General features: G+C 39.5%; 4 protein-coding genes and 2 long non-coding RNA genes across 22 annotated transcripts in view; 3 read left to right on the top strand and 3 right to left on the bottom strand.

Moving 5' to 3' along the window:
• The window catches only part of MAT1A (methionine adenosyltransferase 1A), a 17,169-nt gene extending 4,024 nt beyond the window's left edge, over positions 1 to 13,145 (top strand). Inside the window, exons 2-9 of the mRNA XM_023929312.2 lie at positions 3,056 to 3,133; positions 3,613 to 3,735; positions 5,353 to 5,465; positions 7,064 to 7,207; positions 7,914 to 8,132; positions 11,093 to 11,275; positions 11,790 to 11,923; positions 12,383 to 13,145. Of these exons, the coding sequence (XP_023785080.1) occupies positions 3,056 to 3,133; positions 3,613 to 3,735; positions 5,353 to 5,465; positions 7,064 to 7,207; positions 7,914 to 8,132; positions 11,093 to 11,275; positions 11,790 to 11,923; positions 12,383 to 12,485 (1,097 nt within the window). The 3' untranslated portion in view covers positions 12,486 to 13,145. The remainder of the gene's footprint in view (positions 1 to 3,055; positions 3,134 to 3,612; positions 3,736 to 5,352; positions 5,466 to 7,063; positions 7,208 to 7,913; positions 8,133 to 11,092; positions 11,276 to 11,789; positions 11,924 to 12,382) is intronic.
• A 2,815-nt stretch (positions 13,146 to 15,960) lies between these two features.
• LOC111931013 (uncharacterized) lies at positions 15,961 to 20,040 on the top strand. The gene is made up of 6 exons (XM_023929313.2): positions 15,961 to 16,042; positions 16,349 to 16,428; positions 16,851 to 16,965; positions 17,643 to 17,749; positions 17,990 to 18,104; positions 18,943 to 20,040. Exons 1-6 carry the CDS (start codon positions 15,979 to 15,981, stop codon positions 19,128 to 19,130), a joined length of 669 nt encoding a protein of 222 aa, XP_023785081.2. The 5' UTR covers positions 15,961 to 15,978; the 3' UTR covers positions 19,131 to 20,040.
• A 753-nt stretch (positions 20,041 to 20,793) lies between these two features.
• LOC111931015 (uncharacterized) lies at positions 20,794 to 29,266 on the bottom strand. Its single transcript, XR_002865398.2, has 3 exons — positions 28,586 to 29,266; positions 25,710 to 25,911; positions 20,794 to 21,733 (listed from the first exon to the last, which is right to left on the bottom strand). It is a non-coding gene; the product is annotated as an uncharacterized LOC111931015 (long non-coding RNA).
• Positions 29,267 to 32,664: 3,398 nt separating this feature from the next.
• Positions 32,665 to 37,882, bottom strand: LOC111931014 (pulmonary surfactant-associated protein A-like). 4 transcript variants are annotated; one of them, XM_086901156.1, is made up of 7 exons: positions 37,774 to 37,882; positions 36,656 to 36,721; positions 36,314 to 36,421; positions 35,319 to 35,400; positions 34,572 to 34,757; positions 33,914 to 33,991; positions 32,665 to 33,206 (listed from the first exon to the last, which is right to left on the bottom strand). In XM_086901156.1, the coding sequence occupies exons 5-7, from the start codon at positions 34,708 to 34,710 to the stop codon at positions 32,830 to 32,832; spliced, it is 594 nt and encodes a 197-aa protein (XP_086757282.1). In that variant the 5' UTR covers positions 34,711 to 34,757; positions 35,319 to 35,400; positions 36,314 to 36,421; positions 36,656 to 36,721; positions 37,774 to 37,882; the 3' UTR covers positions 32,665 to 32,829. The 4 variants fall into 4 exon arrangements, with proteins under 4 accessions (XP_086757282.1, XP_023785082.1, XP_086757283.1 ...); XM_023929314.2 differs by lacking the exon at positions 36,656 to 36,721; XM_086901157.1 differs by lacking the exons at positions 36,656 to 36,721; positions 37,774 to 37,882 and having other exon boundaries at positions 34,641 to 34,757; positions 36,314 to 36,371.
• Positions 37,883 to 38,917: 1,035 nt separating this feature from the next.
• On the bottom strand, positions 38,918 to 87,330 carry LOC111931016 (pulmonary surfactant-associated protein A-like). Of its 14 annotated transcripts, XM_086901160.1 has the most exons (17): positions 73,413 to 73,715; positions 73,096 to 73,261; positions 71,741 to 71,797; positions 70,394 to 70,586; positions 68,708 to 68,814; positions 65,236 to 65,333; positions 64,927 to 65,061; positions 63,444 to 63,584; positions 60,112 to 60,199; positions 57,065 to 59,540; positions 51,389 to 51,484; positions 50,815 to 50,940; positions 50,079 to 50,188; positions 45,471 to 45,601; positions 43,684 to 43,822; positions 42,551 to 42,628; positions 41,255 to 41,801 (listed from the first exon to the last, which is right to left on the bottom strand). In XM_086901160.1, exons 15-17 carry the CDS (start codon positions 43,805 to 43,807, stop codon positions 41,425 to 41,427), a joined length of 579 nt encoding a protein of 192 aa, XP_086757286.1. In that variant the 5' UTR covers positions 43,808 to 43,822; positions 45,471 to 45,601; positions 50,079 to 50,188; positions 50,815 to 50,940; positions 51,389 to 51,484; positions 57,065 to 59,540; positions 60,112 to 60,199; positions 63,444 to 63,584; positions 64,927 to 65,061; positions 65,236 to 65,333; positions 68,708 to 68,814; positions 70,394 to 70,586; positions 71,741 to 71,797; positions 73,096 to 73,261; positions 73,413 to 73,715; the 3' UTR covers positions 41,255 to 41,424. The 14 variants fall into 14 exon arrangements, 13 of the variants coding, with proteins under 13 accessions (XP_086757296.1, XP_086757286.1, XP_086757287.1 ...); XM_086901170.1 differs by lacking the exons at positions 50,079 to 50,188; positions 68,708 to 68,814; positions 70,394 to 70,586; ... (1 more) ...; positions 73,096 to 73,261; positions 73,413 to 73,715 and adding exons at positions 38,918 to 38,970; positions 84,091 to 84,267; positions 85,351 to 85,585; positions 86,294 to 87,330 and having other exon boundaries at positions 41,586 to 41,801; positions 57,065 to 57,235; positions 59,430 to 59,540; XM_086901161.1 differs by lacking the exons at positions 45,471 to 45,601; positions 50,079 to 50,188; positions 73,096 to 73,261; positions 73,413 to 73,715 and having other exon boundaries at positions 57,065 to 57,235; positions 59,430 to 59,540; positions 70,550 to 70,682.
• Positions 87,075 to 98,497, top strand: LOC111931020 (uncharacterized). Its single transcript, XR_015290210.1, has 6 exons — positions 87,075 to 90,087; positions 91,336 to 91,426; positions 93,204 to 93,355; positions 93,749 to 93,942; positions 94,509 to 94,603; positions 95,615 to 98,497. It is a non-coding gene; the product is annotated as an uncharacterized LOC111931020 (long non-coding RNA).
• The last annotated feature ends 12,086 nt before the right edge of the window (positions 98,498 to 110,583 follow it).

Raw genomic sequence — 110,583 nt, 5'->3', positions numbered from 1 at the left:
TTATGTCTAACTATCTGGAAAACTGTGAAGTTCCTTCTAATTATCACACATAGCCTTTGTTGTTGAACACTTCCTTTATTTTTTAGAATTACAGCAGGGATTTTGAGTAGGGTTTGTCATCAGCCTCCCTAGACTCATTTTCTGGTTAGCAAGAGCTGTTTCATGGCCAGTTGGTGTCTCTTCCATAAAGCTGATGATTTGATTTCAGAAAAGAGTCATGGCTAACCAGTACTTTCCTGCTCAGTCATTTTAGATACCTCTTTTGCAGTATTCATTCTATTGGATAGTAATTCATGACATGAAGGTATGCATGAACTGAATTCTGACCTATTAAATGGTGTTTTTTAAGATTATAGTGTCCCACCAGAGGTGTTCATTATGCTTTCCCTGTTTCTAAAAAAGAAGAGAAAATAAAAAATAAAAATGAAACGGACAAATTTAACCTCTCACACTTAGCAGATAATAAGAGAAATGGGCCAGTTGAGATGAGAAATTTAAATAACATGATGAAGGGTACACAAAGCCTGCAAAGCATTGCTAAAAATAGAATGCCTGGTTTTATTTAACACCAGAGACCTTTACTAATAGACATGCCTTTAATTTAATGCATTAATCAGCCAACCACCCAGCTGGATTTCTCTTTCCTGTCTTGATAGACGTATCTGTATCTGGATTTGGATCTAGCTGCACTAGAACTGCTGGTTTTTGCATCAACAATCAGATATCATGTGTATTATCAAACTGATTTGCCTCAGACTATTTGAATGTAAAGGTATGCTCCAAGTATGGTAGATTTAATTATATTAATCTATTATTTTAATTTATTAGGGTCTCACATAGATGTTAAAGATCAGAAGGGATCTCCAAAATATAATGTGATCTGACCTTCATACATAGGCAATAATATTTCATGCAAGAGTTCTTCAAACAAGCGAGTAAATGGCAGTTGGATTTCATTCATACCTTTTAAAAAGATATCAAATTTTCATGTAGGCATTTGAAAGAATTCTGTATGCCTCTAGATGAAGGGTTGCCATGGCTCTCACTCTTTTCATGTTTTCCTTTTTGAATCTTTATCTGTGTCTTTTTAACTTTCATTTATCAACTGTAGTTACATTATTTCCCATCAGAATAAAAACCAAAAAACAAACACCTTTTCTCTGAGCACAATATTTTTAGGTTCTTAGGGACCAGGATGTCAATGCTTGTAGGGGTTTCCTCTGGTAGTCTGCCTTTCTTTCAGCCTTTCAGAACTAGATTGGGTTTGATTGATTTCATCCTGTAAGATAGACTTTTCTGATTTAGGGCATTCTTCTCATTCTGTCCTAAACCTTCCCACAGCTTCTTAGCACCCTTCTTGAGTGTTTTGGCAAGAATGCAAATGATACCCCTAAGTGTGCCATACAGGGAACTTGGACATGTGGGACAGTGGCATCTGGTGCAGGTGAGACATGCTTCATGTGGAGCAAGGACAGCAATGAAGGTTGTTGATTGAAACTCTGGGAGCTGAAAAAAGACTCCAAAGCAGTCCCAGTCACTAGAGTTTGCTGCTGGGTATTGGTCCTGTAATAAGGAAGCCATTCTAACCCCAGTTGTTCTCACCCAGCTAACAAAAAAATTGTATGTTGTTGTCAATATTTCTTGCTTCTATGCTTGAAAATGTGGATATATTTCCTTATAAAAATAAAAATTCTGAAGAGAGCAAGCAAAGATACATTTTAATCACTCCTGCCACCTTTGTACCCAGGTTTGCTAAACAAGGTCCAGTTGGATGTCTAATTGAATTGCAAGAACAGTGTCTGATTCCTGTTTGGTAATAATTGTCCCAAATTTAGTAATCCATGTACAGTTCTTGCAAGGCTGAAAGTTCCAATGCAGCCTGCATTTGCTAATTGTCTTTTGTGTTCATTCTTTTTGTGTTGAAGTGGTGAGAGGGGAGTGAATATGGGAGATAAGAGCATCAGAATCACATTAGTTCTCCAGTCCTTGATTTGTCCCTCTTAGCTAAATGTACACCTTCTTCATGAAAATAAGTGAGAATTTATTTTGACTTGAGCTTAAGTGTTTTAAAAGCTTCTAATGACAGGCTCTTACAAAACATTGCTTTCCAACAGGTTGTGTTGCACACAGCAAGGCAGGAGATTAATTTATTTTGCCACATAGCTTGTTATGTCAAAATCTAAAAGCAACACTTGACCTTTTTTTTTAAGAACAATAAAATTAAATTATATAAGAAAATTAACCATTTTCATGCAGAAGACATTGCTATGGGTGCTGCCCTTTTGTGTACATTAGATTAGCTAGATTATTTGATTAAGATTCAATGTGTTTTTTAAAGATTAGAAAAGAAAGAAAAAGATAATATATTTTTATGACAAACTTGAGCTGAAGCCTTTGTATTTGGCATGTAACTAAAGGTTTACCTCAGGCAAACTTCAGTTGGTAACCCCTTCTTTGCTTCTGTGTGTGTATTGCCTGCGCTGCCTTAGGTGGGTTGCTGGGATTATTAGGAGGTGACATTGCCAGATGGTAGGAAGCAGTGACAAAAAGCAACCCCAAAACCACTCCTCCACTGAGCTGTGCATTGTCTCTGTTAATCTAAACACTTTCTCAGGCTTTACCACCAGTGTTGGTCAGGTACTTTCTGTTGTTACTTTCTGCTGGGGCAATGGAAGTTGGTGGTGGAACATCGCCGTTCCATTAGAACACCACGGGTTTGCAGAAAAGGTGGTGCTACAGAAGGAGAAAGCTGCAAGTAAAACTTCTTAACCTCTCAGGTTATTCTGTGCATTGCACACTTGTTTCACATCTAAGGGGAGAAAACTACAGATAAAGTTCTGGTTAGTTAGTTTACACTGGTAGGTAAATTCCCCGCTGTGCCTACTGAGTTTGCTGGAAGGATGATTAATATAATCTTTCTATTTAGCTACCTTAAATATGCCAGTAATACACAATAAAAGAATTCCTTTCTGAAATGCCTGCTGAAAGTGATGCAAACAGTCCATGTTTTGTATTGAGTGGTGTGGTTTTGAATCACAGCTTTGATGTCTTGCAGATAAAATCTGTGATCAAATCAGCGATGCTGTACTAGACGCCCATCTCAAACAGGACCCGAATGCCAAGGTTGCTTGTGGTAAGTTGTTTGCTGCTTTGCTTTAAGTTGTCACACAGTCACATTCTTTTTTAGGATGTTTGCAAAGACCTAGCTCATTTCACTCTCCAAAAAGACATAAGAATTTCAGTTTTCCAGAGGAGAGATGAGAAGAAGCAGAAGACTAAAGCCCAAGCAGGCTGTAGAAGAGCAGAGCCATTGATTTTGTGTGTAGACTGAATTGAAGAAACAGGTCTGCATATCACTGAATCATGCTCAGTGTTTTGACTTTCCCATTTGTAAGTTGGACATATTAGTTTTTTCCTTGCTTTCAGACAGATGGTGAATACGAAAATAATTTTTTATAGATGGAGTTATAATGCTAAAAATATGGATAGAAAGGATTTACATGGTATACATCCGATAGCTCTCTCAAAATCAGCATCATCACAAACACAGTTCTTTGTCTTAGTGGCTGGCTTATTCTGCTATTGTAATCCTGTTTTCATCTCTCTTTTCAGAGACAGTATGTAAGACAGGAATGGTGTTGCTCTGTGGAGAGATCACTTCTCGTGCTATTGTGGATTATCAGCGAGTTGTCCGAGATGCAATCAGACATATTGGCTATGACGATTCAGCTAAAGGTTGGTGGAAAAACTCATGAAATCGTGGAAAAGCAAGCAATAGGCAGCTGCAAAACAGGTCTCTCACCACATCTATACAGGGGCTTTAGCAAGCCTGATACAAACTGAATGTGCTGTGTGAAAGCTACACTTTCTGGCTTTATCCCAGTAAGTAAAAACCTTTTATTAGTTAAAACTGAATTGGGAGTAGGCAGACTATACTTTGAACTGTGGTATTTGGCCACAATAGTTAACTGCAACTTGAACTACCACTCCTCCAAACTTGCAAGAACTTGACTCCTGGTTTTCATCTGGCAAGCTGATTGTTGCATCTTGGTGCAAAAGAGAGAGAAGAAATCTGGTTCATTTCACTGTACCCTTGTATTTTTGTATTGCAGTAGCATTTAGAATTCCCAGGTGTAAAGGTGGCTGTCACTTCTTTGTTATCTCTGAATATCTCCTTTTACACTGAGCAGTGTGTGGTCCAGACCCAAGTTGTGAGGTGTGCAAATGATAAAAAAGACAAAATGCTCTGCGCACCAGACACATTTCACTTTCTGATTTGCATGTATCTGTTTATATTGTAGAAATATTCCAAGCATTCTGTTACAGTGAAGGGTGTCTTTTAAGAGTTTTTGGTTAACAAGTTGTTTACTGCAGTCCTTTGACTGCAATTGAATTTGCAGGAGGTTGTGGTAGGAGAATATTACGGCAGCTCAGCTGCAGGTTGCCTCCACCATCACACAACAGCAGTGCTTTCAGAAAACACAAGCAAATCTAGGAGGTCATAAATCTCCTTATTATCTAAATTGCTGTCAATGATGAGGGGAGTTTCAGTGACCCGGTAAAAAACAATTTCTACAAGTAAAAATAAAGCCCTTTATGTGCAGAAATACAATTTTCTCCTCTATATAGTCTACTGAAAAGAGGTTGAAGAGCATTCAAGTGGATCATGATCATATGGACGTGGATAGATGTTGTACTGGCTGAACATGAGTTTGGTCAGCAGCTGTCAGTAGCTACAGTTCTAGGAAAGGTTGGATTTGGAGAGAAGCAAGTTACTATTAATATACCTAGGAACAGGTGGGAAATTTTGCCACAATCTTCTCTAAGTCTTTCAATTTCTTTTTTAAAACTTTTAGTCTTGGAAAGTCATGTACATTCCCATTTCCAGATTTGTTGTGAGACCTGAATCTGGTGGTTTTCTGTTTGTGGTTCATGCAAAATCCCATGAGAGATTTAGGTATGGACACTGCTTTATAAATAATGTGGCGGAGAGTGGAGTCTTCAGTTGCTGAAAAACTCAGCTTCTGGGAATTCATGTAGAGGATTTTATTTGTATTCATTTGGGAGAAGCTCATTATTTACCTTTTTGACTACTTCTACAGATCCATAATCTGAATTGGCTTGGCACAGGGAGAAAAAATAGCCAGTAACAAGCAAGAAAGGCACCCCTATATATCCCACCCCATCCTAAAACAGGTTTCAAGTGTGGTATTGACAAAAATTTTGCTAAAAAATAACAGTTTGGTTTTGAGTTCTGAATGTGGTATCCTTCAGAATAAAAATTTTGTCCCCTAGTTCCATGTAAATTGTGACAGAAAAAGCTAATTCACTGCTATTCTTTTTTCTAAATAGGCTTTGACTACAAGACTTGCAACGTTTTAGTGGCACTGGAACAGCAGTCACCTGACATTGCCCAAGGTGTTCATCTACACAGGAATGAAGAGGATGTTGGTGCTGGAGATCAGGTAGACATAGCAGCACATCTAAAACACCAAAGCTGTTTCAATGGAAAAAGATTACTCCATCTTAATGACATATTTTTTATGTCAAAACCCATGCCAAAGTATTTCCACACTTCTCTTTACCCCAGAATAAACCCCATAATTTTACTAAAGCTGTTGTAGGTTCCTTGAGGGCAGATTTTTGTCTGGTGTTGTTTTAGAACTCCAGGCAAATCAGGAGAGCTCTGGCAGTTTGTAGTAGCTGAGGAGGTTCCCTTTAAAACTCAGCAAAGGTTTTCTGCTTATGTATTTCATGTTTTTGTTGTGTAGCTTTAGGTTCATCAGACCATTCATCTTGCAGCCAGACTTGCCATGTAACATGGAATAAACAAATAATCTTTTCACATTCAAAGAGCTGTTGAGATTTTGTGCAGCAGAAAATTGGGTGATGTTTCATCTGCTGTCAGCATTAGTACAGTAAATACCAGAGTACTTTTATTTCTCACTTATTCCCAGAGGCAGCTCTTGTAGTAGGAGTTCCATGTAATTAAGGCTGTCCAAAGTGTGTCTGTCTGAGCTAAAGAACACATGTAGACATTTGTGGTGTGTTCCCAAAAGAGAGGTACTAACATAAAAACTGCATAATGTGACTGATGCCATATGAGTGAATTTAACATTCACTAGTTATCATTAAAAGTAATATCTAGTTCATACCAGTGCTGTTGGGAACCGTAAGTGCAGGTATCAGAGTCCAGGAGCCAAGCAAATATTGTTGAAAAAATTCCTTGAGGACTAAATTAAAATGCTTTTCTGCTGTCATTGGGGCATAATAGTACATAAGATGAAAAGAGATTTGACTTCCTTTGACACTTTGATGGCCTCAATTTCCATTTGATCCAAGTACCTTCCTGCTTTATTTTCCTTTTTTTCCTTTTTTTTTTTCTCCTCAACATATGCTGGTTGAGGAGAAAGAAAATGCTGCTCTATTGAGCCAATGATAATCTGATACATGATTACAGGGAATATGAAAGAATTATAAAAGTAATATCTAAGAGTATAAATATAATATATAAGAGTAGAAGCTGTGCCTCTAAGCATGTGGCATTGAAAAATCTGAGGCAGGTGCCTTAAACTGTTGAAGGGTTTGTCCTTCATGGAGTACTCACACCCCATGCCACTGAAATTTCAGATGTGAGCTGCAATAAGTGTGTCTGTATTCATACATAAAAGCCTCTGGAACATTTCCAGGCTACTGAAAACATCTTTCCCATGACAGAATAGTCCTGAAATGTTTTCTCCAGCAGACTTATTGATTTATTTTTTTTTTTCCTGTGAAGGAACCTATTTGTTTTTTTTCTCAGAAATGTCTTCATTTTTGTCCAGGTTTCTAGCTCAACATGTGAGCTAGAAACTTCAGTGAAAAAATTCTAGGAGCATGGTCTGCTTCTCATTACACTGTAACATGTTGGAGCCTGATCCGAGTTTTGGCTTCTTGCACTGTGATGTAAAACAGTAGAAAGCAAACCTGTGGATACTGCTGACTCTTTTCTCCAGATGAAACCTCATTGCCTTTGGTTGTGGTGCCTTTAACAGTGATTAAAGTATGTTCTCTCCTCCTGCAGGGTTTGATGTTTGGCTATGCAACAGATGAGACAGAAGAATGTATGCCTCTAACAATTATTCTTGCTCACAAACTGAACGCCAGGTTAGCCGAGCTGAGGCGCAGTGGAGAACTCCCTTGGCTGAGGCCCGACTCTAAGACACAGGTAAACACTGCAAGGCATTGTCCAGAAAGCTGGAAACCAACACCTTTTCCTTCCAGAAATACTGACTGTTTTTGAAGACAGCAGTTCATGTGTTTCAGCCCATCAGGATTACCCGCAAGTAGCAGATGAAGTTTTTCCACTGCTTGTGACATTGTCTCCTGGACTGCTGGAAAATGGTTAACTTGTCTCAGAGCACTTCACCACCTGCCAGTGGAGGGACATTTAACCCTTCCCAACTAAAGTGGTTTGTGCTTGATGGGAAAGTGACATCCGAAGAGTTTATTTGTATTCAGGGGTTCAGGCTGACATTTTCAAGATGCACTAAGAACATAAATTTCTGAGGCTTGAGATTTTTGAAGGAAATCCTACATGAAAGACACATTTTGGATGATTTCATAGAGAATCAAGCTGTCTTCATTGAGTTAGGGTTTTTCTGGGGTTTTTTAAGCTTTTTTTTTTGTTTTTTTGTTGGGCTATTTTGTTTGTTGGTTTTTTTTTTCTTTAGCATAGCAAAAATGCAGCGGGGAATTAAGTAAGCTTCATTTCTCATACCCTGGCATCACTGTTAGCAGGGATCACTCTAACGTCAGCACTGCCATTTTGCTCCAGTGCTGCTTTCAGAATAGCCTATGTGACATTTGTCAAATTCCTCCATCACACTGACAGCAGCTCTGCTGTTTGTCCCCGCTGTCCCCGTGTCCCTCAGGTGACGGTTCAGTACACGCAGAAGAACGGCGCGGTGATCCCGGTGCGTGTTCACACCATCGTGATCTCTGTGCAGCACGATGAGACCATTTCCCTGGAGAGCATGCGCAGGACCCTGAAGGAACGCGTCATCCAAGTCGTTGTCCCCGCAAAATACCTGGATGACAAAACTGTTTATCACCTTCAGCCTAGCGGACGTTTTGTTATTGGAGGGCCTCAGGTTTGTATTATTTTGGTGGTCTTGTGAGATTGCCTTTCACTGTATGTGTGGCTTCAATACTCGGATTTTTTGCATCTCTGTCCCAGGGTAAGGAGCAAGCTGCCTAGTGGAAGATTTTCCCTGCAGCTGGATGTGGGAGAAGGGGCCAGGGTTTTACATTTCCCATGTCAGGGTAACCTTTGAGGGCCTGGTGATGCTGTACACGTGTTGTCACCAGGCAGGCAATCCGATCTCCCATTGCATGTAGAGTGTAGAGCCCAATTCTGGGTTTCCTCAAACCCTCTGGGGACCAGCACTGAGTGACACCAGCAGTCCTTTCACACAGGAAGCACTTCTTGCAGAGAGATGGACAAGAGAAGATTTACTTCTTTAGAGTGACCCTGGTTTTCATATCTGAATACTCTCACTGTTTGGCCTGACACCAGTAAGAGCCAAAGGTGCTCATCCCTCCTGAAAATCATCCCCAACAGGCCTCTCATGGTGAGAAAATAAATGCTTCTTTTACTTTTAGGCAATGCAGGAGATAGGCTTTATGATTTGATCTTGCACTCACAGAGGCCAGGCAGAACTTCCACTCTGTAAGATCAGCAGTTCTGAGATTTAGTTTTTGAAAACAAATTTAGCGTTATGAATGCTTAAATCTTCAGATGGCTTCAGAACTATCACAACAAAATTTCAAAGCTCCTTCCTGAAATTAGGTTCAATTTTACAACAAATTCAACGAGAGGGTGTTTCCTCTTTGTTTTTCAATTCATTCACTTACTGGAATTTTCTAGAATTACTTCTAAGGCACTCTGTCTTTTTTACATTAGTGCCATGTAACAGGAAGGAAGACATTGAGATTTATCACTATAATTATTGATTCTACAAGAGATGTATTTTTCTGCAGTTGAATGGGTTTTATCACTGTAATTTTGTGTATCATTGACATCCTAGACTGTGCACAAAAGAGAGTCAAACTTGAGCTGTAACTTAGAGTGAATGCACCAAGGCAGCAATCATAGCTACAAAAAGAAGGCTACACATAGGAAAATTTTTATGTGTGCAGCAAACTACACCCATTAAAAGTGTAAATCTTTCAGATGTGTACTGAACTGTATATCCATTTAAAAATGCACTATAGTTACAAGTGATAAGCCAGCCAGGAATACCCCTGCTACTCTTGTGCTGGAGCTCTGTTGCATATGTTTGCACATACAAACTGAGGCAAGTCACAGTGTTCGTTTACAGCTTTTTAAACCCAGGCTAAGTTTGCTCAGTATGGGTCAATCTGCCTATGTGTCCATGACCTTACAACTGCTATCATCACTTGTGCAATTTACAATGGCATTGTGGCAACCAGAAAATAGCTATTTCTCCTCTTGACTTTGACAACTTTAGCTTTCTGCTTATTTTTCAGAAGAGTGTTGCTCAGTTTTATTTTTAATAACACTAGCTGCAGGAGGCTGTCTTACCTCCAGCTCAATTCATCTAAGGAAGATACATATATTTTACTTGGGGTTTTCATCTTATGTTTTTGGGTGTGGTGAGACCTTGAATTCTGGCTATGGCAAAATGAGTAGGTTTGCTGCTGTCACCATTTTCCTGCCAGCAATACCTGCTGGTGTGATGAAGACAGACATTACAGCTCATCACAGTGATGCCTTCCACATGCTTTACAAGTGCATTTGTACTTGTTCAGCCCCTTTGAAATAAGATTTTTTTGCCTTCACATGTCCATTTGTTCTTCCTCTCAGTTCTGCAGCCAAGTCACAGTGGAACACAAGGTGTTCTCATTGCAACTGTCTGCACCACCAAAAATGAAGGTTTAAGACAAGCAGAAAAACCCAAGGACAAGATCCTTTAATACACGCTCAGCTATCTAAAAATCCAGATTTACATCTCAGTGCTTTCTTAGCAGAATGGAACAAACAGTGCCAAAGGTTTACTTCTGTGTATATGCACAGTCTTTCTAAGAAAAACTTTGACTCCCCAACTGTGTTTGCCGTGCAAACATTGCAGCAGTTGGATTTTAGTGACATGATGTTCTGAGGCAAAGAATTTCAAATCTGCCTGCACAGGTGGCAGTGGAATTTAAAATTTGAACATGTTTTCTTTCACACCAGAAAGCTTAAGGGTTTAGTAACTTGCAGGGGTCAGACAATTAGTCCAGTGCTGATCAGCTACCCCAGAGCAAATGAAAATATGAGGTACTTGTGAGGAGCAATCAGCATAGCTGTAGGCAACTGGAATATTATCTGTATGTCCTTATTAAATATTTTAGAATATTTATCTATTAGTATCTGCTCTTAGAAAGAACTAACCCTTTCCCAATTACCTATGACTGCCTAGTACTCCATGCCTGTTGTGTACAGTTCAAATTAGACTATAAATATTTTGGGGTTGGAAATGCAGTTTTTGGTACTGTCTATATAACAGTCTCTGATACTGCACTGGAAGTGCTGGGTGCCAAAGTCCATGTAACCATCTATAAGGTATCACTGACGTACCTTTGACTGTAAATAAAAAAAGAATCTACTATTTAATATTCACACAATTTGTGATTTTGACTAAAAGGTACAAAAACCTGGATTGGGGTTTTTTTTCTTCATATTTTAAACAGTGTGAAATCTCTCAACATTTCCTTTATGACACACAGCATTTTAGCTATATTCTGTAATGGTTTGGATACTTAGTGGGTCATTTCTAAACCAAAGTTTCCATATTTACAATTAAAACTGGCAGTGCATGCTGTAGCTATCTGGTTTGCTTGACTAACCAAATAAATTTGTGAGTGGCTTGTCTTGAGGATCTGGCTTTAAAGAACAATTACAGCCACTGCTGAGAGAAGTTCATTCCTTCAGCTACCCCCAGCAATGCCTGTGTGGTGAACTTACCCCTTGCTGCAGCGTTCTGAAGGAATGCCCAGCCCTGTTTGGGACTGAATGGATGTGTAACGGACAATTGTGTCTCTGGTTCAGGGCGATGCTGGTGTCACTGGGAGGAAGATCATCGTGGACACCTACGGCGGCTGGGGAGCGCACGGCGGCGGCGCCTTCTCTGGCAAGGACTACACCAAGGTGGACAGGTCGGCCGCCTACGCGGCCCGCTGGGTGGCCAAGTCTCTGGTGAAAGCTGGGCTCTGTCGCCGTGTTCTGGTTCAGGTATGGTTTGCCAAGGATGATGCTTTTCCCAAAACAATTTTCCCTTTCTAGATTTTCTTTGAGTGCCCATCGAAGGAGCTGCTGTGGTCGAAGTGGTCTTGGTGATGGATTTTTGAAGAAAGGAAGACTTGATGTGCTTGGTTCAAGCCCTGTGTAATGTCACTAACTAATAGCCAGTTGGCTTCTTGAAAATGGAACTTTTCATTTAGCTTTTTGGCTATTTTATTGGCTATTTTTCCAGATATTTGTTGAGCCCCCGACCCTCTGACACTCATTGTCATTGAAATGAGCATGGGGTGACTGGATAATGGAGGAGAAAGTAATCCAGAGGCCTCAGCATTTTCAAAGTTTTCTCTTCTTTTTGTCTACACATACACATTGCACAAATACAAGAAGTGAAGGAGAGGCTTTAGTCTTCATAAGATGATTCATAAATTAATGCTTTCTTCTGCTGCCCACTGTTGCCCTGAGGTGCTGTGTTTATTGGCTGGCTTAGGTGCCTTTTTTCCCACAGGTTTCTTATGCCATCGGGGTTGCTCATCCACTGTCTATTTCACTGTTCACTTACGGAACTTCCCAAAAAACAGAGAAAGAGCTGCTGGACATTGTGCACAAAAACTTTGATCTTCGGCCTGGAGTCATTGTCAGGTAAAGAAACACACAGAAAGGAAAATATCCCACTAGTCACATCCAGGAAATGATCTGTTGCAAAATCTTCAGCTGTTACTGAAACTTTGGCCCTTTTTTAATATATGGAACTCAAATAAAACAGCTTCTACATTCCAAGAACTTTAAGTTACTTTGCCCCAGTAAAAAGGTATATTTTGGTTTACCAAAGGAATTTAAAGTTATTTCATCTTTTCCATTTCAATTAATAATTCTTAATAATTAGGCCTTTTCCTATAGCCTTAAGTACATTAAAGGCATTTTAGTAGTGTTGTCGTTATAATTGTCTCCATTGAGCATGTTCATTGGTATGCTTGCATCCCCAGGGTATGCTTGCTTGTCTAAGGGGGTGGGATGGATATCTACATCAGGATTTTAATAGTAGTTATCATAAAGTATCTTAATATGAAAATTTTTTCCTTCTTTTTATTATGTACACAGGGATCTGGATCTAAAAAAGCCCATTTACCAGAAGACTGCATGTTATGGTCACTTTGGAAGACAGGAATTCTCGTGGGAAGTACCTAAAAAACTCGTGTTTTGACATTAATGATATGTCACCTTTTAAAAACAGAAAGGAAGACTGCTAATGATGAGGATGCTTCTGAAAATCAAATTTGACAGCTTTATATTCAACATAAGGAATTTTAGATTTTAAATGGAAAGAAAGAAAAGGTTATTTTCCTGGAAATTGATTTTTTTTAACCCTCAGTGTCTTTCATTATCTAAGATATAATGGACAGAGTCTGTTTTTTTAATCAGCATAAGACAACAAAATACAGTTTACTTTTAACTGCTGCTCTGTTGGTTCTTTGGAAAAAGACAAAGTGTGACTCAGGTATTCAACCCAAAAGCTGAACCTCAAACCTTTGATGGGCAAAGGTGAAGATGACTTTCCCAACTCTGACTAAGGATCAGCAGATCTGTTGCTTCTAATTAGACAATGGGAAATTCTGGGGTCCAATTTCCTTACTGGAGTTAGCAATGCATACGGCTGGGGGCTGCTTTTATGGGAGAAGGCTGAATATCACCTAACAGTATTTTGGCCTCTTTTATAAAAGATGTTAACATACATGTAGTATTTAAATCATCTTCAGTGCATATGTGCTGTTACTGTCATGTTTCAATTACCTGCGTGTTTGAAACATAAGTGCTCTCCTATGAAGCAACAATCATAGAATAAAAAGCTTTTTCCTACCATGTATGTAAAGGCGTATCATTTTCTATGTTCATTTTTTTTAAAGCTGCTGTAAAATGGTCCATCTCAACTCAGCTGCTTCTACTCTTGTAGCAATTTAGTTTACCAACATAATTGAATTTGATTAGATTTTGAAATTGTAATATGAATTTCCCTGCTAATATGCGTATGATCACTCTTGAGTCCTTCTGATTAGTGGAAATTCAGTGAAAAAGTATTAGATTTTTATTTGTAACTCTTAGGTTTGTGTTACAGGGTATTTTTTCCTAATGTTTGCTCCCAAGCATCAGGTTTATTGCATGTCTTTCTATGTTGGATATAAGTTGGGAATAAAATATAGCTGAGAAAAAATAACTTCAAAACTTCAGCAAACACACATAGCGTGAGGTTGCGTTTGGACCAGTGCCCCACTGGAGAGCTGGTCCCGGCTCAGGGGAGGGGAGTGTGCCCGGCTGTGGGGCAGGGTGCTGGCACTCTGGTACCCGGGATGCTCCTGGTGTCTGCCAGAGCTGATCCCGGTGTCTCCCCGGGATGCTCCGGTGTCTGCCCGGGATGCTCCGGTGTCTGCCAGCGCTGCTCCCGGTGTCTGGCAGAGCTGATCCTGGTGTCTGCCAGAGCTGCTCCCGGTATCTGCCAGGCCCCTGTGATCTATTGCCCATGTTCTCTATTGCCCATGTCCTCTATTGCCCATGTTCTCTATTGCCCATGTTCTCCATTGCCCATGTTCTCCATTGCCCATGTTCTCCATTGCCCATGTTCTCCGTTGCCCATGTTCTCTATTGCCCATGTTCTCCATTGCCCATGTGCTCTATTGTCCCCCACAGTGGCAAACAACTCTTTGCAAATGCCTGTGAGTTAGGCACAGGTTTGTTTTAACTGGTGGGGCGTGAGACCGCGTTTATCTTCTGTGGTCAGTTTTGTTTGCCAGTAGGAAACAACTTAAAAAATGCGAGGGTTGCCTGTGTATGGCCCCAAGAGGGACTTAATGCTTTTAGCCAGCATTCTGATAAATCTGTGCTGGAGAAGTGCTGCCACCCCGTGTTTATCTCCTAAATAAATGTCTTCATGCACGGCCTCCTGAACAGATGTGGCGGTGGAAAGAAAGTGACTGTGATGAACGTTAAAGAAAAAGCTGCCATTCATTCCTTTCAAGAATGTCATAAACACAATTTCTATCTAGTCAAGCCAGAGGTCTCTCCACTTTTATTAATTATGCTAATGCACTCTGTGTTCTGTGCAAGTTGAGATAAACAGGTTTATGTGTAGCTTCTGATCTCCCAAGGACTTACCACATTAATCAGTGGGCCTTTTTGGGTACCCACCTGGGTACATTTTGGCAGGAAAATATCTTAAAGACCACCTGCATCTTAAAGAATGAGTTGGCAAAGATTTCCCAGGGGCTGTTTTCCTAGCTGCATATTGCAGATCTTCCAAGGAATACAGAATATGTGTGTGCCAGCCTTAGAAATGTGAGCTGTTTGGAGCCTATTGGTCTGCCTAGAAACATAAACCTGGACCTTTGTTATTAAAGACTTGTGCTGCTAATGGTCTTTTGCCTGCCAGTAATGTATACAAAGGCATTTTGCTAATAATGAGGTCACCATTCATGCTGACACAGAATTGTTTCATGGAAGCATTACAGTCCTACACATACCTGTTTATCAAGATGTCCCAGAGATAGCAGAAGAAGACATTTTTTTGCCAATGCCCCAGGTGCCTTCCTTTTAGCTTAGGTTCTTCAGGAGCTCCAGCTCATAATGTAGTGCACTACAACCAGCAGAAGCAAGTGAATAAAAAATTAATAAAAAGAAAATAATAAAAAAATACATTTAATAGTTAATTAATGCTAAATAAATAAATAAATAAATGTGTTTCATAATGTAACATGGAAGCAGAAAGTCCATGTCTCAACAAAAAGAAACACCTGCAGACAAAAGGAACAGAAAAGTTCTGCTGGAGTGGTGACAATAACAACCATTAAAGAAGAGGGGGGTGTGTGTGCCCACCTGGCAGTCTGGCAGGTGAGGCTGGCCCGAGGCTTTGCAGTGTGTGGAGATGTGTGAGAAGTTATCAGGTGTGACTCTCAATCCTGAATTTTACACATGGGTCAGGCACACCCCTAGGACAATTGGATTAATCTGCTAGTAAATTTGTAGGCTAGAAAAGGTTAAACTTTTGTGGCAACTTTGCCACCTATTCAGCTCTTCCTGTAAATGGATTTAAGCTCATGAGGTTCATAGCCCTATAAAAAAAAAAAAAAAAAAAATAGGAAAAAAGGGTAATTAGCTAAATTCTGGATGCTACAGGATACATACCATATTCCCTTGGTTCAAATTAGTCACCATTTGATGTTCTGAGCTTTCTCTTGGAGCATGATGTACAAGATAAGGCATTATTATGTCTTCTTAATGAAAGTAGATTTGTGTGTGTGTGTGTGTGAGAGAGAGAGAAACAAACACAGAGAGATGGCAGGGTAGAGAGAGAGCCAGATCATGCAAGAATGTGCATACACTAAACATGTTTACAGAAAACCAGTTCATTTGAATATTTCCTGGTAGCTGGTCCTGGTCCTGGCAGCAGCAGAGCCAGTCTGCCTCCGTGCCCTGACGAGAACATGCCCTTGCCCTCCCCCAGACTGTTCTGGCAAGCTCTCCTTGGGCTTCCCAGCAAGTGGGGCAATGTGTGCCTCCCCTAACCCTGATCCCAGCGCTGCCCTGGAGTGAGGCACACAGAAACAACCAGCAACACGCAGGCACACGGCTCTGTGCCTGACTCCAGGGCTTTTGCTCTCAGGAACCACAAGCAACAAGTAATTACCCGTGGTCTCCTGCAGAGAGAAATGTTCAGCTCCTGCCTCCCCTGGAAAACACTGCTTGTTATAAGTTTAGCAGTTCTTCTTGCAGGTAAGATATTCTTGAATATGACTAAAAATTATTTAAATAGGGCTGTCTTAAAGAAATGAAGGGCCTGCTTGAGGGCCCAACCCCAAAGAGGTGCTCACATTGCTGTTTCCAACAGATCAGTGTTTGTACAGATTATTCTCATTTGGGCCCAGATCCTCTCAGGTATACAAGTTAGTACTAGGACTGTGGGATAGGAGAGAGGCAGGATAGAAGGACAGTTCCTCTGGACAAGCAGTATTTGGGGTTTGTTCATGTGTCAGGAGGGACTATGACCTAGCTAAGTACCTGCTTCTGCTTGTCTTTTAGGTTTTACTGAAATGGGAGCTTTTGCCAGTCTAAGTGAATGCAAAAGTGCAACCATAGATGATGTGAATGGGAGTCTGCAGGTAAGAGTTTAGCTGACCCAGGGTCTGCTCTGCACCCACCTCCTGTGCTGCTGGGCTCCTGCCGTGTGTGCCTGCGCTGGCTGGACGAGCACAGCTCGTGTGTTGCTTTGGCAATGTACAGAGTGCATGCTGGGGAGGGGAGCCCCATGCAAGAGCAGAAAAACATTAGTGTCATCTGGCTTACCACAGCTTTGGTCCTGCTACTGCTCATCCAAAAAGTGTCCTTGTAGATATATTTTCCAGTTTTGCCCTGGTCCAGATACATGAAGTGGCTTGAACATAAGCAGTAGAGCAAGATAAGTAGCAATAGCTACCTAGAAATACATGAGTCTCTTGTTTACCTGTGCTCACAGACAGGTTAATTCTAAGGCTCCAAAGTCTTTCCTGTTCAGCTTAGACTTTTTCCTCCCGTAACTCCACAGAAATATTCAAAATGCTTGCCTGAAATGATTGCCAAGGGTGAAAAAGATTCAATCAACTTCCTGGCATGGAGACTGCAAGAAACACTTGATCTGCTGCGCCCTGTTCAAGAGCAGTGTGAGGCCCCTCCTCAACCAACGCTCCCCTCTGCTGGGCTTTGAACAAAGAGGCGGTGCAGAAGCACAAAGGAAATGTTTTCTTCTACAGAATGAACCGAGTTTATTGCTGCATTTATTTAGGGGAGGAGGGGCATAATCTAAGAGACCTCTCATCAACAGGGAGTGCTGGGACGGGGGAGGCAGAGCAGCACAAACAGGGGGGTGCTGCTGTCCCTGCAGCCCAGGCACTGGGGCTGAGCAGCTGCACAGTCACAGGGCCAGCAGGGCCTGTCTGCCCTCCAGCCAGAGCCTCTGTGCTGTCTCGGAGCTGGCATGACACTCATATTTCTCCAAAAAATATTTGGATAGTTTTGGCCACAGCAGCACTGAATGTCAGTGCTGTGAATGCAGATGCCACAGTGAGCTGCCTCTGAAGTCTAACTGGGGCTGACTGACCCCGTTGTCACAGTGACAAGTGAGGGAAAAATTCTGTGGGTGTGGCAAAAAAAGAAAAGAAAAAAGAAAAAAGTGGGGGTAGAAAAACATTTAAACAAGCAAAAATACTTGCTTTGATGATTCCAGCTAGTGGAGACAGGCCAATGAATGCGCTTGAGAATGGGAGGCTTTTATACTCACTTTCACGCTGATACACTGTTTTCTTACTCTCTTTCTTTTTTCTTTTTATCCACCCAAAAGTTTGCAAGCAGCTACCTCCGTGCCCACGCCCAGTGGCCCCAAAGAACGGGGGGCTGGTGTGTGTGACCATTGACAGCACTCAGTACTGCAAACCCATGTGCAACAAGGTAACATTCCTGCCTTACCCTGCATTGCTGCATCTATTCCTTCTTTTACAAGCGCTGATTTGGTAAAGCCTAATTTTGCTTGCTATACCTTTTTTATATCCCTCAGGGCTGGGAGAGGTTGCAGTGTTATATATCTATCTAAAAAATATACATTTATCTGCCCTGATTGTTTCTTCCCCTTGCAGTTACCATGACCCAAGGCAGGGTTTGTTTATTTTCTCCCCACTGTTGTTTCCCAAGGGTTATGACTTTGAGTTCCTCAGAAGCAGCAGGCTGTATGAAACGTGTGGCAATGCCACTGGGTTTTCCTGGACCACGCAGCTTGTCGGGGGAAAGGCACTGGCTGTTTGCAACCGTGAGTGCTTCTCAGATATATCTGCTCATGCGGACACGAGGCTCCCTCTCCTTTGTTCAAAAAAATGGGAGGAAAGAAAAGTTTCTGGTTTTGTGACAGCCTTGTCATGTGTGACATTGGCAGAGCCAGTGCTGAGCTGGCAAATTGATGGGTAAGAACACACATTAGCTTTAATACTCTCATGAAGGCATTGCTGTTTCTTCTTGGGGTACCAAATATGACATTTATGCAGATGTTTGTGGGAAGATGGACCTGTTTTATAAAAAATCCAGTAAATTGGTACCACCCTAACACAAACCCCATGTTGCATAAGGGTGTGTGACCTACTGGATGGCAGCAATAGGACATAAAACTGTTTATCTTTCAACAATACTTGAAGAATCTTAGCAAAATTGGCCAACACCTGTATGCACAGACAACAAAGCCCAGCAGCTGGGCCCCAGCCAGCAGTGCTGCCATCTTCGTGGCAGCCCAAGGACTGTAAGACTGCTCCCTTTGTATCCATTCCTCAATCTGTGACCCAAAGCAGGCTACATGACTCTGTTGTTATTGCCTTAATTTAAAAATAAATGTGTGTGTAGATACACAAATGGGACATCCTACCTCTCCTGTGCTTAATGGAAAGTATTTTCCTGTTTCACTGCCTAGTTGGCTAGTTGTTTTCCAAGGCTTACTAAAAGCAAGCAATCATCTAGGCACTGTTATTCCAAGCTGGAGACTTCAGTCTAGAAAATGGGAATGCTGGCACATGTTTAAAGACCAGGACAAAACTAAGCTAATTCAGCTGCCTATTTATTTATTTATTTGTTTGTTTATTGCCATCTTTGATCTTTTCCAGCCTCTGAAGTGGCCATCAGTGGAGCTAAATCTGCCTATTTCCCCAGCAACAGCAGCTGTGTGCACACGCTTGCCTTCCCTGAGAGCCAGGGAGAGCAGCTGGACATCTTCCTCAAGGAGCTCGCCGAGCAGGGCATGGACGGCTCCGGCCGGGACCAGGGGGCTGATTGTATCATCTGTGGTTACTAGCACACCAAGCAGCCTGGGCACAGCCCAGCCTCTGGCTGCACTTGGACAGCAGAAGCAGAGCAGTGAAATCACAGCTAACACATGTAAACACACTGCTTTTGCTTAGTGAAAGGGCTGGAGATGATAGTCATGACCTCAGCTTTGGGGTATGGGTATATAGGTTAAATCTAATCCCACAGCTCATGGCAGAAGAGTTTCAAAGAGGGAAGACCACTTTTATGGCTCAAATTTATCTAGCTGGAATTAAATAAGAACTACTGGGTTTTTTTTTTAATGGATGCCTTCTTATTGGCTTGAATTCTTCATGATCTCTGAAGATAGTGATAACACTGATTGTTATCAAAAATTGTCCCGTGTCAGAGGTCATCTTTACTGAGAAAGGACCACACTTTTGCTCACTTACAATCGCTAGTTAATCACTATTATTGCTCTGATGACCATTAAAGCTGTGTGACAGCAGTCCCTGGCTGTAGGGGTATAATACTTTATCCACTTGCTTGCTTGGTTGGGGCTTAGAACAGCAGCAGAAAACCTGCCCATTTGTCCTGGCACTAAGTGAAGGTGAAGATCAAAGGCAACTCAGCACTGGTGATCCAGCTTATCTGTGGAGCTGTAGCTACTAAACAACGTGCATGTGAATTATTATGAAATATAAACAAGAAACTTAGTTACTGCTTGATTGGTTTTCAGTGCAATCTATGCTTGGGGTAATATTTTAATTTTCTTCTGTTGAGCAAACAGTAAAGCTATAGATCTGAAGACAGACAGCTCATCTGTTTGTGTTTCCTTTCTCTTTTTCACCTTTTCCCTATTTCTGTCACTACCACAGTTTTGTGGTACATGATGTAAGATTGACCCTTACCTCATTAATCAGATAAATGATTCAAATATATATATTTACATACTTCTATGCCAGGCTCAGAATCGAGTCATTACAAGCAGAAAACCCCATAAATAACCCTAGTTGCTTTAGGGACCAGAAGCAGACAGTCGTATGACAATGAGTAGAGCAGACAATTACACCAGGAAAGGGATAAGGTGGCTGCTTTGGCTGCTTATAAACCATGTGGCAATAATTTAAGTCATTGTGCTGGAGACAAAAGTGCTGTAGTCTTAATGAAAAATGATGAGTTCTGAATCATTGCGTTTTTTTTGGGTTTTAAAAAAAAATATTTATTTCTGGCAAACAAATGATCTCTATCAAATGAAATGATAATGTTTTGAAGTCTTTCCAGACAAATCATTATAAACCGATGCTCAGATAAAATATCTGGAGTACTTTGCAGCGTAATTTTTCTACTGGTGCTAAACCCTATTTTTTCTCTCAATTTTGTTAATCTATTCTAGTGACTTTCCAAAGAAAACAACAAAAGAAAAGTCACTCATATTTTATTTCATGAGGAAATCAAGCCTGTAAACTAACAGAAACTATTTAATTTGTGGGTCAGAAATCATCATAGTTGAGTTTCACACAGTGAAGTGGAAGAATTAGGCTGGAAAGCTTGAATTATCATCTGTCATGAACCTGATATTAAGCTGGAGATTGGGTTGCTGCTGGGATGTTTCTCAAAAACTTGCAGAGAAGTTTTGTTCTATTCTCACCACCTGAGTTCTTATTTATATATGAGACAGGGAGTAGACTCAATAAGCCCATATGACACAGTTAAAACCTAAAGTAAATTTAATCATGTTATTTCCCAGAGTACACTTGCATAATTTAATTCATGTAAATGGATGCTGTGTGTTTGCATTAACTTCTTGTTGGTGTCTGGCCTGGCCTGTCTGAGCATTGGACCATTCCTCGTGCTCCTGCTCTAAAGCCAGGATGGGGTAGGCTTTGTTCCAGCACTAGGGGGTTGAGGAGAGAGGAAAATTCATATAGAAGGGAAGAACTTAAGAACATTTTTAACCATTAAGTTTTCAGATCAAACAACAGAAAAAGGGTAGACTTATTTATTGTACCTTTCTCTGAAATTTTATTTATTTTTTAGGTTTTGCAATACAACCAGACTAAACTACTGCCTCCCCAGAGTATACTGCATGCTTTTGATAAGTCCACCTGTCAGTCAGCTAATATTTACAGTGTAACTATAGAGAGGGAGGCTTTCCTGATATTAATTAAGGGAATACAGTGCTGCCTTATCCTTGCTTCTCTTTCAGTCCATTATAACACAGGAGAAGAACTCAGTCTAGGAACTGAGCCAACAACAGTGATTACAACCCAGCCAAAAAATGGAAGGCAAAGTGCTGAGAGCTGCAGCTCATGACGACAAAATCACACACGTTCTCTTTCCACAGGAACTTAGTAGCAACAGACTGGTAGACCCACTGTTTTTGGGTGGATCACAGGTAGTGAGAGTGATCCTGAGAGATGTTATCATTGTGAACCATCCTCAGGGCACAGGTGGTGCAGCAGGAGTGGCTCACACCGAGCCTTGCAGTGAAATCTGCGGCACACGCTTCATTCTCCAGATCACCACTGCAGCGGGGGGCAGCAGCATCAGGAAACTCATTACCAGCACTGCAGCAAAAATGACCAGCAGGATTTCCCACGGGGCCAGGATTGTTTCCACCATCGTTTCCTCCATGTCAAGAGTCTGAAGCTGTTAAGCAAAAAATATGCTGCATTATTTATTTGCAAATAGGAATTATGTCTGAATGGATGTGTTTGTTTTAGCCAGCATAGGGGTGTCAGTCTCTTTGGCCTATTCCTTTCTCAGCCTGATGAATAAACCCATTTCCTGGGCTGCAGACCCCAGAAGAGCTCTTCCTCTTTCTGTGTCCACAGAAGTCTCCATAGAGCATCAGCCTGCCTTTCCCCCTTGGCTCAGCTGCAGTTGCTGGTGCTGGTATGAGACTCCCTGTCCACCCTAAAGCACAGTTCCTAACCCCTGGGGAAGCCTTTCCCCTTAAAATTTTGATTTCTAAGACCCTCTTCTCCCACTTAGGGCATCATTACACAAAATGATTACTATACTGACATGTATCAAAGCCAAGGATGAAAATAAAAGGAGATGATGGAAAGGAGAATAGGAAATTGAACGGAAAATATACAAAATGCAATATGCAAAATATGAAAATATGCATCAGAATGCATATTTTATCTATTTCCATGTGTAATGCTTTAGAAAGAGCAGGGTGTTTAGGAAGGAGTTAAATCATGTCGATTTTGTCAAGTGCTAACAGGTGTGTCCTAGGGAAGGCAGTGTTCAATTCCTGCCACAGGACCCACACGCCTGAGAGCCATCAGGACTGCAAGTCCTCTTCCAGGACCCACCCACCTGAAAGCTGCACAGTGGGTGAATAAAAGGAGGTGCCAGGGGATGAAGAGGATTTTTTTCTCCACAACCCCTTGTACCAGTAGTGAGGAGGTTCTCTAAGGGGCTGCAGTGCTGCCCACACTGTGGGAACTGGGGCTACAACTCACCAGAGGAGGTCTCAGATTTGTCCAAGTATGAGCTCTCCTGGGTGTTTGTTACTAAATCCTAACCTTTATGTAAAGGTGAAGATGGAAACAGGGTTGACAGAATATGTATGTCTAAGGAAAGTGGAAAATTTGAATAATTTCCAGCAATTGTGTACATGACTGTGTTAAAATTACAATTAGCTCAATATTATTTTTATTTGTTTTTTCTGTGGTTTGTGAGGTGAGTCACTATATGTCTGATAACAAATCTTGGAGGATTTAAGCCATTATATCCTTAATGAAGCCTAGCTATCCATTAAGTAGACTCCTAGTGGAGTTCACCTTGGCTGCTGTGTCACATTCTAGTTAGAGTAATCTCAAATCTTACAATGACAGAAAAAGTACAGGGGCTGCAGCTGGACCCCCCTAGCTCAGGGCCTGGAGCACTCTCAGCTGCTCTCTTCTTACCAGTGAAGCCACATACCTGAGGCAGGATGGTGACTTGAGCTGGAATGCTGCCCACCAGGTTCATTCCCTGAAGTGGGTTGTGCTCTGTGTCTGTTTTCACCCAAACTATAAAACAGCTGCTTGATTTTGTGTGTGTTTGTGGGCTCTGACCATAGTTCTGCTGATGTGGGCTGTGCTGCAAAGCCCATCAGGCTCTGTGATACTCTGACCTTTCCTCTGGCAGCCTTTGGAATTATTCTCCCGTGTTGGAGAGGGATTGTTTTTTTGCTCAGGGAGCTTCCTTGTGCTGCTTCATTGCTGCCTAAAGCTGCTGCCCAGGGAATGTCACAGGTCCTTGGGTGTTAATAGGGGTGTCTTAGAGAGTGCAGTGCTCAATATAATTCCTTCCACAGGACCCACACACCTGAAAGTCATAAGGCCAGCCAGTCCTTTGTCAGATCCCATACACCTGAAAGCTACATTAGCCTCCTGTCTGCTAATTTGAATATCTTTGTCAATTAACTCCTTTAAATATCTCTATTTCTGACTTGCTTTGTGGTCCTTTTTTCCTGCCTTTTTCTCTGACAGGCATCTTCGCTAAAGCTCTTGCTGTTTGTTACTTTTGCTTTGTTTCCTAGCTTTTGTTTCAAATCTTGCTGTTGTTTAATTTCCTTCACTTTTCCCCTCTCAGTTTGTTGTATTTCCCTATTTTGAAAATTCAGTCATGGTTTGCATGGGAAATCCCTGTCCCCATTCTCTGCTCTATTGATTCCTCACTAGTGTCAGGATCTGGGGTGAAAAAAACAAAATCCATTGAGAGCATCCACTGCTCTGCCAGCAGCCAGATCTGGTGGGGTGAGAGCACTGCCCCTTTCCTTAAACCCTGGCTGTGAGGGAAGGTCACACCAGGTATTTTTGTACAAAACAAACCTCCAGTGATTTTCATCTGGACTATATACCAATCTGTGTAAGAAAGAGACCCCAAGAGAGAGTGGATGCTGAGGGTGAAGGAAGGCTCTACTTTTTTCCTGTGCTGAGAAAGCAAATGCTGTGGTTTGAAGTGGAGGAGGTGGGGTGTGCTGAGCACATACCCCTCTCCTTCATCCCTTGGTGGAGATGACATAACCCATTTCTGTGCTTGGATCAGGAGCTGCTGTCCTGCCAGCTGTACCCAGGCAGTGAAACCCGGGCTGGACAAAGCAGCCCTGCCTGGGACTGTGGGGGGAGCACTGCAGGGTTTCCATCTGCCGTGGCCCTCGGTGAGGATGATATGGCAGATGCAATTGGGAAGTGATGGGAAGGTTTGTGGTAGTGTTGAGGCAGCTCTGAGGATTTGAGGATGTGCAGCTCAAGGCTGTAAGCTGCTGCTGACTAGGAAGTCATGCTAAGTGTTACATAAAGTCTCCTAAGTGTCTATTTGTTCTGCATTAACCTATTCTAAACTTTTCTTGTACTTGTGTTCTCATGCCCTAAGGCGTTTCTTAGCTTGAGTGAGTGCTGCACAGCCTCAAGGCACAATATGCAGTGTGCTTTGGTCTTTGGGGGGCTGAATGCAACAACCCTGCGGCTGTGACAAAAGGTTGTGTCATAAGTCAGTATTACAATATACATCGTTTTCAGTAAGATAATAAAAAATAAGGCACATTAATGAAAGCAGAACTCATCTTGAAGGGAACATGGGTGCACTGCCAAGTGAAGCTGTTCACTGTGGTGCTGTGAAACCAGCAGAGGCTGCAGGCCAGAACTCAGTGCCCTTCTGAATACTGCAGGCCTATCTCAGCCAGCCCATTCTCATCAGCACAGCTGTAAAAGGTCTGGGACTGCTCTACTAATGAGCTGTTTCTCACAGGGACACAGTATTTGATTATGGGGGGACATAAGTGAATCAAAATAGTGGTCAACCAAAACATAGCTCTGGAAATACAAAGTCTTTAGAGTAAGTGCGTACTGTCACCGGAGCTTTGGGAGTTCTTTATCTCAACTAAAATCCTCATCAGTGAATGAGTAAACATGTCAGATCTGGTCTCTAAACCAAAAAAATAATTTATATTGAAGTTTGTTCTAGATCTATCCCTAAATTTAAGAAGTGGATAGATGAGTAAGGGTGCTTGCTAAAATTTGAATGCATTGAATGACATGCAATAAATGACTCATTTAGAGAACTATACAATAAATAAGGCAGTTGGGGAGGGGAGGAAAAGGAGGCCTATTAGAGGTGTGATTTGTGATTGTACCTTCCATTTCCAATGTTTCATTTAAGATTTGCCTGAAGGCTATACAAATTGAGGTGGGATTTTTTTCTATACTATAGTTGATGAAAGACCATTCTGGATACCAAAGGTGGCTTAATCCTAGCACAGTGGACAGAATATTTTCATAGTAAAACTACAATTCTATCCTCTAACCCTCCAGAGAAAACAAGTATTAAACTTATATAATCTTGGACATGAAGCTGATATTCTTCACTAACATCATATATTTAATACAATCTAAAGCAGACCCTATAAAAATGTATCCTAGATTGTGGATTGCTTTTCTGCTCCTTTTATCTTAGCAAAGATTCAATTTTGAGTTGCAATACTTGAAGGCCATGGCACACAACTCTTGCAGAGGGCTGTACAAGCAGGAAACAAAATACTTTAAGTGTTTTTAGCTGATGTGCTGTGTGCTGGCTTATGGCCTGCTGCAATATAGAAAAGCCAGAAAACACTGATTTGAAGCCTTACCTTTTGATTATTAGGAAAAAGAGCAAAACCACATGGAGGGGGACAGTGACGTACTCTGTGTTGCTGCTGTCTTGCAGTGGAGTGGATGGGCAGGATGCTGCCTTGGGGCCTCTGCCCTCCAAGGAATCCACCCCAGTCCTTCCAGCCAGCTGGAACTAAGAATGGTTTTCCTGCCTGCGGTGTTGAATGTGGTCTTTGCTAGCTGTAATGAACATAGGTTAAAAAGGCAGTTATTGTTCTCTGCTAACCTTGTTTCCCCCTGCCCACTCCAAGTTACACATGGATATCTTCATTTTAGAGTACTAACAATAGGGAGACCCTTCCAAAAACCCAGATATATTTATCCCTCTATCACACAGTTATACTTCCTCAATGTCCAATTGTCCAACAAATGCTGAAGGTAGCAATACTGTTAGAAAAAAAAAGGGCTTATTTGCAGTCTACAGAAATAAGTGTGAAGGTTCAAGACAACCCTCTGAATCTTACAGTAACGTTAGTTATTGTAACTTGAGAAGTTTTCCTGAGCAAGATGCTTTTGGGAGTTGGTAACCTCCTAGTCTGTAACTTGCTCTTGGTTGTGGTTTCTTTGAAAATGTATTGCATAGGGCTAAAAGATGAACCACTATCTGAATTAGCACCTAGTTATTTAATTTATTAGCTTCCAAACTACAGAATTATTTGCTATCATATAATAATTTTTACTCTTTGCCTGGAAAGTCACAAATCTAGTACTGCTGGCTGAGCTCTGGAAATAGAAAAACAAGTTTTAAAACTTTGGGAGCCCAGTAAAATTGTAAGTGCAGCTATCAAATGGCAGAATGGATTGATGTCTGCAAGGCCTGTTTTATATCCGTGAATATTTATATTTTCTTTTGTTTCTAGCAGATATTCTGGTTAGTAGCTACAGCACTTAATGTCAGTCAAAGACTTTGTGAAATCAAGCGACGGTTCTCAGCTCTTACTTTGGTGGAGATCAATGCAGTTAGAGTGGATTAAAAAACACAATCAACAGTACAAAACCATATAAAATTTCTATAAAGTACAAAACAATATATCTGAAATATTTAAGACTGATTATTAGTGATATCTTCACACAAATTTTGATTTATTATTAGGTCAGCAATTCCACTAGATTCTGCTATTAAGTGTATCAGATAAAACCACATGAACCATATTGAATTTCCAATATCTTCTACAAACAGGGCTTGTAGCTGCTTATGTGGGGAGGGGTTTTATTATCTGCACCTGAGAGCTGCTCAGTCAGATACAAAGACAGGCTCCCAGCTGCTTTAGCACAACTGGAGCTGAGAAAATTTTGCTCTGTGTTGCAGAGGTGTGACCACTCTTCTCCCAGGCACACGCTTATTTTAGAGGAAGAACAAGCTGAAAGGGGTAAACCAACAACAACAACGAACTTGTTCTGCTTCATTTCCACTCAGTGATATAAATATTTGCCCTTCAAGTGGGGAAAACAAGTGCTACTGCGTACTTGTTCTCTAACTTTACTGCCAGCTTCCTGCTAACACTCCAAGATAATTCCCCTTGGCTGGTTTTGTGAAGAGGTCACGGCTGCTGCTGCAGCGTCCTCAGTGTGCCCCGTAACCCGGTGCAACACAGTAAAGGAATTCATTCCCCTGACTCTGTGTTACAAACAGAGCAAGCAAATGGCAGGAGCAGGAAAAGTTCTCACACCTGGATGTCTGGCACAGTGATGGACTTGAAAAGAGGGTGGTGATCAAGAGATAACTACATTGCAAGTTAAAATTGTCACTAAAAAGTCCTGAAAGAACCAGAAATCAAATTAATGAGTTTAGTACCTTAGGGAAAAGGCTTCATTTCAACTGTGTAAAACCTTAAAAAAAAGGTCTAATAATGCTACTTTGGTCTCTAGAGGGTCAAACCTTTCAAACCAAAAGTGTATGAAAGCACTTAGAATCATTAAAATATTAACAGAAATTTCACTGAATATTTTTGTTATAAATATCTCCCTCTACAAGTAACTAAAGTATTAATTAAAATATTTCAGTATTCATTTTCTAAAGGATTTCAGCCTTTATAAGGCATGCAGCAGTTTAGTCTGATTATTTTTAAGTCAAATCTGCATTTATCTTTCAGCGAGTAAAGTCACTGTAGGATACAAATCCAGCTTAAGATATTTTAATGTGAAATTTGGGTTCAGAAATTAAATGTATAAAACCTGGGGGAAGATTTTTAAAACCAAAATTGTGATGAAGGCAGACTATTTAATAGACAGAACTAGCATAGCAAACTGTTGGGATTAAGCTGATCAAGCCCTTAGTTTCATCTTGCTTCCAAATGTAATTGTAATCAGGTGACTACAATGAAAGTTAAAAATGCAAGAAGAGTTTTTCAGCTGTTGTTTAAATCACACTTTTCTGGACCTATAAATTCAGATTTTTGTATTTTGTCTGAAAAGATGGTTTTGTGCTCTCATGGATAACACATTGTGGCATATGTCTGTTAGGTTTCTGGTTCTTGAATGTGTAGCAGCGAGGAGATACCTACATCTGAGTCAAATACATCTCTTCTGAAACATTTAGATTTTAAATGTTTTTGAATAAACTTATACGAGCTGGAGGTGTGCTAACTGTAAAAGGAGAATAAAGGACTGCCTTATGCAGTCCACTTACATAATTCTAACAATTTAGCAAACTATTTCGCACTTTAATTATGTGAATAGGAACTCTAGATTCTTCAAACCTTCCCCGCTGACAACCTTTCACCCAAACCAGGAGTATTTTAGCTATCCCCCTTATTTTTCTAGACAGGCATCAGAGCAGTTGAGTTTGTGTGGAGGGCTTTTGTCTTTCCCTGGCTCCCTGGAAGTAGGCATCGGTATTTGTGCCCGCTCTTACCTCCTCAGCGGCCCGGGGTGTCCGGCAGGCGCTGCCCCGGGCCCGAGCGGCTCTGCCGGCCGCATCCCGGGAGGGCCGGGCGGGCTCCCCGCGGCTGTGCCGGGCTCAGGTGAGAGCCGCAGGGTGCTCGGGAGCTTGTTTGTACAGCAGTGCCTCTATCGCCTCCCACTCGGTGCTCTTAAAGTGGCACAAGCCTTCCCGAGGAGGCGAGGGAGCCGCTCTGCCCTGGCTGCGGCCTGCTCAGGCCAGGGGATAGCTGGCTCTTGACACGCTCAGCCTGCTTCAGGAGGCTTGCTTGCAGTGAAAAATAAAGGCTCGTTTTTCACCAGAAAACCACTTGGGCTTTCCTTGTAAATCATCTTATTTACTCACAAGTACTCTTATTAAGTAACTCATTCTTTATGGGTTATTATGGACAGCATGTGCAGCCTTCAGAAGTATGAAGGCTGATGCCCCTAAGTTTATTGCTGATCCAAGCTGCTCATACACCCAACTCTCTTCCACCTATGTCTATTCAACAACCCACTTGCTACTTAACAGCTTAGCTTTATTTAAACATTTGAAAAATCACAGCCACGCTCAGGCTGCTGCAGTATCTGTTACATGAAGTGCATGTAAAAACCTCTTCAGAGGCTTTGCTAAGCCAGCTCTGGCTCCTCTCCACGCTGCTGTGGAGGTGGCACTACCCAGGCCCTGAGAAGTGGCCCTCCTGCCTGAGCACACTGCTGCATCTGGCTCTTGACAAGAGAAGATGTGAAGGCCAAACTGTAGCCTGCATTAAAAATCGAACAGTGAAGCCTGTGGGACTGTCTGTGCTGGGATGGACACATCCAAAGGGCTGTACAGAGCTTCAGATTGCAGGGATGTCCCTTTAGACCTCAGACCCACACAAACATCAACACAGTTTTCGGTTTCTTCCGAAGAAGAAAAAAATATTAACGAGGGTATTTTCACAGAAAATAACAACTGTTAAGAATAATTTTTCACATGATGGGTATTTTTATTTTATAGGACTCAAAACAATTTCCTGAGTGGGTGGGTGGAGAAATTGTTTTCCACTGTACAAGGCAGAATCAGTAACACTTTTCCCCTCAGAACCTGACACAGTGGCTTCCACCTTGCTTGATATTTGACACTAATATTTCATCTTGCTAAAATCAAATTCCTTGTTAAGATGCTTTCCAAGAAACCTGTTTATCCTGTTCTTTTACTAAGTCTTCAGATTAATACAATTTTAACTTTGCTTATTTCTAGTGGTGGTACTATTAATCCTATAACTGAAAGTAGGAAAGTGCCTACCATTGACTGAAAATTGAATATCACAGAGTTTGGCTTGTCAGCATGCTGGGTGGTCCAGAATATTCACAAGTACTAGTAAATACAGGCCAAATAGTGGCAGTTTTTAAAAGCACAACTAGTATTTAAAGTTAGGATAGGGTGGATTAAGCTTCTAAAATATGTTCACAAATGTTTCAGGAAACGGCTTTTGAAGTAAATGCTTGCTAGGATTTCCCAAGGCTGTCTTTTTACAAATCAGTGGAATGCTGTACAGCCCTCTCATTCAGATTTAGGAAACAAATTCAGTGCCCAAATGCTGCCTTTCAGGCCAAGACTGCTGTTTCTAGACCTGCCTACTGTCAGCAGTTGTTGAAGGTGGCAGCTTCAGGCAGGGTGACAAACATTTGCTTTGAGGTTTTGTGTTCTCATCCCAGTCCCATGAGCAGCTACAGCATCTCAACAGGGCATCTGCAGCTTTGGAGGAACAAAGTCCTTTACTCTCTTCACTAGGAGCCCACAGGGAAAAAGCCCACAAATGGGGCCGTGCTGGAATATTGCTGTGGCACATCTTCATTAGACTAACACTGAAGGTTGCTGCTTTCTTTCACACACCTGAAAATAGCTTTAATTTTGAGACAACTCTGTGATCCCCTGGAGATTAGCAGGATAAAATAAAAAGAACTTACCACGGCTTTAAATGTTTGGTGGTGCTGGGCTGTGTGTCCAACTTCATTCTCAGGCTGATGGTAATCACTGTAAATTTCTTAAACTTTATTGGAATATGATGAGTGGAAAATTACTACATGAGATGATGCCTGTGATCCTGTTTCCTTGTGCTCGTGGCAGAGTTAATTTCACAACAGGAGTCACGCAAGGCTGAAGACTGGGCAGGTGAGCTGATGGGTGCAGGCAGATACTGTTGAGCTGTAAAACGTTTGTAAGAATAACTTGAAAGTAAAACAGTGCCACATGGACTCCTGAATCTTCATTTCCCCTCTATGTACCTTTTTCATCTGGGTTAACAGAGCAGTCTATCTAGACCTTACATGATATGGGATTCAGCAGTTTATACTTTGGCTGTGCTGTCCAGAATAAGGTATTTGTTAACAGCCTGGAGATCTCCTTTCATGCCAAACAGATGCATGGATAAAGAGGACTTTGCTCACAAAAGTTTTATCTTTGCATATGTTGAAGTTACTTTATAGCTCTTGGAAACAAGGTCCTATTTAGTGTGCTTTGTGATGAAGGATTTGAACACTGCTGGAGGGAGGAATTGATTCTACCTGTGGAGGTGGGCACCTGCAGGCACTAGGCTGTTCAAGCAGAAAGGTGTCTTGGTTTCACACCAATCTTGTCATATTAATTTTCCTAATACCTAAAAGACAAGCAGCTTAGTTTGCAGAGAATAACAGCAAGAATGATTCACAGGCCCTGACATCAAGCAGAGGGCTGAAAGAAGGCCAGGAAGACCCATTCCTTGTCACAGAGCAGGTGGTGAGACCATGTGCCCAAAATAATCCTGTAATTGAATTTAAGCCAGGCATGTTGTGCATGGCAAATTGCTGCTCTGGGATTGCAGTGATTTGCACAGGTGCAAGGTTCCAAGCAGCCTCTTTGCTGGCCCCCAGGTTCACAGGAGCTGTGAGCACACCTTCCCTTCCCTGCTGCCTTCCATACCTGTTCTGTCTCCCTGTCATGCAGAGGGTGAGGGGAGCTGGTCTGGCTCTAGAGCTGTACATGTCCTTGCTCAGGTTTCTGTGGCCATGCTGGGACTAGCACAGTGTGAATGAGTGTGACTGATAGTCAGGCATTTGGCTTTATGGAGGCATCCAAAGGTGCTTAGCCAGCCTTTGCACCATGTCACAGAGCTGATGCTGAGCCTTCATTGCCTAAACTGTGTTGAGGTCAACTGCCCTGGAGGAAGGAAAAAAACCAAATCAGACATCTCTGAGTGTGCAGCTATACTGCACAACTGTGAATCTAAACATAGGGAATTCTCACCTTCAGTAGGTGAACAGACTCAAGGAAGAAAGCCTAGAAGGATTTCTCTTAATCCTTTGGCTTAAGCTGGACAATGAAGACTGAGTAGCTTCTGCAATAAATGCCGAGTACAAGTCACTTGACATCTGCCAACCTTGGCCCTGTGGGAATCCCAATGAGGGTCTGACAAGCACCTTGGTGGTGCCCAAAATTAGTTGTATCTGAATCTCATGACAATGTAACCTAAAAAAATTGGCCTCATCCTGGCTCTGTTGATTTTCCCTAAACCACATAGGCCCAGTAATTCTCCTGTTGCCTCCCATATATTTTCTTCCAGGGAACTTGGTCTTTTTGTGTTCCTACATCTTTTAGTCAGGAAAGGGATTAGGAATTGCTAAACAGGTGGCATCTGGTTGCCACTTTTGAGGTGCATGAAGGCTAAAGACCTGCTGACTCTGAAATTTTCCAATGGGAAATGTTAGGGGGATGGCTCTGTGCCACCCCAGCAGCACTGCTCGTGTCTTCTTTCAGGCTACCTGTTGGGGGTGAGGGTGAAAAACAACATGGGCTGGGCAACAGCAGAGTGTCTGCAATGGGGAGTTTTGGTGGGGGAAACTTACAGGAAGGGACCAAAATACAGCATAGAGGTTCATGGGTACTGGAAGATCTTGTGGCTGCAAGTCACTTCAGATATGCGGCCAAGAACTCGAATTTTTCATCTTGTAGTAAATCAGCAGGCCACCAGCAGTAGGAACACTTAGGCAGTAGTATTAAGACACTTGGTGGGCAATGATTAACAAAACAGACAAAATGGCCATTGCTTTCATTATACAGTTTCCTCTTTATGGCTGACCTTTGTTTAAAAGACAAATTAAACTGGGAAAGAGTGAATTTTATTTTTTCATGCTGTGTTATCTAAATTCACTAGCTACAAATGAAGATAGAAGTGGCAGGGAAGCATATTCCAGAGAGCAGCAAGGGAAGCACTAAAACTGGCAGACAATAAGGTGATTCTTGTTGCACTTTTTGTCATTCCAAGTGCCGTCAGTGTACATCTCCACACATTCCTCCTCCCCTTTGCCAGAAGGTTCATTTGAATACCAGTTAGTATAGTTTGGCTGAGCACCATTCAGGAGCTGGAATTTGCCTGGAATAAGGGATTGCTTTATCCCAAGGTAGGCATAGGTGTTAAAATATTTCACAAAGTACAGAATGGCATCATTCTCGCCAGGGCTCCTTGGAGTGGCAATAGAGCCTCCAGCCTCTTTACATTTTTCCAGTGTAGTATCAAAATCAGCTTTTTTCCCATTGGTAGCAAATATTTTTCCTCCAGACTCTGTTATCATCTTGTTCAAGCGAAGGACTGCAAGAGGAGGGAAAAGCTGTTAAACAGTTGTGTGTTGTTTTGTGCTCACTTTGCTGTCAATTCTGACTCCTGTTATTTTGCTCCATAACTTTAGATTAAACCTAGGTAAAGGTAAAGAAAAGGAGAACTTGAAATCAAAGATTTCAAGGAAATTTGAAAATTAGGAGTGGGGGGAAAGGGAAGAAACACATAAATACACAGATGATGAAACGGGAGACTCACATAAGCTGGAGAAGGAGAAAAGGAAAGGATTCCTGTATTTTAAAAGGTATATGATTTTCTTTGGGACTCTCCATAAGACTGAGGTGGTTTGAAGTATACCAACATTTCTGAGTAAGTGGGATCTTAGATTTGATCTGGTCATGATTATCTTGGCATTTTTTTAATGTTTGTCTGTTGGGGGCACAAGGTGTGCGTGGAGCAGCTCTTCATAGGCAGGGGTTCTAACCTGCCAGATTCCTGCCTTGCTTGCATTCATACTTCAGAACTGTTATCCAGATGTTTCCCACTAGTTATGAAATTCAAATTCCCGCCTCCCCCATTTGAAAGTTTTCATTCAGTGATATACCAGTGAAGAATATATAAAAGGAATGCAGTGAAACTGCAGAAAATTCTGCCTTTCTCCTAAGAAGCAGTTTTTTTCCACCTGTTCTATCCCCACTAACCCAGTAGCAGCAGAAAGTAAAGACAGATAGATAAAATACCTCCTTCCAGTCTGGAAATCCGATGTTCTAGCTGATGGACAGTGTCCCCATTTTCATTACCTTCCACTGGTACGGGATCTGTGATCAAAACCACCTATTATGCACTTTGCATTACAGTTTCAGTCTTGGCTTTCAAATAAAGCAGAGCTCATTTAAGAAATGAATATAAACTTTTAAGATGTTTGTGTGATAAGTTTTAGTTTGCTGCTGTGTTTTAAACATGTGATATCTTCACACATTAATCTTTGTAAGGATAAGGGACAAGTTTCTGGAAGTCACCTGCAGAGCAGGGATGTTTATGGAAAATGACCTGGCAAACTGAGTTAGTTTTCTCTCTAAGTGAGCCAGTCCAGGCAAAACACTGACACTAGTGCAGTAGGTTTAATTGATTTCTAATTGTGTCTAAGGACTGAATCCTTGACAGAATCCTTCAGGCTTTTCAAGCGCTTGCTTACAGCTCCAACCTAGGACTCAGCAACAAGTTTCTTGTGCTATGGAAAATTCTAAACTTTTCTCTGAATTGAACCACTGCATCATTAAACAGAGATTTAAGCATCTTACTTCATATAAGGAGTTAGTGAAGTCCTAATTATTTTATTTCAAGTAGGTCGCACATCAGCTTATGGTAGATAGCACTGAGTTTACAAAGCGCCAGTACCTGGTATTTGTTGTTTGTTAGTTCCACCTCCAAAAAAATGCTTGAAAGGAAGAAATCCTGCAAATGTACCTTGAGCACAGAATGGGAGCAGGAAAAAAGCTACTGCTAAGATTTTGTGCAGCTGTGGAGACAGCATCATTTAAAGCTGAGGGTAAACCAGAGTAGTTTACTTTCCAGTGTAGAGTCCTGCATTTAAGAAAAAAGAGAAGGTTTTAGAATTTTTCTGGGTGTGAAGTCTTACGTATATTATGCTCTGCCTGCAGTGAAATGAATGTCATTCATGTAGTTGCAAAATTATCTTATTTCAGGCAATTAAAATATTTTTCCAAAAGATAGTCTGCTAAGTCTACAAAAGTCTACAGAGAAAAAACCCAAAGCATCCCTTTAAAGCTCTTTTCTGTACATCAGATACCATTATATGCCGTTTTTCCCCATGCAAAAAGTTAGTTTCATTTTACAGGAGAGCAATAGAGACATGGCTGCTGTAGCAAGAGAAAGTTTAAGACAAAGTGGGACATGCTGTCTTTGTCAATTGGTTTAAGAGCAAAACAAGTGCTAATAATTATTTTTCTATTGCAGCATCCATTTTTAACATCTCTTCACCTCAGGTGACATGGTCTATAAAAAGAGGTGAAATTGTTAATAAAAATGTAGATACACGCACATTGAAATTGGAAAACTTTGTGATACAGTTTAATAGATTCAACATAGTTTAAGCAGCAACCTATCTAAGGATGTTCAACTTACCTAGCAGCTCCAGTGTGAATTAAGAAAGACTCATTCAGTGGTCCAATTTATAGGGCATGTAACATGAGGTTCATCATCTTAGCTGCAGAAAGAACAAAGAATATGTCATATGATAAGAATTTACATATAAATGGAAATCTAATGAACTTTAACTTGAATGAAAGGTGGATTGTTTTCTTCAAGAGGTAAGCATACTTAAAACATGAGGAAAGTGTTTGAAGGTACTTTTTTAACTTGTAGAAACACTTTCATAAGTTTTTAAATGCCAACCCCGGAACAGAATGAATTTCTCAATTCATATTTGAAATACCTAATGTTTCCACAGAGTGGCTGTGCAAATGTCACAGAAGATAAGCCATAACAAGCTCACACGAAATATAATGTGCACCAGGAACACCACCATCATTTTTGTTACAGACTGAGGACTTACCAGTGACAATGGCTGAAGTCTTGTAACTAAAGAGAATCTCAGAACTGCAGCAGGAAAGCCAGCTGACAGTGGTGCATCTGCAGCACGTGTAGAAGAGACAGCTAGAGAGACACATGCTGAACTAACTTACAGAATACTCCAGGGGAAGCTTATATGCCAAAAAGAGCAATTTTCTCCAGCAGAGCAATGACCTCTCAGTGAAGGAAAAAGCTGCCTTTTGCCAGTCTTGTTAGTACAGAGGCCCAAGATGAGGAGCATCACTGGAAAGGAGATAGATGGCCTTGCCAAGCTTTTTAGAGCTGTTCTCAGCTGAGAGCTGGCTCTGTGCAGTGAAGGCTTTGAGTCTATGTTCCAGTTTAACCAAGTCAGATGTGGCTGCATCATGCTTGTGGTGTCAGGCCAGCATACAGATGTTGTAGCAAGGCCAAGACAGCTAAGGAATGATGTGGGACTAGATGGGGAATGTCAGCAGCATCCATATTAGTCTACCATGCTACTGGGGCTAAGCAAGGCTAGATCACCTCTGCAGGCACTGTGCACCTGTGCCCTGCACTTCCATACTCACCTCAACCACTGATGTGTGCCTCAACCCCTTTGTCCTTGGTGGTGTGCCCACAGATGCTGGATTAAATCCTGCTGCATTGTTTATTGAGTGCCCTTGAGTGCACCAGCCCTGTGAAAAATAAATAGGCAGTACCCAGTTGTATGTATCTTGACAGAAGAGGGCTGTTTTAAATTTGAATGAGTAACCTTTTTTTCAAGTTTCTTGTCAAATTTCAAGCTCCTTAACTTTTGAGTGTTTGATGTAATGCTTTCAACATTGTTCTGGCAGAGGTTTTTTTTAATTGTTATTTTTGGGAAAAAAACCCCACCAAAATCAAACAGACAACATGAGACAAGCCAGTACCTGGGTTCTAGATAAGCCCTAGAAAAGCTCACTGGAAGACCCTGGCCCTTTAATCTTTAACTGCACCTGGAAGAAACCACATGTTAGGCAAGTGTGAGAAGAGGAGGTTTGGCCTGAAGTTGTGGGTTTCACCTGCTGACTCAGAGCCTGGGAAACCAGGAGTGGGGACAAAAGGTATCTTGTGATGGACTCCCAAGGAAAAACTAAGATAGATTTGATAAACTATAAACCTTTCTTGTCTTGATTTTCATCAGCATATTGATGAGATGGTGCAAGTTAAATAGACATTTAAATACACCTTTGTTTCTGATATGCTTGTTTGTGATTACCTAACAGAATATTTTATATAACTATCATAACTTGTAACTATTTTCTGATCTTTCCTTGAACCACATATCACAGAGGTCTAGCAAGTTTCAAGGACAAAGATCTGATAGAGAACAAACTATTTTTGAGTATTGAGGTAACTTTCCTTCAGTTTCCACACCAATCAGTAAGAGGTTTTATAGTTTCAGTGGCAGTGAAGCAGATGACAGCTATTCTGAGTAGGTTGTGTTGTGTAGTGTACAAAGGCAAAGGTAAAACCTGCTACAGACAAAGATTGGTCAATGCTGCCTTCTTAGCTGCTCTGAGAAAGAGTTGAACAGTTGAACGTCTGTGTGCTCCTTCCATAAGCCTGTTTGTTAGTCTTTCCTTGGTATATTTAGTCTCTTGAAAATTAGGTTTTTTCTTCCATAGTGCTATTCACAGATAACCTTAAAAATTATTTTCTTGCTGTCTGTTTGTATTTAAACGCCCCCAACCCTACCAATATTTTCTGTTTAAGTTGATTTTGGTCTCTACCTTGTTTCCACTTTGTCCTGTACTTTCTGCATTTCCTTTTCCAAATAATTATCAGACTGTCTCTAACACTCTCTTATGCCTGGGAGTAGCAGGAAGAGCACAGAGCATGGGGAGACACGAGGTCCCATTTTTAAGAGGAGGGCTAAGGCTGGTTTTGCTGAGCACTGAAAGCAATTCAGCAAGATGTGGACACTTGGGATAGCAGACTTCAACAGGCATTTTTTAAAAAAATTAAATGATGAGCAGGATTTTAGAGCAGAAAGTTGTCATTTTACCTGTGATCAATGCACATGAATGCTACTGCTATCTTGCCCCACAGGCTTAAGTGAAGGATGCAAGAGGAGGTCTCTGGATGTCTCTGACATGTCACTTTGTGCAGCTCAGCTGAGGAAAAAACACAGAAGGTGCATAGCAAATAGCAAGTAAGAGAGTATCTCTAATAGCCAAATAGTTCCCATTCCCACAGCCTCCTCAAGGGTTAAGGTACCCTTGCTCTGCAGTGGTGTTCACCTCCTGAGCCACAAGGGCAGAGATGGGTGAAAGCTTCATTCCAGGTTTCACTTGGCATCACACCTGGGTTATAACCCTTGATGTAAATTCTGCCAAACCCTGGTTTCCTAACAGAGACTTTAAAAAACAACAAAAAAAGTCCAAGTCCTCTTAACGTTTTTTTAAGGTGCTACTCTAGTTTCCAAGAATCCTGTATCTACTGTGTTTTGAAATCAGCTATGTTTGTGTAACTGTTGGCTAACAGGATTTTATAACAGTATGCTTCAATTTCCGATAATGAAATATCTCTTGCAACCTGATACTCTGGGGTACAGCTCACAATTTATACAAGATAAGGTAGCACTGCCAGCCTGTGTCACATCCTGCCAGTTAGGTTCACAAAAGGTTGAATTTGAACTCGATTTTCTCAAGAACTGTGGGGTTTTTTTAAATTAAATTTCTATAAAAATCAGGGAGACACAGAAAAATTTGTGTTTGTTGGAATCGACGGTCAATTTCTTCACTTGAAGTAGGGATTGATGGGGGCTGCTGTGAGGTTTTTGAGTGCTCAAAACTGAAAATACAACTTCTAAGCTGAGAAAGCTAATTAAATGACACCATTATAAAAGAGGATATCACCCTAGACCAGAGACAATCCTCTCTGAAATAAATATCCATAATTTTTATGGTTAAAGTCTTACTGTTAAACATATTATAGTAACTATATGCAATTTCTCTTATGTGAAACAAGATTCACTTGCCTCAATAGGGTTGGAATTTTTTGCCATCTTTTTACTTGTACTAGGATCTTGGTTCTTAAAAACAGCTTCTATAGCATTTGGGGAATAACTAATTTTCTGATTTAAAGATCTTAACTTTATGTTGCACTTCTGTAGCAAATTATTATAAAGGAAGAAAAAAAAAATTAACCTCTATTTTCCTGTTGTGGTTGTTATACATCAGGAGTATTGCTCATTACGTTTCTAAGGAAAGATTTTATCAAAATTATTTATGTTACCATAGCAGAACACAGCAACAATTTATTTTGATTCTTCATGTGCCCAACCTCTCTGTCCATTAGAAAAAAGAATTTATCCATAAATGGAGAATTCACATGTTTCACAAAAAATAGGCTGAAATGCTGTTTTTTCAAACAGCATTTGAGGGTACAAATTGATAGGGTTATACACCAACACATCAGAAAAATGCCATATCAAAATAAAAAATATAACAGTTTCTGGACACTTCTTCTCTGTGGGACTGCAAAGAATAATCAAGTAACATTACAGATGAAGTATGAACTATGAAGGGGAAAGTACTGTCTAGCAGTTCTCTGACTGGATCTGAGGAGCTCTTATTTTTCAATAAGATAATAATGCTCTGAGGAGCAGCATGTATGTGTTTGATTTGGTTTTCTCTCCTTTTATCAATGATAATGGCTAAAACAGAAGAAATTGGGCTTTTAGAACCGGCCTAGATACTTTGCTTATTGGTGTAATAAATACTAGCCTGTGACTGGAAAATAAAAATCTTATTTTTCTTAACTGGATGAAAAACACCCTGGTGTCTTGAAGTCTAAATCTGTTTAGATATAGATGTTAAAGCATTTGTAAGATTTTTCACATTAAGGGTCTTAACAAGAGATGTCTACAGTCATTTTGCAAACCCCAATGTGGTAGAAATAATGTTTTTATTAACTAAAGGAGTAGGATGCCCCAAAACTAGTTGGAGATACATGTAAATGAATATGTTTTTTCTGTTCAGAGAGTAAAAGATGATGTTGGTAGAGATTTTTTAGAGGGGAGGCTTTGGTGACTTTTTGTGACAGGTTTGCTTAAAAAAGAAAAACTGCATAGTTAGGCTCAAAAATTGCTAGTGAGGTTTGCTTACTAAAATACTAGTATTTAAGAGGTAGTTTTTGTAAACCTTCAACCTTTCTAGCAAATATATTGTGGCTGGGTCAGGTCTACCCCCAGGAAGATTAAAAGGTATAAATTTAACCTTTTTTCTCAATGTAACCATAGAGTTAGAATTGCCATGGCTCTTTTGGCTGAAATGGGATCATGGTCATAGGTCTCAAAACAAGCTGCTTTGGAAAGCACGTTCACACTTTGAAATCTATCCAGCATGGTCCTGGGTGTGCTTTTTCCATTTCAGAATCCCAGTCTGCCCTCTTATCAGTTGGAGTGCTGCATGCTACTTGGAGATGGATCATGCCTTGCCAAAAATTTGCCAGGGCTTGAAATGAACAGGACTAGATCCTATCTCTGCTCCTCAGGGGAGGCTTGGGAACATCACTGCCCAAAGTCCAGCTTCCCAGGGGCTTCCTGCACAGAGCCAAATGTGGGGGAGGAGATTGTGTTTAATGCATGAATTTTAAAGCTAGTGCTTTCTTTTGTTTTCTCCGTCAGGAAGTGTGTAAATGGCAGTGGATGAGCCTAGGACTCCCTCACTGCAAGGTGAGAATGTGAGAATTTGCTGCTTGTGGTACTCTGTTCTGCTCAGCTGTCCCTGCTCACCAGCTGCCCAAAAGGAGTAGCAGTGAAAACATTTTGTGAAAAGGTGCTTCTTGCTCCTATTTGGAGACTTGAAGTCTTTGTGATGTTGCTTGCTATAACATCAAGAGAGATGTCTGTGTTTGAACTGATTGAACTTCCACTCTTCCCAAAGTATTTTGTGTTTTGCTCAGTGTTTTGGGAAAAGACAAGTGGCCTTCTGACACTGCAATCTAATTTTCTGAGGGAATGAGCTGTTTTAGCAACAAAATGCAATCTTTAGCATCTTAAACACTCTGTCTACTTGAATTGAGTGCAATATCTTTGTGTGCTTTATACAGACTAGATTCTGAAACTAGAAAAATTGATAGTAAACTGTAGTTACAACTGTAGTTGTAACTGTAATTGTAACTGTAGTTACAGGTAGTAGTAATATTTTTATAAAATGAAAGGTGGATGCTAATGAATCAGTGAGTGGTTCAATGTGATACAGCACAGGCTCTCTGACTGAAAGTGATGTCTAGAACCTAAAACTGTAATTGCTCCAGTGAAGTCAACCTCTCTCCACCTCTTTTGCGGCAGAAACTAGTAAGTACTTCAAAACACTTCCAACTATGATGCCACGGGCAATTTTAACTGCAGCATTTCCAATATCCCAAGTCAAACCTTGGAATTTTCTCTAATCTTCTCAAAAGTATGGAGACAGGCTGCCATGAGAAATGAATTCTGAGGTATTCCCAACCCTCCAAAAGGGAGAAACACATCAGGCACATCAGTTCAGGCACATTTTAATCATGTTAATCACCTAGCATATTTGGCATTTTACTAAGGCTAAAAAATATCACAATATGATTAATTTTATATTTTAAGATACAGAGAAATTGCAATCAACCTGAAACACAGACACTTCATTATCCTCTGTGGTGGCTGAAAGGCCATTCTTTAAAGCTGGCAGATTGTGAGACGATACATATTGCATTTTTTGTCATTCCAGGTGCCATCAGTGTACATCTCCACACATTTCTCTCTCCCTTTGCTGTTAGGCTCATGCTGGTGCCAGTTGCTATAATTCAGAGGCATGCCATTTATATACTTAAACTGACCTGAAGTCTCCCCCTTTCTAATGCCCAAGTAGGCATATTGGTTATGCTGTTTCACAATGTCCATAATAGCTTTATTCTCCTCTTCGTTCCTGGGAGCTGCAAGAGTTCCTCCAACCTCTTCACAGGATTGTAGTGCAGATGCAAAGTCAGCTTTCTTTCCATTGCTGGCAAATATTTTCTCTCCTACTTTTCTTATTTCCCCGTTCAATGCAAGCACTGAAACATGAAGAGTTAGCTTTGTAAATTTTCTGTGGCATACTGATGTAAAAGCAAAGGAAGAGAAATCAAGAGATTTCAAGAGAAATCAAGAGAAAACTAAACTAAAGAGGAAAGTAAAACTGCTAAGAGGAACAGAGGGATAAATTGAGCAAAGGATGAAGAGGAGTGAAGATCTTTAATTTTACCCATTCACTAACTGTTCACTAAATGTATTTCACTGCTTGTGACCGTCTGTCCTTGTCTCCAAGACAAGGATGTCCCACCAACATCTGCTAAATATCAGCCCTGTTATATTTTGTGTACTTTGTAAAGATCAGTGTGCTTCAAATTTGAGCAAGGGAAACAGAAAAATTATAATAGTTTTGTGAACCCCTTTTCAGTACAAAACAATTTACCACATTAACATTTACCACATTTAACAATCTGGTTGCTGATAGAGAAAAGAGGTACAAGCCTGAGTTTCCATTAATCCATGTGGAAAGTGCAACATCAGTTAGCTGGAATATTTTTTAAAATAAACACAATTTTAATAAATGTGGATTATGATTGCCAAGAGGAATCTGCTTCCCTCCAGGACAACTTGAATCCTGACTTCCCCTGCTTGGAATGAGAAAATAGAGTTTTGGGATATGTAGTATCCTTTCCAAATGCAGTTTCTTTCCTGCAAGTCGTGATTCTGTAACTAACTTTGCCTACTGCACTTAAAACTGGCTGTGAGCTGAAAAGGTTACAAGGGGAAGAATTACCAGATTCAAGTTGGAAAAGTCGGTGTTTCAAATTTGCTAAAGCATTGTGGCGTTTGGCAGCCAGAGAATCAGACAGACCTGTGCAGATAAAAACAAAAGTTATACAGTCAAGCAAATTTCCTAGGCTGTGCTGCTAGGAAAAATCCCCTGGATAAAATAAATTATTTTCCAGAACTGGCTTGCAAATGTATTTTTTAACATCAAGTGTAAAATAGATATTTCCCCAGCATTTTTTCACACTGTTGTTAATATAATGTATTAAAGCAAACTAATCAAAACATCCAATCCTATGAAATGCTGATAATTCCACTCTTTAAAAAAGAAACTGAAGCTTTATAAGTTGAAGCCTTTTGTTAGTTATATCTGTGAAAATGTTTTTGCCGAAGACAATTTGTTTAATCCTCCTACTTGGTAGTGAACTGGCACAAGGGATACTTGAGGAGGAAACAGTTTCTATGGCACCATGTGATTGTCTTTCTCAAGTGCTGGGTGTATGCTTTTTGTTTATCAATGGGAGCCATAAACAGTGGTAGTGGAAGGTTTTCTGGATAGTGAGTGGAAAACATCCAGCACTGCTTGCTAAAGATGGGAAACCACTGTAAAGGTAGATTCTTTTTTTTTCATACCACTTTCCACAGGTAACAGAGGTCCTACATGTAGAATAAAGTCATTAATGTACTCCCATGATCATAATCCACAATTCAAAATTGAAGCAAACAGCAATGTAGAAGCACAAAAGGTTGCTGCATTCCCGAGCCGCAACATTGCAACTCCTCCTGCACTTCACACTCCATTAAAACAACCCCATATGTGACCTAATACAGGGAGTCTGGGAATAATTCTGATAGTGCTTTAGCCTTGGCAGCAGACCTGGAGAAGCCATTTCTACATACATATACATAATATGTATATGCTGGAGTGTTGATAAGCTGTTCAATTCTCCTCTTCCCCCAGAACACTGAGGAGACCTGCTTTTTAGAAAAAAATTAAACTGCCTATTTCCTCCATTCTCTTTTCCTTCCTGTGCTTAACACATCTACTTCCTTGAGAGCACGTGTCCTTTTGTGTTATCTGTTTCTAGTCATGCAGCCTTCATGGCACAGGTATCTTGCCAAAGAGGCAAGTTTGCTTACCTTTCAGACCATCTCTTCCAGGGATACCAGGTAGCCCAGAAATTCCTGGACATTTACTCAAAGCATGGCAAGGCACTAACACAGCAGCCAGTGCTATGAGGATGGAGGATGAGTAAGACAACATGATTTCTCAGGCCAGCTGTAAAAAACCCACACATTTGTCAGGCAATGATTCTGTAAGAAATTGTAGACATTGGTTTACATAGCTGCACACTCCTGCCCCCCACCCCCCATCATCCCTTCTTGAAATTTACATTATTTCCTTGTTTAAATAAAATTTATAATTCAGGTGTAAGAGATTTCCCAGATTTATTTTGCAACCACTGTGTAGCTTATACACAAAACTCTTTCTAGACTGATAAACTTGGAATGGTGAAGATAAATTATCCCTTTCACTGTCACTGACTATATGTTGGATTAATCCTTGAGAAATGATAGGCTCAGAGGTAACTGATCTCACTTAAGCCATCAGTCCTTGCCTGCAAGGACTGTAATCACTCAGTGATGCATAGGATGCTAACCTGAAAAGCAAATCTCTTACAGAGGTACTTGTAAAGTTTGGGAGCTTGTTAAAGCCCAGCATTATCTAAGTACCTTTATTTGGCATAAAATGGTACTCTTTTACACATGGGCAAAACTTTATAGCTCAATTGACATTCTTATCCTGTTTTGAACAAAATTCCATGAGCTTCCAAATGCCAGTCAATCTTGTAGAAAATGCATTTTTGCTGGTTGGCAATAGGCTTATTCATCTTTTATCCCTACAGATAAAACAAGAAGTAGGGTTTTATAATCTTAGTGCTGAGCTATTGTGACTAAAAAACATTTTAATGTGGGTTTACAGCGGAGTGAGTGGGTGTGCTGTGCAGCTGTGAAACCTGAAGGACTATAAGATACTCTGGCATAGAAATATCTAGTTATTGACATCATTCAGTGAAACTAACAGGAGATAAAAAGAAAGGTTCAATATGCCAGAATGGGTATCCATTTCCAATGGGGTGATGCTCATTGGTTGACTCATACAAAACAAAACTTGCTATCCATTACTTCACTTTTCTATTGGCACAAATCAGAGGATCCTGTACCTGCTCGCTCTTAAAACCTTCCATCTTTTTTTAAAAATCAGCATTCACACATGCTAGATTCTAAATCTAGCTCCACTTAAAATTTAAACTAAAAGCTTAGTTGTCTTGAATGCTGTGAGATTATTAACACCTAGGTTCATCAGCTATAACAAGGTATTTGTCATTATATTTCAAAGTATATATGCCAAGCAGAATCAAAATATCAGTGTAGTGTCATTTATTAAATGAAAAGAAAAAAATTAAGATTTAAAAAATTTAAAAGAAAAAATATTGGTTTTGTCTTCCATATTGACCCTGCTATAGAAGACTCTTGAGATTATTTTTAATCTGCATCAGCAGCAACTTGTTTTTCTAGGGGACTGTCTCATCAAAGGCAATTTAATGTGACATACCCTTGAATACACAAATATCCAATTATGTCATAAATTTGCAGCACATAGGGATCATAAATTTATAGCATCTGTTTAACTAATAGCAGTATGGTTGAGAATTTGCACTTTAAAGAATGCAAAATCAAATCCACCTGAGAACACCTGTGCAGTATTAAAGGTGCTGTTGAGTTTTGTTTGTTGAATCTGAAGCATCTTGAGTTGTTTACTGAAGGCCAGCAGACACCTCTGGAAATACTGGCCAGTGACTCAGAGAGAGCAGGTTATTAAAGATCCCAAGAGAAACCTAGCTTAGGTGGCTAGGAATACTTACATCCTTGAGATAAGGAGATGCAATTACAATGTGTACCCTTTGCCTGGTGATGATCATTTGGGGAATTACATTTGAATGGACTACTGCATCCAGCTCATAATTGGATTATGATGCAGAGTCAGACTCCTGATCTGTTATACAGCAAAATGGAAAAAACACAGCTCTTCAGTTTTAATGACCTTCATCAGTCATTACTATCTAGTGTCCTTCAGGCTTCTCCTTATCTACTAAAATTGCTAGCATAAGCAAAGTAAAAAAATTACTAATAAAGGGAAATTTAATTTTTGAAGGTAAATATGACCACAGAAATCAAAAGGAATGGGTTTGCCTTCTAGCTGATATTCCTTGTGATTTATTAAAAGGAAATTCAACTTACCCTTCTGCTTCAAAGTGAAATGAAAAAGCAGTTCACACAAATCCCCTTTATATAGTGTCATGTTTGTTAAATGATATGGCTGAAGTGGAGACTGGATACTGAGGCCACGAATGAGCTTTTTCAGTTTTGCTGACATACGTGTTATGCAAATATTGAGTTCAGTTTTAAGGACTGAGAAATTTCTTTTTTTTTTAACAAAATAAAACCAAAGTTGTAGAAAATGCAATCCAGAACTAACAGATAACCCCAGATTCATAGACAAAAAATATACAAAAACATGAAGTAAGTTTCAGCAATTCTAGGTCATATTTAAAAATGTTTGTTGTTTTGTAAAAGCAAAAAATGGTAGATGACCACCAGTGGCTCTTGTAAAAGGAAAGATACTCTTGTGGTTAATCTTAGGGAAGCTTGGTACCTTCCAGGTAGTCTGACCCAGGGAAGCCTGATACCTTCCAGGTAGTCTGACCCAGTAATCAGAATTCTAAACCTTGCTTCCCCTCTCTGTATCTGATGTATTTACCTTAATATAGTTTTCTAGCTATGTGTTAGAATGCTCAGTGTTTCCACGAGCTTCTGGTCTCTCTTGCATGTACAAGACAGCTGATCCTCTCTTGGTCAGAGATGGATCTTGGAAAAAATCTGTACACATGCACAAAATTCTCAAATGGACATAATTTTCAAGAAAAAAAGAAACCAGAGGGTTTTCTCCACTTGTTTCCCAGAAATAAATATTGGGAGTTTGTAACTTCCTTCTGGTTCTGATGCCTTCTGCTCTAGAATGTTTGATCCTAGATGGGGTTTGTTTTATAAACCTCAGCAAGCCAACACATCAGTGCTCTCTTAAAGACAATATGTTTTCTATTTTTCATTTGCATTTTACTAAAATTATTAAAGTTTTGTCACCATCTCTAGTGTTATTATTTCTGAATAATTCCAGCAGGATTCACACCTGCAAGTTAACGTTTTTAGGCTCTCTGTTCAGCAGTTAGAGATTTTTAATATCAACTGGCTGACCTAGCCAAGATAAAATAGCAATGCAGAAGATACATTTAGGATTCCCCTTAGATCTAGTGCAGGCACTTAAATTCACTTCCATTCACAACTGTGAGCCTTGTCCTGCAGTTAAAATTTGTTTAGAATGGTCTGTTCTCCATCTCAGAAACCCATACAAACAACAAACCGAGGGCAGATCAGGTGTCTTTCCCAGCAAGTGATCAGTTAACACTGACAAATGTATGTTATAGACAATCTAGCTTCAAAGTCCTTCCTCTACCAGATGGGCAGCAGAGCACTGAATGCAATTAGTCCTTTTACAAGACCTCTCACCCAACCAATGGAAGCTATTTCTCTCTGTAGTCCAGATGAGGAAGATGTAAAAAACTGGTGTTGAGTGCATAAGATGTGGCTTAGACAGTACCCAACATATATTTTTTTTTTTTTTTCTTCCAATTTCTGTTGGAGTTTGGAAATAGCACAGATACCAGGCAACTGAGCACAGCCAAAGACACAGGAAATTCTGCTTCTGGGTGGAAGCAGACCTCTGGGGTACATAGGAAATTTCTTCAATTCTAGAATACAGTGTAATTCTAGATTGTGGATTCTAGTAATGGATCCAGACTTTGACAAGCAATATTTTAAACTACTAGGTGCCCACTTTTTTTGGGACTGTTACCAGATCAAAATCTCATACAGATCCAATTTCTAGGCAGCTCTGCAACAGTGGTAAGGGCTAGTTTTTCTGCTGCATCAGTGCATATACATGCAGCTCTAATACAAGAACATGATGAGTCTCTGGAGATTTCTACAGTTTCTTCAACCTAAAACAGTTAATATTAAAAAAAAAAATAAATTAAGGACTTGAAAACATTAAGCAGGGAGATCAGTAAAGCTCCACTAGCTATTGTCTCTGTCTATCTATGAAAGTGTAGCATGAGCAAAACCTGGCTTATGATCTAGGAAAACCTTATCAATTATTATCTTTTACCAAACCTTTTGAAGAAAGATACATTTGATAACAGTTGTTCTCCCATGAGTCAGATCATACTTACACAATGGAATCTGATAAGAAATCTAAAACATAATCCAATGTGCTAGATTACTTAGTCATTAAATTTACTTTCCTTAGTTATGCGGCAGAGAATGAGGGAAAACAAACGTGCTCAAACAAAGAAGGAAGTAAGTAAATATATTTTCCTGCAACCTAGCATCCCTGTAGAATAGCTACAAGGATGGGAATTCTGAATTTTGCAGGTAAATCTGTGTGGTAATGGCTGAAGGCCTTTAGCTGGGAAATACCCATAAAACTCAGCCAGGAAACTTTAATGGTTTCAGTGGACCCCAGGTACTGCATACCGCTTTCTATCATTAGGAAGAACCATAAGAATGTTAAATATGCTGTGCTGACAGTGAATTAAACTTAAACCCTTCTCAATATCAGCAAAGGAGAACTTGGGGGGAAAAAAGGAATCTGATTTTCAAGGTGTCAAGCAGCCAAAAAGACTGCTGCTTTCTTTAACAGCTCTGCATGCTGCCCTCAAAAAACTAACTGCCAAGGGGGTTTCAGAACAAGAACTAATTTTATACTGCCTTTAAGCCTCTCATTTTCAGAACACAAGGTAAACTCTTTCACATAAAATAGTGATGTGTACAGCCTTGCTTGTTTATTTTAGCAATTTGTGAGACAATAATTTAAAATGTGTCACTGTGCTGCAAGTTCCGGATATTGACTCTGAGCGAGTCCTTGGCACAGCAGCTGTGTGGTAAGCAGGTGTGGTCAATTCTCCATGTTTGCCTCTTTTGAAACAACAGTAATTTCTTATATTTTTCTAGTATTTCCACTGTAATTTATTTGCTGAGCTTTAAATCATACAGAGTTAAGCATCTGTAATTACTTTTAAGAGTCTTCATTGGCATCAGCTTAAGAATTCATCAGCAATACAGGGCAGTAAATATATGTCAACTCTTAGGTCACAAAACAATCCAATAGGTGAAGTGTTACCTCCTCCCCACCTGCAATTTAATTTTATTGACACAAAACTAAACAATAATATGGGAAGTTTAACAGTCCCCCACCTTTGGAAAATAAGAAGCACTGATAAAATAGTCTGTATGCTAATTTACAGTGCATTGATCCAGGAATGGGAGGAAAAAAAATGTAGGCAGTGTGGCACTTTATCACACTGCTAATAGTGAAAGAAAATTCTGCTGTGTGTGCCCTAGACCTTAACTTGAGGATAAACATCTTACAGGAAGAATGAAATTGCTGATGAGACATGTTTATATTGATGAAAAAGCCATGGCATCAGAGAAATACTGTCAGCTCAGGCATATAATGTTATTTTGGGGAGTGGATCCCAGGGAGATTTCTAGGTTTAAGTGTACACAGGTGGATGGAGAAAAAGAAAGAATACTGAATATAGATCATGAGTTTCCAAGCAGGAGACAGCACAGATGAGGAACAGAGCTTGGAGTGTTGGATCTTAAAGAGCTGGATTCACCAGACTGAGCTGAACAGCCCATGCATAGCCTTGTTATTCCAAAGTATAAAAATTATACATTCAAGACAAAAATATAAATAAATAGAAAGGAAAAAATAGAAAAAAAAAATAGAAAAAAAAAAAGAAAAAAAAAAAAAGGCTTCAAGCAGACCCCAAATCCCTTTCAATCTATCAATTTTCCATTCTAGGAAAAGCAATTCAAACTTTGCTATCAAGAAAAGAGGTGACCAGGTTTTCAGTTTTTCTTAAAAAATGTCATGGTTCTCTCCTGCCAAAGAACGTGCAAGTTAAACGTGTTAATAGAACTTTTGTTTTCAGATTATATTATATTCCTTCTCTCTCATATACTTGAAATAATTGATTTAAATACAGATATCAAAGTGGTCTCTTGGGTTTTATGAAAATGATAGGTGTGTTGCTACAGTCAAATCATTTTGACTGAACTATTGTTTCTATGCTTTGAATTAAAAAAGGAGAAAATCAACTAGAGCACACTAAAACAAAGGCATCAAGCAGCTCTTGCTTTGACAATAATAGACTTTTTGACACAGACTTCTTCTTTCCTTTGGGCAGAACAAAGTGCTTTACCCTTCTCCCCATATTCTTTATCCAGGTTTGGTAAAAATTTTGGCCATACTGTAAAATTAGCTTCTGGCTTGTTCTTTCATAAACAGAAACCAGAAATATTTCACTCTAAATTTCCAACCTTGTAATGCTTTCAAATCTTCTTCTTACCTGTTTCAGAGCTAGAACAACTAAAGTTTAGAGACATCCTATTCCTAGGATCACTGAGAAATCTTGTTGGTTTGGTTTTTTCCCTCGGATCTTCAATTCACCTTTGTATCCTGTAGGATTACATTACAAACTCTAATTCCTCCTTGCATCTTCTGCACCAAGTAGCAGGAATTTCTCTTACAGGAATACTACACAACAGTATGGGACATGATTCCTACTCCTTGTTCAACAACACAACAAAATTACTTGCTGCAGTGTCAAATAGGTGTGTCATGGTGGAGTAACTATTGCCTTCTTTTACTGGAAACAGTGCAAAGAGTAATGCTGGAGGTGTCCTGCCACTTTATGTTCCCATAGAGAAGAACTAGACTGTTTACCTTCCATCAAAATTGGTAATAGGAAGCAATTTATGCCTGAACAGCCACTGGCCAACATTACCTTGGAAACGTGGGCTTGCAATTCATATCTTGCCCTTATAAATAGCCACATGGCTCTTGTTATCAATTTAAAATAATCTAGCCTGATGATAGAAAAAAAAATGCTACCAAGCTCTTATTATGTTGTTATTGCTGGGGAATGGCTGTGTTATGTCTCACTGGAAAGTGTTAGAGCATATGTATCCAAAAGCATTGACACTGTTTTATTTGCAATTGAAATTCAAAATCCTTCAGAGAAACTTGTTGTTGGAAACACATGGCAGAAAATACAGAGTAGCAAAGGAAAATAATAAACTCACCAAGCTGCTGTTAAGGTCTGATGATCACAGTGAAATGAAGCTGCTTTGTATTTTACTGAAGAGACACAACCATTAATGAAATTCCCAGCAAACACCACCTATTGTGGTTTTTATTGCTGTTATGAGCTGAAAATTAAGATAACAGGTGTTACAGAATTCTACTTTTCACAGATTTTTTTCAGGAGAGTGAACACAAAATTCTCTGTGTTTTAGCTGGTTGTGTTGTTGGAAGCATGTAGAGCTTAACATACCAAATCTGCTTCTTTTGCACATTTAGATTATAATCTGTGCAAAAGCAGAGGAGCATTTTCCAGCAGACAGCTAGTGAAGTATGTCATCGTTTCAGTTCCCCTGAAAAGCACAGATGCTGAGCACTTGATGGGTCAGTGAGGCACAGCCCAGCATCCACCCAGCTCCTGCAATTCCTCGTGGTGGTTCTGTGCTTCATCCCCAGGGGAGCAGCTCAGGGCTGGGGGCTCAGACAGCAGGAGCCAGCAGGGTTGCACCGAGCTGGAGTGTGCTGACATGCAAAGGAAAGCTGTAAATGCCCAAGGAAGCAGATTAATCTCCTTACCTTGTATTGATACATCTCAGCTGGCTTGAAACTACTTGAGGTCCAGTTATTGCAGAGGCTTCAGTGCAGAAATATGGGAAATATCTTGGAAGGTTCCTGCAAGGGTAAACGGGAAAAGCTCTAGTTAAAGCCCCTTGAAGTTCATCTAATAGACAAAACCAAGGAACAGATGAAGACTCAAAGAAATAGAAACACAGCAAAGGGGAATGAACAGAGTTCTACACCCTCTGATTCTCTCTCAAGAGATGGGAAGATCTTGAATGTTGCTTGAGGCCAAAATGACTCAAACTGAAATTGTTTAGTAGGTTATTAAAACACAGCAGACTTAACTTGAATGACAAATCAAAGAGAATGTTTAATAACTATGAGAAATATAATAACCATGAATGTCAACTACTTAACTAATAAAATATCGTTTTGCTATTCCATGGGGGTCACCCCTTACATCCTTTATACATCTTTATATGTAGTTTAGAAGATTTAACACTGTTTTTGTTAATAAGACAAGAGAAACTCTACACAATTATTGATAATCATTTCAGCTACCTATTCTAGTATAAAAGATATCTTTTATAGTATAATGAAAGTATTCATTATCTTTATTTATAAATCAGTTTTGGCACTCCACTTGGATTTGAGGACTCATTCTAGGCAGACAGGAACATGCTCACTTCCTAGGAAAGGGAATCTACGCAAGAACTCTTCAAACGTGCTCATTTTTCAAGTAGTCTCACTGTTTGTCTGCCTTACCAGAGCGTCCCAGGGACCCAAGGTAGAGAACAGGTTCTCCCCAGCTGTGCCTGGGCTCAGCCCTGCCCTGGGTACACTGGAGTGCCTCTTTCACAAGGTCAGGCCACTGCCATTGTTCCTGTGGACAATCCTCTAAAGCTGAAGTGACTTTGATTATTAACTTATAAAATTCAGCTTTCAAAATCTGGAGAACAACTGTGCTCCTAAATGTTTTGGTACCAGTGTCACCATGCTGGTAGAGCATTGCACTTCTCTAACATCTATTTTTCCACACAAATGGGGCCCAGCTGTTTAATCACTGCCATCATTTATGGGTTTTTTAACCTTTCTGAGGAACATTGTGACTGTTACAGAGATAAATAATGTAAACTATTATATTTTCAACAACTCACACAGTTTGCCATAGTAAAGACAAAATTCTGAAGTATTTTGAGAATATTTGACAAAAATGAACTTTAGGACTGCAGCATTCAAAACCATTGGAGAGCTCCCAGTAACCTGAGACCAAAAGTAATATATAAATTTCAGTGAAGTGATATATAACATACTTAAGCACTGTAGACACATTTGAAATATTTCTTAAATAGCTTTTATAACTGCTGTTGTGTCAGGAGCTGAAAATTTTGTCATCCAGTGTTGCCATATTGTTGCTAACACTTAATTCCCACTTATTAAAAATACAGGTTTTGCTTTAAGATAGAATTTAAAACATAATGTTATAAAGAAACAAACATTTTCACTTTGCTTGTAGAACTTTTCCATTGAAAGGCCTTTAACTTTTTTTTACCATTAGTCATGAAAGCTAGAAATGCACTTCACTTATGAAAATGAAAGATGACATTCTCCAGAGGGTGGCAATTGCAGCTTGAATTTTCTACTACTACCATGCAGTAGAAAATAACAGCCCATAGAAGACCATCAGAAGCTTCAAGTTAATATTTGCTCCACTGGTTTTTGATGTAAATAAAATATCTACTTAGCAGGCTTAGGAAGTACTATAAGTAACCCCCTTTTTTTTCATTTTATTTGCAGCTGTAGAATAGAAAGGTAAAGAGGTAAAAGGATTTAAAAAGTACATCACTTCCTCCTGTTTTCACCATGCTTTTGTGAATTTGTATGGTTGCTTAGGCAGGGTGGAGAGGGTGTAAGGGGATGGAGGAGTTAAAAGCTTGTGATCTGTAGGCAGTGTAGTTCTGATCAAACCACTTCTGAGTGGGACACCTTTACAGAGGTGTCACTGGATATGTAAAGTGCAAAATAGGAGATAATCAAGAGAGCAACTCATGCAGACTATATGATTTTGCTGAAGAGGTTTCAGGACCTCCAGCTAAATTTGGTGAAACACTGTGTCCATCTCAGTTAAAGAAGTTTGTATGGTTCAGCTTCTCTACATAGAAAGAAAACATTATAAATGTGCTTGGGTATAATTCTTGGGGCAGGATGGAAATTTGCATGGAACTTTTTTCCTACATAGCTGAAGCACAAGGCAAAGGTGGCCAAGTGTTGTAGCACAACCCTGCAGGTGGGAAGGAGGGGAAAATATTCTGTTCAGGATCCTCCAAGTAAGCCCAGGCAGACTGATGAGGAAAGGAAGAATGAAACACTGAAACTGAGGCTGCTGCACTGCTGAGCTAGTGCAGGTCTGTTTGCATGAATCCCAGTTTAGCAATCTCAGACTCAAATCAGACACTTAAATGTGGCTCGGCTGCTGCTCTCACATTCTGTGTATTTAGTCCAGCTGCTTGAAATTTTATCTGAATTTCAACATCCTGGAAGAGGATGCCAACCAGTTGCACACTCTAGAGTCTTCCTCCCACTGCAAATATGCCAGAAGTTTCTTGCAGGATTAGCACACAGGCTCAGTGCTGAGGGACAAACTGTGCCACTAGCTGAAGTCATAAACAAACCAGAGCTCACAGAAAGCCAGGAAAAAGCTCTTACAACTGTCAGCCCTGAAGCACTGATCTAAACAGCTCAAGCTGCTGGTGTCTGAATCTTCACTGGGGTGACAGGCCATAAAAAGAGATTTTAACTGCAGGTGCCTCAGGAAAAAAGTCATTTGTGCTACAGAGAGCACAGAGTATCCAGTCCTGCTGCTAGTGTTGAGAGGTTTAGCAGAGCTTAAAAGAGACACAACTGTGCCTAGGTTTTCAGGCAATCTTGCATTATTTATTCCCCTGAGCCTTTTTGGCCAAACTGCAACCCAGGAATCAGTTTTCATTCCTTAGGTCTCCAGGTACCAAGCAACAGAGGAGAGCTATTTGGTAGTGCTAAAGTCACAGAGCCCTGAATAAAGCTTCTCCTCTGCATGCTTAAGCTGAAGAGTTTGATGCCTTCACAACAGGAAACAAGCCACAGCAAAGAACACACTTCTCTGCTCTAAGTATATGTTAACCACCTGCCCCCCCATATTTGTAAGTAAAAAATAAAGCAGTAAATATGAGTTCCTACTGATTGAATGGCTTCCTGTTTGCACCTTGTAGTTTCCATTGAAAATTGCCACTTGAAAACTAAAGAGAATGAAAAGAGCTTTTCAATGATTGTGTTTTTTCACATGTGACAGGATAGCTCTTCCTGAGCCTGCACTTAACCTGAAATTGTGTTTTAGAAAGATAAACACAGGAGCTTATTAAGAAATGATGTTTTTGTCCTGAATTACTTAGAAGCTCTGTGGAGGTCATATTAGCACCATATGAGCTGGTTCTAATCAGGGCTGTAACAGCAAATACAGATTAGTTTATAATTAATGCAAAATTAAATGGTCACCAGGGATGCTGATTTAAGCCTCCTGGCTTAAAGAACATAATTTCAAACTCTTTCTTTTTAGCACCTACTGAAGAAAGGTGTTCCACAAGGAAGAAAAAGTGTCCCTAACATAAATGATGAAAAAGGTCAGAATATAGGGCAGATCTGATAACACCTTGCTGAATTTAAAAGTTCTAAGTAATATGACTCAGTAAGAGCTCATTTTCTATTTCTAGGTGTGGTTCGTGCCCTGTGGACTTTTGTCCAGCCTGAGATCAGGCTGTTCCTACAGGCTTCCAAGATGTCAGACTGCAGCATCACCATTCTGCTCCTCTGAGCTCTGGCTCAGGACAGGAGAGTTTACCAGGCAAGCCCAGACTAACAGAGCTACACTTGCACAGCCACTCTTCCAGAGCAGCTCCATTAGAGATGGATTTTCACCAGTTCCGTAAAGAACAGTTTGGTTTTCTCAAATGAAAGGGAAGCTGGCAGCTTCCCTTCTGCACAGGAGGTGTTACAGCTGGGGGAGCATTTCCCTCGAGGTGGTTTACACCAGGGCAAACCTACAGAGCAGGAAATACTGGAAAGGAGAAGTGACACCAGAATGGAGCCTAAAAGCATAAGGACTGGCAGTTTATTTCAAGAAGCGCAGCTCAGATTTTCTATAATAGACCCAATCCTTGCTGCCAAATATGCCTTTCCTGTACACAGCCTGGTTAAAAAGTTAATTATCTGGTAACTTTGGACCTAGGAAACTGAGCACACTATAGGAATGTTTTCTCATTCTGCTTTTGTGAGCTTCCAATGTGTTTAGCATACGAATACTTTTGCACTTACCTGCAAACCATTTTATTGTTTGTATAGATCCCATGTGAATGAAGCACACTGCTCTCTGAAAATAAATGTTAGCTTAAGGTTACAGAAGCTTCTTAAATTTCTCAACTCTGTTGGATATTAGCTGGGAAAAATAATGTAAAAATCAGTCTAAATTACACTTCAGAGCTGAAATCTTGAGAAAGTGGCTGATACAGTAACCAGGAATAGTATTTCTAAAATAATAAAACAGTTGAAAGAAAACAACCATTCATATCTTCAAAATATGACTCCTTTTTTTTTTTTTTTTTTTTTTTTCAAATCAGTAGTTTAGTCATTGCAACCTACTGGCTGATGCACTGGGGGCAAAACACATCACTTCTCTTACACAGCTCCAGATGAAAATGGTCTCAAAACCTTTCACAGTGGTTTTTGGAGACAGTCTCAAAATAGACTTACATAATCATTCCAAATAAATGCATTGGAGACTGAATTATCTCTGATCCCTAAACCCAAATACATCTTTTAAATATTGCACCATATCCTGTGTTTTTAGGTAATAAATATTGATTAAAAACTTCCAGGCAAAATTTTAAACATTCTGTTTTTCATAGCTGCAGGACACCAATTAATGCAGAAAAGGAATGCCGTTCACTTGAGAACTGCAAAGACACTTTGCCAGTAATGACAAGGAGGGAATGAAGCAGATCAGCAGATAAATCATACTCTGGAAAATTCATATCCTTTACCAATTTCAGTAATTGCTTTTTTGCTGTACCTGTATAACCTAGTGCAGAGAAAATAAATGTCATTACTTATAAAGGTAGACAGGGAATATGGCAATGAAAATAACAGCTATAAAACAGATGAGCTGGGCATCAAATGCTCCTTTGTACAGACACATTCCTATGCTCCCATGGGTCCATAACTTGCCAGTGTAGCCACAATCTTTCTCTCCATAGAGGCACTTAGCTTAGTCTTAAACTAAGTGGAAGACAAATTGAAAATCTGTTCTTCCATGGTTAAACACTTACAGCCTTCAATGGAAACATTTTTCTTAATTGTCAGACTTGTAGTACTGGGTTCTGTTGTCATGATATTCACTCGTTCCTAGTTAATACAGTCCATAATTGCATTTTTGTAGTTCACTTGAGGTGAAAGAAGCTCCCATCAATAAAAACATAAAAGCCTATAAGATCACTTCTCTCACATTAAGGACCTATCACATAAACAGGGCATTTTGCTTTTTTTTCTGCATGAGCTAAATTCCACTTGGAGAACATTTCAGTAGCAGGCTTTTGTATTTAATTTAAAACAAAAGGTTTCTCCTTTCCACTGCATCTAAATCTTGATTTATATCTCCTGTACCTCAGCTGATGCCTATAGATTTCCAGAAAACATCATCTTGTTCTCTTCTCATGATTTTCTACTGCACACAAAGCAACTTGGCTGACTGGTTTACTGTTTTATTCCTCTTTGTAGTTACAGCACAATTCATTTTCCAATCACACGGGGAGAGCAGCATGAAAATAGCTGAAACTTCAAAAAAGAAATTATTTCCATGTCAGTAGCTACTGCAGTGGACTTCTGTACTCAGAGAATAAATACCACTCTAGGCTCTAAGTGATCATTATCAGTCAATTTTAGAACTAGAATAAAAGTGCCCCAGGAGCAAAGGCATCACTAAATGCTGAAGAAACATAGGACCATATGGCTGTCCATTATTTACATCATAAAAGAATGTATCAGAAGCAGCATTTAGACAGTAATCTCTCCAAGTTTACTGCTCAGCTCAAAAATGAAATAGAGACAAATTTTTCATTAGTTTCAAGATTATTAAAAAATGCTTCCCTCATGCTGTATTTATGGGGAACTCAGACAGAAAGAACCACTAGCCTGCTGAGCATGCCATAATTTACTACCCTTATACCACTAGAATAAACATATTTTAATACTTAATGATTGAAAATATGAAATCTGTATTTTAACAGGAGATTCAAAACTGAATGTCAAAGAGAGAACAACTATAAATACACCCTGTTTCTGGGTATTCCAGGCCCCTTTTAGGGGCACAGCACAAGTACATCCACCATTTTACCAGGCTGAAATGTAAACTTACCTTTACCTTACCTTTTTTGTGTCTATTTAATTCAATCTCCAAAACCTGTGCTTTTGTTTCCAAAGCAGTTACTTGTCTCTGCCAGTATAAGCGGGACGTGAGGCTGTTATTTAATACTTTATATTAAAATGACTGCACAACAGCAGTACCAAAGATGCTCTGCTCTCCTGTAATCTGATGCCACGTGAAAGAGATATTTGGTTTCCAGAGCAGAAATCACAGGCCACAGTGCAGATATGTTCAGGGAATTTGTCCAACTGGGAGTGCCTTACCCCTGACCAAAGTGAACACTTGGATAGGCTTTGAATTCTCAGGGCTGCCAAAGCCATCTTCTCTGTTCAGAGGGAAAAGCCCAGTTCTCAGAGGCAAAACACACATGTGAACATTTTGAAATTAATTAAAGTTGGAGTGAAAACCACATGGACAGGCAAAAATAAGAGAAGACAAAATGCTGTTTATAATATGAGATAAAGGGCTTGGTATTTCACTCACAGAAAACAACTGGCTAGTGACTCATTCCAGACACTCTCTTTCTCCAGTCCTGCTGGGCAATCTCATCTCCTGTGTAGCAGATGGTTTAGTTTTCTGTTCCTCACATGTGATTCTGGAAATCACACCTTTCCTCAAGTGATGCTATAGGAATACCAGACACTAACACAAGTATTTTTGGGGAACAATACTACAAGGCTGAAAACCAGACTCATAGAAATATGAGCAATTTATTTATAACTTCCATATTCTACTTCTATTCCTCTCTCTCCTTGTGGTTCTAAAGTTCCTTTTATTCCTGAAGGTCTCACTTTTCCAGGGAAACTCTATAGGCCTCTTGAATCTTCTAGAATTTCATTTTTAAAAAAAATCATTCAAAGGTTTCTAAATTTTTCTCCCACTGTGTTTTCTATAGTTTTGAGAGAACACCAAACAGTGGCTCCTTCCCACCTGTCGTCCCCCAGGAAAATAAAAACATCTCAGGAAAATTGAATTATTCCCATGGAAAGCTTCATTTGCTAGGAAATGCATTACTTTGATGAAAAAACCTTTACTGCCTTATAGCACTGAAAATCCAGTGAAGTAAATGCCCTTGTGCTGTTGCAGAGGTACACATTCTCTTAAACCAGAAAGCCTATCTGTAATCAGCTGTAATCCAATCACACAGCACAGTATATGATCTAGAAAATGAGCTAAATCACAGCATTATTAAGGATTCCTCTCTGGAGTGTTTGTTGAAAGATACTGCTGGCTTTACTTATTTCAACCATGGAACTGCAGAGGGCACACTGAGAAGTGTGTGGACCAGAAGATGCCCATACAGAATATCCATGTGTACCACTGAAATTTTATGTCATTGTTCATCTAAAGTTATAATGTTGAGACTTTCTTTGTGGCTGGAAAGCAAGCACCTAATTCCAAGGTGGGTGTTATGCACATGATGGCACAGATGGGATATGGCAAGAAAATATACAATTCCATATGTACTTATTAAGAGTTTGGGCAGAAACTGATTTGGCAGCTCAGGAGAGAGTGTGGCTTGGTTCTGCCACGTGGCAGAAAGTATTTGTGGATCCATTTGCTGTTTGCAGCAGCACTTGGAAAAAGTTACCTGGCAAATCATACCTTGGGGGAATTCTGCTGTTGGGGCATAGAGAGTATGAAGCAATCAAGTTATGACCATCAGATTAGGAGGCAGCTCTAGCAAGCATGATTTCTGGTTTTGAGAGCTGGCCCCTGGAAAGAAAGAGCAGTAATAATTTAGTAGGATATAATAGGAAGTGATTCAGAGTACAAATGGTACGATCAGATTAAAATCTCATTACATCTCTATTTTATGGGCTGCTGTGAAAATGTATAATATTATTTTTTATTTATTAAAACCAAGTATCTAGAGTGGCATTATAAATGCAGAAAGCATGTTCAGCTTCCTGAAATTTTGCACAGCCTACAAAAGGCTAATGGGGGAGAAGAAAAGGAGAGAAGTAAAAAAACAAAATTAAAGATTGAAGGAGGCTTGAAACAAGAGTAAAGGAATGATTAAGGAGTCAAAATTACAGCATTTGTAAATGGTCATATCTGTTCACCCTTTGCACTTTTGGGACCATCTCTAGCTGGTAAGACACTGGCTGCAAGAGCACTGAACTTCTGGGCAGGAATAGATGTGCAGATTATTCTGTGCTAACTGTACTTCTCACTGTTAGCAGTGAAAGAAAGCCAAAGAATCACTGCCAAGTCCATAGATCAGGGACGAATCAAACAGAGTCATTTAATAAATTTCTCCATTTGCATAATTTTGAGGGGTTACCTGGGAAATACACTCCTCTCTTCAGGCAAAACAGATAGTGTCTGAACTATTTCATGTAGTCCCTGATTGTATGTGTATATTTTGAAACCTGGAAAGAAACAATCAAGCTTATAACAGTCTGAAAGCCTTGAGGTCTAATGAAAATATCTAATATCACAACAGTCATTAATCTCATCGTGCTACAAATTAATTTCAGTGTTTTGTTCATTATATGCCTACATTTACAGCATTTATCTTCATGCCAAATGAATCATACAATATTCCAGTTGAGGATGAATCCTCAATAGCTCATTGTGTGTCTGCTGGGACTCTTCACACCTGTCAGGTAATGCCTAAGCTCAAAGTGATTAAGTGCTTCTCTTATTAGGATTTCTACTACTTGCAAATAACCACAATTTAAAGGAAAAAAACCCCTCAACTATGTTTAAGCAGCGCTGATCTGAATGCCTCCTCTATTTCTCCTTTCAGACCTTTTATATTAAAAAGATGCATTTCTCCTCAGCATTACATCTCAGAGCTGAGCTCCTTATGGATTCCAAAAGATCTGCAATCCTTTGCTGCCCTCTCGGAGCAGAACAGCAGTAAGAGACAGCAACATCAGAAGGTAAAGCTCTGACAAGCTGCACCACCATGATTGCCCTTGTTTTCAATTTGAATGTCAAATGAGAGGCAATCATACTTCACATATTCTCTTTAACTGAAAAAACCTCAAAATTAAACTACCACAAACGTGAGTTGACAAACTTTTATAGTAAATAAGCCACACAGTAAGTCAAGCGGCTTTAGTTTCTCTTAATTTCTCCCAGTTCTACCAGCCAAAAAAAGAAGCCTTGGGAAACACCATTTGGTTGACAGATTTGGGTAACAAGAGAAAAATCAAATCCAGCATGAATTCTGCTATTCACCTCAATTCTTTATTTTAAGCCTCAGAAAAGATTTCCCACAGAGAGCATCTTCCCCTGTAAGGTTTCATCTGATGAAATACCAGATAGAGTATAATCATTAGAATATTACTGTAAGAACATTATAATTAGGATAAAAAGCAGAGGTTAAGGAGCACCATTTTTCTATATTATTCTTTGTGCTTATTCCATTAGTCTCCCATCAAATTCTAGAGCAGTGGCACACACTAAAATATGATAAGGAAGGTATTTAGCTAACTAGTATAACAAACTTGAATCCTGGTTTATATTTCTTATCCAATTTCATGAACTCCAGACAGATCTTAACACCCTCTAAGGATTTCCTTTTGCTGATTTGCTATACTATGTTTATTATCCAATACTAAGGAAGTTGACATTGCGGATATCTCCCTTGAAGGTAACAAGACAAAGATCAAAATAAAATAAAACTTGAAAACAAATTGCAAGGCTTCAGATAAGTCCTCTCCCTGCAGAGGTTCAACCAAGTCACACAAGTCTCTGTTGGTTTTGCCAGCCAGGAGCTAAAATCTATTCACCTCCATAGTTTTCCAGGGTGCTCCAATCCTTTATCCTAGAAGAGCCCAAGTGCCTGTTTACACTTTGGCAAAATGGTGGCAGGTTTTCCTAGCAATTAAATCACTTTCCAAAGCAACTGATGGCAATTAGCACCAACAATGTTTAGATAAAAAAAAGCAAAATACACCAAATTTCTCACAAAAATTGAATAAATCTAGGGAGCTGAAAAAGAAAAAAAATAGGTTTTGCAATCCATACTTATATTCATAGAAGGATAGAGAATTCCACGTGGAGAATCACATTGTGTGGATTTAATGACAGTGTTCAGGTCCCTATTAGATATATATATTAGATAAAGCTTGCACAGTTTGAGATTTCTCAGCAGAGACCAGAATTAGGCTTTGAAAGATGCCTTGAAACTTATATTTAGGAGGTAGCTAGTTTGGAAGGTCCTTTTCAAAGACAGAAGTCTCAGGTAATTAATTTTTCCTCCTTAAAATATGCTTTAAGCCATGATTGACACAATGTAGATGATGGCAGAGAGGTGAACCTGGTGAGGCAGCAGGAAGTTCTTTTTCCAGACCTAGTCTTGGAGGTGACAGCTCCTGGTCATCAACTCAGAAGCTCAAAACCACCAGACAGCAGAGGACAGCTCTGTTGAATCAAAGTCCTAGGAAACCTGTATTTACACACAGACTACTCAGGGGCAGGGTGCTCTCAGACTGTGAGATTGCACCCTCCTGACAGTCCTCCTTGTCAGCTTGCTGGGGAGCAGCCTACAAAATCCTCTCATCACTTCTGCATCAGCCTGCAACGGCTGCCTGGCCCCAGCACAGTCAAATACTTATTCCAGCAAAGGAAATCTGTTCCCAGCACCTTTCCCAGACCTGCTCACAGTGAAGCTTTGCTGCACCACCAGCTTGCCTGGCAGTCAGAACAACAGAATTCTGGAGAGAAAAAGTGAAACAGAAACTGGCTGAATTTTTAGCATGAGGACTAGCCAAGGAATATCCTCTACATTTCTACTCAAAGCTGTTATTTTGTGCTTTGCTTTGGGAAGAGGTTGCTCACTGGCTTATCGCTGTCTTGCACAATCCTGATGATTGCCCACCTCAGTCTTCCCACCCCTATTTACAGGGGCTGCATTTGGCATTCCAGGGGTGAGCCCTTTGCTCTTTGCCTGGCCTTGGGCAGACATTGGCTGTGCTACAGTGCAAATGAACAACCCAAGAATCAACTGCAGGCACTGAGTTTTGACTGTAAGGTTTTTCCCCTTTTTTCAGCCAGTGGATATATTTTTCAGTAACCTAGGAGAGGGAAGGTTATTTGAGGCCTGTTTTACTGCAGTGACTGCCTTTCCTGCAACTGGCAGTGCCCAGATGGCCAAGGTTCCATTGTGTGGACATGAAAAGTACAGTAGCAAGAACAGTGTGTGCTAGGTAGCTCTGCAAAATTAATAACGTAAAATTTAAGGCTGAGGAAGAGACTTTTCAGCAATTTTGCTTGCAGAAAAATTCCTTACTAAGACTAAGGTCTATTAGATGTTTACAGCTGCAAAAATTAAAACTCTCAATCCCTGCAGCAGTGTCAGGAGGGGTTTTGTTCCCAGGATCCCCTTTCTGGGGCTATTATACTTTTTTTTTAGTGGCATAAGAGAGAGAAGTTACAGGCTGTCAGGTTGCCTTGTATCTTTCCTATGCAAAAGCTAGGATAAATTTAGTGTCTGTAAAAATATAATGAACAAATCAGTTCAGAGCAGTGCTACTTGAAGGACATGATTTGATAAAAACATTGTAGAGCCAACATCATTTAAAAGAGATTTGGAATTAGAGGTCTGTTGTTTTTTGGTTTTGATTTTTTTTTTTTTTAATAAGCTGAAATTTCCATGCTGACCTTTGCTGTTTTGGCCAAGAAACAGACGTGGGATCTATCTGCTGTCAACACAGGGCATCCAGGGCTCAGCTTGTAACCTTGTAACCCACAAAAATGTCTGGTTTGTTGTACAACTGTTGAACTTCCCTGGAGACTGCTTGCCTGCAAAAGCAGAAGTATGAAGGAGACAGGATTGCCAGCAATTTCCCCACCCCTAGGTTCTCATCAGGTCAAGACATCATCTTGCTGAAACATGATTCTTCCACACAGCAGAAATTTCATTAAACTCTGTCAGACCCAGCATGTTTATATAAAGTACAAAATTTACAGGACTATTTTAAGTATCTGCATTAAGTGACAAAAAATCACAAGGGCAGGTAGCTTAGTATTCACAAGCTACTAAATGTTTTTCTTAGTTGTAATTTCTTTTTCTATCTGCTTATCTCTACACTTCTATCTGCTCATTTCTCTATCTTCTCTTTATCTAGAATTACTTGGTTCTGATTCCAATTTTGCTTACAGATTTCCTCTCTATTTAGATCCTTGAATCAACCTTCTTTCTGCCTACCATTCTTTTGGGGGAGTGGTCTTATGTCTGCACATTCTTGAATATACAGTGAAACTCTGTGGATTTCCTTGGAGAAGGAAGCAGCTCAGCACAGGAGAACACTTGGCTTTTGAAGTTTCAAACTTGCCTTTGGAGCCATCAGTTTTGAGTATTCTTCACCAGCAGCAATATCATATGGGAATAACAGAAGTGGGAACTATACCCAATTATTTTCATCACAACATAGCAGGGTGACAGCTCCTAGACACTTGCAAAAGAATATATGGCTAAACCACTGGATAGAAATTCACAGCTATCTCACTGATTCACTTTGATGTCAGACCATCAGAGTGCTTTTATTCTGAAACCAGGAGTTCACAAAGTGTTTCAAACTTTTCATTGAGACAATTAGAGACAGGATTAAAGACTTTTGAAGAACAAAACTCTAGGAATAACCTTGCTTCAGAAAAAACTCAGAGCAGGAATTTATGAAGCACAATTCTCAATAGAATAGAACTGCTCATACAGTGAGTGTAATTAGAGCACTCAGAAATATATAAAATGGAAGCTGTCCTGGGCAGGATCATTTTCTTGTGAATTACTAGTGATTTATCTGCATAATCAGAAGGATGGAGCAGACCTGAAGTTCTTTATCTATTTCTTTTGACTTGTCAGTCTACCAAAGGGACTGTGCACAGGAACAGCTGCTTTCTGTTTTGTTTTCTATCCTGAAATAGTCAATTAATGATAAAATCTTTGAGTGTCCTGTGACCCCTTGGTATATTAAGAGCGAGGTAAAAGTATGTACTGCTTGTGAGGGAGTAGGGAATTTCTAGAGTAGGACACACTAGGAACAATGCCACAAGAATAACACATAATCTTGAGCATAATCTTGACAGAAGCTGTTGAGAGTGTGAGACAGTTCTGAAGCAGACCAGACCAAAAAACTCAACCTACTTAATTCAGAGGAAGTTCTGATTGAGATTCAAAGCTGACAATTCTTGTAGGATCCCTCACTCAGGATATGAGTATTAAGAACACCTGTATTGAGCTTCTCCTCCTCTTCTGAAAATCTGCTGAGTTTCCTGTCATCTGAGGTAAAAGACATGTAAGCTTTAATCTGAGATTCTGAATGAAGATAAATAACATCAAGATGCTGTTCTTACCATCCCTAGTCAGTCATCCCTTCTACTTACATTGCAAAAGTTTGACTATGAAGTCAAAACATTTCTCTCTTCAGCTTCATGGAGCTTTAAGGGATCTTACCTTACACATTTGGAATGCATCTGCATATGGGACACCCATCACTCCATGAAAGTTTTTATCCAGAACCAGGCCACAGCACCCAGCTTTCTGTTTGACTCCTGCAAAGAATGCATTGCTTAGTGCTACTGAAAAACTAAGCACAGAGTAAATCTTGGCATATTTCTACCTTTATACTTGAGAATAGCTATGATTTTAGCCCAGTATTAAAAGAATTAGGGGGCTAGAGAGACAGAAAATTGCAGATTTTTGTCTGCTCCAGCACACTCACATACAAAGATGAATTACAGTGCTTTGTGATTAAACTGGAGTTTACACCTTGATATTTACTCAAGTGAATCAAACAAAATTATTTTGATGCTGACACATCTGTATGATGCTGAACTGTTCAGCACAATATTGCTCTGAACAAGAAGTGGTTAAATCTTGCCATCAGACAGTAACAAAACAAAAATAAATGTCATTCATACCAAGCTCAGAACATGTGATCTAATTATAGGGCTAAAGGGCTCTGTACACTATTGGGAAATTTCTGTCCTTCATTCAACTTGGAGGAATAGGAATATTCTCATCCTGTTCCTTTGCTTTTCCTTCAGCTATTGTAAACAAAATGTAAGGGGAAGGATGTTCTTTTTCCTGTTGAGACTTCTTCAAACACAGAGGTGATCTTGATGCTTAAGGGCTCATAAAACACCATGGCAGATTTCCAGCTCTTCACTCCAGCTGCAACAGATGATGCAGAATGGCAGCTTATGCCAAAGCTGGATAAGTTGCTCACATTTGACAACTGATCTGTCAAATAAAGATTTCTTAAGGGTTTTCATCATTTTGCAGCAAAAATTTAGAAAGCAGAAGCCTACACTAGCATGCAACATTCACATACTGTTGTATTAGAAATTGTAAGCACATTTTGCTTCTCAACTGAAGTGCACATTGAGAAAGGTTTTGTGAGGACTAAGCAGATAAGAATCCAGATAAGAATCCCATATAGATTTAGTAATACAGGGCAGAGTTGGCTCACACTCAAGATCCTTTAATATGCACAGCAAAACTTGTGAAGCATGGTGTAGATACTGAGATTACCTACCAAGGTTATGGGATCAATAAAGTCCCTACAGCTCTTCATGATTTTTATTATGTTTCAGCAGGATTTTTTCTTCCTGCTTCTTAAAGTTAATGATTCTAGAAAAGATTCAAAGTCAGTGGTAGGGTCTTCAGGACTTGCATTTCAACAGCTGATCCAAAAGTACTCCTTAGGGGAAACAACACATGCTAACTAGACAAGTGACAGCACAGCCACCAATGAATAAAGTGGCCAGTAAGTGACCTCTGCTGGACAACAACGGTGTTAAATTTCTTTGTATTCTCAACAGAGGAGTTTATCCATTTAACTAGCTTACAGCCATTCAGTTGAATGCTATCTCATATTATAGAAAAATCAAAATAATTTTCCACTTGTTCAAAAATAATTTGATACAAAAAGAAATGGAAACTAATACAGTTGAATCATAAACTCTTTAAACATCTTTATCAGTGGGGATTCTCTATTGCTGTGTATATATCATTAGTGTTATACCACTAACAAAGTAAAGCTAAGGTAATCTTTCAGGTGATATAAAACTCACAAGCAGTTTCCAAGGGAAAAGAGTGATCCTTTGAGGACATATCAGTCATCCAAAAAAAAACATTTTCCAGGTTGGGTGAGGTGGTGGAACCTGTTGCTTCCAGCACATGCAGTGGTTGCTCACAGCCAGAGCTTATATAGCTATTTATTACAGTGCAGAATATCCCCAAGGACCTTATCCTATTCCCAACTAAATATTTTTTTTTAAGTATTACAAGCTTGGGAATTCATTTTGGTCTCATGGCTTGAAGAGGCTCCCAGCTCTGGGCTTTGGGAACTCTCTTTTCAGAAAGCATGTACAGTCTGACAGACCATAAGGTTTGTGGTCCTAAAGGGATCTGCACAAATTTTCCTTTGATTACTGGACTTGTCTTCCCCTGTTACCCTTTTCCAGTCTCCACATGGAGCAAAAACTTCGATAGCTTCTCATGTGGGTATAACAATAGACATGGGAAATGGTTTGCTGTACAGAAATAACATACTGAAGTTGTTCCCTAGGAAAACCAGCATGTCTTGGCAACAGTTGTCCTGGCAACTAAGTCTCCTGGCAGAGGGCGGTGGCCACCGATCTGTGGAAACAGATCCGTGAGTCATTTTTTCCCAGAGGCCTGAGTGGACAGGGAATAGAATGGGAAAGCTCTCACCATTTGGTTTTCCCCCACCCCTTGCATTGACAGGAAACTCTCACCAGTCAAAGAGGTTATTTGAATGGCTATGGAATTCTGCCTCTTGAACACAGTTACAGGATGTACTAATTATGAGGCATATTAATGGACAGCATAATTTCAAACATCATTTCTCTTTCTTTTTTTTCCCTTTGTAATCTATCATGTTAGGAACTGTCTTAACTCTCTATCACTGGAAGAGAGAGTGGTACTGGAAGTACCACTCTCTACTTACCTCTCTTAACTCTCTGCACTGGAAAAATCACAGCAGAATATGTCAGCACAGCCATAACAGTACTAAACAGAGCACAGACAGAAATGACAAAGGACATTTTTTCTAAGTAGCTTTTCAGAAGACTGTGAAAGCTTTGGAGGTCTGTATAGCTTTTGATTTAAAATTTGGAGTGTGGCACAGGTGCCCATCAGAGCTAGCAGGAAGATTGTGCTGCACTTGTAACTGCACAGGCCAGACCTGAGCCTAAATGAAGGCTCAGGAGCTCACATGGTGATCCTTGGCCTCAGACAGCGCGGACGTGTTCAGCAATCCCTGATTGCCTATCATGACTTGATTGCTCTTTCTGCTGAAGTGGCCTCACTGCAAGTTGTTCTGACTTTGGGACAAAGCACATGCTCTGTCCATTGCTGCACCTGCTCTAAGGCATTTATTTACCTGGCACTCGAGGGCTCAAATGGACAATGCAGGAACGCCTCCATCCCAGCACCATTCGCACACACACTGGGTGTAAGGGCACAGCACACAAAGTGTCCCTCCCGGGCAGAGCACGCTGTTCCCTCTTCCCAGGCACTCCCAACTCTGAGAGGCCTGAGCACAATTTGCTTCAACACCTCCTGGAAGTGTCTGAAGCATCCAAGAGGATAAGCCTCACTTGGGCACAGCCAGGGGCTCTCCCGCTGGGACAGGGCTGCAGGGACAGCAAATCTCCCTCACAGGGAGAACAAGCAGTCCTTTGGCCACAGAGTTTTCTTGTACCCAAGAAATCCTGTTCCCCAGGAAAAGCAGTGACACAGAAAAAAGCCATTTTATTTTCATGGGCTTGGCATCCCTTAGCTGTCCCTTTCAAAGCACAAGTGTGACTGGAACCTCAGGGTGACTGAAAGACCAGTAAGGGGCTGAGTGGGGAGCAGAAACTTTTGAAATGGATCAGTTGGAAGAAATGAGAAGCACCTGAATCCATGCCAGCTCTGAAGGGTCAGTGTGAGGATGAATAGGGCTACAACAGGATGTCGTAGTCCAGAAACAGCAACACTTCCAGCAGACGCTCAGAAACTGATCTAAAAGAAACATTTATGTTTCAGAAAACATGACTTGGCAACAAAATTATTTCCTCTTGAAATATTTCTCAAGGTTTATTCTACTTCTTTAATCTGAATTATGCTAATCCATGCATATGATAACTCTATTTAGCCATGAATATTTGGGCACATACATTTTTATAGAGGAGGAATGCAAAAGAGTTTATTAGATGATAGCACAACCATTGGGTGAATTCAATATTTGCACAAGCAGCAGAGAAATGTTTTTCATCAGTTTACGCTTCTCCTTCCATTACCTGCACAGTAAACTCAAATACAATAAATGTTTCAGGATGCTATTAGGCAGGTGGACTCCCAGAGATTTTCAAGGAGATGGAAAAAGGCACCTCAAGCAGTAAATCAAACGTCTTGAAAATTGCATAGTAAACACTTGGAGACATATAAAATCCCACTTCTAACCTAAAAGAGTAAACAACTTGAAAAAATGGTCTCAGACATAAAAATTGTGAGCTGACTACAAATGATCTGCAAATACATTGAAGGCCTATATTTGTTCAAATACATTATTCATAAGAAATAATTTGAGTTGTAGTTATATGCAATTTATGTTGCATAAACTTTAGCAAATACTTGTAACCAAAAGCTGATTTAAAGAATTAATGAGCAATCTCTAAATAAAATTCTATTACTAAATAAAATCTTCCTTGATTTGCAAAGCCATATGCTTCCTTTAGCAAATGCATTAATAACCATATCTATTAAGAGCTCAGGCCTGGAATGATGTGACAGAGATTGAGAGCTTATATCTGATCGAGTGCTTACTAAGCAGGATTGGTGTGAGGTAAACAAGAGGAGAAAACACTGCTTTTGAAATGTTCTTAAAGTATTTAGGGTTCAACAGCAACAAAGCCAACTGAATTTTTGTGCTAAACAGCTATGTTTCTGTCTAGGATCAACATATCCGAATTTTTAGTGATAAAATAAAGAGAAAGGGGAATGTAACTTTTCTCCTCTACTAGAACAGTTCCACACTGTCCATTGCTGCACTCCTTTGGACACAGAATTTGCCAGTGCACGTTTCAGGCTGAGAGGCACTGCAGTACAGTGTGGTAGAGTTTGAATTGCTGTACCAGTGCTTGCTATAGAACAGCACAAGGGGTGGCTTGGTTTACATTTTCTGCAGTAACTCCATACTCTTCTGTACTAACTCTGAACTAAAAATATGCATTATGCTGAAGCAATTCTGATATTATTATTCTGTAAATTCTCATATTTTATAGAAGCCTCAATAAATCAAATGCTTTTACACAGTTGGAGATAACAAGGAGTGTCTACAAACTAACACCTCCTCCAATTATTACCCTCAAAAATTATTACTCAAGTAGATGAAAGAACTAGTCCGGCTTCCACAAATAGTTGTCTCTTAAATCTGAATTTAATAAAAGTACTCAGGCTGCTTGACCAACAGTTGAGACACTGCAAAGCTTACCTCTGACAGGGATAATGCTGAACTAGAAAAAAAAATTGAACCGCCAATATTTACGAACAAATGAAATACAATTACAATTACTCAAGCAGGGTAGCTCCTACCACCTACTTTCCACTCTTGTATTCACTTCAGCCAAAAACATGAGTTGTACAAATAACTTCCTATTCCATCTTCACTCATCCTCTTTATCTCAAGACCATTCTGAATAGTTTTGGAGTAGTTTCCCAGCTGAGTCATGGGGCAGAGGCTGTTGTGCAGACTGACCTCCCTTACAGAAATGCTCCAAGCCTTTGTTGCTTCCCTGCAATGCATCCATAGGATGTCACACAGTGGATGGACAGGAATGCCCAAAAAACATTTTCTCTCCAGTGCCTCCTCTGGATCTGACTCTTTTGAACTCAAGCACAACAGAGACAAAATTTTTGAATTTTTCATAATTGTCACGCAGTTTCCTCACATTATAGACAACCAAAACAAACTCTTAAAAATGTGTTTGTTTTTAACCCACTCCCTCCTGGTCTGGCTAGTTTATGGAACCAACCAAACAGCTAGCTATTGTCATTAGCCTTGACAGCATTGCTTCTCATTAGAAATCAAAGCTGTTCCATTTCTACAGTAGCTTTCCACAAAATGTGCCTTGGTATCTGAGAGATATTAGGGAATGAATCCTAACTGCTCTTAAAAGGTAGCTGCCAAAAATACGAAAGTCATGAAGATTTTTCAGACCCAGGACTTTGAAATGCTAGATCTTTCCAAAGAGAGTGAGCCAAAGATATCTTGGTGTGATGGCAGAAATGCAAAAATGGGTTTGTTAACGTGTTCTGACAGCACTCCTGGAGTCTCCAGTGCCTCTCAGGCACATCCCATCTGACAGGAGCTGTGCAGCTCCAGTGCACTAAGAATGACTGTGTGACTGCAAGTCACTTCTCTTGGATAGTCTGAATAATCTTTAAAAGGCCACTGGTTTAAATACAATCTATAACACCAGCTGAAGTGTATAACAGAACAGGATCTTCTGGCACAGACTGCTTCTCTTAGGAATTGCTCCAAAAGCTGGGCAATAACTGAGTTTCTGGAGAGCCTTTCTGTTACAGCTCAAACATAGTTCTCATATTTTTGTAAAGTTTGGTGCCCCAAAGTTTTCAATGGCCTCAGTGAGGCTGTGAATTTTCAGAATTTTTGAAACCTACCACTTTTTTTTTTTTTCAATGAAACATAATTTCAATATGTTACTTTAAATAGACAGAATTCTGAAAAATATTAAATATATCCCAAACAGCTTTCATGCATACAAGAGAAGAGCTAAAACCAATCATCATTTTTACACAACCTTTTCTAATCTTATTTTAGATAACCATAAGCTACATCACAGCTCTTCAGACATATGGGAATTGCCAAGCAAATGGCAGCTAACTAAGGTCATGGGAAGATTTACTGTCATTAATATCAACTTACAGTAAGAAAGAATGTTCTCTTCCTGTTAGTGAGTCACCAGACACAGTTTCTGTTTGTCTAAAAGTGATAAGAGCAGCATGCAAGAAAGTTAATTTTCACTGATGACAAAGTGAATGGAGACTCATGTAGCTGACAGACTTCAATGTGAAATCCAAACAGGAATACTAAAGTAGTGTATTTGTTACTGAGATGCAGTACAGCCATAATGAGGACATCATTCATGCAATATAATAAAAAATGTTACATGTGATATATTGACAATATATGAAGCAATGTGCACATTTATACCAAGTGACAGCCCAGGGACAGGTAGATTAGTGTCAGAAATTACCAGCAGGATCCATCTTTTCATTTACACCTTTGCCCGCTGTTCTCTCTTTACCACTTCATTTCTATTGATCTCAGTTTGAATATTAGGATTTTAAGAAAGCTGAAGGATTTCTCCTGCCTGTATATCATCCATTTCAGGTGATGGTTATGCTGAACTGCTATTTATTCTATGGCACTACTCTCTGCTGACTTCCTTGGACAAGCAAGCAGCCCAGCAGCTTGGCAATTTTGCTTTTGATGTCTCAAGTCACCTTCAAAAATAACAGGTTTTAATAATTTTCCACTAGCACTCCTGCCTTTTGGGAACAGGGGGATGAAGAGGACCCAGAAACACAATACATCTAAATTACTTTCAGCGCAGTAGAGCAGAGTGGTATCTTCTGGGAGCCTGCTGAGCAAGGCCACCTTATTTCCCTAAGTGACCCACGTGTGAGAACACTGCATACAAAGGCGTGGCTAATTCGCCAGTTTGCTTTGATGTCAGTGCAGCTGAGCACTGCCATTCCAAATGAGGAGTTTATAAATGGGTTTCCAGCTCTGTAGCTCTCTGAAAGATCTAGGAGGTTCAGGAACAAATGGGTCCTGGACCCAAATACCCTGTGTGATGGCTTTTGCATCAATGCAATCAACCCCCTCTTCTACTAAAATCCTGAAGAATTACTTCTGTCAGATCCCTGAGAAAGCTGCAGTAACTCTTGGAAATGTTATTTATTTTTTAAGAGGAATATCACATTTCTTGTACACAATAATTTTCTGTTGTTTATGCCATCAGTAATCACCACTGGGCATGCAATAGCTTGGCTGCATCCCTCAGCTGAGGGCAAAACAAAACCTGTCCAAATTGCCTGCAAACTAAGGCTCAATCAGACTCAGCTTTCAAAAGGCAGCTGCATGAGGGAGGCATCTAACAGAAGCTGCTCTACCTGTGCTTCATCAGTTCCTCCTGTCTAAACAAGGACTTTATCTCAGCCTGGAAAGAGGAAGTGGGCCTTTTCTTCCCTTTTTATCATATTTATTTACTTTACCTTGTCTGCCTACACTTTTTATGGGCCTTTTGCTTCCTTTAAGAAAAGGTTGACCCCTGCCACCCAGCTCCTCTAATGTCTGTGGCTGCTGCCCTTCTTGGTCCACACAGTCGGTGTTTTCTAAAAGCCTCAACTCTTCATGACCCAGTGAGTTAAATCAGAGAAGCTGAAGAGAAACAATGCAAATGAAGCAAATAATAAATCTCCCAACCTTGCAAACAGTTGCAGCTTCCTCTTAAAACTACTAGATGCAGATTTTAACCAATAAAAGGAAACTCTGGTCTTTTACTACAAATGTGAAGTATAATACTTGATACCTATGGATTTTAACTGGAATTCCAGAACTGAATATATGCAAGAAGTTCAGACATTTGCATTTAGATCTTGCTTGAGTAAGTTCCTATGATTGCAGAGTGGCCCTGTAAGTCTTCCTTTTGGCCTCAGTAAAATTATTTAAGTGCAAATGAGGCAGTTCTTTCTGTACAATTTTCCCAGGCAGATTTTGGAAAGTTACCTGATGGAAAGAGGTAAAATAGTGCTATGCAGTTGATTTCTTCTTTCATCACAGGATAATGTACACAGAAGTCAATTTTCCACATGCACCAAACAACTGCACTGACCTAGATATACCAGAAATAAATAAATTACCACTTCAGAAGAAAATTCAGTCTATCCTCTGAAATAAAATCCACCCCTAATACTGCATTTATTAAGGGGGTTTCTGCAGTAAATAGCAGTTGCTATATGTCACTGTTTCGAATCACAGATTTTATTACCTTATTTCAGAATGTATTGAGTTTATTGGAAAATGTGAAGTGATGATATTCTATTTATAGCTGTGCCATGATGATGAAGTAGCACTACCATAAGGTATAATTATACGGTGAGTTAATACTGGCCTTATTAGAAGCACATCTTGACTTTACTCTCTATTACTAGCTAAGCTTGGAGGCTTTTCTGACTGGAAAATAGCTGCTGTTTTACCTTGGTCTGCCTGTCTGTTTTATCCTCCTTATCATTTCTGCTGTTCTCAAGGATTCTGCAAAGTGCAAACATTTATTTCCTTTTTCCTTACTTTTGCATAGAATGGCATTAGATGTTTTTGCCAGTGACATTTCCAAAGAGGAAAATAGGAAAACAAGGCCAAAAAAAAAATATTAATGAAATACCTGTCTTGAGAGGATAATGGCAGGATGAAGAGTTGGGTACAAGTGTGGAATATTCGAGAGGCATGTATTCCATCCTCCCCAGGCTTCTTACAGGGAAACCACAAGCACTAAAGCAAAGCCATACTGAGGTATGTAAAGCCATAACTGAGGCAGAACACATAATTATGAAAGACTTTTGGGAAGGGCTTAATGCAGTGACTGATTTGTGGTGCAGAAGGGCAAATCTGCCTCTTCTTCTGCCACTGAAGCCACAGTGGTGCAGCATGAGACTACTTCTCTGTGACCAAATGTGGCGCCCTCATCTTTCCCATGGCCCCCTTCAACTGCCTGAACAGATGTGCCACCACCAATGTCCAAAAGCTGAGGCAGGGGTGACAAGTCTTGCTTGCTTGAATCAGAAAGTTTTAAATTTTTTTGCTTAACTAGCTTCAGTGGAGCTGTAAAGTGCAGTGCCTCAAGATTTGCTTTAAAGGCACTATTCTTCTAGCTTTCCTTCAGGCAGGGACATGGATTATGTGACTTTTCACAACCCTTAGTAACCCCCTCTTCTACACTTTTTTCTCCACTGGTTTAATGCCTTAATAGTATTTTCTTGCAAGCAGTTTCATTTTGTGGGTACTCAATCTCTTACGACACACACATTTGCATTAGAGTTCTAGTTTTTCCTCAGCTTGGTAGTGGGAAACTTTCAGACCTTCTCTGAAGTTAAATTTCTTTCTTCTAGCCCTCTAAAAACATCAGATATCTGCAGAATTTAACAGAAATCAGAATAATGTTGTTTATTGATCCAGAAAGTTGTACATTGGCTGATTAGTTTCTTTTAGTTTTAACACAAGCATTTTTAATTGCCCTAATCATGAGCAGAAATCCTTTACCCGTAGGTCATTATGAGCATGCTTGGTAAGGATATTGCCTGAGCATTCCCAGATAGCTAATGAATTGTTAGTTACAATTTAGACTGAAAAAGTCATTCTTATGTCTATAGAATTTCCCTTATTTTGGCCTTTAATTTCTTCCTGGCTTGTATTCTGAAAAAAATAAAAAAAATAAAAAAAAAGAATTGAAATGCTTTTGATCCTTCCCATTTTGGTGTAAAATATTGAGCTGGGCTATACATCTTACACTGTGTTTGCCTTAGAGAAAGCTATGAAGAATTCCTGAAAAACCTTCTGAAACAGCAACACTAGTAACAGATTTAATTCAGTACGAGACCAGAGTGCGTTTGAACATGGTGATCTAGAACTGAAAGAAACATGGAAGAATAATTACCTGTGGAATATTCCACCCCCATTTAACGTGTTTCTCATGTTCATCCAGTCTTTTACCACAGAATCACATGAAAGCAGAAGATTTTATAAACCTTCAGATCAACTATGCTCACAAGCATTCATTCCATGCTTGGCTGGTTGAAGAGTATTTGAAGAATATATTAAATATTTGAATGAAGAATAGTTGAACCCAGTTACCAGCAAGACAAACAGTAGGAAAGCCACTTTACTGTACCTGGATCCATTTTGACCCCCATTTCCTTTCTATTTCTACTGTCTTTGCCTGGCTTTGCATTCTGAGCAGGACCACAGCATGGAACATGTTTGCAGTGCTGGAGCTGTCACTTGCTCCTGGGACTGAAGTGCTCAATTCTGGGTGCAGCAGCACTGCTCAGTCTGGCCTGCAAGGGTTAATGACTGGATTACTGTAAGAGCTGCTGGCTCTCTTTAGCTGCCCATGCTCCGTAAGGTAACTATATTACATCAAAGTGGGTTGATCACCTCTTTTTTTTTTTTTAAATTTCTGCTTTTTAATACATAAAGTGAGTGCTCCTGGGCAGCTCTTAAATAATACCTTTAAAAAGAGCCCTTAAAAACAGGCATTAATTGTAAAAATTGCCTAAAATTCAGGAACCCAAATTAGCAAGCTAAAGCTCCATCATCTCAGTGTCCACATGACACTGAAAGCCCTGGTATGAAAGTAACTCCCAGATTCTTTGCCCCTTGCTCAGAGTTAAGGGTTTGTCATGAAAACAGGACAACTTCAGAGATGGGGTTGATGTCCAACATGTTTGGAAGCCTTTATTCAATGAGTGATGAGCTTTTGATGAGGGCTTTAACTGATAATTTTGGGAATATTTCTGCTAAGCCATTAAAGTCCCTCCGAAAGCAAAATTCAGCCCTTACAATCCTGTCTCAACAGCCCTTTTTGCTGTTTTACTCGTTAGCTATAGGTGATGCCCAATTGCATCTGAGCTCACAGTTCCTCTGGATTCACTGAGTTTGTTCAAACAGAACTGCACTAAAATCCAATTTCTAAGCTTATGACTTTGTAATTAGCAGCCAAAACCCATACAGACTGGATCTCTCAAATATAGATTCATTTTCATGACTGTGAAAAGAGGTAGATATGCATAGGTAAGCTGCTTTGTGTGAATGACTCCAATGTATGGCAATAACAGAATTTTAACATTTCAATAAGATAGTGAACATTAACATATCCTCTGTAAATCAGGAGACCAGAAATATTAATGGCTTCAGATATGCTTAATGGGTGCCACTTATTCTGTTAAATTTAACATTATTACACTAGGTATGCCATCAGAATTTCATCTGTATAAATGCAGATTCTGAATTTAAAAAAAACCAAACCTTTTTTGAATGCAGCTCCATCAAAAGAAGACAAAATGAAAATCAGAGGCAGAGAGTGCACTCAGTTATTTGCTCCGTGATTTTTGATGCTTTGAGAAATTTCAAGCAGAAATAATTTTGGAGTTCAACCTCCCATTAGCACTTACTTAGCACTTAGTAGAATGATCTCAAATTCCTCCCACATGTCACTTATTCTAAGTACATTTAACTGATTAATCTAAACAATCTAATGTTTTTTCATGGTAAATAAACACATCGTACAAACAAAGGAACAGCAGCTGATAACTAATTAACTGATATGTCTAATTCATGGCATAATAGAAACCAAATGTATATCATAATCAGGCTTCCGGAGTATTTTTTAATACCAGCAGCAATGCTTGTGAAAATTCTGCCCACACACATTCTACATTTAGGAGGGATCCAAAGTATAATGAAAGCAAGGAAAATATTTCTGTGGAATGTAAGAACTCTGGCTCATGCCTCTGTCAGAGTCAATTTGCATGATGTTGAACTTAGCAGTAAATGCAAAATCTGAAATATATTCTCCTCAAGCTCATGGTCTTCAGATCCCATCTGGATTTCCCAGCATTTTTTCATACATTTTTTCCCAGCTGTCATTTTAGCATCTGTCGTATAAAGCAGATATTTAATTATGGGCTGCTGTGGAAGACATTTAACAGAGATATCCCTGCCTACAGCAGAGTAGTGAAAGAATTAATGATGCTTCTTTTCAGTTTCATACACCATTTTTCCCTGATCAAAATATCAGGTTTTATGATTTCACTAATTGATAGCCCAGTACTCAAAAATTTCAGAGCCATCAGAGCTAAATAATCAAAATATTATTAGGGCTTTATAAGGCTGTCTACCACAACTAGTCATTAGAGGACTTCAGCTGTGTCTTCTAACTATTTTCACATACATCTAAATTGCAATGATTTAGTCCTTGAACCCTGATTAACAAAAGCAGGGTGTGCCAAGTTACTAACTCTGTTTCAGTAATAATGAGGCCTAAGAGAAAGGCTTTGAAAAATGACGCAGAAGCTGATTTTTCTTAACACAGTTTAAAAGCAATAAAAATCTTGGCAGTATATGAAGCCACAGCCAGTTAAGCACTGAAAAATCAGGTCTTATGCTGTTTATCAGAGGAGAAAATTGACCCCAAGTAATTCCTGTGACCTCAGGAGAGGCTGTGCTTTACAGGTTGCCCTCATACATCTGGTTACAGAGAATCTAAACACAGGAGTTTCTACCTTCTAAAGCCCAAATTTATTTTTAACATGTATGTTAGTATTAGGTGTAGATTAGATCTTAACCTCCTTCTATTTCTTCCTTATATTAGTGTCATATCTGATTTGGGTTTAAAATCATCTTCACACCAGGGATCATATTTTCAGGGAAACCTGAAGAGCTTCTGATTCTGCTTTAACATGCTCAAGAGTAGGTTAGCATACTAATAAAAATGGCTCTGGGTTTACCTCCTCTGTTATGCCACTTGTAATTTAAAGAAACACTACGGAGGCTCAAGTTTAAAGAAATGTACTTTGTCCTCTAAGTAGATACAACACCACCACAATGACCAGGTTGAATTTTAGTACTTGGGATTTTTAGCAGGCTAGAAGACAGTAAAGATTGGGCAGCCAGCTTTACATTAGTCAGAAATGGTTCTCAAATAAAAATCTGCAAAGAAGGCTGTTTATGATCATGAGATCAGAAATATGCCAGCAACGTGTTTTTCTATTTATGTATTCTTGAGCAAAAGGTTTAAACAGATTTATGGCACTACATAATTTAAATAGCAATCATTTGGATCCACTTAAGAAGTTAGAGCCATGAATAAAGATAAAATAAATAATTGCATATCCAAATATATCTCTTCTCCTTTAAAGCAGCCCATCCCATGTCTTCATCGGTACACAAACATTGGGCTGCTTGGAAGTCTGAGCAGGATTAGGGCTGGCAGTTTTCCTTTAGGGACTGCACCAGGACAGGAGGATGTGCAGCTGGTGGTAGCAGTACCATTCAGCTGCTGCTTGCAATTGGGTATCTGTAAGGCACATACATGTTTCAAAATGCCTAAGGGCAAGATAAACATCTACACCAGGAATTATTTGCATACATACATACAAACAAGATTTTCACCACTCATACAGCTTTTAGTCTTTGGTCTTTCAGACAGTCCCTGTTAAATTCTAAATGTTTGAACACTTCCTGAGATTTGAACATTGCCACTTCATGTCTGTACAAAGAGCCACTTTGTTGAATTTGCCCTCTAAATCATTTATAATTTGTACTAAAATGGAGGCATATTTTCAACACTGGAACATCCTTCTCCTGTCCTGCCATTTCCATGTTACAAAGCTATTTGTACAACCCCAATCTTTAGGTAGACAGTTATTTTTAAGAAAATGAATTGCTGTATTTGTACCCTCATGCTACACACTTTAAAACCAAGATTTTTGCAATATTTATGCTTGGTAGTCACAATCACATACTTGTCTGATGAATAATTTTGTATCAGCTCTAACAATCATTTATGTCTCAAGTTTTCTGTTTAAATAGCACAAAAACAGGGAAGGAGAAGAATTAAAACCCAGTGCTAGAGTTCAAAACAAGGTATGAGCACATACTGCAATGTCTGCATAAAAGGAGTTCCACGATTAATATCTAAAATACAAAAATGTTTTAAGAAACAAAACTTTGGCAAATTATGTACTGCTTTATCTTTACAAAACTTAATTAGAGATAAAATACAAATAATTTTTAAATTTTGTATTAAAAGATCCTCAAATTTACCCCTTCCCTTAGAATCAGGCTCTTCATTCACACGCATGTATGTGCACATGTGCACTATGGATGAATTAACAGGAGCTTTGGTGTCTCAGCTGTGCCAGTTTACAGGAAGCAAGAATGGCATGTGCCATACTTGAAGTTATGACAAGAGAGACCAAAAATAACATAAAGCTTGGAAAGAAAAAGCACCCTGCATTGATTGCTGCTTCATGTGCTGCAGGTTGTTCTGTATTGTCACCTGGCTTTTCAATAATGAGGGGCCACTATTTACAAAGGCCACAGAATCTCCTAAAAATTCCCCTCAATGTACTTCTATTGGTGTGGGCTCGTTACTGTCATTTAAAATAGTCCTTTTGTTACTACCCTCCTTCTGTATAAAATATGGACTAGACTGGGGTTGAATAGGGCAATCCCTTGCCTGTCCCCCCACCTTCCCTTCACACTGTTTTAAAGATGCACAAAGATTAAATAAAAATAAATTATGGACATATATGTATATATATTAATATATAGAAATGCATATGGCCATTAAGTTGCTAGAAGGCTTAGGCTTTGGTGGAATCTCATTACCCTGGGATATCACAAGGGTTGACCCTTAGAATTGACTTTAACACGCCTCTTGTCAAATGTTTCCCACTGGAACTGTTTCTATATTTTTCAGTCTCTGACAGCCTTTAAGAAATCTTAATTCTATAGCTTTCCAGATAAAAAAACAGACTACAACCTGACCTTACTAAAAGATGTAATTAGGAAGTGAGAAAGCTGAGTTTATGGCAACAAGAATTGTTTTAGGAGAAACCCAGGGGGACAAACACAAGTACCAAGAGTTAATCTTGTCGGTCCAGCACCTTTCCCTAAACGCTAAAAGAAAGACCACCCAATTTCTATTTACAGTCACCAACAGATTTCAGATAGAGATTACAGGATTGTTGCTACCTGTTCCATAGAAAGGACTCTGTTTTCAATTCTTTATTTTCCTCTACAGCAGCAACTGGCAAAAGCAAAAAGATCACACAGGGAAACTAAAATAGTGCTTTTTCTTCCAGGCAGAAAATGAGAAAGAAAGAGAGAGATATCTGTACAGGACAGTTTATATGACTGAAATACCTCAGCAATGCTGGCTCTCTGAGCTATATTGAGGCCAAGACCTTTTGGGCAGGGCCTATAATCCTTGGGTCACTGACCAGCTTTACCTCCCACAGCTTATAAACTCTTGATCTCTCCTTCTCCAATCAAGGCCTCAGACTCAATAAAACCCTTCCCATCAAACAAACCTTTTCCACTGTTTCTTTTCCCTCCCCTGCATTTGCCCAGAATTCTCCCTTACACTATACAGACTGTACAGAGTTGGTACATTACAGTATTTTGTTCAACCTTTTTTAAATAATGCATATGATATTGCTGACTTTAATCAAAATGACATGTACTACTCAGTTACTCTGCAAGGTCATACTTCCTACAGGTATTTGGGTGGTCAGCGAAACATTTGTTATGATTCAGTCCATTCCACCCTCAAGGTTTAAAAGAAGAAGAAAAAAAATAATAAATTTGAGCTTAACACGTCATTTCTTTTCCCATGGCTGCAAGTTAAGGAGAGTCCTAGTGAACTTTATTGGATCATTAACCATAAAAAGTCATCAACAGGCTTCCATTTCAAGACAAAACTGAAAGATCAAGTGGATAAAATCATCCCCCAGGTGAAACACTTCAATACAAATGAGGAGAAGCAGGGTATTCTGCTGCTCAAACATCTGATGACTGTAACTTCCATCTGTGCCTTGCTGATTTCTGGCAGTGGGCTGGATTGCTTAGTCTATTATTGCTCAGCCAGCAGGATGACTTTGTTATGGCAGGGGATGTGGGACAACTTCCTCAAATAAAGGCAGGTATCAGAGCAAATTGGTAACTGAACAAACGGGACTTGAAAGAGCCTATGACCTGCTTGTCTATAGGCAGACAATGCATCAAATAGAGATTGGAGTAATTTGCGCTGCAAGATATTTAGATTTTGATATCTAAAGGATATTTAGGATATTTTTAGCACATATCACTGCCTCATGAATCAATTGTGGTTTCTCACCTTGATGTACTGGGAAAATGAAGCCTTTTTTGTTCAATAAGAAAGAAAGGTATTTCTATTGTCATATGGAAAGAGAAGAGATGAATTAAACATTACATCTTAAATGAAGTGTATTCCAGACAAAGCATACTATAAGATAACATGCTTAGGTGGTGTGCCATGAATCAGCAGCTTTAAATCCTTCTTTTGAAAATATTTGCTGGTACTTTGTTTCTTTGAGTGAAATATGCTTTTAGATGCAATTTAATGGTTGATGATTGTACATGTCTCTTCAGTATAAGCAAGCCAGAATTTTATTATTTAACTATGTCCTTTAATTATAGGATTAATCTTCAAAGCATTGTGAAGTACATTTGGAAAGTCACAGAGAGAATAAAAGGCTTATAGAGGATAAAAACCTCACAGAGCATAAGAGGTAGCAGTGGTATAAGTGAATGGTGATAATGAGAAGATACACACGTGCTACAGCTATATATATATAAACACTAAGATTACAAGGCACATGGATGAAGGAACTGTGATGTTTTTGTCCCTTTAGAGCGGTAAAATCTACCATGGCAGCTGTCTGTACCAGGCTACTCGAACGTGTTACAATCAGCTTTTTTCCCAAAACTGCATGCTATGCATCAGCTGGGTGGGGTCATCCTCAGAAGGGGAGCTGTGGTATGTTACAAACCTTCTCAAGTACAATTCCTTTCCAACAGAATCAGAAGGCAGGAGCTGATTTACCACAGTGGACCCCACAATTATTTCAGGCTATTAAGTTAAAATCTCATAATTTTCTTTTACTTTTCAATGAGACATCCCAGATGACAATTGGTCATCCTGAACCCTCTAATTCCTCCAGTGGAAAAAAGAACATATTATAAGTTAATGTCAAAAATAGGTTCAAAGACTTTGGGCTACAAAACTGTATGATGCTGGAATATTTGTTACAATGTCTGTTGCCATTTTGCATAAAAAAATATATATTTAAAATCAAATCAAATTTGTACTTGACTAAGAAAAGAAACAAGTCACTACTGGACTCCGTAAGTTTCATGTCATGAATAAATTATCTACCTTGAAAGTAAACAAGACAATTATTTCTTTCTAATAAAGATATCAGATCTCTTCCTTTCTCTGTCATATTGCAGGTGTTTGACCTCAGCACCTGTGATTACATTATGTAGGGTTCTTTTTTATGGTATTTTTTTTTTTCATAAAAAAGCATAACAATCAATCTCCTGACAAGAAATCTAACCTAGTGGTAGCAGGAACACTGAGCATAAGTTATCTGAAGATATTGGTTAATTAGTCTCTGATGAAATTAATAACTGTGCAAATAATTAGCATAAAATGCAGTACTCATCTAAAATATGTGGCTCATTGGCCACATGTCTAGCTATGTACCTATGCTTCTAGACACTAATATTTCCTTTAGGTACCCAAATCAGGTCATCATTTTCTCTCTTAGGCATTAAAAAATTGTGACTAATAACCAGAAGCTCACAGTATTATTTTAAAAATTTAAACAATTTTCTAAACACAAAATAAAAAAAACCCACATTGGTTCATTCTCTGTAAATTCCCACAGTGCTCTGAAGTTAAATGGCCATAGTTATGTGCTTCATAAAAAACCAGAAATCTTGGGGGAAAAAAAAATCAGTGTAGAAGGGTGAATGGATCCAAATAATTTGGCCAAACATCAGGGAGAATTTAGAGAGGCAGCTGAGGCAGGCAGGAGAGGATCTCTTGCCTTTAATGCAATGCTGCCTGCTCGCTTCATCTTAACACTGATGGAGCACGTGGTGCCAACATCCTCACTTCTCCCTGGGCACAGCAGAATGCTCCTGCCTGGAGCCTCCAGATGCCCTGAGGAAGGGCAGTGACTGCCCAGCAGTAACAACTGCATGAGCTGCTTGGTGCTACAGGGAGAAACCAAAATGTGCCTGATGTATCCCAGCATCAGCGTTCCAGAAGCTCAAATGTAAGGAGCTGCAAGTGGATCAGAATGACATTTGTTAAAACCCGACACAAACCAACAACCTGCTACGTAGGGAAACTAATTATGGAAAAATATGAATTATATTCACTCAGTGGAACCCAAGCCAAACAGATCTGCTCTGACATTATTGTTATGGAGAATTTTCTGGCTGAAAAAATTGTGCTCACTAAAAGGCAGTGGGTGTCTGCACTGAGTTACTGGAGACTGAGCTGTCAGTGGAGACCTCTCATGTACTTTTCATGTTCTGTGTCAAGTCCTACCGGGGGCATGCAAGTTAGCAGAAGCCAAAAAGGCCAGATTACTTACCCTTCTCGTAGGAATTACCTTAATAACTTCTTAATACTCTGTGTTTATTTAAACACGGACAAAACATGCTCAGTTTTTAAGTGGTTCTTTGTTTTCTACATTCTCCTCCCAGTCTCCATTTGGAATGAGATAGATGTTTGGTAATTGCAGTCTCCAAAATCAAAGCATATCATTTTCCCTGGTTCCTGAGCATTTCTAAAGCAACAAATTTGTTAGATTATCATGAGTTTATAGACCTGTCTTTTACTGAAAATTATAGAGCAGAAAATGAAGTTGATGAAAGTATTAGCTCTCTCATCATAAATACAGGATCTACCTTAATATTTGCTCTCATTTTTTTTGCTATCAGAGAAAATAAAAACTTAAACACAAGTTTCTGTGACTATGAAGATTCAAAAAAAATAGTTAATTATATATTAAGCGTTAAGTTACAAAATTCTAAGCACAGTTCAAATGATATCAATCTAACACAGTATTACATGGTCATATAAATAACATGAAAAAAACTTCTACAGTTTAGTGTTCATTACTTCCAATATCAAAACCCAAAATTTCTAACTCAAACTGTCTTTATTAGATGCATCTGAATTACATAACATTAAAGCAATTGTAGTTTAAATTACTATAATGAAATTATTATAGATTCTTACATATCACAAGGATAGAATTTTAATTGAATTTGAGATAGGTAGGGAGAGAAATGATACTGCTGCTAAAGTTTAGGCATTTTTCTAGCCATCTAGATAACAAAGACATCTTCTATTATTTAGTGCGTTGTATTTAATAAAAGCCATTAGTTAAACTGAAAAACTCACAAACTGAAAACCCATAAAACTGAAGGGAAGGATATCTGAATGCCATGGCATCCAAAATTGGATATGCACATGTACTAACAATCTCTATCAAAGGACTGTGGATGACTTCATTCTGGAAAAAAGATGCTTGCTTTGATCTGTTCTCTTAATCATCCTTGATTTTTCACCAAGAACACTCTGTACAGTTTCAAAAGACAACTAAGGAATAAAAATACTCTGTTTAAAAACAACATAGTAATAGTACAGTATGACATTCATCCTAAATAACTTAATTTTCTTGCTTTCTTGCTATAGACAATTACCTAAAATTCTCTGGAAACTATTTCTCCCTTCAGTTGTGTTCAGTACTACATGTAGTACTGTATGTACAAACATACATTCATGTGGTGTAGACAGAAAATCAGAGCAGTGGTAAAAGTGAGAGGATCTGCTATAGCTCAGAAGGAATCTCTCAACTGCTCACCTTGAATCACCTCCATCACCAGAACTCCTGAACAGCTCTAGAGGGAAATATTTACATCCTGGCAGTGGTTTTGTGCCTTCCTCCACACCTAATATACTATTTTTCTGTAAAACTTGTCTTTATGGTGCTTCTGTGGTTTCTAACTGGCATGCAGAGATGACCGTGGGCAGAAGAAATATCAAGATAGCATTTTGTATCTTGGAGACAGGGACATTTAAAGTATAGCTCCAGGTCACTGTGGAAAGAGAAGGAGAAGATTAAATCCATAAAACAAATGTAAGTTATTATATTTTTAAAAAACTCATTTACAAGTACGGTTCATGTCAAAACTGGATAAATGAGCAGAAAGATATGTAAAACTTAAAATTTGTACATATAGAGTATCCAAAACACCAGTTGGTGACAGCAATTTAGGTCACCTAAACCTTTTTTTTTTGTGTGTTTTTCTTTAACTTGCCTTTATTTTCCACTGTTTCTTCATATATACTCTCTTGGGGTATTGCCCATATTTTTCTGTAATTTTCCTCCCTCTACTTTCCCATAGGCTTTTGCAGGATGCCATGCTCTCCTGGGACACGTTTAATATGAAACACAAAAATTATGTATCTGTCACTTTTCCCCCTTTAAATCAAATTATCTCATAGTTTCCCCTTGAGGACTTAAAGTACAGACAGGAATGCACACTAAATTAACATGAATTTCTGATCCGCTTATGAGGTGCTTTTGTTTCGTTTTTCTCAGGAATATCTAATTGCCCCTTGAATTTAAATACTTATTTAAATAGCGTACGAAGCAACAACAGCCTGATCAGATTAAGATTTTGACAATAAACTTTTTTACCACACTTATCACACAACACTCTTGGATTCGCTGCATTTTTTTATATACTTCCAAAATCCAACATGTATTTAATAAAAGCCATTGGTTAAACTGAAAAACTCACAAGCTGAAAATCCATAAAACTGAAGGGAAGGATATCTGAATGCCATGGCATCCAAAATTGGATATGCACATGTACTAACAATCTCCATCAAAGGACTGTGGATGACTGATTCTGAAATCCCTTCTGTGTGCCTGTTAAGGCGCTGGAAGAACAATTAACATAGGTGGGATCAAAACAGATCAATGCCGTCAAAACACTTCGCAGACATCCTAAAGCACGAGTCAGCAGTGGTGGAAGATGAGGAGGGAAGCACAGCTAAGCTGCTGGGCTGAAGCTGAAGCATCCCCTGAACGTGACCGGGCGATAATTAAGCTTTTCAGAGTGTTAACTCAGCACGAATGAGGGCGAATTCCTGCATTCGGGCCTCGCAAAGCTCGATTTTCTCCGTGCCTCCTGCTGCTGCTGCCATCGGGCAGGACGGGGGGCAGCGGGCTGGGAGGGAGCAGGAGCCGCTGTGAGGGAGCAGGGAGCAGCGGGCTGGGAGCGAGCAGGAGCCGCTGTGAGGGAGCAGGGACAGCGGGCTGGGAGGGAGCAGGAGCCGCTGTGAGGGAGCAGGAGCCGCTGTGAGGGAGCAGGGGGCAGCGGGCTGTGAGGGAGCAGGAGCCGCTGTGAGGGAGCAGGAGCAGCGGGCTGGGAGGGAGCAGGAGCCGCTGTGAGAGCAGGAGCCGCTGTGAGGGAGCAGGAACCGCTGTGAGGGAGCAGGAGCAGCGGGCTGTGAGGGAGCAGGAGCCGCTGTGAGGGAGCAGGAGCCGCTGTGAGGGAGCAGGGGACAGCGGGCTGTGAGGGAGCAGGAGCCGCTGTGAGAGAGCAGGAGCCGCTCGCAGGCCACGGAGCCGCCGGGCTGCGGCCGCGAGGGGGAGCGGCAGCCCCGCGCTTCTCCTGACACCCGTCCATCCGTCCGTCCGTCCATCCATCCATCACCTCGGCCACCGCAATCTCCGCCCGGAGCAGCAGCCTGCACCTGCTGGCCCCCGCAGGTTGTTGTTCTGGGAGGCCGGGCGATGCCGGGGCCGCTCCCGGCTGGAAGAGGCGCTGTGAGGAGCTGCGGGAGAAGCCAGCGGGACACTCCTGTCTGGGCCAGGAGCAACGGGGCTGACTAGGGATGAATTGTCTGCGTGCCACCTGCTTCCCACTCACGAACGGTTATACTTATGTTATAGATATAATGTCATTCCTGTTGACAATTTAAACGCTGCCAGGTTTACTAATACAGTAAAAAAATACTGGGATTTCTCCCTCAGCTTGCTAATACTTTGATTTCTCATCTCCAAATCACGCCGTGCTTTCTAACCTCAACAATACAGACTAAAGTCATGAAACACCCACACTGCAGTCCTGCCCTCACCGATGTTCCCTCAAACACAGTTTTGCCGCTGATGCAAAGAAATTTTTTCCAGATCCACTTGGTTCCAGTTGAGTGTCAGAGTTCAAGCACATTGCTGGGGACAGTGCAGAGCTTGTCCTCATTAGTGCATCGCTGCTCTGTGGCCAGAGCACACGGCAGCCTCCAGCACCACTGTTTTGATTAAATGTACTGCTGGTACATTTCAAATAGATTTTCACAGAGAACATTGTGGTCTCTCTGAAGCACTATTTTACATCTGAGTCGCTCATCTGAGTGTGGTACGCATCCTGTCATCCCCATTTCATTTTGGGAACCAAGTTTCACTAGGTTCCATACAAGCCTTGTGCACTGTGAATTCTCAGCTGGAGCAGTGCAGAGTCATGAAACTGTAACTGAAGATGGTGTTCCTTATGGCAACAAAGCGCCAGGGTATCAGATGACTCAGAGCCTTTCCTTCTCTTATGCTGTCTTTATGTCAGATTTAGTTGTTAATTAATTAGAAGATATGAATTAAAATGTCTTCCCTCTCTTAGCAATACTTCTATGAATTTTAATCATTACGGAACACAGAGCTCCAAACTGTGCCTGACATATAGCTGAACAAGGGTTATGTTGTTACATTTAATTCCTAATCCCTTTTCTGCTTAAGTACAGGCAGATGTGTTTAATCTATTTAAATTTCCCTTAATTGTTTGAGTCCATAGAAAGCTGACTGTACTTTCTATTTTAATTTGGGCAATTCCAAGAAATTAATATGCACTAAGCTGTTTCCCTAGATACTGCAGACTTTCTGTTAGCAGTCACAGTGACTAAGCAGATACAAAATACATTCGCTAGAGATGTAAAGACACCCCATAGTGCTTGCCATTGCCTGCTTTTTTTTTAACCTTGATATCCAGAGACAGATGAGGATCCCTCATGGTCTTAGGATACAAGCAGACAACCTAATTCCTCTACTCCTCTATGCCACTTGTTCCCACTGATATCAATCCCTTCTCAAGTGTGGGATCGATGTCGAGTCACCTGTACCTGATTTTTAGTCTGGACACCACATGAGGAAAACTGGTTGCCCTTCCTTACACAGCTGCAGTGAATAAAGTAATGACATTTGTCATGTGGCACTTGCACATTTCCCCCTTCCCATGCAACACTATGCTCAGCAAAAGAACTTTATTCTGTGTTAAAAAGACTATAGGTAATGAAAATAAATGAAAAAAATTACAAAATTGCCTACAAGGTAGCCAGATGGGCAGCCTACTTAACATTCTCATTTGATCCTGCACATGAAAGAATTTTTATTTATGTCCTCTTGTATATCCTTTAAATCAAAACTTTAACAATTGTTTTTGGTCCTATTGTGTATGACAAATAATTCCCAAGATAATTCTTTTTCCATCAAAGCATTAGTTTTTCACTGTGACTATACCCAGCTTAAAATTTAAACTGACAAAATCAGACATTGTTTCTGTTACCTAATTAAGTGTGAAATATTTTAAAATGAACACTAATGGAATAATATCCTTAAGTGTTTTCTGTAAATCTTCTGGGATTCATAGTCTTCATCACAAATACGTAAAGGCTATTAAAGAACTCTCATATGTTAAGTGTTCAAGACAAGACACTGTGAACTGAGATATTACTTCTGCCATATTTACAAAAAACTATTTATGTGTTTTATTCAAGTAATATTGTTTCTGGAACTGTAGCCAGATTTGGAAGTTGACACAAATTAGAAAGCTAAAAGCTACTGAACACATAAAGAGTTCTGAGTGCACAGCTCTACTCCTCTCACCTCATGAAATCAACTTTTTTTTGTTCTCCAGTGCCAGAGAACTGTCATGTTGAAATAAACAGATGAGAACCTACTGTTTTTTACTCTTACTGACTACTGTATACAGTACTTTGTATACACTACCCTGAAATTCAGTAAAATTCTTCAGCCTGGAACACAGTGAAGACTTCCCAGGCTGATTGTCATGAGGTAAAACCTTACCTGTCAGTGCAGGACAATGTCAGACTCCTGGGAAATGGAACAGAATGCACGACTTCCCCCATCATCCATGGTCACTAGGTAAAAAAGAACAGATTTGGATCTTTCTGAACAACTGATCCTGTTTCCTGAACATTTATTTACATTATTTTTATTGCCACAAGCATTTTCTCTTCCTTTTTGACTGTCTCCCTGGATCATGGAGTTTTGTTTTCAGAAGGAAAACATAGAATTGAGGGAAGAGTGAAAATCTAAGCTTTATATATATATAAAGTCTAGGTTTGGTCCTATTTTCCTGATCTGTCAAACCATCTCTTCTGCTCTGTCAGGCATTCATGTGCATGATCCTGGTCTCAGTGCCATGAAATACATCTTTTACAAGGTAACTTAATGGAAATATTCAAGTATGTACAAAGGCAAATAAAGTCAGAATCTGACCTACAGCTCATATGTTACCAGGTATTTGTATTTATCTCATTTCTGTTCCAGACTTGTTTTTTTGGTTTTTCTTCCCTACGACACTCTAAATAGAATTTTTTGGAATAGAAACTTTCCCAATTTGAATGAATGTTTTTTTTACGTGAGAAAAACTCTTTGGCTGTATTCCAGCTGTATAAATAAGATCTTTACTGACTTGAAATTGTTTTTATGTATGTATTGCCTTTCACAGGTGTCACAGAGATTGCTTTTATTCATGAAATTTATCATGCAAAGAATATATGCTTCAACTCAAACATTGTTACACAATTAAAAAAATTTGTATGAGAAAAATAGCTTTGCTAACATGCATTTAGATAAGAATATATTCCAAACTGAGGAAAAATAACCACCATCTCAACAAGTAAAAAAAGAAAAAACATATTTTCATTTTATGATCTCTCTCCCTCACCCTATTTTTGGGGATACACATGGAAATGGGGAAAAATTGTTGGTTTTTTTCTCAGGTGTCTTTTAAATGAGTGTTTCTAGTATTGGGTGGCTTTTTATCTATTTTTTTTTTGGAATAGGATGGGGTCCAAATTGTATTTTCCTTCCTTGATGACTGATGTGTATAAATATTCATGAGTCAACACCTGGGGTTGGCTATTTTCTAAAATCTGTATAACTGTTATTGCAGTTTTATCTGTGGACTGTGATGTCTCATTTGAATTCATGAGACCTGCTATAAATTATAAATATATATCTGAAGTGATATTAAAGTCTCATGAAGAACCAGAATCCCACCTGCTACCTGCAATTTAGTACTACCTCCATAAGAGGGAAATAGGAATCTAAGCAGTGAAGATGGAAACTTGATTGTTTATTAAAACTTCAGATTTGTTTTGATCATTCCTTCTAATCCCTGTTGATAAAAATCATGTTCCAAAATGGCTCCTTTCCAGATTTCTGTAGAGATCTTGGAGTTTTAAGCCGCTAAAACTTTGGCAGAGCATCTAACTGCCATATTTTTTTGTTAAAGAAAAAAACTGCTTAAATTCCATGAGAGGAGTCTATTTTATAAGCAACTTTGTTCACATATCAGACTCTCTTGTATGCTCTCTTATTTCTGTGATCTGCAAGACAAATTTTATTTACAGTTTTCAACTTACTTTTGTGTCATGAGAATTGCAAACCAATTTACTTGCGCATTCATACCACCTCAAAGATGCTAGGTATTTGTCATGGTACCAAGCAATATATTTATTCTCGCCTTTAAATTCTTTTCAGAACAATTTTTCTACCAAATTCCATCAAGAGTTATTTCTGAGCTCAGACAGAGAGGAACATTCAGCTCTCCAAAGTGACCACAGAGAGGTTTGTGAGTATCAGGGCTTTAGAACATGATGGTATCCTTGGTAGGATCCTGGTATCCCCTGCCTAGGGAAAACAGGACATCATAAGATGCTTTTATAATGCATTTTTAATTGCTCTTTAAGATTAGATTTGTGGTGAAGGGAGGCAAATTCACCACTGAGAGCAGCGAGGCTGGTGCTTCACATTGTGGCATCCAGCCTAAAGAGAATAGAACAAACAGAAGCATTTTCTTTGTGTGTGTCTAACCCCAAATCTGTCTGAAATCTGCTATCAGGTCTCTGTGTGAGAACAAGCTCGTTAATGGGCTGTGACTGGATCAGTTCATAATCATCACCATCTTCCCTGGAAAAGCATGAAAACACAGGGCTGTAGTCTGGTCTTTGGCTATTATCACAGTTCTTACACAAGCATTTTCCATGTTTTTCAAACCAAAGGAAAAGGGAAAAAGTACTTGAAAGATTTCTTTCTTTCCTTCTTTCTTTCTCTGACGAGGGGAAGAAGGAAACAAGCAGAAATATAAGGTTATAGAGTAGTGCAGAAAATCTGGGGTAACAGGGAGTCAGACACAGATAACAGAAAGGTAAATATTTTTTTAATTCAGATTGAAAGCAGAATATCATAATGAGCCAAAAATGTTCCATTTTCCCTAGGTACATCAATCTCCTTTACTAAAGACAATAAACTGTCAATATTGGCCCCTTGTTCCAGCCTCCATCATTGACCATAATTAAAGAATTTCTGTCTCCTTGTCACCAAAAAATATGGAATCAGCTGTAGTATTTCCATTGGCAGACACAGTTCAGTGCTCCAGTGGTGCCACACACTGACTGCCACAAGTGACTTTCTCCCTACAGCAAGAGGAAGGATACACCTCTGCAGAGGTGGGAAGAAGCAGCAGCAAAGCTGACTTGTTCCAGCTCCTGCCACTTGAAGAGAAGAAAAATATCTGCTGTGCTAATAGAAATCTGAGTGTTTTACAAATGGCACAACAGATGCTGTGCACCGATGGAAACAATATAGACAGTGATGCTGCAAAAACTCTTCAGGCAGAAACAGGGTTCTCATGTACTGAACATCTCACATATGAATTGCCACAGCAATGATTTTGGGAACGTTTGGCCATGCCCTAAGCTAAGCTCCTGCACTGTCTGAAATATTCCTTGGGGTTTCCATTTCCAGATGGAGGAACAATAGCTCTGAGTTCATCATGTCATGCTCAGGATGACATCTTCCTCAGCGAAACACCCCCTGTCACCAAAAGGCAGTGCCAAGCGTTGGGTGTGAGCCTAGTACATGAGGTGGAAATGGAAACCACAGCCTTCTGCTGCCGAGACAGCAGCCAAGAGTTGAGTCATCCCAAGACCTTCCCATAAATCCTTGCACACTGCTTTTAACATTAGAAAACTGATAAAAATATGTGCTGCCAGGAGGAGGTTATTCAGGTGGCAGGATGGGAGTAAGGAGAAAAACCACAGAAATAAGCATCCAGGTAATTTTCTGGATTATAAGCACTGCATATGCTCCTTGAGCATTCCTGGAAGCTTACAAGACCATGACGAATATTAATTAAAACTGAATACAAAATAATACTATTCAGAACTAGAAATAAAGATCAATACTACCTGCAAGATAAATCAAGACCTTTCCTTGGCAAATAGGTTGCCAGAGGAATGACTGGCCAAGAATTCATTCAGAGCTAATCTGTGCTAGACATACTGTTTAGCTGCATTATCTGATGCTACTACCTCTTCTTCTGATTCAAGGTCTGCTTCATTTGTCAGGTCCTGTCCTTTAATCTCCAAACACAATGGTAAAGTGATTGCCAGTGATTTTATTCTATTCTGTGCCCAGGACAATGGGACTGTTCAGCTGTCTGAAAGAGCTAATACATACTTTATGATGAGAAAGGAACAACCAAAGCTACCAAGGAAAGGTGGGATTCTTTTCATCATTCTATAGCATCTTCAGAAGCAAACAGCATTTTTAATACTATAACTTTAAATGCCTGAGGTTTTCTTAAAGTAGAAAAACGTGGCACATTGAGACAGAAAAATTCTCAGACATTTAATCCAGTTAAAATATTCAAGATTCATTCTGAGTTGTATTAGACTACTGTGATTCAAAATGTTAAATGCTTCATCAAACACTATCAGACAGAATGATTTCAGTAGCCATCTGTGACAATGAAAGCGAAGTAATTGCACAGTGGGCTTCTACAGCACCATATAATCTCCTGAAGTCTTAAAGAGGGACCTGTTTGACACTTGCCTGGCTTTTTACAGGCAGCCTCTGTGTCTGATATGTTGATGCCTTTCACATTCATTAGGAACTACATCATAGCTCACTATAATTGAAGTGAAGCCTTCTTACTGCAACAAGCTTCAAAAAGAAAAGAGTGCATTTGCAGAAAAAGATGTGAACTTGGAGAACATTAAACCACTGTTTGCAGAGAGCACTAAAGACTGAGGCACAAACCTGCAGTGCACCTGCATCCACGGTCCTTCCAAGAGATACCTGCTGGTCAGTGATGTCTGAGGGACAGCTTTAGTAAACAAAATAGGAAAAACTTCGTATTCTTTGTCTTCTCTTTTGATTTCAAATGCTGTAGAAATTAAGTGGTGAAGTGCACTACCATTAAAGCCAAAACAATTCCTCCTGCTTATTTCAAAGTAAACTTAATTTCACCTAGTGATTTCATGTGAGACACTCATGATATAGGGAATTGTCTTACTGTTAATTGCTCTTAGTCATAATCCATTACCATTACTTTCCACAACTCTCCCAGTATGGATTCTAGCCCATAGAAGTTTTGGCACCTTCACTATATTCACTGTGACAGTGAGCTTGATTTGTTTATATCAATGATGAACCCAATCTAACCTTAATTATATGTGGTTAAAGATTAGTAAGAGATATATGTCCTTAGTGTATTGTGGCAGGTGAAGAGAAATGAACAGTGCCATCAGAACTGAAATAAAACCCTGTCTATTTGCTCAGGTTTTATTGCTGTGCACCTGCATTGTTGGTACTTTTTCATAGTTCTCCTGTTCTGCCACTACTAACCTTGCATTTTCATGTCTGGAAAGCAAATCACTTCTGCTCTGGGAGGAGCTCACACAGTTTGCTGAGGGTATTGAAGATCACGCTCCGCTGCACACAGAGGCTTCAAGACTTCAGTGAGGTGAGTATGGCCACGTGGTGGTATGGCCTGCACAGTCCTCAAACTGAAAATCCTGCAAAAGGCAGAAAATTAAGCAACTGAGTGAACCCTGCAAGGCTTACAGGCCAAGATCAGCATCCACAGACCACTGTTCCACCTCCTGTGAGCACAGCTCACTTGCACAGCTCTGCTTTGGCCCCTGAGCTGTGGCACCTCAATGTTTACACCAGAAAGAAGAGAGCCTTCTACCAAATCACCAGCCTGCAGTGCCAGTAGGAGAAACTCTAAAAGAAGACTTAAACTACTATAGGAAAAACTTAGAAAAATGTGATCACGGCACACAGGCATGTAGCTATAGGCTCTATTTATAATTTATGATTTACAGATTTATAGTGTGAAATTGCAGTATTATGCAGTATGATTTACAGTGTGAAGCTGCTTCTCATACTGTCAAGTATGAAAAAGCGAGTTTCCAGGTCTTTTTTTTTTTTCCTTATTAGACAATGAAGTTACATAAGTGTGAACGGCATCTTCTAAAGTGAAACTAACATTTTCACTTTGAATATGGGAATATTTAATAAGAGATGAATGTACTCACTGTAGCTAATGAGCAGCTCAGCCATATTCTGCTCCTAAAATATCATCTTGAACCTCCTCTCTACTGGGATCAAATCCCAAATTTCCCACTTAGGAAAAAACAAAATAGGGAGAAAAGTGAAGCAGAGAGCATCCAGATTAAAAAAACAACAACAAAAACAAAACAAAACAAAACCTTTAAAAAAATAAATTTAAAGACCGAAGAGTGAGGAAAAAAAAAGAGGATGGAGACACAGCATTTCACTGGAAAATGCAATGTTTTCTCAAGCTGAAATCTGTTAGAGCTGATGCAAAGTCTCCTTTGCCGTACACAGGCTTTGCAGTGATCCCTGTAAAAATGTGGAGAGTGAATTAAAACTAGTCAGTATTTTGGGATTCATCCTCCTCAGTACATGGCTGAAAAATGTGACTTTAAAATGAACTTCCCTTTGGCAGGAGAACCATAAAAGATAAAAAGAGAAGAGAAAGAAGGAGGAAGAATAACCCCTCCAGAAAATAAGAAAAGAGGTTCAAGAGCTTCAGAGAGGTTTGCAAGTAATTCACAAAAACTCAGTTACCACAGAAGAAATTACATCTGAGCACAAACATCTCTAGAATGATTTTAAGAATTGCTAACATCACAGTAAGATAGGTGTTCTTCCTTCTGCAGAACAGGGAAATCTGAAACTAAAATGTTCAGTTCTAATCACAGTTATCTCAGTGTTTGTGCCAAGGCAAAATGAAGTCAACTGAGCCTCCAATATGTTTGGCTTCAAAATTCTGGTAAAATTGCTTGAAAGTGTACTGGCTTTCACGAGTGTCTGGACACGGTCAGCCACAATTCACAAAAGAGGAAGTGACATCAAAAAAACTCTTACAATTAAAGAGATGTTTCCTGTGATCACTTTTGCACATGAACATAGACACTGCTTCTGTTCTAATAGCACAGCTGAGAGCCCACAGATAGGCCTTTCACATCAATGACTTATTTTCACCTGCAAGAAGCAGTGAAAGCACATGGATTTTAAACCATAAATCACTATAAATCAAATACCTCATGTTCAAAGTGGACATTGTTCACTTCTCTTCCAATGAAATATCTGTTTTCTTGAGTATCTGTTTTTCCTGCTGTTCCTTCTACAGCTCTGTGATTGTAGGTATAGGTTTATTCACACTTGTGGTGCCAAATTTTAGGCATACAGATCCAATAATGCTTTCTAAGAGAGTCTGGCCATGTAAGTACACAGTGGGGGTGATCTCACATGGTTCAGATGATGGTGACATTTAGAATAGTGTCTAGAGGCTGTAAACAGAGTGACAGATATTTTTCCTCATAAATCACAAAAGAAACAAAACTATGTGGAACTCCAGAGTATCCGGAAGAAAGCGAGCAAATGGTTCATGGGGAGACATCACATTTGCAAGACCATGCTGTGAAACGAACTCACTTCCAGCGACATTCACAGAAATGTTGTTCTTGGCTTAACCTTAATCTGCACAGTGTGTTCATCTTTCTGCTCAGCCTAACACCAGACACACAGCCAAGACACACCAATTATCTCACACAGCAGATGCTGAGATCAGACTGTCTACACTATTCTGAGGCTCAGATCACAAATACTGTCACCTTAGTTCGGTCCTGGATTTACAGAATCTAAGCATTTGCACAAACACATTCCAGATTTGGATAACTTGGAGTTCAAGAAGAAACGGTCCTTAAGGAGGAGGTAACAAAGAGCAATTACAACTGAGGAAGAGGGGAGGGAGCCAGCCCCTCCTGCCCACCACACCCTGGCCACAGATCCCTTGCCACCCTTAGTGGGTGCTAATTCCTTGATCATGGCATCAGGTATCTCGTGTTAGAGCTCCTCCACGGCCAGGTGAGGAATGCAGTGCAGCCACACAGTAATTTGGACATCCCCACTTTCACTTTCTGAGCAGCTGCCTGTTTTCTGCTTAGTCATTCCACACTGCCAACTTTTGGTCTGCTTGCACGGCCTGTTCCCGAGGCAGAAATAAAATGAAGAGTGAGGCTCACAGCTGTTGGCATCCTGTATCTCAAGATATCTGATATCTTCCTCCCACAGGCAGATTTTCCATGGTCCAACTACGTATGCCAAGTTTGTTTAAGCTCTGGAGGCAGGCTAAAAAGAGTCAGGAAAATTCTCTTAATCCCAAGTATAATGTGTTTTGCAGGACATAAACAGTCTCTGCCTTCCTAAGCAACTCACATTGTTTAGTCATCCCCTGATGGGAAGGTGCTCTGCACAAGCCCCTGCAGAATAACTCTCCTGGGTCCAAGCCCCAGGCTACAAGGTGGAGGAGGAGCTGCTGCTGCTGCAGGTGAGGCTCAGCATCTGGCAGGCTCTGAAAACAGTCAAGCCAGACCCAGAACCAGCAATGATCCTCTGCTTACTTCAGTCTCCCAGTCACTAATGGCAGCACAGAACAGAACAGAATTTTTACTTTTATCCTCTGAAAAGTAAAACCACTGCACCTACCAATCCCTGTGTACTGCTTATGAGAGAATGTTAAAATGCAGCTCTGATCTGTGTTCTGCAAATAAAGCTCCATGAGAATTATTTACTTCCCCCCCTTCCAAAATCTACTTTGAGCAATTGGCATTTCACATGCATTCTACATTTCACATACGTTTTCAACTATTGTGTTGATCAGCCAACACACAGATCCGAAGGAGGAGATGAATTGCAACAATACAATAAACAGTTCACAGGAATGGATACAAACATCAGTTTTGTAGCTCTCCTGTGATTTGAACCGATTCCTGGAAGTTTTTATTTAACAAGCAAGTAGCATGAGTGGAGTGAGAAACTATACAAGCCTTAAATGATTTAACATCTTTCTGAAATACTAAGGCTACTCCAAGTGCTTCCTTTTCCCCACTGTTTTTCCTTAGTGAGCAGATTTCCATCAGGTGGATTACCTGGGTTAGCTGCGATTGTATTTCAAGCTGCTGTCAGCGAGAAGAGCAGAAAACGCCCAGGATGAAATTAGTGCACTACAGAACTGCTGAGACTACAATGCCCTCTCGTTGTAATGGCCCATTAGTGCCGAAACATTACCCGCTTCTGATGGCAATCAGCCTGTACCTGCTAATTACTGGCACATATGGGTGTCATCTTGGCTTCCCTATGGAGGGATCTTTAGAGGAAAACAGCAAAAGAGTAAATAAGGGAGTTTGCAAATATTATTTTTTTTCTGTTACAGCTCATTGGCGCCACACAATTCTTGTATGTGAGATACATATCAGAGGTGTCAAAATAGGAGAGGGACAAAAATAAAAGAAAGGCTTAACACATTAAAAAGGAGGAAAAAAAATCACAGAGGTGAAAAATAGCTTTAGTTTCACTGTATTATGTCAGTTGTGCCAGCTTTCTTCCCTTCACAGGGTATCATTCATAGCTGTAAAAGTCTTTGGTGAATAGCCCTATATTTATATCACAGAGAACCTGTAAGACAGAGCAACCCTGCCTCAATTTCACACGTTTCCTGAACCATCAGTTGAAAAGAACAAAGCATTAAAAAAATGTGTGAATCCTACCACAATAAGAAAATATCACAGGATCTCTAACACCAAAATTATTACAGCTGCAACTCTTGCCGCTCTCTGTTTACATTTGTAACAGAAAAGGACAGTAAAAAGGAAGTTTTATGTGGTTTAGGTGCTGTTTAGATTTAGATGAAGGCTTTTCAGCTGTCAACTCTTTAGAAACAGCATGTCCTGAAGAGTTACACATTTCATTGGAATACAAGGCAGGCCAAGACTATTTATGCTCCTGAAGTGCCACAATGCCATGCTGAAAGTAAAGCCATGCAGAAACCATAATGTTAAATACAGCAGGAAATTTTTTTTGCATTTTATTATCTATACCTCTGAGGATTTCTACCAGAAACCTACTGCTAGGAAAAGAGAAAAAAAACTTGCTGATATATCACAGCATTAGAATTGTGTTAGTTTGTGAAACGTGTTTGGTAACCATGGGTACTAAACAATTTCATAAGGATTTCACATAATCTAGTAACTATAAATAGACTTGGAAACAAAGTAGGAGCTTAATGCCATATCCACAGGTTGGGAAGCATAATATTCTTTGTAACATAATTTATTTCTATGTGTTCCAACAAGCATTTTTAATGCATTTCTGGCAATATCATAATTTCTTTCTTTGTGCATATCTTCTTTTTTAGCTTATCCTGCCCATCACTTGTGACTGGATCAAATTGAGCCTGGGTGATAATGAACCAAGGAGTAATAATAAAGCCTTACTTGATTCATTTAAATTTTGGAGGAAAGTGTGCAGAATAATGTGTTTTAGCTGTGCTAATGAAATTTAGCCAGGTGAGAAAAACACATAAGAGAGTATTTGATTTGTTCCATATTATAAGGTTTTTTTAACTCTTTGCACACTTACCTAAAAAAAAGAATTGAATTTGTCATGAAGACATACTGACAAATATAGTAGGTAGTTCAATACCTAAATTTTGGATGACTGAACATGAGGACAACTCAGTTAATCAAATAATTAAACTCATGATCTAAAGCATTTTACAACAAGGCTAACAATAAATTAGTCTCAGCATTGCAGCTCTTGAAGAGAGCTTAGAATTTCATGCTAATACAGAGAACTCTGCTTTAACAGAATAGTGGCTGCTATAATTATAACTTCTATTCATATTTTAGCATTCTCCTTTATCACCTTCACCTCTCCTTTCAGTGTGTGTGCTTTGAGAAGAAAAAGCACTTGACGATTTTTGGGGAGATTTTTCTAGTGTCAACAGGTAAGAAGTAAAGCACCATCTTGTTTCAGGGTTACTCTGGCACCCCATAATGAAAAAGCTTCAGCCTCACAAGCAGAATCTGTCATCAGCTTTGTGAACATTTTTGGTGAGCTGCTTACTCACATCTTTATTCAGCCTTCTTTCACTGCAGTATAGCAAAAGCTGTACACATCTATATTTTCTATAGACGAGCTCCCATCCAATCACTGATACCTCAGACTTCATTTTAATGTATGCTTCAAGTCTGACCAAGCCAACCCAATGGGGTCTGTGGCATAATATTCAAACTCAGCTGAGAATGAAAGTACTAATGCAGTGGGACTTCAACCACAAGCCACAGTTCAGGTTCTCATAATTCATCATCTGTTAATCAAATCACTCAGGGCTCCAAGCCTGTGGCTAGGCTGGGTGAAATAGCTGACAGCAACACTTGCAGTGAAGACAAAGGCTGGGAACACTCAGAGCCAAATCCAAGGAAATGCTCCAGCAGTTCTTCCCTGTCAAACTAATTCGTGTGTTCTCGGTTTTTAATGAGAAATTCTTGATGAATTTAACACAAATGGCTATTTTCTAAAGGGTAACTAGCATATGGATTTATACTTGTAAAGCTGGAACTAACTATAGATGTTTTTTGGCTAAACTTGTCATTAAAGTGGAAAAATATGCATAATACAACATTAAGGCAAAGAAATGTTTTTCTCATCCTAGCAAGAAGTCATTAGATTTATTGTTTTAAAATAAAAGTCACCAACAATCTTTTCTAGCACTGGCTGGCCACCATCATTGGTGTAGTGTTTTAATTGTCCAAAGAGGATTTTCACTATTTTCCTGTTAGTATTTTAAAAGTTTGTATTTTTGAGGGTTTACTCAGACTGTGCACACAGAGTGGCAGCCCAGTTTACTCAGACTGTGCAGCCCAGTGGATGCCCCAGGGGGTTCCAGGGTTCCAAGATACACACTGGGCTCTCCAACCTCAGTGCCTCAGCAGCCAGCCCAGCTGGCAGGGCTGCAGAGATCCTGCCAAACTGCCCCAAGAAATCCACTCCTGCTGGGCAAGCCTCTTCTGAGGGAGAGTGGGACTCTGCAAGGAGAGACACAGTGTGAAATCTGAGATACAGGAGAAGGCCAGGAGCACCACTGCCATCCCACTCTGGAGGTGACCAGGTCATTTCCCAGCAGCCTTAGTGCATCCCCAGATGTGCCTGGGAATGCATTTTGGATAACTGGCCAGAAATTGCTTTTTTGTGCAACCATATCTTTGTGATCATAAAAAGAAAACTTCTGAGAACAAAGGTAAACAAAACTTAATATTTCCTTATTTTATTCCAAACTTGTGCTTGGCTCTATATTCATTAGTAAACATCCTCATCAAGGGTCAAGCCCATTTTTCAAGGTATTATTGTAGTCTAGTTCCAGGACAGAAGTCCAGTGCATAGAGGGCTAAAAAGAATTTTTCATAATTTTTCTCTCCCTCCACCACCCTGATACTTGCACCCTGAATTCTGTGCAAAGGACATGAGAAAGAGAAGAGTATTCTCTCATTGTGGATTTTGCCACTGACAGTCTCTTGGGTTTCACAGGCTAAGCCACTACTCCATGCCTCAGAAGTCCATTCCTGATAAAACAACAGAAGTGCAGATTTTAAGGCTGACTTCAAAATATGAATTACTATGAAACCCAACCACTGTTTAAAAGGAAGTACATAAATAGCACAGCTTTCATTATAGTATCATGAAAATCTGCAATTCACAGAGCCAAACTAACAAACTGCAAAATTAAAAGAAAGAGTTTATTCGCTCAGTTCTTCCTTGGGAAGCCATTTGACCAGGTACATACGAGACAGTAACTGTGTGGAAACTTATGGTTCTCTACTAAAATTTTGTTTATTATTAAAATTCAGACCCAGTGTTTCCTCATAATCATCCTTGGGGTCTGTTTTGACTTTTCCAAAGGACAAGCAAAGATTCCACCACTGCTCTATTGAATTCCTGTTGCAAGGATGAATAACTCAAAAGGCTGAAGCTGCCTGCTGTTACTGTGGTTACCAAAGTTTCCTACCCACTGAATCTGTATATCAGTTCTGTTCCAGTCTGCATATTTCAAGCTTCTGTTACTGATGATTTTTTTTTTTATTTTTTATCTTTTATAATGCAAACAACAAAGTATTGTTTACCTTTAAAGCAGTCTTTGACTTCCATCCTCTGTGTAGCATCCCAGGTTGCGCCCACTTCTCAGCTGTTATCCATTTCAGGTGTTTCCATTGATTCCATCTGACTCCATGATTCCAAACCCTACAGAAAAAAACCCCACATCTCTTGCAGTGGCAGGAAATTAATTACACCAAGCAGAGGACATGAAACATCTTACAACCACACATCTCCAAGGATGTAAACTCTGCACTCTTGCAGGAATGACATAGCTGAGAAGTCTGATATACTGAGCCTGTACATATTAATTGTGCAAAACTTGTAGGGCTCATGCTTTAAAGAAGCACCAGATATTCTAAACATAGATAATTAACTGAAATGGGCACAATTTTTCTTCCTCCTTCTAAAAACCCTTTTGGTGAACACCAGCACCAGCAGCAGGATAGCACTGCTCCTCTGCACTGTTTCAATAACAAAAATGGACATTGTTTTATAGAATTCAAATTGGAAGCTTTAATCCAGGGCAAAAGTGTGGTTGGACCAAGGTAGAAAGAAGTTATTGATGCAAAACCATATCATAAGGTCATTTCTAGGTTCCATTTCTCCACAGATGGTAGCAAAACCTGTAGAGCAAGATTTTGATGATATCAAATAGCACCTTTGATACTTTTATATTATATACATATATACCTTTGATATATGCTTTGCAATTGCTCACTTTTGAAAAATGCACTGCCAGTCCCACTAGGAGACACACACAAATATTCATCTAATGTAAAAGATGACAACAACATGAAGACATACGATCTTTGAACAGCAGTTCCTTGGCTGCATTCCCCCTGTATTTTTTTCTCTGCAGTACACATACACTGTCTGAAGCACTTTCTTTGGTTCCTTTAAGATTACCTACAACTGTCCGGAGCTTTTAAAACAAGGTGAATGCTCAAATCTTTAATCAGAAGTCATCTTACTTAATTTTAAAATACTGAGTTTTAATTTTCCATTTAAAGTAGTACTTTAAATTTAAGGTTTTCAACCCACAGGATTTTGTTTAAATATTTTGCACAAATTAATTCAAAGAGAAATTGCTTGACCTTCATTTTTTTAATCTGGCAGAGAAAATTTTAACTGTCTTAATGTAAAACCTATGTAGATTAACTTTAGTACAATATGCAGAGCTCAGCAAAATGCACTTCTGACTTGGAACACGGATAAGACCTCCCCCCCCCCCCCCCCTAAAAAACACAAACCAAAACAAAACAACCCCAAAAGAAGCCCCCCAAAAAGGGAACATATTTTCACCACAGAAGTAGGGGTCATTGAATATAAGCAAGTCAAAGAATTGTTGAAAACCTCTATTTCCAGCACAGCTGCCACAATAGAGAACGAACCTAGCTGATAAACCCCCAGGAAACTTTGACTGGGTGAATTAGAGCCTTCAGGGTTCACACTATACATAAATTAACAGGGTCTATATGTTGTGATGAAAGCTTGGCCTCTGTTTCCCTTCTGTCGACTGAGTGCTGACTGTTTTCAGAAGCCATTGAGAAAACGAGCACATCAATGTTTTTAGGAACATATCATAGGACACCCAGGAGCTTCAGGGTCCCTTCCAGGACATCAAATCAAGCCTTTCTCAAGCAGAGAGGAGTGAGAGGCCCCTTCAGTGACAATGCTGCTGCCCATGTGCCCACTGACAATCAGATTTATTTATTGCATCGCAGTGCAGGTCCTCCAGACCACTGGGGCTTTTGAAAAGCTTGGCCTGGTGAATTCCTGGGAGCCTGTCCTTTCACACCATACACTGCCAGCTTTTTGATATCAAGTTGGAAAAACATTGTCATTTCCCTGGAATACCTGATATTCTATATTGCAAAACCAAGATGAAGGGCAAAAGACACGAGGTACCAGGCAGTGAAAGCAGCTGAGTGGGACAATTACAGGGAACTACTGAATAGCAGTGGTGCAAACACAAAAGGGTATTTGAGGATTTCTAAACTGCAAAGGCAATGAAACATGAAGGGAGATCTGATTTGGAAAATTATGCTGCTGTCATTATGCTAGAAGATAAGACCATGGGATGCTCCTCCCAACTACCTCCCAGCCCCCTGGAACATATAAACCTCTACAAATTAAAAAAAAATATGTAGAATTAGCAAGAGTCAATAGTTATACAAAGAACAGGACAGAACAAGCCCAGCTTTCCCAAATTTTCCTAATAAAGTCTTGATTAGATGTTCAGGTATTCAAAGAACAAGTGTCTACTGAAAACTAACAATTTTTTATGTCATATCTGCCACTGCATGTTATTTCACTGTTGATAAACCAGTGCATTTAGGGTGACATTAGCAGAAGACTGATTTTTAATTTTTGTTTCAAAGAAAAATATGCAATTTTAATTCCATTTATTTTTGCAGTGCCTTTTTAGCTCAGCTCTGACAGAAAGGAAATCAGACATTTGGATAAATGAGCTAGGTTGATTGAATATTGATAAGCCAATTTTTAATTTATCAAGGTTATCTAGAGGAGCTAACCCAATGCTGCATACTAACAAGAAATATCAGCATTCTAAGTGGTGTGTACAGTGAAATATTTCTTTGGGGAAAGAGCTCTGGAAGGACTGGGATTATTAAAATTAGAGCCATACAATGGGGATAGGAAGGGACTTCCTAGGGGGAAATTAAAAGCAGGTGACAAGTGTGACAAAGAGACTGAGATGAATAGATAGCAATTTTTGCATTTTGCACTGACTGCAACACAAAAACCACAACAAATGAGTCTGGATAAGAGAGACATCCTCTGAGAGGAGTACCTCTACTTTGTGAAAAGTAAAAGTAAAATGGTTCAAGTAATGATAATGTTTTACTCCTCCAAAATTTCACAGCAAGCCAAGTTATTTTTATTAATAAGGTTTACAGACTTTACAATACACACTCTACATTGTCAAAAACCTGCAAGGCCTGCTGGCTCCCTAAAAAGGCAGTGCCCAAACATCTGAGAAGCAAGTGAGCATTGTTTTTTAGTCTGGGGACTCAAAAATGAGCAAAGTGTGCTGCAGCAAGAATAATGCCAGAGGAATATACAAGATTTTGCAAAAAGGGCACCAATTCCTCTCTGGACTCATAGAAGAAATTCAATAAAATTACATTTTATAGCAGCACTGGACCAATAGCAGATGTTCGCACTTGTTCATTGGAGTAAAATAATTAGAATCCTTCATTTCATAGATTTATCAATAATTTAAAAGCTATGTGAGATTCAAGTGAACATCAGTGTGGGCAGGAAATATAATAAATAAAGCTTTTCACAGGATTTCTTGCTCTTGTGAAGCTAAGAGTACTGAAGCCATAGTTAAGAGAATTTTTAGCTTCTGGGGGCTCCCTGTGTCAGCAGCAAGCAGCAGAACTGTGGCACCTCACCCTGACCCTGTCTGACCCCAGCCAGGACAGGCCCAGCTGAGGTGTCTCCACCCTGACTGCTGGGAGCACCAAGTGGGATTTCTCCACTTCAGCTGCATTAAGATCTGATTTCACAGATGACTTCCCTTACTGCTGTCCTGCATAAGAGTGTCTGATGTAAATTTCCTTTGTTAATATTAATTTCTACGTCTTTTCCAGCCTTGCAAGGCCTTACTTTCTACAGTTTTTCATCTGTACCCATGAAAGCACGTGGCAGTTGGGTATAGATCACATCCTCCGGCCGTGGACCTTACAATTTATTCCTTTCAAAAATTCCTCTAATGCATTTCATTAACATTCTCTCAGTTTCATAGTGTTCAGTTGCTTCATGCTTCAGAGATAGGTGAAAAAACTTTTCTTAATATTTTTCCCCACATGGCAGCATCATTGAGCAGACTCCAGAGAATCTCCGGATCTCCCAATTCCAGCAGTGTGCTGTCCATGTTCTCACTGTCCCACGTGCTCCTGTCAGAGCTGCTCCCCAGTCAGATGTACATGCTTCATCCATGGTTGGTTTGATTCTTCACTGATCTAAAACAATGTCTCCATCCTTTGTTAACTCTGTTTGTCTCTCATTAGGGATATCCCATTCGCCTTCCAGGGGCGAATTCTTTTACACTTTGCACATTTTTCCTTGGCAAGTTTGGAAGTGAGTTCTTTCATCCACAGCTTCACAACTGGTTACAATTCAGCACAAGTGACACCTGTCTAGTCATACACTGTCCTCCTTACAGGAGGATTTACCACCACCATCATCTGTAATATCTGCTCTTTTATGCCCCTCTCCCTCGCATTTAGGGGACCCATCCAGTAGGACACAGCCTGATATATCAGAACAGGCCATTGAAAAGCTACTTTCTGATTTTATCTTAGCACCCAGCCACTATTTCCAAAACAAGTGACAATGGAGTTATAAATTTGCTACTATTTTTAAAAGCTTACCTTTAGATTTGCATACAGAAAAATTGCATTTCTTATTTCTTTCTGAAAATACTGATATTTCAGAGGGTTACAAAGAAATAATATGGTGTTTCCTACCACAAAAACCCTGAGTCCACCCCAAAACTCCAAACCAAATATTCACAATCAAATTCTCACCTTTCAGCAAATAAAGATAAATTATCAAAGACATTATTAATGTAGACAGTGCTAAAACTACAAATTTGAGACAGACATTTGTTGCACTCAATGCATTGCAAATAGACCCATCAAAGTCATGATAAAGGAAAAGGACACTATTGTACTTTAATAAAGGAAAAAAGTAAAAAAAAAAAATTGTTTCAAAATTCTTCTAGATTCTGTAAACTATTTTATATTGGCATAATTTTTTTGTGCTTGTGTAGCATATATGTTTTTAATTTTCAAGCTGTGAGACTTCACTGATATAAATTTGCATTGTCTCATCCCTCTCAGACAGAATGCAATGAGCATAATGAAGCTGGAACTGACAGAGGCATAATCTGCATTTGATCTCTTCTGAATGACCCATAGTTCTGCTGTGGTTCAATTCCTCTTATCTCTTAGACCATATTAATTGGAAATAGAAATCTGAAATATTAAATTGATAACGCATGGCTTTTAATTTCCTTCAGCCATTATCATCCTGCATCAATGTGCGCAGCTCTGAGGATCTGAGAATCTCTGTGTGAATTAATGATGCATCTCTATATCTGCATGAAAAAGATGGACGGCTGTGACAACGTTTACATCTGATACTATTAGAGCCTCTCCAATGATAATCATTAACAAGTCCATTAATGAGAGCATATTTCCCTGAGGCCCTATGGCCATTCAACATTGTAATCTAAATCTATACTCTCCAGAAACTCTATTAGAAAGCAATGAAGTAAGTCCCTGAACTATACAAAGGTTATCAGCCACATTATCTCACTGAGCAAAAAAAGATGAGGGAGGCTTCCTTAAGTACTGGCAGTTTAGAAGATGGAAATGTACAACACCATTACAAATACATTGGCTGAAAGCTGCATTCCAGTGGCTTCAAGCAACTCGTACTCAAACCCTTAACTTGCAGAAGAGTGTATTCAACTGGAATAACAAAGTCCAGAAACTTATCAGACTAATAAATATAATCACCTAATAATAATTTTAAAACCTCAATCTAGTTGACTTGAAGTCTGTATCATAACATATGTAGATTTGATTGAAATAAGAGCTACTGCAATATACGATTCCTTAATTGCCAGTAGATAAAATTATAGTTCAAGAATAAGAATAATTACTTTCATTTCAAAATGATTCTATTATAAAAATACACTCATCAATCTGTTTTCTGTGAAACTGGTGTCACCTCAGGCCTAACAGGGATAATCATTACCATGCTACAGGCATCTGAGATGGCAGCTTCAGAGCAGCAAATATTGCAAACTGTTGTTCCCAAGTCCTAATTCCTATGACAAGAATGAAATGAGAGGGCATCACTGCTCCAATCTCTCCCTGATTTAATCTGGGAGTAAGCACAATTTCAGACTCCTGGACCATGTACTTGGTATCCTTCATCTGTGTTAAATCAAAAGTTTGCTGGAATCCACAAAATATGAAGTCCTAATGTAAACATGCTTTTGAGGAGGAATATTTTATTTTTTTAACTGCCAAAATCCAATCCTTAACTATTCATTATTATCATTTAAAGGTTCTTCATGAAGACAAAATTTCCCAGAATGTCAGCATTATGCAAAGCAAAATAAACTATGCCCAAAATAGAAAGAAGTATGGTTGGATGTATTGAAGCCATGAGTAGACACTGCTGAGAAATAACCCTATACCCTTCAAGTTCATTACTAAACTGGCCTCATTTTACCACAAATCTGCCCTGGCCATGATGGATTTTGGTTTTGCAGAAAAGCCTGCATTTGTCTTAAGGCATTACAGAAGCTGAAAGACAACTTTTATAAATTAAAAGTTTATAAATTACTTGCTCATGTTGCAATGCATTTTGCAGTGCAAATATAAACACCTCAAGAATTATCACTGCTCATTCAGTGTTTTTAGGATTATTTCTTTTTTAGTCCCAGCAATAAAAATCTATTGATGTTTAGAAGCTGTTTGTGTTGTTCACTTTATGTACCGTGAGAAGTTCTGACAGGAGACTGTTAGCACAGGTATCGAATTCTATCACCTCTTCATATTTGCATCATACCCATAACAAGCTCTGTGCTTCCTTAACAAATTGAGAGAAGAAATAAAATATAAGAATCTTTGATTTTTTTTTTAATGTAGCCTCTGTTAGAAACAGAAGAGTGAACTAGGTGAACCTTCAGTTCGACCCCATACAGGAATTTCTGTCTCTATAAATACTATCGAATTTAGAAAATCTTGAAACCACTTCTGTTTCCTCTTAAGCCTCTCTCAGATGACCTGGAAGATTACACACAATACCTGTGTCTCTACTTAGTTTCCTTAGCCACGTTAAAATTTCAAGACTTCTTAGAGGGGAAAACATACTTTAAAAATCCACTCATTAAATACTGATCTAAGCTGGAGAAAAATCCTGTTTTGTAAACAGTCATGTTAAGAGCAGCTTAACTTCTGAGCTATTATTACTTTTTTTTAGAATTTAACATTTAGGAACAGAACTTGAAATTTCACATAATATGTTATAATTTACTCAGCGATCATCAAGGTCACTCCTAAGCAACTGCTTGAGAAATTTTATATACAGAAATGTAAAGCAAGTTCTGTGTTATAAAATACAATGAAGCATTTTAAAATCCAAATCCCTTCCCTCCCTCCAAGGGAACAAATTATTTTTTCCTGGAAACCAGCATGATGCTAGATTCAGCCTCTGTTTGCCAAATCTGAGTGAAAGCTTCACAGTGAAGAGATAATACCTTGGAAAGAGAAAACACACGTAACAAACCTGACAAGAACAGCAGTGCACACAGGGCTTAGCCATGGGAACAAGTACTGTGCCAGAATTAATCACATCCAGAAAAGTACAGCTCCTTCATGCTCATCTTTGCTTGCCAATGGTGCTGACAACTCCTAAGATGAAGCAGTATATTAAGAGCTTTTCTGAAAACCTGCAGAAAGATTAAAGGATGGTGCTAAGTCTCCTCAGACTCAGCTCAAGCAATAACTGGCAACGAATTTTCTGAAACACACTGAAAACCCTGTATCAGCACACAAAGGTACTTGATCCATATTTGTGATAATTCACATGAAAGCCTGAATTCTAAGTTCTCAGTGAAATGTATATTTCCTGCTATTTTCAATCATCTGCAGAGTTCTAACGGTGCCAGCTCATCCTTTATTGCACTGGCTGAGCAAAACGTCAGGCAGAGCTCTGCACCAACACTTCTGCAAACTCAGTTGAATTCCAAGTCTTAACAAAAGCATTTTAAAAAAACCCAGCAGAAACAACCCAGAAAAAACCTCCAAGTTACTCCATTTTTACTATGCATAGCATATAATTTTTTTCTCATAGATGGAGTGGTATTTGCTTCTTTTGGAAAATCAACTTTTTTTTAGTGGCTTAGAGGAGCCCCTGCAAACTGCCTGAAGCAAGTTTTTCCTATGTATAAACATCAGTTTAGGATCTTCAAATCTAAAAAGATTTATTGAATCATCATTGCAAGATCATTTCTCTAGTATTTTACATGCATGAAGGATCACTGCCTTCCAGTTCTATTTCAAGAAAGGCATTGTCTGTTTTCAGGATCCATTACATTCTGCTCAGCAGTCTACTAATGCATGACTTGTAGTACTGAACCATCTCCTTGGGACTTGGCACCTTCTTAACAAGACAGTCCTTGGCAGGAACTTGGCTTTCATGGTAATAAAATAACAGAGAGGTTTCTAATTACCTCTGGACAGTTAACCTTCATTGATTGTTCCATGACTCCATCACGTCAGTGTTTCTGGAAATCACTCATCACAGACAACCTCTCCAAACAGCCTGACTCTGCAAGACAGGAAAGTAGTGTCTTAGTGACTTAGCAATAATAATGAGAATTACACAAAGTGCTGAAATGAAAAAGAAGAAAGAAATCAATATATAATT

This window comes from Cyanistes caeruleus, chromosome 8 (genome assembly GCF_971803275.1).
Source record: "Cyanistes caeruleus chromosome 8, bCyaCae1.hap1.1, whole genome shotgun sequence".
In the NCBI taxonomy this organism is placed as follows: Eukaryota; Metazoa; Chordata; class Aves; order Passeriformes; family Paridae; genus Cyanistes; species Cyanistes caeruleus.
The sequence above is the reverse complement of the archived record's forward strand: the minus strand, read 5'-3'. Positions and strand labels throughout refer to the sequence as shown.

Excerpts from the sequence above, each read along its gene's own strand:
- LOC111931016 (XM_086901160.1), bottom strand. The coding sequence starts at position 43,807 with ATGTTGTCTTACTCATCCTCCATCCTCATAGCACTGGCTGCTGTGTTA. Across the intron at positions 42,629-43,683 it reads TGGAAGAGATGGTCTGAAAG|GTCTGTCTGATTCTCTGGCT; the intron begins GTAAGCAAACTT and ends TTATCTGCACAG. Across the intron at positions 41,802-42,550 it reads ACTTTTCCAACTTGAATCTG|TGCTTGCATTGAACGGGGAA; the intron begins GTAATTCTTCCC and ends TTCATGTTTCAG.
- LOC111931013 (XM_023929313.2), top strand. The coding sequence starts at position 15,979 with ATGTTCAGCTCCTGCCTCCCCTGGAAAACACTGCTTGTTATAAGTTTA. Across the intron at positions 16,429-16,850 it reads ATGTGAATGGGAGTCTGCAG|AAATATTCAAAATGCTTGCC; the intron begins GTAAGAGTTTAG and ends GTAACTCCACAG. Across the intron at positions 17,750-17,989 it reads GCAAACCCATGTGCAACAAG|GGTTATGACTTTGAGTTCCT; the intron begins GTAACATTCCTG and ends TTGTTTCCCAAG.
- LOC111931014 (XM_086901156.1), bottom strand. The coding sequence starts at position 34,710 with ATGATGCTGTCTCCACAGCTGCACAAAATCTTAGCAGTAGCTTTTTTC. Across the intron at positions 33,992-34,571 it reads TAACAAACAACAAATACCAG|ATCCCGTACCAGTGGAAGGT; the intron begins GTACTGGCGCTT and ends TTTTGATCACAG. Across the intron at positions 33,207-33,913 it reads GATTTCCAGACTGGAAGGAG|TCCTTCGCTTGAACAAGATG; the intron begins GTATTTTATCTA and ends CTCCTCTTGCAG.